At 46.3% G+C, this 104,279-nt stretch overlaps 2 protein-coding genes across 5 annotated transcripts; one reads left to right on the top strand and one right to left on the bottom strand.

Moving 5' to 3' along the window:
• Window positions 1–1,576: 1,576 nt before the first annotated feature.
• On the bottom strand, window positions 1,577–21,081 carry LOC119458067 (seipin-like). 2 transcript variants are annotated; one of them, XM_037719868.2, is made up of 9 exons: window positions 20,714–21,073; window positions 20,453–20,528; window positions 20,260–20,335; window positions 19,931–19,998; window positions 15,755–15,889; window positions 14,396–14,493; window positions 12,066–12,262; window positions 8,569–8,646; window positions 1,577–6,171 (listed from the first exon to the last, which is right to left on the bottom strand). In XM_037719868.2, exons 1-9 carry the CDS (start codon window positions 20,899–20,901, stop codon window positions 6,038–6,040), a joined length of 1,050 nt encoding a protein of 349 aa, XP_037575796.1. In that variant the 5' UTR covers window positions 20,902–21,073; the 3' UTR covers window positions 1,577–6,037. The 2 variants fall into 2 exon arrangements, 1 of the variants encoding a protein (XP_037575796.1); XR_007467856.1 differs by having other exon boundaries at window positions 6,029–6,171; window positions 8,569–8,662; window positions 20,714–21,081.
• Window positions 21,082–21,313: 232 nt separating this feature from the next.
• LOC119458065 (poly(A) polymerase type 3) lies at window positions 21,314–74,097 on the top strand. 3 transcript variants are annotated; one of them, XM_037719866.2, is made up of 18 exons: window positions 21,314–21,499; window positions 24,569–24,790; window positions 25,453–25,519; window positions 26,753–26,834; window positions 28,905–29,014; window positions 30,152–30,205; window positions 31,392–31,503; window positions 34,047–34,469; window positions 37,978–38,230; window positions 38,674–38,774; window positions 40,363–40,432; window positions 42,874–42,940; window positions 43,020–43,199; window positions 46,460–46,771; window positions 64,946–65,059; window positions 65,681–65,788; window positions 69,019–69,108; window positions 69,496–74,097. In XM_037719866.2, the coding sequence occupies exons 1-18, from the start codon at window positions 21,492–21,494 to the stop codon at window positions 69,553–69,555; spliced, it is 2,433 nt and encodes an 810-aa protein (XP_037575794.1). In that variant the 5' UTR covers window positions 21,314–21,491; the 3' UTR covers window positions 69,556–74,097. The 3 variants fall into 3 exon arrangements, with proteins under 3 accessions (XP_037575794.1, XP_037575793.1, XP_037575795.1); XM_037719865.2 differs by lacking the exon at window positions 21,314–21,499 and adding an exon at window positions 21,519–21,785; XM_037719867.2 differs by lacking the exons at window positions 21,314–21,499; window positions 64,946–65,059; window positions 65,681–65,788; window positions 69,019–69,108; window positions 69,496–74,097 and adding exons at window positions 21,520–21,785; window positions 50,742–51,816.
• Window positions 74,098–104,279: the final 30,182 nt, after the last annotated feature.

Below are 104,279 nucleotides of genomic sequence, written 5' to 3'. Positions count from 1 at the left end.
TAGATTGCCGCAAAACACGGGTCCGCTATTAAACTGAGAATCTCATTAGCATTCAGTACAACAGAATACCACTAATTCATTAGTTTCAGAGGGAAAAAAGCACTTGACTCTATTGAACAGAAATACTATAGATAAAAAAAAAAAGTTTTCCAGACCTTCATATATTAGAACTGAGCTGTTATCAGTGCTGGCATACTAATTTGGCGTTCCCTTTAATAAGAGTAGACCGTACTGCATGTCTCAATTTCTATGTAACATAGGTAGTACTACATAGAAATCGAGATGTACATATAGCTTCCTAGATTCTCGTTATGCAATGCTAGGAGAATTCCAAGAATGTGCAGCACTGTGTTTTCTTGCCCAAAATAAGTAAGCATTAAATTGAGAAACAATTTACGACATTTGATGTTCGGTTCCATATTCAGCGCTTTTTCTTGATTCGAAATCTACTGTTTCAATACTCGTTCATCCCTACAGCAAACCTCGGGAGCACTTGGTTAGGTTTCTGTGGAATTCGGTCCAGTTACATGAATGTTAAACAAGACACACAAATTTCCATATGTCCTTCATGTTCATCCTTTGTATCTGAAGTACACAACACAAAGGATGCTCAATGTGGGCAATGAAAAAAAAAAAATGCTTGCACCTCGCAGCGTCTAAATGCTAGTTGATTCAATGTCAATAGACATGTACCGGTACTGTTAAGGTGTCACTGATGGATTTCGTTAGCCCACTGGGGGCTTGAGTTTGTTTCTCATCATGGAATACTTTTAACAATCCGAGCTGGAATTGGAAACCTCCCAGTTCACGCAGTTAAACTATGTTTGTGTCGGAAGCAACAGCTCACACGCAGAAAGTGTCAGCGCAGTCCTTGGTATGAAATGAATGCCATTGTTACTTGCGCAGTTGATTACAGCTCACTGCAGCTGAACCCCTCCACGTAAGTGTTTCACTGATATGGGTTCAGCTGAACCCCTTTAGCAAGCACACTGATGCCTGGCATGCACACATACAGGTTATAGAATACTGGAGTCGTAGAGGGGAACTGCAGTTCTGACGGCGGCAGTATTTCTTGTGTTGCACTGACTGTTCTCGCCAAAAGAAGAAATGAAGGGAGACTAAATATGTTTACGAATCATGTACTTCATGCCATCAGCTAAGCAGAACAGTTTCGCAAGATTTCACCACCACCGCTTTATGCCAGGGTAGAATCTCTCTCTCTCTCTCGAGGCATTGTCAGCATTGCCACAACACTGCACAGAGCGATGTGGCAACCCTAGCCAGCCTGCCATTGTTGAACATGTTTTACAAGGGTTACTGGAAGCTGAGGTTGTAATTTGCCACAATTTCCTTTTTTCCGTTTTCTCCTTCATTTTTTTTTTTTGTCCAAATAAAGAAAAGTATGCAACAGCATTCACACAAACAAGTGGCAAGAAATGGATAGGGGAATAATTGTCACAAAATGTCGCTGGCAATTTTTCTGACATACGAATGACACAATCGTGCACAGTGACATCTCACGGCACTGTGTCTGATGTTCACAAAGTGAAATTATAGACAAAAGAAGACATGAAGGCACAGGAACATTGAACAAGATTTTAATTACAAATTAGTCTACATGCTATGATGCATGTCCAAACTATGAAAGGATGCCCATGTTTCTTGGGCACTTGGGCCTGAATATCATGTGAAACAACTTACTAATTGCGTATCATTTTGTTCGGCCTGGTAACAAGCCATGAAACACGCCATACTGTGTTATACGATGCAAACAGGAGACGCATACTTCATCTTCTTGCAAAACCACCATACTGTTCATTCTACGTCGAGCAAATCAAGCATTTCCTGCAGGCATCAAGTAACAGCTTAATTGCTGTTACTTGATGACACTTATAGAAGACACTGGAGTCAACCTTAAATTTTTCTTTTTATTAAAAGTTGACAGGGCTCATCCAAGAATCGACGCTAACATGCACATGTACCCATAGGGCTCTAGTAGTATGGACGTGCTGTGGGGAAAAAAAAACAACTATACAGGCATTATTGAGTTGACAGTGCAGTGACAAGTGTGGATGCACATTAGGCTTTAAGCCAATTATAACTTTTTCACAGCTGGCATGCCTCGAGAAGTTTTATGAGCACCTGTGTTTGAATTAAACGCAAACACATACTATGTTTAGTTGCAATGAAGGAGCACAGTTCTAATTGCATGATCCCATTGTTGTCAAGTATTCATCTGTCAGTACTGAAAGTATGAAAAAAAATTGCATCAGGTGTTGACCACAAACAAGAAATGGAATGATGGTCACTGTGTGCATTATTGCACACTGCCGACAGAGTACAGTAGGTGTCAAAAGTTACCAGACTGTGTGATGTAAGAGAAAGGTGAATATATTTCCAAAGCCTGTTATTCAATTTGCAGCCTCTGTCAGTATAGTATAGGACACATGCAAAAAGAAAGACACACTGACGATGGCAGTCTTTCAGCAAATACCAACTATAGGCCAAGAGGCAGTTCATTTGAAACTTCGCATCGTACAATTTTACTGGCCATGGTCGCAAACTGCAAAGAAATTCTACATTTCTTTCCGATCCCACAGTTTGTAATCTTTTGACACCGATGGCACCTTTCAAATGGTAGTGACGGAACTTGCTCCCCCCCCCCCAATAAAAAAAAAGAGGCACCACTGACACCAAAGAAAGATGTGACAGTTGACATATGCACATTGTAGACAAGCATTACAACACACAAATTACATCTCTAGTATCAAATTTAATTGAACTAAATACCACAGAAGGCAGGACTTTCTGCATAACCTTTGGCGATATTGTTGATCTTGAGCTAACACAGAGTACACTTATAGCTATAATACTGCTATACAGTCATGAATAAACTCTAATATAATTTGCAATCATAACAAAAATATACACTTGCATATATGTACTAAAAATTGTTAAAAACTATACATATGTTTTTTTTAATAAAATTGGCACACTAGTGCAGACACTCCTGTGAGAGAGTAGTAGTACACAAAGTACTGTAAACAGCCTTTTACTTGCAACCTCCCATGCTTCTGACCCAAATACAAGTTTCAAAACAGACTACACCCGTTAATTCAACCCTTGCAAAACTGCAAGATTTGTTCGAATAATTCCACTTAACAAACAGTGGCAAAATGAATGGATTCAAATCTACTTTTACTGCTTCAAGTAGTCTGTAATGTCTTTTTGCTTCTTTCTCTTGAAGTGCGACTCAACCAGCATGCGGCGAAGAGCGCCAACATGTTTAAACAATGCATCAACGTTGGCTGACAGTGTCGTTGGTGAGTGGCCCACAGACCTCAACACTGTTGTTCACACTGACAAAATCTTAAAAGGAGACAAGAGGTGTAGTGGTGTCTGCTGAATTTTTTGTGTATTCAAGGTTTTAGTAACCGCTACGCATGTAAGAAGGTGCCGGTATTAGTCTGTGGGAGAGCAATGCATCGTTGCTGGCTGGAACTTTCCAGTGCATTTTAATTACGCATGGTCGAATTAATGGGAGCAAACTGTAATCTGTGGGTACCGAGTTTTGCAAAATAGAGGGGTCTTGTCTGCATTATGACGGAAGTCTAAAATGTATTGTGGGACCAAATTGTTCATCACTTGCAAAAATTGCAAGAATGAGCTTGTTTACAGCAGGTTATAGAACTTAGCACCTCAACATCACCTTCAATACAGCTTGTCTTCCTAAAGTAGAGCACCGTAGCATTTAGCGGGCCATCACCATCACGGCATACCTGGAAACTGAATGCAACTGCTGTGATGCTCAGTAGAGCAGCCTCCCGTAGAATCAATTCATCAACACATGAAACAGTGGTGCGCATGAACCTGATCTTCATGTTCTTAAAGGGGAATTAAAGGCAGCTATGAAATGAATTTAGTGTTTTAGATTAATGCTCTAGTGCCAGCAGTGGTGTCGCCCTGTCAATATAGAGCTGCAAATTGATGTAGCCAAAACTACACGGCCTCCAAGACCTCCAGCACAGCTATGCAAAAGACTGTAGGAGCCTTCATTCATTACGGGCTACTCTGAATTGGAGAAATGTGCAGCCCCTTCAGTCGTAATTTTCTGCGCAACTAAGTCATCGTCTCTTGGCATAAAACAAATGTCATGTTTTCCGAAGGGCAACTGAACAATTTAGACTAGCTCAGAGTTTGTCATTAGTGTGCCTTTGTACATTTCTTCACTCTAAACACTGCCTGAAAAAAAAAAAAAAAGAAAGAAGCACTGGTCCCCTGAATGAAGTGCACATTACTGAGCAATTATGTTCCTAGGCGACAACTGCAACACACAGCTGCTTGACAAACGTGGCTCTACTTCAACGCCTTCTAACATGGAGACCGAAAGTGGTGGCATTGTGGCAGTTTGAGGGTTCGATTCTGACTGCAGCAACCACATTTCGATGGGTGTGAAATGCAAAAACACTCGTGTACTTAGATTTAAAAGACGTTAAACCATTAAAGACTGTTGAAGAACCTCAGGTGGTCAAAATTAATCGGGAGTCCCCCACTACACAGCATGCCTCAAAACCCCAGCCTTTAATTTAAAGAACTTTAATCAAAAGTGGTTGATAGTGAAAAATATGTTGTTGGAGTAATTAGAAGGGTGTGGTGACTGCTTCAATTGTGTCGTAATGCTGACACTATTTTCCTGGAGTTGAGGCACTGCACTGAGTGGAGAAATACTGGGGTGAATGTCCCAGAGAATATAACTTTGTGACACCCTGTGATCATGCATTGTATATATTTATATTGACAAGCATTCCTGAACTCGCACGTAAATGTAGTAACATAGAAATTGTAACAAAGCTTAAAATTTCTCGTAGGTTTTGCTAACAGAAGGAACGCAGAAGAATGATACACAACTTGAGCTAAAAATAAAACAAATAAAAAATATAGTGGAAGACTATGTCCACAAAAAGGAATGACCAGTTACTTGCATATATGTCAGGCACAAGGTGCCGCAGGACTTTGAGGTGCTCTGAAAAATTGTTCTACCAAATCTCATACGTTATAGCAGAAGAGTTTGCACAGAGAATGATTTCACAATGTACTGTCAGTGAGCAAAAGTAGCAGACACGCTGGTACTTTTCAAACCGTGATGGGGCATCACTTGATGGAACAGTTAGCGTTTATTTAGAAGAGTATTCTTTTGGACTAGTTGGTCAAGCATATTTGACAATGCTGAAGTGCAAAGTAAGGGACCAAAGGAAGGTGAGGCGAACGGAACGAACGCTACTAACGACTGCGAATGTTTATTAGAAATTTCCCCCCCAAGACTCTCTGAAACCGACAACAAAGGAGGAAGCTAACAAAGATTGCATACAAAGATTGCATACAATGCATGCAAAATCTTGTTATGTAAACTGACAATCGGGCAGCATGTGTCCACCGTTAACAGCGCACAACTGTTACAGACGGCATGAAATTGAATAGATGTGAATGATGAACCAGCTGAGCTGTTCACTCACAGTTGTAATCGGGCAGCATGTGTCCACCGTCAACAGCCCACAACTGTTACAGAAGGCATGAAATTAAATAGATGTGAATTATGAACCAGCTGAGCTGTTCACTCACAGCTGTTAGTGGCGCTTGTCTCACCCGTTCTGCCTTCCATTGGTCCACTGCTTTGCGCTTCGTCATCCAGTTCATTCTAGTTTAAGGCGTAGTACTATACGCCTGAAGGACGTCCTGCAACTAGAAAGAACATTTTTTTGCTAGGTGATGCAATAATTGAAATCAAAACCAGACGGAGGTCTGTTAAATCTGCCCACGAAGGTACAATTATACATAGCTAACAAAAGGCACGCCTGTTCCACGGTACAGCACAGAATGTGCCAATGCTATCACAAATAACATAAGAAACAGTACCTGCATAGTGACAGTACAGCTGACCAGGAACTATCACAGCTGACGTACAAACCCTGGGCAATCTATACAAGCACCCCGTGAAACTTTCTTGGGCTCACATCGATGTTTGTTGACTCGCGTCGTCTCATGTCGTCTGCTGCATGGTGCTGCTGCTGCTTGCCTCCTGGTCGCCACCCAGTGAGGAAAGGCTAGCGCTGCTTTTGTGCGTTGTAGCTCCAAAGAGTTGCCTCAGCGTTTTCCCAGTCTTCTCGTCAAGCTCTGTCCGAAGGAAAGACATAGCATGGTCGGTCTCGCTATAATCCAACCAACAGCCTATTGACAGGGACTGTGCTGCTTAAAAGTAGGCGGCATGCAAACAGTGCTGCAACAAGTAGAAAAATTTTGGGGCAGCAACCGAAGTGTAACGAAAGCGCCACAAACACGACTGTGGCAATGTTGAGAGAAGGCTGGGAAGGCTGTGTTTACCTGGCATTGCGCACATCTTCTCGTACCACTACGGAGACATATATAAAAGTACAAAAGGTTTTGGAGCGTGGTAGTCTCAAGATACAAATTTTCGCCGCTTTGCAAATCGTCTTCGAATTTACGAGTGCAGTTTAAATTAATTGTTGCCTGAGGAACAATGCATTGCGCTTATGAATTCAATGGTGGACATATTCGCTACCGTGAAACTTCATTTTTTTTTCACTGAATGCCAGGAAATTTTGTGGTGTGGCAGATATAGCACCTTGCACAATCCGCTTTCACGAAGTACTGCGGCAAAGGAAGAAGTTATCACTGCAAGCACTTCCTTGCTTGTAGCAGCAGCGTCACAACAATAGCACTGAGACACGTTTTAAACATGGCAAGAAAACACGCGAGGTCATTCTTGAAGCGCTCTTTGTTGAACATGAAGGCCACATTTATCTCCAGCACAATGGAATTGCATAGCACCAGTGTTGTGCAACATTGTCATGGCAAAAGGTGATCATGCTATGGTAAGCCAATTGAACGTCAGTGCTTGTTTTTGCCAAGCTGTGAATTTTTTGCTTCGCTTCCCTGTCTAAACCATCCTGAATGCAGTCGCTAAGGATATTTTACAGGTGTTTAGTAACGTGTTTGCAAGCATAGGCTTCACATGTGAACTGCCTAGCAATTCATGCTTGAAGTTCCCAGTGTATCTGGTAAAGGGAGAAAACTGAAAAGGTCACATAAGCAAAATATCGAAGTAGTTTTTCATGCCCCTAAAAAGCTCATAACAATGAGCAGGCAGGTGAACAAGGGAAAAAACAACAATAACAACTATAGATTGCTAACAAATCCTGAGGGATAGAATATGTGCTCAAGCTTGCTGAATGTGAAAAAGAAGTGGTGTATAACATGACATGTAGCCAAGATACGTTGGTCAGACATAGCGACTTGTCAACACCAGGCTCAGAGAGCACCGTATAACTGCCAGCAGATAAGCCATCCAGGAACTCTTGCAACACATGTCAACAGATGTTCGTGCATGCCACAGGTCGATAAAGTCAGCGTAATTACAAATGTACATGACACAATGCAGACAGTGGTTGTCGAGGCTTTTCGTATGTTATCAATATGTGAAAGCAAATCTGTTAGCAAACCATCCATAAATCTAACCCCCCGTGAGGACAGAACTAATACATGGCACCACAAAAGAAAGCGAAAGCGATGTGCATGCATGATGTCTGGAAGTAAGGGTTATTCTGCTATCTGCCTATTCATATAAATTTAAAGCTAACGAGTCTAAACTACCGTATTTACTTGCATAATGAACGGACTTTTTTCCCCCGAATAATATGAGCAAAGTTGGGGGGTGCGTTAATTATGTGGGGTAAAATTGTTAAAAAATGTTTTTCCGTGGCCACCTTTAAAAAAGTTACAGTTCCTCCCGAAAGTCGAACGATCGATTGCGATAGCAAATGCGTAGACGGCTATACGAAGCGAGGATAGTAGTTTTATCGGCCGTATAAATTTGCGTACATTCGCTAACTATGTAGATTAACAAGCATGGTATCAGCGCGCACAGGCAAACATGAACACATCACACTCTATGACTGCGGACACTCGCTATCAAAACGCTGGCGTAGCAAGCGTGGCAGCAACAGCGAGCGAAATGACCTTCGTGCCGTGATTTGCTTCAACGCAAACTGAGCGGCAAGAATGGAGCATGTACAAAGGTATAAGCCGCCGTCCCACCAAGACTCAGCCCCCGATACAAATCACTTTCGCTGCTTTCCTCCCTCAAATGCGGGAGATTGAGCCGCAATCATCAGCGCCAATGGCAAAAATGCGCCTGGAGTGTCCATATAATTGCTATCACAATAAAAGTAGGAGACATACTGTACGATTCGGCGTCCGATACGTCGTCCAATACAATCATACCTGCCAGACGCCAAATCGTACTGTGTCTCTACTACTTCACGGCAGCAAGTTCGGGGTGCGATCATTACGCAAGTGTGTCCATTATGCGAGTAAATACAGTAAAACATTTGCTAGTTCACACTTCTGCCTGCGTCCTGTTTTGTGTCCCAGAACAGCACAGTAAGAAAACAAAGAACTTGAAGAACACATAAGTGAAACTTGAAGAATTCACTTATGTTCAATGTCCTCATCGTATTGTTTCCCACTTATGTGCAATCTCTCGAGGCTCACCTTTCCTTTTCCTGATCTTGGCATCCCTCGTTTCCTTGACAAGATCAGGCTGGCTGCTGACATCACTGGAAGTATCGTCTGCACAAAATGGGCACTGCATAAGACCACACAGGTGCTACCTGAGCCAATATACACTAAGAACAATGTCTCGAGAAACAATAGACTGCTACAAATCATCATCATCATCATCAGTCTATATTTATGTCCACTGCAGGACAAAGGCCTCTCCCTGCGATAACCAATTGCCCCTATCTTGCGCTAGCCGATTCCAACTTGCACCTGCAAATTTCCTAACTTCATCATCCCATCTGGTTTTCTGCTGACCTCGATTGCGCTTCCCTTCTCTTGGTATCCATTCTGTAACTCTAATGGTCCACCGGTTATCCATCCGACACATCACATGGCCTGCCCAGCTCCATTGTTTCCTCTTAATGTCAACTGGAATATTGGCTATCCCTGTTTGCTCTGTGATCCACACTGCTCTCTTCCTGTCTCTTAACGTTAGGCCTAACATTTTCGTTCCATCGCTTTTTGTGCGGTCCTTAACTTGTTGTCGAGACTCGTTAATCTCCAAGTTTCTGCCCCATATGTTAGCACCGGTAGAATGCAATGATTGTACCCCTTTCTTTTCAACAACAGTGGTAAGCTCCCAGTAAGGATTTGGTAATGCCTGCCGTATGCACTCCAATTCAATTTCATTCGGCTGTAAATTTCCTTCTCATGATCAGGGTCCCCTGTGAGTAATTGACCTAGATAAACATACTTCTTTACAGACTCTAGAGGCTGACTGGCGATCCTGAATTCTTGTTCCCTTGCCAGGCTATTGGAACATTATCTTGGTCTCCTGCATATTAATCTTCAACCCAATTCTTACACTTCCTCGGTTAAGGTCCTCAATCATTTGTTGTAATTCGCCCCCATTGTTGGGGCCTGAAATCGGGCCTCCCCATGCAGGACGCAAGGCGCTGGTGGTTGGGCAGAGTACGAGAGATGGCGTAAGTGTTCTGCTGCTAATGCCACCTGTCAGCAGGGACACTCATGCACAAGAGGAGCCAGGCTCGGCCTCTCTGGCTGCGGGTGCTCGATGTGCGCAAACAGACGGCATGCGCTCCATGGGACAGTCCCGCAGATGCTTTCCCATTCACTCATATGTGCTAGCTGGCTTGCCTCTCTTATAGAAGGCGCAATAAATGCCCTTTGGTTTGTTTGTACTACTGTGTCCTTTGTTCTAAGAGTACGGATGGGACACCTCAAATGGCCTCTTGTACCCCGATATCCCCACTGTCAGGTGGCGTTACCAGCGAAACACTAGCGCCATCTCTCGTATCACTGCGCAAACACCGCCGCCGCACGTGCTATGTGAGGAGGCAGGATTCCAGGAGACGCGAGAACCATGCAGGGAAAACAACACCAAGGAATGCGAGAGAGTCAAGCATCCCCACATGGTATAAAATGAAAGCAAAAACCTTATTGATGCGTGGTGACTGCATTTGGCTCCCCAGCGCCCACCGATGGCACAAAGAGTGCCGGCCACCATGCGGGCCGATTATTGCGTTTTGAGTCGCTGAGGACTGCACTCCTACAGAAGGATTTGAAAATATTGTACACCTTTTCACCCATTGTGGCCTCTTACTTTCTGCAAATTTCGGAAAACCTGTAGCAGATGTAATTTTTTTAGCATAAAATACGACACCTGAACCAGAAAAACACAAAATTTAGCAGCTTATAACGTATGCAACGTGCTTGTTGCGCACAATATTTCAGCCATGAAATTACTACTTTCAAAAACCTTACATCTTGAATGGTTGAATCATTTAATATTTAACAGCAGAGACATAACATCTCTCTGCTTGCAATAACATTCCACAGCAAAAATGCTGTCTTGAGCATAAAAGGTGATATTTTTACTGTACTTTTATACGGTGTTGCATGGCTGAAAGCTTAAGGTAGTGAAGGGATGCAACAGATGGCAATGTAAAACTTGGGAAACTTTATTTGGCCTCTCCAGAGCTACCTTGAAGTTAAGATATTTTTTTATTGGATGAACATCTTGCAGCAAAAAATAAGCAATATGTTCTTTGCATGAAAGAGTGACTAGAAGATAACCCTCCATCTTGCACACAGCAAAGATTACAATGTTTGCATCAGACGGCACAGGCTCAGCAGCGACATGGTAACCACAGAACATGACGAGTATTACTACTTGCTACTGGGCTAGTTGGTTTGCACTTCTTGCAGTGGAAAAGACACAGGAACAAGTAACGCATTGACTGGACAGGAAAGACGTTCTTTCCTGTCCAGTCAATGCGTTACTTGCTCTTGTGTCTTTTCCACTGAGATTAACAGACTAAACAGAATCCGTGCATTCAAACACTTCCTATCCACCATTTATGCAAAACAGGGCACAGTTTTAAGTGAGCAGAATCTCTTATTCATTCTTATTCAAAAAAAGAAAGGAAAAAAATGTTAAAAAAAAAGGTTTGACCAAAATGAACTGCAATAATTTTTTTTATCTACCTACTCAAGTTGAGCTTTGCTTGCCTGATATTGTGTGAGAAAAACAGGCAGCTGAAGTACCAGCGGTAACAATACATGGTACTGGTAACATATCATCAGTATAAATTCAAATGCGAAGAAGTAGAAAATAACTAGAACACATGGTTGCGTTTCCACGTTCACCTAGACATGTAACACTGGTTTATTTTGGCATAACTGTGCTTATAAACCAGGTACACAACAACCATGCATTACACTACCACGTAATTACATTTAACAGGCATTCAGATCAATGTGTTCCTGGTCGCATTTCTACTTATGCTGATGTTACACCAGTACTTTTCACATTGCACATGATGTCAGGCAGCAACTAAAGCACAAGTATGTGCGATGACAATGCATAATACTACTAACAAACACGAGCACCCATACACCAGTACTCTCCACATTTCATGCGGTGTGCCCAATGCGATCACTTGTTTCCATTTCACGCATAAATGTATGCCGACGGTGTAACAATACCATCCATGCAACTGCACTTTCACATTGCATGTGATGCTAAGGGAGCTAAAGTACAAGTTTTGTATGCATGGTACAAGAACGTACCTCAGAACTAGTACCGTACACCAGTGTTGGTCATTGCAAGTGATGCAATGGACTCTCGAAAAGAGGCATAAGAGAGGACAGAGACAACAGGCATCATTGGAAGAACTATAAATATCATGCATTTAACATCATGGCTGGCACGGACACAAGCTAAAGCCAAAAATTTTTTTTTCTTAGCTAAAGCAGCCTTTGAATTCTTAATAGTAAGAACCACAAAGACTGCTCGAAAAACTCGTGCATTACCACGTTACGGCCGCTTCGGGACGACGCTGTTCTACTCAAGCTTGAATGAGAGGGTGGCTCTCTCGGCAAAAGTTCGAAGGGCAGCCTTGCTGCAATGTCTAAGTCACGGTCTCCCCATTCCAGTTCCGCACGTAGTGGAGACATGCTCGTACCTTCAGTCTCCTCGGCATCTTCGAGCTGGGCCTTCTCGCTGCTGGGGGGCTTCTTCTTGTCGGCCGAGGAGCGGCGTGGCTTTGATTTGGCTGGAGTCAGGTGGTTCCAGGACAGCAGCGCCACCAGGCTCACGAAAAAGAAGTTGGTCGATATGCCCACGACGGCCGATATGAGTGGCCAGTTGTAGAGGATGTACCTGCCAACAGTGATGAATGAGATTCCTTCTCTTGCGTCCGAGGCAAGATGCCGAGGCAAGATGCAATAAAAGGTGCAGCACGGCACGCCAGCATTCTCTTCACGCACTTGGCAGTGTTCAATATCAAGTGGTTTTTAAACTACCAAAACTATAGGGTATTGATTTTGGAGCCAAACAGGAGAGGAGGCCTCAGAGAAAACAATATTAGTGGAAGGATAGCCTCAAGAGTTTCACAACATCAATCAGCGATGGTTTTGGGAGCTGTCGCTTACGATGGAGAGATGCCACTGGTTTTCTTGGAGAAGGTAGCGAAAGTGAACAGCACAAACTATCTGGAAGATGTCCTGAAGAACAAGAGCCTGCCTTGGGCCGAATCACACTTTCGAAACCGTCAGTGGATGTATCGGCAGGCTCTGGCTCACAAGGCCAACATGCTGCAATAATGGTGCACGGAAAACTTACCCGATTTTATTTCTGCTTCGGAATGGCCCCCAAAAACTCAAATCTAAACCCTCCTGGGTATTCAGAGTGGTCTGTGTTAAACAGCACAGCCTGCTCTACTCCTTTGGCTGCTCTTCGTGAGGCATTGCAAAAAGCATGGAGTGAATTAGACGAAGACTACATCCGTGCCACCAATGACGCATCTCCAAAGCAACTCAAAGCTTGCATTCGCGCAAAAGGTGGACTTTTTGAAAAGCAGATGTGGATTTATGTATGTAGATTATGTAATACATTAAGTTAAGATAAAACTGATTTTTACTATGCACTGCAACCATATTTATGGGTTATTATTTCAGTACAGAAACGTTTGCTGCATCCTGTATAACTTGGTACTATGAAGTATGTTGCACGTCCTGCCTGAGGCTTACTGGTTCCAGCAGACCCCACTTGTGGACAGAGAGTCAGATTCACTCGTGACTATTTAGACTCGTCCTGGCATGTAGTCTCACAGACTCAAAAGCAACTGGAATTGCATTCGATTCAGGATTACTTGGACTCGCTCAACTTCCATGAGCACTGATTCACCAGTCCTCAATCTGACTCGGATTCACAATTACGCGGATCACAATGACTCAGCCATACTCAGACTACCACCTATGGAACCACCTTGGCTAACTCGAACCCAAACACATACCTGCACTCGGCTTCAGACTCGGATTGGCTCTAAGACTGAGTGAGTCAATTCATGAGCGAGTTTCCTGACGTATGTGTGAACCACAATTTAAAGGGACACTAAAGGCAAATACTAAGTCCGACATGGACTGTTTAAATACCATTCCAGAAAACTCGCAACGCTCTCTTCATGCAAAGAAAAGACTTAGTTTACGAGAAAATTGCATCTGAGCGGTCCGAATACCTTAATGGCAATTCAAATCTCGCGCCACGCCAACCGGGGAGTGGTGATCTTGCATATGCCATCACCGCCCTTTGCTGCCATTGGTGAGTGAAACGGCGCACGACAAGACGGCGGTACAATGCGCCGCTGCAGCTTCTTTTGGTCAAGTCGCGTGGACTGTTCGGGCGTCGCGCGACATCACATGCAAGCGGAATTCTCTGCTACTTGCAGTTTGTGCGAGTTTCGCGAGCCACCAAAACCAGCAAAACCAGCACTACGCGATAATGGAACTATTGAAACGCGGAAGTGCGGGTGGCGCAGTCGAGCGAAAACTAAACCTTTCGACCCTCCACATCGTTGTCAATGGTGTAATGTCGGCAAGTTCTTTTTTCTAAAAATGAGATATAACTGGTCAAGTAGCATTTTCTTTTGTCTTATTATACAGTACAATGATGTTTTTATAACGAGTGGTTGAGTACTAGTGACAATTTAAATGAGGAGTGCCTTCGTCATCGGTTAAGTACCTGAATGTCCCTGGGGAGTCTCTCATGGTCTCTCATGGTGTCCTGCATTTACTTCAATTTTTCTATTACTAAGGCTCTGTTCGCGATAATATTGATGCCTTAGAGATACTCGAGCACTAATCCATCACTTTAGCTTGACTTAGTATTTACCTTTAGGTGTCCCTTTAAAAGCTGTGGTCAGTGATGCTATCGCTGCCTTGTCAAACACTCAGTTTAAAACATTCTGGCGAAATAAATTCGCTCACTGATGCAGCTTGCTGCAACAACGCTTACCTTAATCCAGTGAAATCTGCGTATACTTTCAGTGTTGCCGAGTAGACCTCGATGTGGCTATTTCGTATCACCAGGCCTGCTTGCGTGGCTGGTTTTGCCTGAAAATGCAGGACTAGCATGAACTTTTGCAAATACCTACAGAGACCTGCCGCACAAAGTCCGTAACACAACTATTAGCACGACAGTCATGTGGCAAGCGCACCCCCCCCCCCCCCATGTTAAAGAAATGCACGTCTTCAGACATCAACTAAATCACTAATTCAACAGCATTACTAGATCCTACAATTCGATGATAATCTATAGACATGCACATTACTCCTTCTCCCACCTAATGACTACTACGCCAGTGATGGCATTACAATCTAGTGCTGCTGTCTACGAGTCTGCAAAGTCACCTATGGTAAACCGAAGCACAATGATTACCTTTGGTTTGTTTGTTACTCCAAAGGAGCACTGACACACATTTTTCGAGTTGTAGGAACTCTACCACATGCTTCACATATGTAAAAGGGTTACACTTAAGCCAGTGTGAAGATTTCAAAACAATATATCTTACTTTTAGGCACTCGCAACGATGAGGGGGCCCGTCATAAAAGTGCAGTTCGTAAAGTGAGGGGGGCCCCTTTTTTATTCCATTTCATGTTACATGTACGGAGTTGTGCTAGTCAGTGGTTGGCCCGTGTCACTGGAGCGCACAGTAACAACGTAACAATTAATTAATCTGCAGCCACTGAAGCAGCAACTACTTAAGCCCCCGCCTCCGCGCCTGACTGCTTCACTTCCCTTGACGGGAACCCTACGTGTCACGCCTGGTGGTGAAGCATAGGACAAAAGAACACGTACTCCTGAAATTAAACGAGGAAAATATCCTAGCGCAGCAATATTTAAAAAAAAATTATCCCTACACACGATTCGAACCAAGGACGCAGCAATCATGAGCCCAACGCTTTTGCACGCAGCTATAAATTTGGCAATGTTGTGCAGTAGTAACGCTGGGTACGACGACATTGCTCAGAATAAAATTAAACAAGTGTGTCGCACGCAGTGTTCACATTTGGCAGCTGCAGCAACAGAAGGACTGTAGCAAGCCAATGGATCAAGACCATCCTGATACCCCATCCATTTCCCAGGTACCAAACCAAAATTGGTCCATGGAAACCAGTGTTCACACTAGTTACAGCTATTCGCGTCATCACAACCACCTCCATACAACAGTGTGGTCGAAAGCATTGCGCAATCGCCGCTACCCCTCCTATCGCGTGCCGCCCTATATCACAAGTACAACGCCAACCGCCAGTTTTGATACGTATAATGATGTGGCATTAAAAAAGAAACAAAAGTGAACTATGTCGAACTTACGTAGTGTTCCACATATTTGTCAAACAGCAGGAGCGATACTGTCTGTTTCTCCTCCGCCGAACCGAAGAGGAGCAGTGGAATGCAAGCCAACGTTCCCAAAAGTTTGACAAGCATCGACTTGTACCGCAGAACACCCTGTTATAGGACAAGTCAGAGAGAAAGAAAGTGTTGCAATGAAAACGCTAATTAGTGCAGATCAAATTACATTAGCATTTCCTGGCACGCAGAAACTCAAAAGAGTTTCCTGTTCTACACTTGCAGACTCGTGCTGACATGGATGCATTTCATTATGCAGATGACTCGCGTTAACTCAAGGTCTTAGAGTCAGATTTTTGCTTGAAATTGGATCAGTATCTGAATTTGCATAATCCATGATAATAAACACATTAATAGGTGCACTACAAACGCTATAAAATTTCGCTGCTGTTATTATTTAAATTCTGGTGTATTAGATTTGCTTCTCTCATTATACCCAGCTATCAAGGTTACTTTTTTTAGCGGTGTGGGAATAGTGATTTTTGAGACCGAATCGAATAGTGCAAGAAGCGAATGGAATACTGAATACAGTGTAAACCGCTTATAACGCAAGTCCTCGGAGCCGCGAATATCCGCACCATAAGCGGTACCGCACTATAACCAAAGCAACAATTTTCAAGGCCCGCACATATGCAAAACATGTGCACCGAGCCGCCACGCGTATGCGACAGTCGAGGAATGCGGCTTGAACGTGTGCATTCAATTTACAGTCAAAAACTCGTTAATTCGAACATGCTTAATTCGAACTGACGCTGTGGTCCCGTCAAAGGTATGTGTATTCTGATGGACAAAAACGCCCGGCAATTCGAACGCGAAATCATCTGCGACGGTTAATTCGAACATACCACGCACCGTCAATGCTCTCGGCAGTGCGCCTAATCAAGCGGCGGTGCCTCCGACCGGCATTGCTCAGGCACCGCCATAGAATGAAAGCTTATGAGAGAGCCCTCAATGTCGCGGGCGACCAAAAAAAAAAAAAAAATGCGGCGGAGATTTCACGCTCTCTCAAATGGCAAGGTCGCCGATTCTGCGTTGCGCCGGAACATGCGTGTACGTGCCGACATCTTAGCCACGCTACCGTAGCCACGCGTAGAAAATGGCAGTGAACCTTGCTCCTTTATGCTTCCTCTACTTTCTAGTCACGTGTTGACCTTGTACGCTGTGACTGCAGTACAGAGGGAAGCGGCGGCGCTGTCCCAGTCCGGCCAGCGAAACTGCCCACGCTGGCAAACGCCCGCTTCCTGATAACGGAACAAAACGAAACTTCAGAGAGCTGGCGCCGGGCCGGCTGGAGCGGCGGCGCCAGCACAGCGGGGGGCGCGCACGGTGACAGTCGAAGGTGAGGAAGCCACAAGGGAGTTGAGAGGGAGGGCGAGGGGAGCCACCGAAGCGGCAGAGTTGCCGAGGCCAAATCCGCTTCCCTGCCGCCCTCCTCCCTCACCTTCCATGGTCCCCGCGTGCGCCCTTCGCCCGCCGTGCCGGCGCCGCCCGCTCCCTATGCGCTTGCGCGCCGCGATATTTCACGACTCGCACCGTTCGTGCATCGTGCTATGGTGCACGAATAATTCCGGTGCCCGTTTGAGGGGAGCGTGCGCCGTCTCAGCTGACTTCCGTATTCTCAGGCAGCCGCACTGTAACCGGTATTTCGTCCCCTGCAACTTCACTATAAGCGATACGCGCATACATAGAGTGCTATGAGAAAATTAACGGGACTCTAAAAAAGACCGTATTATAGCCGGTCCTGCACTATAAGCGGTTATGTTATAAGTGGTCTATACTGTACTTTTCGAATAATGAACAGCCGTTATCCAGATTAATATAAAACGATGTTCACATCCTAATGTTTCTAAAGTTCGCAAGTTTCTGTCATTGTTTATTAAAAAGTACAAAGGGAGCATTAGAAGCAAACAAGTAGTTTCTTCGCATGCACAGGGCTCTTCAGAGAATGAGAATGATCACTGTAAAGCCTGTAAAGTATGTCTATAGATGGCTTGCACTGACGTCGTTGTAGCCACCATGTTGGTGCGCCAACACGATGATAAGCTGGGCCCGTAACGTCACATGAAAGCTTTCAATAAGATGGATTAAACTGAAGTGCTCGTAGTCACCATGTTGGTGCCCCGACACGGTGATAAGGTGGGTGCGTGGCGTCATGTGAAAGCTATCAATACTATGGTCACAGGGATGAAAATTGACCCTACTTTTTCTCCAATTTTATGTTTATTTAGACGCAATTGACGTTTTCAAATATTCTAAAAGTATTCGAAAAATGTGCGCATTTACGAATAGGACACTATTCGATTCATTATTTTAATGTTTCGAATATTTGCACCCCCCCCCCACCTTTTGTTTTGTTGTTACATGCCATCCTTTCTGCCCCCCCCCCCCTTTTTTTTTTTTTGCGGGCATTTTCACAGTATATATACAATACAATTTAATGCCACCTTCTGCACAATCATGAAACTGGTTGGCGATACAAGGCTAATGAATAGTCTGCACAAGAAAACCGCCTAGTTGAACAGTCTTCGTTATGTGGTTCAAGGTAATCACACATTGCTAATGCTATATTAGCCAGGGCAGGCAACACCTTCAATGGCCAGAAGAAGCATTTTAAGTTGAGCAATATGCTAGAATCTTCCGCAGCAGCAGTGAATTATTCAGGTTGGTAATCCCAGATGTCAGGTGGTAATCCCAGCCTGCTGCCATTACCTCCTGCACTATACATAGATACAAGCCTCAATATAAAAATTCAACTGCAACGAAATTTCAGTTTGGCTAAATTGGTTATAAATTTGTGGCATGTACTATTGAAGCAATCTGCGAAGCTGCAGGGGTGATAACTGTCCAATTTTGCTTTTTATTGGCAGCCTCAGAATAGCACTTATGCAGACGACGCGTGCACCCAGTGTTTAGCAGACATGATGCAAATCTCAGTACATACCCTCCGAGATGTTGAGTGTGCCGTTGGGCGCCATCTAATCTCGGAGGTCCTGCAAACAAGCTGCACTGGTTCTAAAACGTTCTGCACCATTTCCAGCAAGCTGTAATGGTGGTGTTCTTTGTTGCAAACTTTTACACATTTTCTTGCAGGCTTTTACTAATGCATCCACTGGTACTTCGAATGTGAGATTTTGCATGATGGCTGCTCTACTTCTTTCGCTACGTCAAAATAGGCTTTTTTACGCGATCCAATGTTTGCTGCAGCTAGCTTTTTAGTGTAGTCAAGTCTTCCCTTATCCCCGCCTTATGAACGTGTTCTCATCAGCCATTCTAGACCACAGCCACAATATATGAACCAGCCAAAAGCCTTCTGAAAAAAAAAAAAAAATTGCAAAAGTGCAGTGGAAACACATCGGCCCAAATAAAATTTTTAGATTTGTTTGGATTAGCCAGAAAGTTCACTAATCTGTTTCAATCATTGCGAGCCAACTGGATTTCAGCTTCCATACATGCTAAGATTTGGAAAATAGTTTTGAGAAACACATGTAAGCATAAAAGAAGTTTTAACAGCAACAGGCACTTCCAAGCACAAGCAGGGAGAATACATGCTTGACGAAATGAAGCGTGTACATCAACATAAAGGTATCAGCTGACACAAATACAGGCAGACAGATGCACACTGCACAACACAGCAGTAACAACATGGCGAAAGTTTGCGAAGCCATGCCAGGTGTTAGAATGATTTTGTACATGCGAACAATGCTAACCATGACTCTGTGGAACAGAATCACCGTTTGTTCCAGTGCACAGATTATTATGCACTGTCACTATGCTGCGGTTTGCAACGACAAAGACGGTGCCAGGAGAAGAGGGAGAGAAAGAACACAAACAGAAGCCGACACAAGTGCAAGAATACTGGGGGAACGGAACTGGAGACAGACAGAACACAAGTGATAACGACTGTGAGTGGATGCCAGCAGGGCAGCTCGAGAGAGAAGTATGCAAATAAGACAAGGTGAAAAGCAGGAGATGAGGTGGAATTGGGCAAGCGAAAATGAGGCACGGGTATTCGGTGAGCTACGTGCCTTACGCAGCTGCCCTTTCTATGCAAATCAATGCGTGGGGAGAGGCAAAGCCGAACGAGTCGACAGGGCGTGACAGGACGATCAACAGACCTCCACGATCAGTCTGGAGCCTTACCGATCCGTACGTAGACTTCAACACTTCACCGTCTTCACTGATCATGTCAAGTCCGACTGTGAACATACCTGCACATATTTGACCATAAGGTGCTCAGTGTTCTTGCATATTAAGTGACGTCAACACGGAAAAAGTAAAATGCTCAGTGTGTGTAAAAAGAACAAAAGGAAACCAATTCTCCCAGCTCTTGTCTGATACCAAGGCACTCAAGGATGTATGAGCGCCTCACTTGACTGGACGAGGCCAGATAAGAACAGCTCGTCTGCTCCTGCTGCCAACTCTGTTAAGGTACCCGCGAGCCAAAATGAAGGAAAGCACGCCATCCTCACCAATCCTTTGATTAGCCTCGGATTCTGGCATCTCAAGATCAAGGTAGATCTTGTAACGCTGACCCCTGGCCAGGTACTGAAACAAAATAACAAGAGTGCGATATTACATCCGGTTACGGCTCCTAGAACTGACACGAAGTGCGCGATAACGGCGGGACGCGAGATGTACGATATGCGAAAGTTAAAAACTCACTTCGTCTTGCCCCGGCCTCACGATGGTCACGTTTGCCATCAGGAAGTCGCAAAAACCCGCGGGACATGCTCTCGACCTGCGAAAGGAGCATTTGGAACGTCCGCCAGAAGCGAAAGTGTGCAACGCTGATGACCCCGTTTAGCAGTCGCTTCCGAAACCCAAAACACCATTTTCCCCACACCTCTTGGAAACAGCTGGGGTTCAGCACGAATTGCCAAGGTCGTCACGAAGGAAAAAAAATTTCATCGCGGCGAAACTCACTCGTAGTGCAGGTGCACCGGAAAGGCGTGCGACGATTTGGGAATGTAGTTCCAGTAGAAGACACCGTACATGAGTATCGAAGTCCACGTTATCACCGAGAACAACACGGCCACGAAAAACGTTTGCGAGACGAGCTGCCTGACGCTGTTCAACAGGGTGAGCGGCAGCTTGAGCAACGAGAGAATCATCGTGCCGCCGCTGCTTCACTCCAGGAAACTCGCATGGGCAAATGATGCGGCGACGCGCACAGGCCGAAGACGATCATAACAGCCCCACTGATTACGAACCATAGATTGACAAGGGCCGCACGATTGCACGCCTCCGTTTTGTTTGGATGCTGCTTTTGGCTGCTTTTGGGGAGCGGTAGCGCAATGCTTTATAGTGGTCGTGCTAAAAACTGCGTAGCGGTGGAGAAGTGAACTACAAATAATTGTAAACATTTTAAATTATATCGCGGTATGCGAGCGTTATAATCCAATAAGATGACGCAAATACTGATTATATTTGTTGATTTATTGATATTTACGAATAAAAAATGTCGCGATGTTAGTTTTCCTGGCGGACTGAGACGGGCAACTGCGCTTTTCTCGTCTTCTACTTCCGCTACTGGAAGTCGCTACATTACGACACAAGTTCACAGCAGACGGTCCGCGAAATTGTTTTTTCGCAATACCCGCGGTCTAGCGCCGTGTATTTTCACCCATGAAGTTCTTTTCGAGGCTAAAGAAGAGGACCAGCAGGGGATAGCGCGGCGTCTGCGCCCCGGGCATCAGCCACGATGTCGAGGTGAGTGGCGCACAAGCGCGACGCGCTCGCTGCTGGCCGGCCGCACACCACCACCACTCTGCGTCAAGCCAGCCCCGAGAGAGGCGACGGCGGTTAGGCCTAGCGCGCGTGAACAATAAACACCTTCGGTGGACGTGCCCCGGAACGCGCGACCACAGACACCGTTCGGCACTGCACGAATCGCCGCAGACGGGGCAGCCGCTTCGTCGACGAGCCTCGGAGCGACGCCGACCGTTTCCCGTGCCGAGACAGCGCTGCGAACAATGGTTCACTGGGAGAACGTCCGGTAGGCCTATCGCGCTTCGAACTCTGCACGCAGCGTTCTTTCAAACGAAATGCGGCCTCGCGTACCGGCGCATTTCGACTCTGCCGCTCGCGAGACTGGTCGCTCGACTTTGCGTAGGCCGCTGTCGAAGCGCTTCGCGCCGAGCGTGGTCCTGCAGCTTGTGTGCGTGTTTGAAATGTCTCGCGCCGCGCATGTTTCAAGCGAAACTACGACGGGGTGCCCAGTCATTCGCAGCGACACCGTACCGGAGGCAGTTACCGAGAAAAGCTCCTTTTGCGCAACGCCGCTTCCGACGAACCCGGTCCGTTTTATCGACACTGCGTTGCGTCGGCGCCTATGATTGACGCGGAAGGGCAACTTTACCCCCACGAAACTACAGCCAGCCCGTGCGTAGTATCGGACGTCGACAGGGCTGCTCGCGAAACGCAGCCTAAACAAAACGGGCGTCGTTCGCTGCCGAAATAGACGCCTCTGCGCTTTACCTGTCGTTCGTTGCCGCGGAGCCAGAACCTGCCACGACCGCGGTTAACCCCTGGTAGTCATTTTCGCTTTTGTTTCTGTAGTAAAGTCTACATCATCGCGGAAGAGAGAAAAAAAGAACCGGAAGCGAAGAGCCAGTCTCGTGTCATGGGAGTTCATTCATTGCACTGTCTTAGCTTTTTAGCCCGAGGGCCCCGTGGTCTTTTGACAGTCGTTATTTCTAGCCCGCGCGGCCGTCTGGTATCGCGTAGTTCGCGTTTGTAGCTATTATTACTCCAAAGCCATAAAAAAAAAAAAAAAGCGAACATGCGAGTGTGCGCACGGCGGGCTGTGCGCATAAAAAGCGTGTGCTCGTGCTGTTTGTCATGTTCGAGGAACGTGTTGATAATTAACACGTGCTTCCGTAGAGCGCTGGACCTGTGTGCTCGGGTGTCGTAGTCTTTTCGCGCTGTTTAGGCTGTGATATGTTGCACGAACTTTTCCAAACAGAAGTATTCATCGTTGGGTACCTGCAGCGAAACAGGCGAGGCTTGGATTTGTTTTACGTCGTAGTTTAAAGCGACATTGTGGAGAACGCCACATTTTAGTGCAGCTCACGCGTAAGGATTCTTCGAGCGTAGTGGTGGTTCTGTAGTGATGTGTGTAGAAGACTTTGCCTGTGTGAGTGGTGTGTGTGCTAAACCATGTAAGGGGATGTGCAGATACAAGAGATGGAACGTTTTTGTCTTGAGTGCTGGTTGGAAAGTTCTATACATGACGTGTCAGTGGCCTTTCCTGGGCATCTTAAATTGTATGCACCAGTAGGCATTAGTGGCTTTCAATTGAATGACTAGGGCTAACATGGCCATGTACTGTTTCTAAGCTATCGGCGCTGATTGAGTACCAAGTATTGCTCATAGATCAGGCATCTTGAAATACATCTCAAACATGGAGTCTGCTGTGCTCGAAATTCGAGCAGCAGGCAAACGCATCGTAAAGCAGTGTGCCTACACTTGTGCCATGGTAACTTGCAAGGCAGAGGCCTTAGCTGAACAGAGGTTTTCTCATCTCTAGCGAATTGACTAGCTTGAGTAGGAGTCCCACTTGACTACTGTTCTCAGCAGTATTGCCACGTAATCGGTTACAGTGGCCAAGTGTGTGGCAGCTTTGCATTAACATTTAGTTTGTTGTGACATTCTTCTGAGCGCATGTAATTTACGAAGCATTATGAAGCAGATTCTCATCTCTGCAGAAGTTTGTTGGAAAGCTGGTCAAACAAACCACGAAAATTCATTTAAACATGACATGCTTTCCTATGAACTCTGGAATGCTATTGACAGTTTGTATGCTAATGTCCGTTTCACATGCTGCTAATTTCCAGTGTTTTTTTAGCTGCGAAATTCCGCAAATGCAGACTTTGAGTTGCCGTTTCACATGTACTGAGCGCGGTGGCTGTGATTTTCACATTATCCGAACACCTAGTGGAAGGCTGAATTATTCATGCTGTTGGCTTATTTAGTTCGCTTTGGTGTGAACAAAGTAAAACAAACTAAAAACTGTTTTCTTGAAACATTTTTTGTGTTTAAGCTTGTTGCTCTGTTCAAATGAAAAATAACCAGGCAGGCCACAGTGACATCTGACGATTCCCCATCCATGCCAAATGCGCGAATTCAGAGTTCTGAAAATTCACAAGCAAAATCACATGTGCAACAGGCTTTAGAGCTCTTATAGCCCTTTCTCAAACAGTTTATCATAAACCTTAATTTGACTTCTGAAAAATAGACACGTTAATGACTTCAGTCACCAGGCCATTTATATGCCTTATATGGCCTGAATGCCAATTCTACGAAAATGCAAAGCAGCTTGCAGGGAGTTTATAGGCAACTGTGTACACTGTCGAGGTGCATTTTTATAGGGATGCTGCCCTATAGGGATGCTAGATCAGGAAGCAACCCTTGGAAGGCTAGTGTCAACAGCCAAGTCGGGCCAGTATATAGTGATGCTTTCTGCTCGAGTATGTCTCTTGTCATCCACAGCTGGCTGATCCCTTTTATAATGCAGGCGAAGCGTCACTGGCACCGCTGAAACTTGATAAAGAATGGCATCAGAGAAGGGAATTGCTGCAAGATCGCTGCCCCGATCACTTTTGTAAGAGGAAGCACCTCTGGGCAGAGCATCACTGCCCGGCTTTATTGGGTTACGGTGATGTGATGATTAAATGAAGATGCAGTAAGAGCTCACGGTGCTTTAAGGGAACTTCCCGTCCGGCAGTAGATAAACCAAATAAGCAGCTTGCTGACGTGTTGGTGCATGCTTCTCCGCAGCTTCCCCGTGCCGGGGGCTCGTGTGGACCTCTTGAGTGGCGGCGGAGCTCTGCAGCCGCAGCCAATGGGCTCAACCACCGGCATGGCAGACAAGACGCTGGGCATGACCTCAGCCATCAGCACTGCCCCGCCAAAGCCCAGTGACCTGCAGCGCACCCAGGAGCTCGAGGAGACCCTGCGCCAGTTCGGCCTGTTCGAGTCGGAGGATGAGCTGGCACACAGGTGCTCATCTGTTTCGTGCCCTTGCGCGCGTGGCAGTGAAATTGTGCATCATGGGCTCAAGTGTGTGTGTGTGTGTGTCTGCGTGCTTGAGGGGATACTTCTCCCTTCGGTTATCGGAAAAAAAAAAAAAAAGCTGCAGCTTTGTTTATTTCCCGGTGGAGATGGCTTCTGAAGGCCACGTCGACGCTAGGCACAGTCGTCCAGAAGACTCGTCTTTTCTGGCTTCGCTGCTTTGTGTTGTGGCAATTGCGTATGCGCAAGCTCCACCCACCATCTCTTGTGCTGAAGAACACAGCTGTGTGGGTAGTGGACGCAGCCTTTTGTGGGTGTGCACCTAAACTGGCGTTTCAGGTATTTTTGTCATCCTAGTTCAAACTGTTTTCCTACCAGCTTGGAGGCTCCCACGGCGGCCTCGGGTGGTTATTTTTAATGTGGCGGAGGCTAGGTAAATGCCGTCTGGCAATTGAAAAGCTAATGCATTTAAGAGATTTGGTAGTGCAGCCCCATGCACATTGTCTGCTGTATTACTCGGAAGCTTGTGGATGGGTCGGAAGTGCTGGCGAGTGGATTTTGTGTGCATTGGTGAGCTGCGCCACCCTGAAGTGCTCATTATGGCGAGTAGTGCTGTCTGTGATGCCAAGGTCCTTGGTTTTTGTGCCTAGGATGGATGTGCTGTCGAAGATCAACCAGCTTGTGAAGAAGTGGATCTATGAAGTCAGTGTAAAAAAGGTGAGCTTCAGGTTCATGGTGCCGCAATCTTTTGAAAGTTCCTTCTATGCTTTTTCTTTTTTATTGAAATTTGTTTGTCTTTCTTGCTCCAACTTCAACTCGAGTTTTGTCCAGCTAGACAGTGATAGCAAATGACCCCCACGTGCATTGACAGTGAACACATTCCAGGATATATGCGAAAGGCAGTGTTGAGAATGGCAGCACACTCTGGTGACACATGCGACAACCATTTAACATAGTGATAGATGATGTAGGCAAGCTTCCTGCCTTTGTTGACACTGAGCAGCTAGTTTGTGCATGCATTATAAGTACGTTGACTGAACATGTAGCCCATGACTTCAGTGATTAAATAGCCATGTAAAGGTGCATGTAAAGATATGCTGCTCATTAACAGCCGTGGTTCACCTGTAGGCTCTGTATAATGGTGCATACCTAACCTCTACGCCTTGATGCGATTCTCTGATGAAACTGCTGACACTAGACGTGCCCAAGTTAAGAGCATTTAGTAAGCTGCTGTGGGTTCCTTTTGTGCTCGACTGTATTCGAGAGTGGTATTCTCTGTCAGTCACTTTTGCATATACTATCACTTCCTCGAAATTTCGTTCGGCTCTGCATCAGTGCGTACGGCCGCCAGCGTTTCTGGGGCTGTGCCGGGAACGGTGTTGGTCGCATATTTTGGCCAGTTCGATGCAATCATGTAAACTCTTGTGAAAGTGATAGTAGCATCGCTAAAAATGATGACTAGAGAATACCGCCGCTGTGTGCTCGGTATTTTTGGCCAACAAAGCGCAAATGGCGATGATGTGCCGCTTTCATTATAAAAGGTCGTTAAAAAAGGAATTCTGTGAAGCTAAATTCTGCACGTCTCATTTTTTGATCGTGAACAGGGGGGAGGCATGCTGCATTTTGATTTAATAAATTGAGCATGGTACAGTCGGGCGCATTTTATGGTCTGGTCTTTTACTGTGCAAAATTTGGTATGCGTTAGATTCGGGGGCGCGTTTGAATTGGTTAAATACGGTATACCTACACATGTGTAGTATGGTTTTCCTCATTTGGTCCTGCGACTGTTTGCGTCAGTGTGATACTTGGTTTGTTTTGCATACTAGTGCCGCCTTGTGCTTTGTCGTATGTGCACACTGTTGTGGAATATGATGCACTTAATCAGCATCTTGCGTAATTACGAACAGTTGAAAAATGGCCTTCTCATGCGTGTGTTCTAATCTTGTACAGAACATGCCGCCGAGTGTGGCAGAGAATGTGGGAGGGAAGATCTACACATTTGGGTCATACCGGCTTGGAGTCCACACGAAGGGTAAGTTCTAGGAGAGAATTGAAATGTTGCTGTCACATTGTGCAGGCCTCGTGTGCAATTTTTATTATCCAATGAGAAATTTTCGGTGGTTGACTGTACAACTTAAGTGAGTTAGTGCAAAGGCGTCTGCATTTTGTTTTTGGGCCCTTATCGGCTGTTGTCTGCCTTAGTGTCTTCACTAAGCATCCCACGCTGATATTGTATCAGTTTACTGAGAAAGTCCCATATCTGCCCGCGTGTTGACACCTACAATCGCTGGCAGGCGGTGTATCGGTCTACTACTTGCAAAGGCTGACAATCAAATAGGCTTATCTGTGAAATGTGCAAGTGATTACTGATTTTGGTAGCATCATTGTGTACCATAGAACAATAAATTGCACTTACGGCTGGCACTTATCGTGGCTGTGAAGGCAGGAGGAAAACCCTCATTTGTATTATTGCCCACACAATATTGCAGGGCATGCAAGTGTGCGGCCACACTTGGCAAAGCAAACCTTCGTGGGTGCAATGATGCCTGGAGGCATGGCTTTGTATCGTCTGCTGCAATGTTTTGATGCGCGAATGGCAATGCTTACCGGAATCAATGACCGTGTAATGGACTTAGGTGTTGAACAGCTGTCTGTTTGATGCAGCATACAAACTCAAAGGCTAACTTGCGACAACGGTGATATGCTACCGAAAGCAAAATTCGCTTCACCGCACTGAGAGTCAAGCTTGGCAGGCCCAAATGAAGTAGCAGTCAACAAGCGAGCCTCTATGCATCACTGCACCTTGTGTAGATTTGCTTCGATGCACGTTTGCGGCACCTACAGTGGTGCTTCACAATATGTTCTGTGCAAGTGGGGCAACATTTTGTCGCGTATGGCTAGTCTTCCCACATGGAATGATAAGGGAAGGCTTTTCTGATATTCATAACTAGGTACGGTAAAACCTCGTTAATTCAGATTTCACGGGACCGAAATAAATGTCAGAATGTTGAATTATTGCGGGTATCGAGAAAACAATAAACAAATGGTTACTACGTCAACACACTTCTATTTGCTGAATGAATGAGCAAATCCTGTTTCTATTTTGCTCAAAAACAGTGCAGAAGCTGCAATTCTCATCATCTCATGACTGATCAAAATTTTTGTATTTTTCATGACTTTTTCGTATTTTTAGGCTTTGACTAATTTCAAAGTTGGCATGTCTAGTAATGGCTCATCTCTTGAGCTGCTTCCAGCATGGACGAAGGAAAAAGATAGGGAGCATACCGCAACGCGATTGAAGTAGTGTGTGGTGGCACGTCATAGCACGGACACGTCACAGTGCACGGTAGGTTTCAGTACTCCCGGTTAATTTATTTTTCCAATAGCCATTTGAAACCATTTGAATCTCTTCAAATAAATAAAAACAAAACCAAGGAAAAATATCTTTTTCCTTCGTTCATGGGAGCAGCGTGCACCAAATAAAAACTACCGCTAACCAAACGTCTCGGCAAATCTCGATTCTCCGTGATATCAATGCAACAGGTCACGTGTTGGGCTACCACTGCTGGCTACACGGAGCATTTGCTTGCTAAGGCTGGCTGCGTGACGTAATGCTCTCTCCTATATTTTTCTTCCGGGCATTGACTTTTAAAATTTGGCTTTGGATTTCCAAACTAATGGTGGCACCGGTCATCATTCCAATGGAAGATGTAGTGTGCTAGTTGCACATGCCGGGTGGAGCTTGTCTCTTACAAGTGGTTTCTTTGGGAGAGCCACGTCTACATTTTCCAGGTCGAATAGAAGCATACTGCACTTGCACATGCTGTTTGCAAAAAATGACTATGCTGCCATTAGCTTGGCAAACTGCCTCACAGGAAAGCTAGTTCTACAATTATGAAAAGGGTCCATTGCTTTATGGTTCAGTTTCAGTAGTGCTCGTCTAGAATGATGCGAGTTGCGAAAGCTGGCATTTGATCAACGCTGGTCAAGCCCAACTTGTTTGTGTCAATTTATTAATACCGTTCATGCGTGTTTTGTGTTACTGTTAGCCTTATTCTCGCTGCGTTATCTTTGACATTGGGATGGTTGTGCTTGTTGGCAGGGGCCGATATCGATACCCTGTGTGTGGCACCACGGCACATCGAGCGTAGCGACTTCTTCACCTCCTTCGTGGAGCTTCTCAGGCAGCAGGAGGAGGTCAAGGACCTCAGGGTGAGCCTCCGCTTCCATCCTTTCTTTCTCTTTACTGTTGTTTCTTTTGGCCGCAAATGTGTGTTCCACCATAATGCATTGTGGAGTCGGGGCTACGTGGTCCTTGCACGTAAACCACATGAACAGCGAGCGCATGAGTACACGGCATAACGCCAAGAAGTGAAGTGCATCAAATTATTGGAATGGTGATGCTAAAAATAACAATGCACTCGGGGGCTATAGTGCTGCACTGCTGAGTGGGACATTGCAATTTCAATCGCAGCCATGACAGCCACATTCTGATAGAGGCGGAATGCAAAAGCTCTTGTTTACCGTGCGTTATGTGTGCATTAAAGAGCCCCAGGTGGTAAAAGACTATGGCGCGCCTCATAATCAGATCGTGGTTTTGGCCTGTCAAGTGCCAGAATTGTATTGCGATAGCAATTATATGGACGCTCCAGGTGCATTTCTACCTTCGCCATGAGGTTGCGTAGAAAGTCCGAGGGCGATAAAACCCTTGCCACGCACTCTACGCTGTATGTGTGAGTGAAAGCGTTGCGAAAGCGAAAGTTGCAGCCGGCATTCTACTTAGGCTGCAACTGCGTATGTGTCGGGTGCGCGCGGTCATATCTTGAGAGCCATCTGTGCCGGTGGCGTAGTCTAGGTGCGTCGGTGGCTCGTACCTTTGTGCGTGCTCTGTGTTCTCAGTGCTCAGTTTTCGTTGAAGCGATAAGACAACACGGTCACTTCGCTCACTGCTGCCGCGTTTCCTCACGCCAGCGTTTTGATAGCGAGTGTCCGCGGTCATCGAGTGTGATGTGTTCGTGTTTGCTGCACGTGCTGACACCATGCTTGTTAATTTAGTTAGCAAGCAAATGATAACAAGTTGATACAGCCAATGAAAGTACTATCCTTACTTTGTTTGGCTCTGCTAATTTGCTATCGCAATCGATGCTATTCCTTTTGGACGAAACTGCTACTTTTTAATTTCAAAATAGCATTATACAATAATTATTGGCACCATTCTACTTGTGAATGATTGCTGTATGCGGTGTTGAAAGTTCTCCAGAAATAATGGCCTCGAGCAGCTTATTTTGTACAGTTACGCTGTATGTTTTTTCAATTGTATGCATGACTTACGTTTGTGATCTCTTGCAGGCCGTCGAAGAAGCTTTTGTACCTGTCATCAAAATGACGTTTGATGGAATTGAGGTAATGTGCTCCTCTGTTGTACTTGTTTCATGGGTAAATTTAATGGCACTAAATGTAAACGCCATTAGTGAATGGCCGAGTTCCAGTGGACACATGGGAGTGCTTGCACTCTTCCCAATGTATGTGTTGATTGGCATGCTTAGATGTCTCAAAGCAGAAGTGTAATAAAATTGTAGTGATGGATTGTCGCAATATTTTTTCACGCATCTGAAGTTATCAGGGTTGCTAGTGTAACGAAATTGTAGTCATAGATTGTTGAAATTTTTTTCCAGTTTGATGTCCTCAACACTGCAGGCATCATTTCACTTTCACTGGTTTAGTATTGAATTCAGCAATAGTTGTCAAAAATGCTTTAGACAAAAGCATACTTGCCCAATTTTTTCTTAAACTTCATGAATGTGGACTTGATTTACGGTTTTATGAATGTTGCGTCAAGTTTTTCGAAAAATTCCATTCATAGAAAACTTTCACTAGTCCGTCTCAAAGCCTGCTGTTGGAAGTTATTTGATAGTGAAAGGCCAAAAGAGGGGCACTTGCTTCAAGAAAACACTTCTCTGAAAATTGGACTGCTTGAAATGCATATCACTTTTTAACAACACTCTTTCTACTTGAAACCAACCAATAGGGTTTCTATTAGGGATGGTAAACTTGTTGCACTGACTGTGTGTATTGTCATCGTAAGTATACAAGTGCAGCACGAGCTTCAAAAAGGACACCAGTCGGTAAGGCTTGTGTTAAAAAGCACCGATAAGAAAAACGGGCAGGGTTCATGCAGCCGGGTAACAGTACCTAGAATGTTTCATTTGTTTGCTGTTTTCTCATGCCTGGAAGTATTTGCGACTAGCGCAATTCGATGGACTCTTCCACCACTCTGGTGTGAACCCATTTTCTGTTATTACAAGCCCTGTGGCTGTACAAGGGAGTATAGTTGGCTTTGGTTTCTGCCTAATGAACGTGTATATTCAAAGATGAAATTAAACAATTTGCATTTTTCGTCGTTGGTGAGGGAACACACTTCATGAACGCAAGCAATACTCCTAGGGGCAACAATGGCAAAAGTGCAGGGCATATTTCTTGCTCGCATGCCAAGTGTTAAGGCAGCTATCGCCGTATGCATATCAGGAGCAAAGTCTATACTCTGAGCGGAGGTAACATTCTCGCGCTTCACTTCCACGTGCTCTTGCAGCTTGACATGCTGTTCGCTCGGCTGGCCCTGAAGGACATTCCGGAAGACCAGGATCTGCGGGACGTCAACATCCTCAAGAACTTGGACCAGAAGTGTGTGCGCAGCCTGAACGGTGGGTGCACACGCATACCCAAAGTCGGTTGGTCGATCTGTGGCGTTTTTGAGCAAGGGCTTGGATTTCGTAGATTACTTGAATCTGCCTGTAGAAAACAAGAGGCTTGGCGAGCTAGAAAAACCGCAAAAATCAAGACGGGTGGTGAACTTCGCCTTTGAAGTTGTCGCACCAGCTTGCCGCGACACCAAAGGATATCGGCGGGGCATCTGGTCGGGCCTGCAAAGATTGCTCCTTTCAGGCGTCAAGAATATTTTCCTAGCCTAGTACAGCCCAAATTCGAACTACGAGCCAGTACAGCCCACGAGCACCCGCCCCATGTGGCTGTATCTTGAAAGCACCAGTAAGAAAAATTCGGGAGGTGGGGGGGTTGAAGTAGAGTCCACCCTGCCTGTGTTTTCGTGGCTAAGGTCGCATTGATACGAGCACCGGCACGAAGCTCAATTCGCTCGCTGCTTCTGCTGTGCTGGCTCACTCCAGCATTTCGACAGCCCTGTTTCTGCAGTCATCGAGTGAGATGCGTTCAGTTTGCTTGTGCACACATGACATATGCTTAATAATTTAGCTAGTGTGTGTATGTTAACAAATTTATGCGAACAATAATACTATCATTACTTTGTATAGTTTTCCACTAATTTGCTATCGCAATCGATGCTTCGCCTTTAGAACAAAACTGCGACTTTATTTTATATATGCCCTCGTCAAGCATCGATCGACCAATTGAGCTCTTTGCACATGTGTCAATACGTTGTCTTCATGATGCCCATCGTGTTCTCTGAGACTGGTACCATGTTGCTGCCCAGTCTTATATGCAGCGGGCGTCGCAGTCTGAGTAGTCCCTGTAGATGACACTGTTTTGTCAACTGGCTTCTGGTCATTCTACTCCGATAACATGTAAGCCAATTCCCAATGGCCATAAAGCTCTGGCACTACGTCAGATACAGTCGCCGACCGATTTTCCAGACTTCGTGGGTACCGAAAATCGAACAGTCCGAAAAAATTGTTCACCACAAGAAATGCAATTTATTAGGCTTAGAGCGGCATAAAAAGCAGAGCATTGCTACGGAGATCACCATGGAGATTGAAGAAACGAGCTTCGAGGCACAGGAGGCGGTGCCGATCACGCAAATGAGAAGCCGCACAAAGATGCTACGTCTCAGACACACACCTGCTCTGTGGACACACCATATGCAAAATAGCAACAGAAAAGTTTTTTTTTTTTTTTTTAATGAGAAAAAAAGTGGATCTTGCATGAAGAGATTATGACGATAGTGCTGACCGAAAAAAGAAAAAGTGCCTTCCCCTAGAGCGTTCTGTCAGCTAAGGAAGAGCGGGCATGGCTTCCGAGATGAGTGGATGGCTCGCACCATGTTGGTGTGCCATTTCTCTTCACACCGCCAATCAGCTCGCCGGTGCAGATAGGTATTTGCCAGCAAAGCAATGCTGAACGGTTTCAGTGGATCGTCACAGATTACGTCCTGCTTCGGTCCACTGAAACCGTTCAGCATTGCTTTGCTGGCAAATATCCTCTCCTGTATGCACCAGTCCCGCTCGCAACTTTCGGATTCTCCGAACGCCCGTGATGCGGCCTGATTTCCAGTTCATCTCCGCACACATGACCACTTTCCTTTTAAATGCGGCATCATGATGAACTCGGCACTTCATGCTGATAGAGCAGACGCAAAGAACGTGAAGACAGACGGTAGACTATTGCCTAAGTACATGTACTGCAGCACACAGAGGAAGCTATGGCATGCTACGGTAGCTAGGCTAGAGTAGCTAGGCTCGACGCGCGTGCGAGGCGGCCATTTAGAAATGCTGACGCAGATTTAGGGTCCGTGTTAAAAGTGTGCGTTAGATTCGAGTAAATACAGGATTCGTTAGAAAGCGGGCACTATAGTGGCATCGCCTGTTTGGTGCCATGACGATAACGCCACACTGCGCCGATGCTACACCATACTACCGATACGACGCAGGTCAAAATGGCGACGTTCCTCGTGTACTTCAGTTGGCTACTGGCGCGGCTAGTAGCGGCTGCGATACCGACTTTTCGAGATGGCACTAACTATGCACCATATTTCAATTTCAGTTAAAACTGGCGCATTTTTAAAAATCCTCGAATCTAAGCCGACCCTAGAGTTTCGTGTATGATTATTGGGGGGAAAAAAAACTATCGGCCTAGATTCGAATACGGTACTTTCTATGGGCAGCTGACGGGGAATCGGAAAATCTTCGTTGTGGAGGAAATTTCGTTGTAGCGGGATTCGACTTTAGCACACACTGGGGCAAAACTTCCACTGCTTTCAGTTTCGTGCATAAATTGAATAGCAAGATCGACGTAACTACGCGCGAGGTCCATCCTGCCGACTTTTTCGGCATGGGCGTCATTCAGTGCAGGGGTTGTGCCGGTTCAGTGTGGATAAGAATGGGCACTGAACTTCATAGCCTCTGTGTTGCTTTGGGAGGCTACAACCTCGTGAATAGTCGGTCCAGCTCTTGTGCACTGTTGCCAAGCCCGGATGTCGTCCTTTTCCTGCGCGCAGGCTGCCGGGTGACGGACGAGATCTTGCACCTGGTGCCGAACCGGGAGACCTTTCGGCTGTCGCTGCGCGCCATCAAGCTGTGGGCCAAGCGTCACGGCGTGTACTCGAACGTGCTGGGCTACCTGGGCGGCGTGTCATGGGCCATGCTGGTGGCGCGCACCTGCCAGCTGTACCCGAATGCGGCCGCGGCCACCCTTGTGCACAAGTTCTTCCTGGTCTTCTCCCAGTGGCCCTGGCCCAAGCCCGTGCTGCTCAAGCAGCCCGAGGAGAGCCGGCTGGGCTTCCCCGTGTGGGACCCGCGGGTGAATGTGGCCGACCGCTTCCACCTGATGCCCATCATCACGCCTGCCTACCCGCAGCAGAACTCCACTTTCAACGTGTCCGTCTCCACCCTGACCATCATGCGGCAGGAGTTCAAGCAAGGTAGGTCTGCAAGCTACGACGGTGGTGCCTCCCCACAAATGGGGGCTGGGGTGTTGAACTCAAATTGCTGAAAAGAACGTGTAGTGACGCGATATTTTCAATTCTTCATCTTACGAAATAAAAAGAACGGTCGAACAAGAAATGTTGCTGGAGTCAACGTCCTGACCAAGGTACTTGTCTTCACCCGCCGTGGTTGCTCAGTGGCTATGGCGTTGGGGCTGCTGAGCACGAGGTCGCGGGATTGTATCCCGGCCACGGCGGCCGCATTTTGATGGGGGCAAAATGCGAAAACACCCGTGTACTTTTTAGGTGCACGTTAAAAGAACCCGAGGTGGTCCAAAACTTCAGGAGTCCCCCACTACGGCGTGCCTCATAATCAGATCAAGGTTTTGGCACATAAAACCCCATAATTTTTTATTTTTTTTTAGGTACTTGTTTTTGTCAGGCAGCGCCATGTCCCTTTTGGCACCACGAGTTACATTATTTCAAAATTCATTTCAAAGACAAGAATAGGGCATCCTTCATTACCTACCTGTTTTACGCTATTACCAGTTAAAAAATACCGTGTGGAAACGTGTGAGGGCTGCACCCCCAACTTGGCAGTCCAAAATTTGGAGAAAAAAATTCCAACAGAGAAGCAATCGCGTTCGGTGTCCTGATGCTGCGCACGCACATCGGCAAAATTTTTCGCACTGCATACTTCCACTTGCCGCTAATGGATGGCAAGAGCTGTGCGGTGACCTCTGATGCAATGGCACATCCGGGCATCCAGGGTGTGCACAAGTTGCCCGCTGCGCCGTTATCATTTTGACCAAAAAGGTTGGTCCCGTGTAAGGGCCGCACCTCGTCAAAATTGTGGCAAAGACGTGCGGCCCATTAATTCTATATGATAAGTGCAGGATAATGTCTGTGTAGTCGGATACAAAGCATAGTAAACAAACTTGTCTTCACATTTCTATCAGCAGCAAGTGCTGCCAGCCTTTAACCCTCTGTTTACTAACAGAAACAACCGTTTCCACTAGTCAACATGCGGTCACATGACAGGCCTTGTGGGCCACTTGGAAAAAAATTTTTAACATCCTCGTGCAGGAAACGTGTGATTTCACAAACACCAAAATTTCAGTGGTGGAAACGCTGCTACAATTACGCCAATCTGCTACATTCCGTTTTTGTCTGTGCATTGTTGTATTTCCTTTTTGTCAAGGGGGGCAGACATGCGAGAGCTGCACCACCTAGGTACCACGGAGGAGGACACACTTTTCTTCGTTCGTCGGTAGCCAATGGCAATGCACACTATGCAAGAACTAGCACCCAGCTTCTGTTAAAAGGGGGGGGTGGGGGGGGGGGATTTCTCACTCGCATTTTTTTAAATTTTTGTTTCTCTCTCTCAGGCACCATCTCAGGTTTCATGCATCAGTGTCTGCTTTCTGTGCCTTGTTGTCTGCTAGCGTACCGTTTCAGCTGCAGTGAAGGATACACGCAAATCTACAAATCCCCAGATTTTAGGAATATTAGTTCGTAGTACTGAGGCATAAACATGACACAGAAACTGAATAATGATCATTATTCTGAAAAGTTACATACTCTGAAGTTCACAGTACTGAAATATTTTTACATTCAAACTATAAGAAGTCTGCAGGGGATTTCTGGGAAGTTCTTTAACGGAATGGTCTTAGTAACGAGATTTCTCTGTATTCCCACAAATTTATAAGCGGTAGCATTTTGCAGCTCGGGGGGGGGGGGGGGGGGGAGAGAAACGGGCCTAGGCATGTGGCATGTTTTCCTCCAAAGTACCTAGGCTCAGTCCCCACATTGTCTTGCCAATCACACATGCGCACGCAGTTCAGGAAAGCACCGCGTATCTCTCGCATGTCTGTGTCGTTGACACAATGTAAACGCTCTGTGATGATGTAACGATACAGCTATCACTGCGACTTCCGGTATTTTAAATTTCTTGGCATTATAGTTGAAACCACTTAAAACAATATTCAAGTGCCACGAAAATTCCATTGTTATAACCAATAATTGTTATATCCGGGTTGCATGAAAAAAAAAACCAAATAAGGGAATGGCAGAGCTGTTATGAGAAAACTACAATGGCAGGGAGGCCAGTGCCCCTCTCCCCCAGCTTCCTCCATTTGGCTGCTGATTGTGTTGACTCGTTTAACTGTTTAACTCTGCTTCCTGCGCGCTTGGATCGCGTGTAACAAGTCACGGCTGTCGGCGTTCAAGAATGGCACTGCTATAGTAAAACCTTGTTAATTCGGATTTCACAGGAACGAAAAAATGTCCGTTTGAATGAACCAATTGTCGAATTATCGAGGGTATCAAGAAAACAATAAACAAATCCTTTCTACGTCAACACACCTTTGTTTACTGAATGAATTGGCAGAATCCTGTTTCTATTTTGCACAAAAGCAGTGCGGAAGCTGCAATTCTCATCTCGTGACTGTTAGCGCTCGCAGCGGCGCCGGCGGCGTGTCTTTATCCGAGGCACTCTTTTCACTACCGCGTGCACATCCCGATTATCTTTTCGCCTGCGTCGCTAGGTTGCCACCCATCGCGATGTGGACGGTGCTCTTCATCCTCGACAGCTATGCATTGAGTAAAAACTAAACTATTGTTTACCACAACCTATTGAAGGCGCGCGGCCAACACACGCACTGAGTCAAAATGAAACTACCATTTGCTGCAACTGTGGACGAATCCGCGGTCGCTATCGACGCGATCGTGGATAGCGACTGCTCAGTTATGAAGGCACGCGGTTGACGGGCCTACCGAGTCAAAACGAAATTACTGTTTGCCGCAACCGCTGCAGACGAAATCGCAGCCGCTATCGACGTGATCATAGATGGTAACTACGCAGTCATGGAGGCACGCGGCCAACGCGGTGCTATGCACAGCGGTAAACGCAAGAATAAAGCCCTATAAAGCCTTTAGCGTTCTGGCGTTGCTTTCATTCCAGTGCGGTTTTGACTGATGACTATGGCGATGCAAATGCCGTCGCTGCGTTTCGGTTTATGCGGTTTGCGTCGCACGTTTGCGGCACTCTGCCAGCCCAGGGCAGTTGGCACAGTCTATTCGTGTTTCGGAGGGTGGCGCAGCACAGAGCTATGGGCACAGCCCATTCGTGTTCGGAGGGGCAACGGGACAGAAGTGCGGAGAAGGATGGAAAACAGCGTGCGGCGGCGTGCAACGGCTCAACTTTTTTTTTTTTTGCAAGGAGTTTGCATTCGATTCCCTTTCGGCACGGACACCCAGTAGCCAGACTTCATCGTTAGAACCGATAATGCGGCATGGGGGCATTGTAATAAGCGGGTTATTTCACCATAGAAAACATACAAAAGTTGACTGTGCAGCAGCTTCTCATTGTTAAAACCGGTATCGTTATAAGTGGGTTTGGCTGTAGTAGAACAGGAACTTAATATGGTGCACTGTTTGGCTGTTGTATGGCAAAAATCTGAAATGTCATGCAATGCGGAAATGCGTATTCCTGTTTGCAACACAGGGCTGGCTATCACGGACGAAATCATGCTCCGCCGCAGCGACTGGATGAAACTGTTCGAACCGCCCAACTTCTTCGGCAAGTACAAGCACTTCATCGTGCTGATGGCCAGCACCCAGTCCAAGGAGCACCACCTGGAGTGGTATGGCCTGGTCGAGTCGAAGATACGCATTCTCATCTCCAACCTGGAACGTCACCCATACATCGCCCTCGCACATGTCAACCCGGAATCATTCCCGCCCTGCGAGCCAGAGGGGTGAGGCGCCTCTTTTCCTGGCTCTTCTACGGTGCTGTGTTGTGCCTAATTTGCACGTACGGCTGAAGCACTTCTGGTGTGTTATGTAATTGTAGCTTCAATAATGTACAGCCTCCTGTATTTTTAACTATCACGCGAGGAACTACCAAACTACCAGGAATGGAATTTAGGAATGAGAATAAAATGAACCTCATTTGAAGCCGGGATATGTAAGGATTCTTTTTGGTCAACTTGCCACCTATCCCACTGAGGGCCCATATTGATGATGGAGGACTGGGTGCGGATCAGTGAGGAAGGCCAAAAAGGTGGAAAGTAAAAAGAATTGTTACATAATATGGGCCTTGATGGGTTACATTGTACTGGAGAAGTGTAGCCTTTTAAGTGTTTCTCCTTGTATTTCTGGTGACCAGAGCTTGATTTTTATTGTGTGTGCTTGACTACAGGGATAAGCTCCAGTCTATGTGGTTCATCGGCCTGCAGTTCAACAAGACTGAGCACGTCAACATTGATCTCACTTACGACACACGGTCATTCGTCGACACTGGTACGTGGGCCTGCCCCTTCTCTGCCTGCTGTAGAATCTCGGTGATGCTGTAACTTATGGTGCATTATTTGGGGCGGTGCAAATTTTCTCTAGTCCCAGCTGAAATAGCCTTCAGTCCTGTCCATGCCACGAACAATTCTCACTCATCCAAGCATCTTACGGCTGGACTGTACCTCATGTATGCTTCATTCTTTCTGAATTATGTGCTCAACCTATTGCTGTTGCCTATGTAGTCGCAAATGTGTAGAGGGCACTGCTGATCACTAGGGTGCATTGGTTGCTGGACGTTGGAGTTATGGCGAACTGCCATTAAGGGTGGCAAGATTGAAGTGCAACTCTAGTCTAGCACTGACACAGAAAAGCTGGAACACTCCTGCACCAAAAGTGCTGTGGCCTTTACAGCAGTGTGCTGAATCTTGTGTGGACAGGAGTCCCAGGTTGCATCACTCGCTAGCTGAACTGGTGGCTTGTTTGTGCTCGAATGTCACAAGAGGTGGCATTTGCCAATGCATGCAGTCCCATGCTTGTGTTCTCTACGCTCCTGTTTCATGCGCAATACGTATGAAACATGCATTATCTGCGGCAATGTCAGACCACTCATGGTGATTGATGGGTTTTAATGGCGCAAGGGCATCTTTCGCCAAAGAGCGCCAAGTCTATGGGTACATTCAGTGATTTATAATATAAATACAAAAGTCTGATAGATGGTAAGGATGTTTGAAGTGTCCTATATAAGGGGGCAAAAATTTCGTAGTGACAAAGGCGTAAAAGGCCTAGGTAAACAATGGTGTTACTGTTATGTGGTGCATTTCAACTGTGCATGGGTTATAGAGAGATATTTCGGTGACTATAAGTGATAACTTGTTATGTGATATGCTATGTTCATGTTATGTCGGACCACTCGTACGATTGGCAGGAACTGAGCACCAAAAACAGCAAAATTGGGCAAGTTCTAGTTTTGCCGTAGCAGTGACGGACAGTGCCAACATTCTATTACACAGAAGGGATGCTATTTTGTTTGTAATTGCCCCGGGTGATGCATACTTATGCTCAGTTCAAGACAAACCAGGTGATAATGTATCCAAACGTTGTGTTAAACTATCCAGTGGCAAATGCCACCTCAGAAGCAGTATTTTTTAATGACAGCCGTCAGGGATACGATCATTTTTGTGAGATATAGCGGGACTAGCTGCAGGCTGCATAATTGCACACAGCCAACAGTGTTTCTGGTGCTGTGCGAAGCTCGCCGACTTCACACATTGGCATAAACACAGTTGATGGTTTGCTATGGTGCATCTGCTGCCTAGACACTCGAAATCTCTCAAAAGTGATCGCTCGATATTACTGCCCCAGTTAGGAATGTTACTGAGAATGAACCCAGCACATTAAACTACACAGCCATGCATACCTGGCGCTCCTGTTTACGCAACATTCAGCGCTCTTTTCACGCTGTGCAAAAAAATGATGGAAGTAAGCACAATGCACTTCAATAGATTTGCGCATAAAGGTGTTAATTTTGAAAGAAAAGTGTTGCCAATTCCTTGGTTATCTTGACCCACTTGGTTTGTCGTGTATGTTGCTCTTGCAGTAAAGAGGCAAGCAACTGCAATCAACATTTTCAAGCAGGACATGGAAGTGGACATCAAATATGTCAGGCGGTAGGTCTTTTTGCGTCTTCTGTTTGTGGACAAGGTGCCTGCATCCATATACAGCTATATCTTGTTAATTGGGAAAATCTGATCATTCGGACCCTCCCTCTAGGTTCCAGCACCCGTATGCATTACTGTAGACCAGATTATTTTAGCCTCGCACGCAGGCTGCGGGCGCGCTCCAATACTCTTGACACCAGGCGCCACCTCGGGGTGTGGACTGCGGGAATCGGCGGACTAGCGTGTGTTTATTTGTGCGTGGCGCTTGTTTGTGTCGCTGCTACTCGCGGTTTGAGTGAGCAGTGTGGCGTCTCACACGATGTGGGGTCTCACACGCACTCTTGGGACAGAGGAACGACAACACAGTAGTGCAAACAAACAAAAGGGCATTTATTGTACCTTTTGTACACTAATACACGCTAGCCGAATTACTATGCATAGAACAGTCACATGGAACAGTCACAAATCAAGAAAGCCCGACTCACCGCGACCCGATAGCGAGCGAATATCGCCTAGTCCAGGGGTTCTCAAGTACAGTCATCCCACGGAACCCTGCTAAGCTCCATAAAGTGCCAAGGAAGCCCCCCCCCCCCGAATTAACCGAATGTCGAGTTATCGAGGGTATCAAGAAAACAATAAACAAATACTTCACTACGTCATCACGCTTCTATCTACTCAATGAATCGTCAAATCTTGTTTCTGTTTAGCACAAGACCAGTGCGGAAGCTGAAATTCTCTTCATCTCATGACTGATTAGCGCTAGCAGCGGCGAAGGCCTCGCGACATCCTTCGCGGCGCGCGTTTTCATCTGAGACGCGCTTTGCACACCAACGGGCGCACATCTCGATTATTTTTTTCGCCACTCAGCCTTAATGCTCGCAACAAATTGTCCGTCCATCGCGATGTAGCTGGTGCTTTTTATCTTCGACAGCTTTGCACTGAATCAAAGCGAAACTACTGCTTGCCGCAAACCGCTGCGAACGAAAGGCCACCGGCCGCTATCGACGATCATGGACGGCGACTTATGGTTCAAGAAGTAGGCGGCTGACGCATGCACAAAGTCAAAACGGAAACTACCGTTCGCTGCAAGAAGTGCAGACGAAACTAGCGGCCGGTCGCTATCGACGCTGCCATGGGAGGCGACTGTGCAGTTGTGAAGGCACGCAGCCGACGCGCGCACGAGTGAAAACGAAACTACTATTTGCCGCAACCGCGGCGGACGAAACTGCGGTGGTTATCGACGCGATTAGAGATAGCGACTACGCACTTACGGAGGCACGCGTGCTAGCCGCCGACGCGGTGTGCGCGCGGCGTTTAAACGCAAGAACTAAGGCTTGGCACGAAGCGCTTCGGCGTTGCTGTCAGTTTCACCCCACTGGAGCATGTCTGCATGATTTTAACAGCATGTTCGTGTAATATGTTTCCTGGGTAATGTGCGTGTTTTTCTCATGGTCCTGTGAAAAATGTATGAGAAAAGTTCTACTGTAATGGCAAGACATTAATTCTGGTATATTTGACCTGAAATTGTTTAATTGTATCACGAAGAGCGGTAGTAGTGTCTATCTGAAATGAAGTGGCAGAGTCCGCATAGCCATCAGAAGAAACCGGGCGGGAAAAGTAAAGCTGGGCTGTAAACCTTGATAACCTTGTGGTCATCGTCAATGATCACACCAGTAGCGACCATGAATTCTACAGCGGTTGCAGCGAGTAGTGGTTGTTTCGTTTTGATTCCGTGCAAGGCAGGCACAATGTCGCAAACATGGGAGAAACTATTGAGGATGAAAAGCAATTCTATTGCGGCTCGCACGCATACATCAAACCCACGGACTACACTGCGGTGGATGGTCTGTTGCCGAATTGCTTGTGAGGAAATAATCGGGATGTGCATGGTAGTGAAAACCATGTACATGTCTGCCGTACTGCGAAGGAAGTTGCGACCCTTGCTGCTGCAAGCACATTTCGGCCATGGGATGACTAGGATTGCAGCTTAACCCTGATATTCTGCAAAATGTAAATGGGTTCCGGATCTCCCAAGTAAATAAATGTATATTGACTTAGTAAGCACTTGTTTACTGTCTTTTATACATTGTTTCCGGTTTCCTGAAATCTGAATTAACAAGGTTTTACTGCAATGCTTTGTGTGTTGGCATGTATAATAAATTTATGAAGCAGGACAGTATCAACCAAGATTAAAAATTTATAAAGCCCAGGTTTCCTGGCCCCCACACAGTAGTCCTGTTCAGATTGTGAATGAGCCTCCCATGGAGGGACCATAATGCAAGTCAAATTTTTTCAGAGTTCATACTGATCCTTCGAAGCCTTTAAGGGGCAACTGCCATTTTGAACGTCTTGAAAATGGCAGTTTTAAACACCTATCAGTACTTTCTCAGTCTAAATAGATTTAGCACATCTCATTAGCATCCCCCCCTAACACTTTTGTCTTCCTGCAGGAGAGAGCTTGTGAAGTACCTACCTCAGTCAGTGCTCAATCGTTCCAAGAAGAAAGGAAACAAAACGGTGAGTTGCTTACTGTTTCTGGTTGCCCAAGGTAACTGGTTTTGCTCAACCCATTCGGGGATCACTTTATTGCTTGCAGAATGCGACTCCGAACTCCACACCCCAACACAGCCCTGGGTCAACATCACAGACGGGAAAGAAGACTCTGTCCTCGAGCCGTTCAGACTCTGCCCTCCTTGGCCTGGTGGGTGATGGGATAGGTGGCACTGTCAACGATGCTGCCCTGATCAGTGACGACTCCTGCTCTAGCCTCAATGTGGTGAGTGGTTTTGTGGGCTTAAGAAAGATCTATTGCTGCTTGTTAGGGTGGAGGCTGCATACAGGGCACACAAAGACGAGACTGCATGCATGTGCCAAAGTGATTGAAGAAAGTGCCTAATGTTTGCACTGTTAGAAGAGTGCAATGGTTTGTTAGCTGAAGGGGTTAGCCACCTTTTAAAGTGCCCCTAAAACCACACAGAGGTGAAAAATTTGTTATATAGTGGCAGCTGTGTGCAAGTCTACAATGAACGTGCAGCTGCAAGAATTTTTTTTAAATGATGCGGTAATGGCAGATTTAGAGGCTTTTGATGATCAACAACACAGCCGCAGTTTGTTTTTCCCTTTCCTCTCTTTAAACACACAAAAGCATGACCTTTAATATCGGCTACTGATGCTCTGAGCTGCCGCAGTTTTCGCAAGTTCTTTACCAACGCGATAGATGGTCAAGCGGTGTTTCCTGCATACCGCGTTCCTCCGAGCCCACTTTGCGAAATAAAATTATTCCTTTCGTTTTTTTCTGCTCCAACTTTTCATTGTGGAAGGAGGCATGCCAATAACTACCGTATTTTCTTGCATATAACCTGCACCAAAAATTTTTAAAATTGCTTAAAAAGTGGGGTTGCAGGTTATCTGTGAATATTCGCGAAGGGAGGGGGTGGGGGTCGGCTTCACAGCAGCATGCGGCCTGCCGTGCAGAGTCCGCAAGTCTATTGACATTGACGTGTGTTAAGCCAATAAGAGGCCAACACAGGCTATAGTCAGATCCACATCCATAGTCTGGTTAGATGCTTTTCGCATGAGTCGGGTAAGCGTTTCCTGTAAGCCCTTGCACAGTTGGCCAGCCTTGTTTAGGCATCACGAGTGTGTCTAGGCGGCAGTCTTTCACAGTTAGAGAACCTGAAGATTGTAGCCGCTGCTGAAGAAATCGGCAACAGAGCTGCTTGCGAGATGGTTCCGAAGAAAGTTACATCTTTGAGAGAGGCGATGAAGCCTCGAATGGCAGCAGTGAATCGGATGACAGCACTGACAACGTTGCTGCAGTCAGTTTTGAAAACAAAATGACTGGCCGTAGTTGTAACTTCCTAGCCCTCATTTTTTCGGATAAGCGTGCGGGTTATACGCGAGGTTATTTTTTCTTTCTTTTTTTTCTTTTTTTTTTCTTTTTCGTGGAGTTCAAAGTTGGGAGTGCTGGTTACAGTCGACGTCCGATTTCCCGGACCCTCAAGGGACCGCGAAAACGTCCGGGAAATCGGGCAGTCCGGAAAAACGAATGCACGTGAAAACGCACCTTTTTGGTAGGTATTTTTTGCTGACGGAGAGGGTCACGACCGGAGTACAAGATTCTCATTGCTATTCAGCCAATGCATCGTTTAGGTGGCTCTGAAAAGAGCCATTAAAAAAAAAAAAAAAAAAATACGACGTGGCCGGCGCTACCTCATAGGTCAGCACTTGGGCGCAAAGAAGTCGCTTATTTTATTTTGCACGGTCCGCTTCCCCGCGATCATGTCTGCCTCAATTTCAGTCAACGTCGTGTTGCCGCTGTACACCGATGACAGTGTCATCAGTGCTCGCGTCAACTCCGAGCTCGTTGGCTGTGTAGGAGCTGGCTCTTCGTTCTCGGTGTCGGAGTCGTCGGAATCCTCCGTAACTTGACGAATGATTTCGTCATCGGTCAACTCCGCACATAGCTCGAGGTCTTTGTCAGCGTCGGCGAAGCGCTCAAAGGTTATCCCGGCTGGAATCGACACGCCGGCAGCGCGCAGATCGTCGAAGGCAACGTCCGCGGATGGCAGTTCGTCCACGGAGGGCAGTTCGCGGTTGGCAGTTCGTTCGAAGGCGCGGACGAAGACGAAGGAGCAGTCGGTGCCATCGCTGTAAACGGCGAATCCGCTCGACGAAAAGCGCAGCACGAAACAGCTAGGAACTCGGTGGATGCTGAAGGTCGGGAAACGTGATCACTGAAGATAGCGCGCAGCAGCAAACGATCAACCGCAGACACGACCGCAGAGCTGGCAGAGCTGACAAAACACGCGAACGAACACAGTGAGGTTTGGCTTGGCTAAGCTACGGCTGGCAACGGATTGACACGTGCGGTTTCGAGGTTACGGCAGCCGCGGCGCGGTGCGGCGGTGCTGCTGGCCACACCTGCGATGCGAGTATGGTGGGTTCGAGGATATGAAAACAGCCAAAATGGCGGCGTCGGTGGTGACTTTCGGTCGGCGGTTAACAGTAAAAAGTCCGGGAAATCGGATGGCGAAGGCTATAAGCGTCCGGAATTTCGGACTTTTTAATACATTGACTCTATGGGGAACTTGACGGTGCCACAGATGAGTCCGTGAAATCAGGCATGTCCGGAATTTCGGGCGTCCGGGAAATCGGACGTCGACTGTATATGCAAGGGCAGGTTATACGCGTGAAAATACGGTACTTGTTCCTTGACCAACATTTTTATAGTGGTTTGATAGATTTACTAGCCATAGAGGCTCGTAGTACAAGCTTTTAATGGCCGAAAACTTCACTAAAACAAAATTACTTTGTTAAATCACACAAAAAAAAATACATGGTATTCAATGGAACTAAGATTGGACAATGAAAATAGTTTGTTACATCGCGGATTTCATTAAATTGAGCTTTGTAGTATCGAGGGTTTGACTGTATTTGATAATTATCTTGCAATTATACGCCAAAGTTGCAAGTATCATGCGAGCACGTTGTCGGGAGAATGGGGGATGCCTACGGCGCTATGCCTCGGCACACAGAGCCCTGCGGTTGGCGCACGCCTGCCCATCAACCGCAGTCCGGTACAAGCTCGGGGAAACAATAAACGGCAACCACGTGTACACTCGTAGAGCATTTACTATGACTGCAACTAACACTTCAAGCAGACCAGCTAGCTATGGTTGACTACACTGAGGCTTCCCTCGAAGAGAATAATACATTAGGTTAAAAAAAGGCTTCCGACTTACCAACTTGAAAATCATTGTTTTGGTTATAGTGCGGTACCGCTTATAGTGCAGATATTCGCGACTCCGGCAACTTACGTTATAAGCGGTCTAGACCACTGTACTACCCAGGAAAACATATGAACGTCGAACGTATCCAAGCGGTTTTAGTGTCATTTGCATTCTCTTGGCGGCACTGATATACTCATGTGGGCCGACAATCAATTGTGAAGGAGCACCTGTCTGGTCCGTACATGTCGCAAACTCGTTTGAATGGCTATCGTAACAGACTGCCCGCCTTGTTTGTGCTGCACAGGCTGCCAGCAGCAACCCAGCCTCCATTGCTCAGCACAAGCGCAAACTTGACCCCGAGTCTGTCGTGGACGTTGCGGTGTCGGGTGGTGGTGGTGGAGTGACCGCAGGCAGCCACCCTTACAACAACCAGAATGCCGGCAGCTGCAGTGGGGGCTCTGGCGGGGAGGAGGCCAGTGAAGAGGATGGGGGCAGCAAGCGCTGCCGCTCAGACGAGGTCAACAGTGCTGCCTTCATGGATGCCATTGGACTGGGCAAGAACTCTGGCTCAGACCTGCCCTTTCTCGAGCGCACCGCTGCCGACAGCCAGCTGCAGGTAAGGATGCTGTGCCTGCTGTCTTGTCTCTCGATGAGAACCACAGAGGGAACTGTAGTCAGCGACAACCTAAGAATGCAGTGGCAAGTTCAGTCGAGACTCGATACTGTAACAATAGCGAATTATTTGATATAATGGAGTAAAGGATTAGAGTTCGTGTGCCACATATCGGCACAGCAAGGTTGGCAAGCCAATGACAAGCCATCAAAATAGACAGGGGACCCGTTACGGGACTGTTTGAAGCATTATGCTTGTTTTTCTTTTGTATAGACTCGATTGCCTCTTTTGATATCGGTGTGTACAAGCACAAATATTATGACATACATAATGTAGGTACTTTGTGTCGAATGCAACTTTGTTGTAAAGAAGTTTGGCTGTACACCGCAGCCAAGCTCAGAGAATTTGTATAGATGCACCAGACAATTACATTTGCTCATTTTCCACCCACCGAGCTTTCGTGGAATCGATCGCGACAATCTTTCAATCTTGGCTTTTTTTTTGGGGGGGGCAACTATGTGAATGAAGAGTGGAGGCACAAGGGGCAGGTGTGGTGCAATTTCGTAGGCAGAGCTTGTACTGAATTCTTTGGTTGTCGCAGAGTATAGGGCTTTTCTCTTTAGCTCTGAGAGAGTTTGGTCAGGTCCAGTATGCTTTGAAGCTTACTTGACAAGTGTAATTTGTACCACCACAAATCCTGCTAGAGGTCACTCGTATTATCATCGTGAAGGAAACGTTGTGGACGCTGTGGCGTTTAGCGCTTCCTTCCACTACTTAAGCATGGCATTGATCTTTCAGCACATTCTGATCCCAGTTTCAGCCTTAAACTTGGAACGTGACAGAAGGTGGTTGGTTAGTCTTTTAACGTTTGCAGCTTTGTCGAGAAGCCATGATGGGTCGTAATTGGTGGCGGCTGTGTATGGCCGAGGTGGCGACCGCCTGGTAAAGCACACGGAGTGCTGCCTTATAGCCTAGAATCCCAACCCGGAATGCAAGCCACTGTCAACGTAGATGCATGTCAAAGTGCATGCTGGCCTTCACTCTCCAGCTGTTGGAATTTCTGTTTGTTATGCATTCCCCACTTTTTTTTTTTTTTTTTCTTTTTTGTATCCTGTTGCAGAAAAGCCTGTAGGCTCCTTTGCAACAGTAGAGCCCATAGAGGCATTTAGGGCCACTTTCTTGCTGGTGTTGAGTTGCAAGGACTGGGTTGGAACAACATGCTGGATTAGCCTTTTTAAGATGGACTGTGCTGCCTGGTTGTTAGTTGAAATCAACCATGTGACCTCTGTTGCTTGCCATTTGGGAATACAGTAAAATCTCGGTGATGTGAATCTCACGGGGTCGCGTGAAATATTCGTATCACCCAAAATTTGTATCAAAACATACACAAAATCAAGAAAAAATGATTTCATTTTTAGCAGAAAAAAAGGAACGCCTGTTGATATGTTCCTTGCTGCTGCGTTTTCCCGGCTGCTACGTCGCGTTTTCCTGGTCCCGACCTAAATCCTGCGTTGACTTCCATGTATTAAGTTCCCCTTGATACGTCGCCAATCTGTAATTTTCCTGCATCTTGCTTTTTAATGAGGTGGCCACATAAATTTAGCGGTGCAGCCATCTTGTACGTTGCAACAAGCGACCGGCATGTGGCAACAAGTGACCAACACGTTGCCGATACAGCGCGGGCGCCATCTGGAAAGCGATCTGCGACGTGCACGAAGTGCGCGCCCGCGTGGGCTTCATCTTCAAAATGATTTGCAATGTTGACAGTGCACCTAGTGCCGGATAGCGTAGAATGCACTGTGCTTTCGACATTTAATTTGCTTTGAAACGAGAGACAGCGCGAAGGTCAATTCGCTCGCTGCTGCTGCCGCACTTCTTTACCCTAGCGTTCTGACAGTGAGTTCCCGCGGTTATCAAGCGGTGTGTGTTTGTGTTTACCTGTGCGCGCTGACACCGTACTTGTTAATTTAGTTAGTAGACGAGTGTTTACAAGTTTATACAGTCGATAAAACTACTATCCATACTTTGTACAGCTGTTTACTAATTTGCTATTGCAATCATTGCTTCACCTCTCGGATGAAACTGCGACTTTTTTTTATTCCACGGTGTCTAGAAAAATGTTTATGTAATCGGGGGTTCTACTATCCGTGTGCATTTTTTATTTTTCTTGCCGCCCAAATCGTCAAAGATCGCCTTCTGGAAGGCGTAAAAGTGAGCACACATGATTTCGCTAATGGTTTTGCATGCCACTGAACGCCTCAGCATGCCGAGTGCACGGAGCGTTTTAGCCGACAGGGCTGTTGCCGTGGTCGTCGTTGCTGCAGAGGTCCTTGTCTTCTTTCTCGCGGGTCAGAGCATCAGCTAGGCTGTTCTGTCTGGTTTGCTCGATGGAGGAACCAATGAGAGATTGCGCATCCGTGTTATGTAGCCGGTTGCTTGGCAACTATGGATCCCGCCCAGATCGCGCTGGCTCGGCCACCGCCGCTGTTGCTCACGCGTTCGTATGATCCGCAGCAGTGCGGCAACACGTTCGTAACAGCTTATGTTTTTCGGATTAAGAGCAGTGTATTTCAGCCGAAGAGTTGTGAATTGTATTACCGAAATTCGTACGAGCCGTGAACGCATCACCGGGGTTTTACTGTACACACTGTGTGTGGCTTTCACTGAGGCAAAGCATGCATGGTTCTTTTAAAGAGGCAGGAGTGGGCAGTGCCTATTTCTGCTTGACTCTGCTCTTGCAGTTGTGATCAGCAGCTTATGGTATAGAAAACTTTCTGTACACTTTGGGTAGAGGGCGTAGCCTCACATCTGGGGCTGTATTCTGTCTTTGGCGAGGGGCATTGCTTGATGCTGCCACATTATTACTTCCTGCCCTGTCATGCCTTTAAAGCAGTTATAGCAGCATACAGCCCACGGTGTGCTTTAGCACTCCCTAGCATGGACGAAACCCAGGCCACAATAGACCGACTTCATGATCTTTGCCAAATGCACCACCGTTGCCATAAATCATTCCAGTAATAGTAGTCCCTAGCAAGGTGAAGAGCAGCTATGGTAAGTGTCAAAGGGCAGGGAGGTGAGAATAAAAGGATCCTGCAATAGGAGCGGGGTTTGAGGGGGCCCGACCCCAGACTTGCCCCTATTCACTGGGAAAATGCACGATGGCAGTGTTTTCAGCATTTCCCTCGGATGTTTCCGCGAACCCAAGTACAGTGGAAAAGCAGCGAGAACTACTGTCATCGTGGCAGCGGCCTGCTCTCTAAACGTGGTGAAATCAGTCTATTGTTGCCTCGCACATGCTTCCACGTGCTGGGCCAGTTGCTGCTCTTGGGACTGGCCCAAATACTGTTGTCCATTGCTTATCGCACAGAACGCTCGCTTCGTTTGCCAACGGAAGTCCCCCGCACGGGTTCTTGCCGAGAGCAACACTTTCGCCACCGACTCTGGCAGCATGTGCTTCAATGGCCCGTGGCATGGTGGTGGCAAAGGTAACATGGTGTATATAGTAACTGGCCCATTGCGTCCCATTTGGCACCAAGAAGGGTGCGCTGCTGGTGAGGTTGGCATGGCAGCGGGGTGGTGTGAGGGAGCCCCATGTACGGCAGTCAGTGTTGCCATTTTGGAAGGCTTCCCCCTAGATCTGGCATATTTCATGCTTGGTTCATGCAAACAGTTCATCTTGAATGGTGTCTTCCTGAAACATCTTTGGAGGATTCACCAAAGTATGCAGCCAAAATGCGGCCTTTGCCACGTCTGCTGGCTGCGGCACAGTGAAACGTCTGGACACGCCGGTCACGTCCCTTCTTCACATCGTGCTACCTTTGCCACTTCCAAGCTGCCCCAGCGCCATGGGTTTCAGAGAGCATGTCGTTGCATCATAACGTGTCTTTATTTAACACTTTGACCACTTCCGGAGAGGCTATCTGGTGGCCGTCCTTGCTTCAGCGCTGCCTCTCCTTGCATTGTTCTCTTGTAGGTGTTGGGCTGACACTTTACCCAGCCACTCCCTCCTCTGCGTGAGCACGTGCAGAGAAAAAGAGAAAAAAAAATCAAAAAACATCGCCGCCGCTGCCACCGCCGCTGTGCCACCTCGCTTGCTCGGTCCTCGTGGCCACCTACTTGACAAGCCCTGCGCACCCTGCTTGCCTGCCATCTGGGAACGCTCAGCGTTTGCATGCACGCTGCCTGCTGGCTTTGTTCTCGGTGCACACATGACGCCCTGCGCCTCTCCACGCCCTGCCCGTCCCTCGGGGCAGTAGTATGACTGCACATTGCATGGCTGCGATTGACAACCTGTGAACTCCTTTTTTTTTTTGCTCCCCCTAATGTTCTGCTTAATTTGGTGCTTTGGAAAATGGACTGTAGTACAACTTGCAGCTTTTGCATGCACTTAAATTCTGTCTCCGACCAGCATCAAACACCCCCTCGGGCAAGGTGCCTTTTTCTCTTGGGATGTTTTCTATCCCCTTTCACCTTCTTTCCCCCTCACCCTTTTTCTAAAGACATTGGCAGCTGCACAACCCTCTGTGTTCGGTAACTGGTTAGAACAGCCTGTCTGAAATAACTGACATTTTCTTCACCTGTTTGAAGACAAAGCTGAATCTACTGGTCACATTCTTCCATTTTATAAGTTAAAAAATTTTTTATTTCTGTGTCACGAGCAGACTGGCCAGGACTATCTTCTCATAGCAGCACCCTCCCACTGTGGATGCCCATGTTCAGCATTTAGGCTTAAAGAAAATTAACAGTAGTTTACAGAGTCGCTTTTTTTGTTGAGGTACCCGCTCTCTGTGGTTCTCTTTCAAGCCCTCATCCCCTGTCTTAATAATGTGTATATGTTATGACTCATCTGCTGACCGGTGTTGCGCTAAATTCTGGACTGTGCGTTAGCTTCCCACGGGAACGAGTGCTGGTGCCTGTGTTTACTGTTGTCATTTGAGCAGACATTCTGTGTGCGGTTTCAAAATTTCAAGGCGCGTCTTTCTTGTTATGCTCTCTGTGTGCCAAAGCAGGTTGTAATGACTTTCAATAAAGACACTTTTCTTCTGGCAGACGTTTGGTGCTTGTGGCTGTGCGTGTCTTGTTGGGTCTTCCGTATTTTAATGCACCTTTGTTGTACAGTCCTGGGTGGCAGATGTGTTGGCTTGCATGTCGGCTCTGACAGGTTTAATCTGTGCACATACCTTTTTTTGTGTGTATACAGTGAAATGCTTCTACAATAGATTATTTCACGCGAAAATTACCTGTATAATGAAGGATTCTGTATGTCCCAGCTAAATTCCTAGCTTTCGTGAGTGTTGTTAATGCCTCTACAGCATGGTTGAGCAGGCCCCTGCTCGGCGTTCCGCGAGCCACTGATAACTTTTCCGTGGTCCCGCGCTCGCCAAGTGGCTAAAACGGCGAGCACAAGGTGCGCTCGATCCACACAACTTCCATTACCCATGCCCGAGTGTCAGGAAGCACAATCGCAGTGCGTAAGGGCAACGCGCGAACTGCGCAATAAATCCACAACCAGCTTGTAGCCACCCAACCCATAGAATAAAGAAGCCCAACCTCCGAAAATGGGCAGCGCCCCTAAGCTTTCGCACTTGAATCTCGGAGGCCGTAACTTAGCACCATGCGCATTTCTCCCGTTTGTAGACAGGGTAGGTGCTGATAGCGTGCGCACGGATGTATACGTCGGCGAAATAAAAAAATAATGCGCGCCTTAAGAGAGCAAAAATGGAAGCAGTGCAGTCCGCATCGCTATGGTCCTCAGCGGCAATCGTACGCGATACGTGACTGGCAGCAACGCCGGAACGCTTCGTGTCTAATTGTGCCCCCAAAGCCTTCATTCTTGCGTTAATCGCCGCGCGTACCACCGCGTTGGCGGCTAGCCGCCTGCCTTCATAAGTGTGTAGTCGCGATCTATGGTCGCGTCGATAGCCACCACAGTTTCGTCCGCAGCGGTTGCGGCAAACAGTAGTTTCGTTTTCACTCTGCGCTCGTCGGCTGCGTGCCTTCACAGCAGTGTAGTTGCCATCCATGATTGTGTTGATAGCGACCACCGTTTCGTGCGCACTTGTTGCAGCAAATGATAGTTTTGTTTTGACTTGGTGCGTGCGTCGGCCGCGGTTTCGTCTGCAGCGGTTGCGGCAAGCAGTAGTTGCGCTTTGACTCAGTGCAAAAATGTCAGATTAAGAGCACCGGCTACATCGTGATGGACGGACAATTTGTTGGCGACCAGCTCCCTAGCAAAAAAATAAGCGGATGTGTGCGCGGTAGTGAAAAGCATGTCTCGGGTGAAGACCCGCGCTGCGAAGGAGTGTCGCGAGGCCTTTGCCGCTGCTAGCTCTAATCAGTCATGAGATGAGAATTTCAGCTTCCGCACTGCTCTTGTGCGAAATAGAAGCAAGACTTGCTGATTCATTCAGTAAATAAAAGCGTGTTGATGGAGTAAGCATTCATTTATTGTTTTCTTGATACCCAGTATAATTGGACATTCGGTTAATTAGGACAAATTAATTCGGTCAATTTGGGGGGGGGGGGGTTGGGGAGTTCCTTGCCACTTCATGGAGCTTAGCAGGGTTCCTTCATGGAGCTTAACATGCTTGAAAACCCCTGCTCTACAGTGAAAACCTCTACAACGAATTTACCTGTATAAACGAAGATGTTTAGGCATCCCTGGTGGCAGATTTGTCAATTTACAATTAATGCATGTATTGGCTGTGCCCCTGCTCTTCGCAGCCATTTTGTCCCAACACCACGTCTCGCGGTGCACAATATATTTTATGGCAAATTAAGCACAGATGCTGCTGGAGTTGTAAGTTCCCTTCGTGGTGTCTCGCACATGTTCTCAGGATAAAGGAACGACAACATAGTAGTGCAAACAATAAAAAGGGCATTTCTAGCACCTGCTAGCTTAATTACTATCCTCAGAACATGACGATGAGCATGGCAATTCGAGGAAGTTCCGACTCACTGCGACCGGATAGCGAGCGAGTGTATGAGAGGTGACTGTACATGCCTAGTCGTTCGCATGTACGGTCACCTAAACGGTGGCGCGTTCAAACGATCATGTTCGCCCATTTCGGTGCACGCGCGATACATCCGTGCCGTTTGCCGATCACCAGCCAAAGAGGAACAACCTTCTCCCTTTTGCGGCTGAGTAACCCTGCTTTTAGGTGGTGTTAGCAGCGCAACACTCGCGCCATCTCTTGTACTAGTGTGCAACCACCCCCGACCGTCTTCGATGCAAAAGCCATGCGGGAAAAACAATATTGGAAGACGCGTGAAAGTCAAGTGTCCCCACAGCCTTCATGATCCCCGATTACATGCTTGTTAGTGCTCGGTCAAAGGAAGATTTGCCATCTTGGGAGCATACGGAGCATAATTGGGAAGCATATTGGCACTTCTTATACCAAGTCATGTATTTGTGTTACCTGGTGTCGTTTGAATGTATTGGGGCTCAAGAAAAGCTCTGGAACACTCAAAAGTAAAAACTTAGCTGCTTTCTTAATTCATTTTTCACAATGTGTTCTTACACTTGCAATAAAGTCTAACCTAAATATAATGAACCCACATAACATGAATTATTCTCTATTGTCAAACATACTGGCTAATACTTGCGTAAAGTAATTCCCTCATAAAGAACTGAACAATGGATAAACTACTGATCTACAATCATCAGATTTTTTGGACTGCTTAGGGGCCGGAGAAACGTCAAATTGGGCAGTCCGGAAAAAATGAATGCATGCCTTTTACTGCCCCTAAGAGCTCAAATCGCCATAGGCACGTCCGAAAAAGCTGAAGGCCTGCCAGTACACTTATTGGGCATATTGGTGCTCGTACTGGAACGGGAGACGACGGGTAGACGCGTGTATTCAATACATAATGTGTCGCATCATAATTGCCCCTTCCCACTCGTTCTGTGCTTCACCACAGTACTTTGCACATGCTTCACCGCATAACATGTATTGAGGCGAAGCTGACTTTCGTCGTTATGCAGCGCACTGTGCTTTCCGAGCATCGAAGCCAATGGCGAGGATTACGAAGGCAGAGTCGGCGCCATTGCCGACAGCGAATTCTTTCAATGAAAAACACTGTACTGAACGGAAAAAAGCTTGGTAGCGAACTTCGAAGCAGCTAGGCCTAGCGTTGCCACGGTCATGGCTACGGCTGCTAGCGGATGTGTTTGCGAGAGCGCCGGTTTGAGGCGGTGAGATAATCAAAATGGCCTGCGGTCCAAAATGCGGTCCAAAATGTGACCTGCGGTCACAGCAAAAACGATCCGTAAAATCTGACGGCGAAGGGCTCTTGCTTCAGAAATTTTAGACCTTCTTATTGTGCCAACGTCGAGAAAGGTGGAGCAGGTCTACACAATCTCACTAATAGAGAACGCTTAGTGATGCTGAGAAACAGTAACTTTTGCCCGTGTCTTAGAAATGTCTACTATGCGTGGTTTCATGATCAATAAATGGATTCCTTCCTTTTCTGAGATTTGTATATTACGAACACATCATAAAATCTGTATCAAACTATTTTCAGCACTTAAGCCTTTGTTATAGCTGAGTTCTACTGTAATGACTGCCTGCCTTCGGTACCTTGCAAATGCTCATAAGCCACATTTGCAAGGTATTCTATCCTCATAGTGCCAGGAAGTGTTCATCGTGATAGCATAGTCGGATGAGAACCAGTCTCAGCGTTGATGCAGTGGAACCCTGTTGATATGCTCCTTGCTGCTGCCTTTTTCCATGCTGCTAAGTCAAGTTTTTCCGGTCCTGACCTAAATCCTATTGACTTCAATGTATGATGTTCCCCTCGACATGTTGCTAATCTGTAATGTTCATGCATCTTGCGTTGCATTTCAACGTGGCGGTTCCGTAAGTTTAGTGGTACAGCCACATTGTACGTAGCAACAACTGACCGGTGCATTGCAACAAGCAACCGAAGTTTACAATAAGCAACTGAAGTTTGCAGTAAGCCACCAGAGTTGCACAAACCAGGCGCTGCACAAGTGTACAGAGCATTTGGCGAAGCACCCGAAGTGAATTGTGCATCAGTTAAAGCCTACTGGGAACTATGCACACTGAGCCAGATCCACCGACTGCCACGTTACATCTATTTTGCAGCTGACAAGGGTCTTATATGCGTATCATAATTGCTGGTTCTTTTAAGTCAGCTTCGCAGCAATGGAGCTGTGCTGTGTGGTGAAGCATAAGCAAGATATTGTGGTCTCATAACACACACACACCGTCCTAGGTCACTGTACGAGGGCTGAGACTTCTAATAACTGTACTGGCAGCCCTGTACTGGCAGCCATTCAGAGCTGTTTCTGACATAGCTGTGGCGATTGGTGGCCTTCCTCAGTTACGTTATGCCGGCTGTTGCTTTTTTTTTTTTTTTTTTTTGGTGCCGTCCCTTGAAAAACGGCAACGGGGTTCTACGGTAGTTCCAGCGATACATAACATTGAAAGAAGGGAGATGTAGCAGTGGCTTTGTACTGCGCCATAGCTTGCACAATGCCACAAGTTTTTCATGGCCTCCCAAGATGGCGTCTATGTTGTTGCTCATCCTCGGGTAAGAAGAACACACTGGAAGTGATTCACAGGAAAGCAGAATTCATAATACTAATGAACTGAATTTAGTGTCGAACATGTATAGCCAAAAGGCAACTCCAAAACATCCATTTATATCAGCTTCCCACGGTTATACAACTGAGCAGTGAAATGTATGGTGCAAGTCTGACGCTACCTATAAACTAAACTAGAACAGGTTTTAATAAGGCTAGCATCGGGCTGCCACAAACACTTCTGCGGCTATCACATATTTGCACACTGGATTTCTTAAATCTCTGGCACGTAGCCAAAGTTCATTGGCCAAGTGGTACATGCAAGTACAAGCCAAGGCACATCCGAGCATTGGCCACGTTGCAGTCGGTCTGCGCACTGGCTGTTATGCAAAAGTGAAGTTGAATGGCGAGTGCTGGAGAATGACGTGCCATAAAATTCATGCAGTAGTGCAGCTAAACATCATTGCAAGAAACCTTTTCTGCCATTCCACAATCGGGCTGTTTTGGAGTAGCTACTTTGTAAGCACTTGGATTTTGCACATCCAACGCTGCCAGAGGGAGGCAAGCTCCACAGTGGATCCCGGCAGAAGCTGTTGTATGCAGCTTTCATGAGGAACATGATGTAGCAACTGATGGCAATACAAAGTTGTGTTCATTGTGGATGAAGTGTCTCGAAACTGAATGTTGAACACAATAAACTTTTGCACCTAAAGTTCACTGCATTCCCAAGCCTAACCAAACGCCACTACTGTCGTGGTCCCAATGACCAGGCAACATTCCGCGACTTCCGAATAGAGGATGGGCTTGGATGATGTCTCCTGCGCATGCAAAAGTGGCACATTGTTGCATGATGCACAACCAGTGTCGACGCTCGTCTAACAGCGGCACGATAGACGTTTGCATGCAACTTGATTGTGGAGAGTCATCCGCAGCAGTATGTTCTGTAGTACAGTCAAACCTCGATGTAACGAAATTCGCGATGTAACGAACTATTTTTATTTCCCCCATCTTGGTTTCATTGAATTAACGAAACGTTGATATAACGAAATTCTTGATATAAGGAAGTTTTTCGCTGCAAGTACAACTTCATTATGTCGAGGTTTCACTGTATAGCTCACGGTTGAATCATTGTGTCAGTGAAGCGACAGAAAGAGCCATCTGCCTTGCAACAACCCATTGCCAGCAAAGGCACAAGTTGACGAGGGTGATCAGATGAACTTGAGTCAATAAACAGGTGACGTCTCTCTTGGAAAGAGTGGTACAACTTAAACAGCCTGCGAAACAAAACAAAAAACGATTTTTCATAAGTTATCGTTTTATTAGAAACGCACTTCATGTGTTATAGTTAGGGTCCCTTACTTTTCCGTTAAAACCCAATAATTTCAATTTTATGCTCCCCCAAACAAGCTTTATCAAAATTGGGTTAAACCCAATTTCTCCCTGAAGTCTGCCCTATTATATGGGATATTAAATGCAGGTGTTCCAAAACTAATGAATGCTGCCCACCTTGTGTGAGCAAGTGGTCAAGGTATATTATTCATATATGAATTATGATACATGATTTCATTTTGCCATGTACTCAAGTAAAAATCGGTGCATATGCAGTCGAACCCATTTATAACAAACTCTGTTCTTCCAGGTAAAGTGATTACTATATCAGTAGTTTGTTATACACAGTGTCCCAACTATAATGCACCAAGATTTAAAAATATGCAAATGCCACGTAGTTAGAACCAAGGTAATGTTGTTTGCTGTCGCTTGGAGATACTCTGATTATTTTTGCATTCTGCGTAATTACACAATTCGTCTTAATCAACTTCACAATTATTATAGTTAGAGAAGTATCAATGAGGAAATTATAGAGCAGCATGAAATACTCTCGATACAGCTTTCTGTTGCTCAATATGTGCTACATGAAAGTGTTTTCCGAGCGTGAAAGAAACCCCCAAATACATGCTAAATTGCCGCGTGACTGGCTGTTTGAGGCACTTTGCGTGTGTTCGCGGGCTTCTTTCACGCTCGGAGAAACCTTTTATGTAGCACGTATTGAGCAACAGAAAGCTGTATAGCGAGATTTTCATGTTGCTCTGCAACTATTTTGACACTTTTGATCTAATTATAATATTTGAGAAGTTGATTAATAAAACTAATTATGTAATTAGGTTGAATGCAAAAAATCTGAGTATCTCCAAGCGACGGTAAACATTACCTTGGTTCTGTCCAGCTACATGACATTTGCATATATTTAAATCTTTGTGCATGACAGTTGGGACACCCTGTATATAGACTCCTCCTTAAGAATTCAAAAAGAAAAAAAAATAATGGCACTGAAGCTGGCATCAGCAGTTATGATTTGGTAGCTTTATGGCTTGAAAATAAGATTTTCAGTGTCATTTTTGTTCCCGCCGCTTTCCTGCACCTAGGTGCAAATTTCCATTGGAAATGTCCATGTAAAGAACAAAATGCAGCACCGTAAAGCTCTTTCAGAACAGTGCAGGGTTTCAATTGCCTGTCATTTTGAAACTGTGAACACAGCTTCTTTTGATTTATTCGGGAGCCTGAGATATATTTTACTACCATGACTTTATTCTGCATGCAACAGCAAAGCATTCTAATTTGCCAGAACCATAAACTTTAGAAACCACTGTGGCATGCTGCCATTCTGTTAAGGTCTCTGGCACAGTCTCCTCAACATTACGACTGCGCATCAGCTACACAAGAGCCGTAATCTTGTGTTATCTGTTGCTTAGTGTGAAAATAGTGTGATGTTCGAAAGGTAAAACATTGTCGCGAACTGTTGCCAGCAATCTGCAATGCGTAACTGCCAACCCTTTGCGACATTGCGTGGAGGTGGCAGACCACGAATGTCCAGCGGATATCCAGAGGACAACAGTTCGCTGGGTGTACTACGGATGTCCGTAGGAGCTTAAGGTGCCACCAAAAGGATTGCCCAACAAGTCTTCCACCGCTTGGGTTATTGCCTGTCAATGCTGTTCCAACATTCACACACGTTTTTTTTTTACTGCAATATAAGTGCTGCAATACAAACAATTAGGCACTGATTTTAACGGCCACCCATCATACTGGTACACAGCTAGGAACTCTCACAGCAGTTTTTTAGGATACAACAACATTCAACAGTCGGCATACAAGCTTCCAGATGTCAGGCTGCAAGATGGAGACCACAGCACATATAAGCATTTGCAGGCTATCTGCTTAACAAAAATGTTCTTCAGTGGAGAAGGGCTCGGCTTCTGCGCTGGTTGCGTGACATGTATGAAAAGGTCAGTAAACGAGGTCCTTTAGAAGCTGGTCTCCTGACAATGCTGTTTTGCCATCTTCAACGAGCTGTTTGCTTTTCGCTGATGCTTCAGTCAGTCTGTCAAATATTGGGTATATTGATGCCATCTGGAACATTGCCATCTTCAAGATAAAAGTGAATGAATCACGCAATCGCACACGTTGAACATACTGAAGCAAACGAGCAAAGCATTTTATTACAGCTTACAAATAGTACACCTTTCAACACAAAGCAGAAAAATCTCATCACCCATAATTTGAGCCAAGCCCTAGCCACACTACAATAATTGAACGAAACTAAATGCACAAATGACAGGTGCATTTCATACATGATTTTCATACATGATTTTAACACCTTGCATGACGCTTTGCAAAATGCCAATTAAAACAGTTTTATGCTGTTCATACTATTGTACCTCGCACATTTCAATATTAGTCTCAACATTGACTTCTGACTGCATGTAGTCTGCATGGCTGTAGCAAATAGCCGGCCGCTGCATTCGCGCAATGGCAGACAAGCTCAGTTCTATACTCGAGACTCAAGGAAAGTGCGCTCTCCGTATGCACGGCAACAACTCCATTATATAAAAACAATTCTATGTGTCAAATCACTTCAAACAAGACGCAGATCCGTGAGCGTTTCCGACTTCTTTCGCAACAATTCATCAGTAAGGATGTATTGTCACTTCTGTTGTGACGGCCAACTGTTATGGTGAGCCCCTGGCAACACACGATCAAATATACAAACTAGAATTCAGAGCCGTTCTCCGGCATCGCCATTTTCTCGCGAGGGTGGCGCCGCGGTGCGAGCATTGTCTGTGGACTGCGGGCACCGCGAATCGCTGCACTGGCGGAAGCAGGAGCGGTGGCAATGAATTGTTCTTCAAGCGGACTGTTGACGCTTAAAATTGCTAAGTGCATGCTCATGTCACTTCTGCGTGATGTATGCATAACGAACGCAGTAGAACACTTGTCGGATCGAAGGCACGCTTGACTTTTCTAGTTTCGCGGAATCATGGTTGCAATGAGGGCGACGCATTTTCATTTGCGGAAAACGTATGCATTGGTTTCCGCGCGTCGTAAAGTCAGATAGTCTGTTAGATAAAGTGTTCTGGCAAGTGACACCCATGGTGCAAGATAATTAGTGCCAATAAGCATGCTACAGCTGCATGTGACGTCGCAGTGCGCTGTCACAGGACCTTTGCAGTGACATGACACTGTGTTGTGGCGAAGCTTTTGATGAAAGTAAAACTCGCAAGGTGTAAAACTATGGATTTCATTCATTCCTCGACAAACTTATCTAAACAGGGTAGCGGTTTTCGAAATGCGTTTCACACCTCGTGTAAACTTGGTGAGTCAAGGATGCATTGAAATTAACAATATTTATTTGTTTATTTATTTATTTATTTATTTATTTATTTTATTTATTTCAAAATACCTTACAGGCTCCATGAGGAGCATTGGGTAAGGGGGGCATCACTGCAAGACAGTTTTACACGTGAATTCCGAAACTCGAGGACCACAAAAATGAGCAGAAATCATCGTCGCAAAGCAGGGTTGCAAATGAAAAAGACGTGTTAGCGTACAAAACATCAGCCAAATGTTATCACGCATATTGCTCGCGCACATATGGAACATCATGTAAAAATGTGTATTTCAAAGTATGAAAGGAAAAAAAGACAATACAAACAATACTTAGATAAACAGAAATAACAGTTCAAGGTAGTGTACAAAATACCAGATAAATTTTACCAAGCACATTGTTCACGCATATAATCAAACATTGCGTAAGAAAAGTTTACTTTAAAGTATGAATAGGAAACAATAGTCAGCGTGATGTTGCATATAAATAGAGTGCATGGCATACAGAATGACACATTTTTAGGACATAAACTGCAAGTTCAGGAGTTTCCTAAATTTATCTCTGTCCGTTTGCATGACAGCACTGTCAGGGAGAGAATTCCACAAGCGGATGGCTCGTGGCAAAGCCGACATATTAAATGCATCAGTGTTTCCGTAGATGCGAGTGCAACTTAAGTCATTATTCAGTGGTCGTGATACGCAACTTGCACGTTCCAGCAGCAAAGACGATGACTTCAATTGATGAACATATTTATGGAACAAGGACAGCAATGCCACGTCACGACGACTGCTTAGTGCAGGAAGCGAAAGGTCAAGTTTGATTTGAGTTATGCTTGACTGCCTATTTTAATTGCGGGAAATGAAACGACTAGCTCGGTTTTGGATGGCTTCTAACATGCAGATTAGGTACTCGTGATGAGGAGACCAAATCGGGGACGCGAACTCGAGCTGTGGACGGACGAACGTCAGGAAGGCTAACGGTGGTCCCCAGGTGGTCGAAATTAATCCGGAGATCCCCCCCACTACGGCGTGCCTCATAATCAAATAATGGTTGTGAGACGTAAGACCCGAGAATTTAACGAAATTTCAAAGAATTATTGAAGACAGAATTAGCAACAATGAAATGCTTGCAACAGTGAGACATTGATGTGCATGTGGTCATTCGTATATCTGTAAATAAAATTGTAAGGAAGTTGTCCTGGTCAGTACATGAAAATATAGACTGCGGGGGGTTGCGTAACCCCCACCCCGCACCACGGTCGGCAGATCTCCCGGATTTACTTTCTTCGAACTTGGCAGGTATGTATATGTATTTTAGATATAAAGTAAACAGTATATACAAAAATTTTCAAGGAGATTTTACTTCTGTTCATTACACACAATAATTCGTTATATGTGGGTTCGATATATCCGGGGTCGACTATTTCATTAAAGCTTCTGTGTTTGAAGGTATTAGCACAGAACATAATTGCAACCCAAGTTTGTTCGCAGGGTATACTGCATTTTGCAACTTTACTCTGGTTTCGCTACTTGCTTACACCATGTTGCGGCTGAGGCGGCTTTGCACTTATGGACATTGCTTGCATTGATCCAAGAAGAGTCTGGAATGTTATGTTTACCCTTTGCGTTGGAATGTCTCGTACAGAAGCTGCAATTTCTGGCAGCTGTGGTGTATTGCCTCTCCTTTGCCGAGAAAATTGATGTGCACTTGCATAAGTTCAGCTGCGTCGCTGGAAACAAATTTTGAGAGAACATTGGTTCTTGCCCTAGCGCACCAGGGCGAGTTCTGTCACCCGGCGTAGCGCTCCTACGTTGGGCGACAAAACTCCCTGACAGCAGCTGCTTCGTTGACGCAGCCGAGTATGACAACAGCTACAATTTCACAGTAGTGTCGATCAACCGCATGGGTTTGACCGTTAACGCCGCTTCGGTACGAAGCACGTTGTCGCGTGCGGCCGAGAAAGTGGTCATTGCCTTGGCCCTCCTGCACGACAAACATGCCAATATCTTCAGCGACTCCAGGGCAGCCATCCGCGCCTTTAGCGTTGGTGCTGTGTGTAAGGAAGCCCGTTGCATCCTCGAAGGCAAAAGCACCGTCACCCACACTCTCATGTGGGTCCCCGCTCACATGAGATCCATCATGGGAGGCCCCACAAACCTCAACGAGTTGGCCCACTCCAAGGCACGAGGTCTCGCTCTCCGCGACCATGGAGAAGTCCCCGGGCGGCCCGCAGTGGTGGAGAACAGAGATCAACCGACCACATATAACAAAATTACGCAGCACTTTTATCTCGGCAGGAGAGAATTTCCCCTTCCTCACAAGATGTTAAATAGAGTGCATGCATTGACCCTCAAATTATTGCAAACAGGCTCGTATCCCAGCCCTGCTTTATTACACAAGCTTTATCCTGACACTTATGCTAGTAGTTCTTGCAGGCACTGCAATGACTTCGCTAGCCTAGACCATATGCTCTGGCGTTGCCCCTCGTTGCGAGGCACCGAACAAATCAATGAGGCCAAGTGGCTCTCCGCTATCAAGAGCCCCGATGCCGGGGCGCAACTATGGGCTGTCCAGAGGGCCCACGATGCGGCGGTCAGGCATGGCCTGACTGTCCCAACGTGGGAGCGGCCCGCAGCGCACTGAGTTGCGTACCTCGGGGTTTTCATTAAAGTTTTGCATGCATCCATCCATTGGTTTAATTGGCACAGTGTTTAATTTCTGATGTGTTAGTGTCTTTTTACATGCACAGCATTTGTTTTACCTGTTCTCAGTTTTACAAGGTGAGTGTCTCACATGCACTGTCCTGTTGCTCATCTTTGTTTGCATAATTAAGACTTTGTTTTAGCACTTCGTACAAATCGATGCAAGGGTGGAGAATAACAGCAGGACACTGTGCAGTTCTCGCCTAGTTTTCTAGGCAGTGGCAGATGTCTGAAGCAAGCATTAATTTGTGGAGCACTCAGAGTAATTTCCAAATTATTTTACAAAGAAGGTCTACTATTGCTAAACATGATATGGTGACAGATGTATGCTTGTGCCGTAAGCGTCTACAGTTTGAAAGTGGTTCAGATAAGTACATACTCTAGCACTAGGAAGAGAAACAAGGATGAATATCTATTGTAAAGTCATGATTGCATGCATGTCCATGGACAAAATTAAGCAAGCCAGGGGTTGGGGGGGGGACATTTTCTCGGTGCCTTAGCATGTAACCAGACACTGAAAACTGCAGTTCATATATGGACATTGCAAACAATGTGGTGCACTCGTCAATTGTGAGTTGTCAGTCTGATTGGCCAAGAAAGCTTCTGGTTTGCATATATTTTAGCACCGGTGTACATATATAAGCTCACATTTCGAAAAAGATAGAAGCAAGTCAAACGTACGTTAAAGAAAATGATCCAGCGCATGAAATTCAGTGTGATGCTGTTTTGAAACAGGTTATTGTGAAGACGAGTTCCAAAACAGGATGAACAGCAATATTTGCCTCGGAAAAGCGAGTATAACAGCAATGGCAAACTGTGGCTTTAGTGACAGTGGAACTCCGCTACTCGGCGCAAGGTTGCAGGTTCACATTCGAGAGCACTTGGAAAACGGCAAAATAACTATGCAACCATCGATAGCGGGCTATCGATGGGAATAGGTGTGGCCAGGAAAGCGTTAAAGGAACTGAAATGGGGAACGCCTCCGCTTCGATGGTTCCGACAACCCACCGTACACTTTTGGAACATTCAACCCTAAACCCCACAATTGAAATTGTATGGAGGTAGACAGGGGTAGTGGTATTTCACAACTCCATGCACGTGTTCATTGGGGCAAAAGTTGAGAAAGTACTATACTTGCCTCGGCCATGCATTGCCTTGTCTCTCTCTTTTTTTTTTTTTTTTTTGTAACCTCTTACTTGAGCACTCATTATATACCTTTAAATCCACTGGATCCTTGGCCTTGAAATGCCTCATCCTTCCCTCAGATGGACGATTCGCCGTCACCTCTGAACACCAGCGGTGGCACGAAGCGGCAGTGCGAAGAAGACTCTGAAGCTGATGGTGAAGTGGTCAAGCGGTCCAAGCCTGACAGCAGTGAGGTGGGTGGGATCATTTGTTTGTTTGCACAAGTGTGGTGTTTAAGGACTAGGATCGACAGTCTCAGTTCTTCTTTTTTGCAGCCTTCAAATCTCGGTGAAACTTGTAGTGTAGTCGCGAGCGACTCTACAGCCATTTTCATTCTAAAGCTACAATGTACTCGTGACGTACGGATTCGTGTCTGATGTGTTAATATGTAACAAGTAGCTTTTCAATTGAAGACACCCATGTATCGTGTGCATTGGGTGCACATTAACTCCACAAAGCCTAACGTCTCATTTTTGATACGCTGAATTCTATGCCTAAAAATTCAAATTTATGTGCTAATGACCTAAACTAGAGCCCGTACTAGGGTTTTTGATGTGCTGGAGGAAGTTTACAGTCATGATAGTACAGCAAATAAATTACAAATTTTCAAACGCATACAAGATAGCGGCCCAGTTCGTCCATGTTTACACCCTGTCAAATTAGGGAGTTTTGGCAGGTCTCTACCTATATTCTCATATACTCAATACCAAGGACATAGACGGGAGTAGCGCTACTTGCTACTTCTTGCTGCTCATTTGCTGGTATGAAAGTAGTGGCAACAGAATAATTGTGAATGGCTGTGCATTTCTGTGCAGACAATGGAGGAAGACGACGACACCGTGTCCTCGTCATCGCAACGCAACCACGTGGTGCCCGAACGTGAGCCTCCCGCGAGTGAGGGGTCGGCGGCAAGTGGGCCCGAGGTACTGTTGCGACTGGGCCGAGCCTGCCCGTCATCGGGAGGCCACTTTTGTTCTCTCTCTCGCTCACTCTCTCCTTGTAAGGAAATGTTTGCACTCTGCATTGAAGTGCATTTGCCGGCAAAGGAATAGAAAATGTTGAGCACACAGTTGTGCTTTGATGCTGGCAGTTGTTAACTGACCAGTGCAAGTAGAAGCACTGAATGTACGTAAGCACTCCTACGCTGCAGCCTCATCAGTCTTTACAGTATATCAGTTTTCACAAATGGTGGCCAGCTTCTCTTACCTGGATTTGTTGCACTTCTGTTCAGAGTAAACTCAACATGGGGATCAATAATTGTAATCCGCCATAATTTTATGAGTATGAAGTAGATGAGGGCAGCGTTAATATTGTTTAATCCCTTATAAGTATGAGAAGTAAGCAAGTTATATCTAAGGCTTGCATCACAGGCAAGAATGCAATGTGCCAAGCAATGCAACTGGGGAAACTATTGGGGAAGCTCGATCCCAGCTACATTTTTATTTGGCCTCATTTTGATTTGGCTATCACGTTTTATTGAATGTGGGCATTAAGCGACAGTCTTGACGTAATTTTCTGTCTCTTTACCTCGGTGTTCACTTTTTAAATTCTACCCTTGATCAACAAACTAATCTTTAATTGCAACTGAAAACACTTGGGTGGGAACGCATGCAAATAAATTTCATGGAATCGCATGCATCGGTCATAATCGAGAAGGTACAGGAGTTGCATATTGTGCCGATCCACCCCCTCCTTGTTTACGTGTTCCCATTCGAGCGGTTTGTTTGTGCTAGTACTAAGGTTAGATAACGGTGCTGGTGTTTAGTCTCATTGTCATTCTGTGTGCTTTTAGGGGTGAAGCTCCTTATGGCGGCACCCGTTTCGTCCCCGTCGTAGTAGTAGTAGTAGTGTGTAACCAGTCTGAGAAAAATGAGAAAAAAATTCCGAAGTTGTGTCCGTAGCGCGGAATCGAACCAGGGACCCCTCGCTTCCGAGCGCGCGACGTTAGCCCACTACGCCACGAAGCGGACATGGACAAACGCACCACGATGGCTATAAATACCCAACATTAACGAAAGGCCGCGTTTCTAGCGCGTTTATAACGCGTTTGTGCTAGCGCGTTACGGCCCGTGTAAGAAGCTGGTGTAAGACGCTGTGGCCTCTCCACCTTACCTTCAACGCGTTTCGAACGCGCTGCCCAAAGCGGTGGCAAGTCAAGTTCAAGTCGAGGAGCGTTTATGAATACGGGGGGTATACTCTCTCAGCAGTCATGTGATGGCGTCGGCAAACGCGGTGCACATTCCGGCATGTGTAAATGGCTGCGTAAGACGCTGTGGCCGCTCCCCCTTACTAGAGAGTACTGCACGTTTCTAACGCGTTTGTGCTAGCGTCCCCTTAAGCGGGAGATCCGATGATTTCCTCCGGAGCTTCGCCCACTCATCATCATTCACCTCGTGGATCTGCAGTCATTTTTTTTTTTTTTCTGTTAGTCACTTGATAGGGCACCGAGTATCTACCATTGCTTTTGCAGCTGGGACATGTTTCTTATCACGTGCAGTTCAGTTTAGGTTTTCATATGCAGTTGTTGTACAGGGAAATGTTTTCACAAGAGCTTGGCCAATGAGGCAGTATTTTTGGAAAAGTAAATGCTGGGGGTATTGTACATGTGCTAATTCAAAATACATCTTAAAATGAAAAGCAGAATTAGCCGGTTGTTTTAACACTTTGGGACTGAATTTTCTTGGAGCACTTCCTCATGACATTCCACAATATTCTGCCTGTGGATGAAGAGAATCGTATACAGTCAAACCTTGATATAACGAAGTTGTACTTGCAGCGAAAAACTTCGGTATATCGAGATTTCGTTAATTCAACGGAACTAAGATGGGGAAATAATAGTTTGTTACATCGCGAATTTCGTTAAACCGAGGTTCGTTTTATCGAGCTTTGACTGTAATTGCACCCATGATGGGCATTGCAAGTACTGAATTGTGGTTAGTAATGCAGTCGGGACATTCAGTATGGCAGAGAAAAAATTGCCATCCACCTGAATGTAGCACAAAGCAGCAAGGAAACCCATACGGGTTTCTCAGAAAGAACGCTTTGCAGTTGAAGAAAAATTAATCCTGGTCTGGGATCAGACCAGACCAGAGCAAATTTTTCCGCAACTGCAAAACATCCTCCACTTTGCGGGATTCCACAGAACTGATTTGCCAGTATGGCAGAGCAACTGCTGGTAAGCTGCAATTTTTTTTTTTTTTTAGCCTTGTGTTAATTGTTGCGCATAGCTCGTGTATAGCTGCTAGTCTTTTTTTGGACGGGCAACAGAACAGACCTTGTTGTCATTTGGTGTGGCGCAGCTGTGTTGGATTGTGGCTGGGCGCTGCTTTAGGGTGACACTTCCTTACCAGCACTCAAGGCGTAAGTTTTCTTGACACACAAGTTCTTTTGTTTCTTGCACCAGTGCTCTTTTCAGTTGTGTTATCCTTCACGTGTATTTCCAGATGGTGGCTGGAAATATAGTTGCATGGGAAGTGCCCTTTCGCCTCGCTCGAGCAGTAAATCTCGCACGGCTCCACGGGTGATAGAGGATTGGGTCACCGGCAGACCTCGTGCAATTAGCATTCAGTTTTCTATCTTATTATTCATTTCTTTTTATTCTGTGTCATGACGACTTAATTAACGTCAATGATGTAAAGTCTGGTGTTTTGTGACTAACTTAGCTATCGAATTAAAATGTCCTACAAGTATTTTCCAACCTTCATACTTTCAAATTGTCATCTTTTTTTGTTTGAGATGCATTTTGGAGAGATTTTACAATGTCGGAAATAAGGTTTTTTTTTTTTTTTTTTTTTCTGGGTCAGAGCTGCATCACTGTAAACCTACTTCCTTGACCAAGTGCCACTGCTCCCGTGACAGTGTGAAACAGTGTATTTCAACTTCTCGCCCATTATGGTTGTCAACACTACCCCACGTCAAACCTTCTGCAAGCAGTTCACTTCACTAGCTACCGTTTTCATCGACACCATATGCGGGCTTAAAGTGAACAAGAGCTGTAGAAATCCTCAGTGAGCATGAGTTGATGAGTAACGGTGGTTGTGGTTGTGTGGCTGAAATGTGTGCCGCGGGGTTTTATTCTGTGGCATCCTCGGGCGCTGCCTTGTTTCAGGAGTTGTGCTGATCAGCTTCCCTGCTTTCTCATTTTCTTGTGCAGTCTGTGATTGCCTTGCAGCGCGACTCTCTGAGGCCCTCCTCTGCCGTGACCTCGTCGACTGCCGTCGAAGAGAAGGCACGCATCTCAGACGTAAGTTCACTGCAGCCAGCCGCTAGCCTCCTCTTGGAACGGTTGTCGTGAATCGTGAGATGCATGGGTGAAAGCTTGTACTCCGCTTGGCTTATTCTTGCCACAGTTGCCACGTCTGCTCCACCCCACCTCTCTTCAATTCTCCAATATGGTGCGAGCGGATATAGACAATGGCAAGGGTGAAATGGGACACAGCACTGTGTCCTGTCTCGTAGTCTGTCCTTGCCTGCTCGAGCTTTGTGGGTGTTGTGTCCCACCAACAATAACCAGAGAAATTCTAGGCTAAATGTGCCTCGAATAGGGCATTGCGCAAGTGCGTTTACTATGTTCCTATTTGTGTGTCTGTTTTTGCTTTAGAAAACATGTCCTTTCGTTCTTGTCACGCAGGGCATTGACAGCACCGCGAGGTCGCCGCTCCATGCGACGGCGCTCGAGACCTCGGTGTGAAGCAGCCTTTTGTTCCACTGCCGCAGGTAACAAAAGAGAGGGAAAAACACTCGGGACACAGAGGCGCAGAGTGAAAAACAAAAATCTTGAGCAGCAGGAGCAGAGGATCCAGGAAATCCGTCAGCACTGCTTGGCTTTGACCATACTCCGTTCTTTGGCGTCCTCTGCTGTTTAGTGCGCATGTCCTTGTCACTTCCACCTTCATCCACGAACCCTCCTCCGTCCTGCATCTGTCATTGACGCTTTCTTGTCCCCTCACACCCCCCTTACAGTGTATCTTTATCTCCCTTGTCCTCTCATATTTTTTTTTTTTAATAATCTATGTCATTCAGAAGCCAAGCAGTTAATTGCGAAGGATTGCTTTCACGACCTCCTCCTTGCCGATTCTGCTCTCTGAGACGTCACCGGCATCACTGTCATCGTTCGATGGGACTCGACGTGCGACTTACGCACCACTGGACGCAAGCACGACCAGTTGTTCTGTTATGTGGGGAGGGACCGTGGCTGTGTTTCTGGTCTTCGTTTTACCGCCATTTCGGTGTTGACCGCAAACGTGCAGAAAGTGTTTGTCTGCTGGGCAGAGCACTAGCTAAGTTGGTGTTCCCTTTATTTTTTGACAGGCAAGGTCAGCCATTTTTTTTATTATTATTGTTACTATTACCTCTGGCCACTTCACAGTGCATTGCACTACTGGAGGGCTGAGTACCGCACAGTGGCAGCTCAGTTTTGGCCTACGCTTTGGTTAGGCTGTTGCTATGAGTAGTCCTGTCTTGGGGCTGCAGCAGTGGCACAGGCTTGTTGAGTACTTGGCTACCTTTGTCCACGAAGCAGACGAAGGGCCATACACTTAGACACTGCTCGTCTGAGTTCCTGATGTATGCAGCATCCGGCTGATGGTTGAAACCCACAGCCGGTCCGGTTCGCCGGTGACTTACCACTGCTGATGTTGCCCGTTGGCAACACAGACACACCATTAGACGGCCGGAACTGTAAAGCAAGCTGCCCTTCGGTCAGGCCCGCATAGCAGACGTTCAATGCAAACACAATAGCGTTTGTATTTTGCAACTTTCACCTTCTTTCTTTCTTTCTTCTTTTTCCCTCTCTGCTTTCATCTGAGCGTCCTTTCTTTTTCATCTCTTGTGTTGTCTGTGTTACCAAAGGAGGACACAGCTTGATTTTTATTTCATTTGTCTTTTTCTTAACCTCTAATTCAATTAAACTACGTTCCACTTTCTTATTCTCATTCCCTGTTGGTGCTTGACTGCTGTTTCTTAAGAGTGACACTAAGGATGTCTTCATAGACTGCCACACCTTGTGTGTCGACGAGGATGCGGGTGATGCTTATTCTTGGTTGCATACTGTTGAGGCACGGCTGCCCACAGGAGTCTCGGTGACACGGAAGCCATAACGAGCCAATTTTTCTTGAGGCCGCCATGAATCGCTAGGTGCACTTTGGTGGCTACAAGTAGAACTCAAGCCTTGCACCTGTCAATCGCTGGCCTGATGAGGAACATTTCTTAAGTGGCTTCTGGGGTCCAGAAACATTTGTGAGCAGCTGCAAAGGTGTGAAAGTTCATGCATGTCAAACGACAGGAGGGTTCTGATGGCAGTAAATTGTGCACCAGCCATGTCCCTCAAGGTTTGTGTTAGATCTGTTGCCTGAAAAGTGTTTGTTTCATTTGTTTTCTTTGCGCATTGTACAGGAGCGCGACAGTCTTGTACCTTCTGTATGTGTGCACTCGCGTGAGTGAGTTTTCGTCAAAGCATTACTGAGTTCACAGTGCATATTTTTCTAAAGCCAAGTCACTGGAAAGTTCGGTGTTCCAGGAAGCTGCTGCGACTTTTTTTGCCATCTCATCTCGTGTTACTGTTCTCACCACGTTTTGTCACAAGTTCATTCTTTTTCTCTCTCCCTTTCGAACATTGCCTGTTTTAATTGTTGTCATGCGTATTGTGTCTGTCAGTACAACTATGTGGGCACTTGGGGCACCCATGGTTAAAACACTCTTCCTTTGAAAGAATTTGTTACAGTGGTACCTAGGGGGAAATCTGGTGCCGCCGTCTGTACAAGTTTCCTAACGAGCGCTGTGCCTTCATGGGAATGCTGGGATATGGGTGGTTCGGCTTGTCTCGAGTGTGGCTTGGTCTTAAATGTGATCGTTATACTTACGGTATAAGCAAGAAAACGGAAAACATTGTTGCAAACCAGGCCCCCTCACCTTTTCTACAAATTATGTGATTTGCTGGTAATACTACTGGCTGCATTGTGATATAACTGTACACATTAGAGTGAGTACTTATGTTTTAATGGCAAAGCTTTGTATAATAATGCAACAAGAAATGCTGCCTTAATTGCTGTTATGGTAGACTAAGCTGTCTTTGCAGGTAGAATGCCACTTGCCGGACACGCGTTGCAGGTGTCTTGCCAGTCCGAATTCCCCATTTTCCTACATTCCCATGCGTGAAGCCGCACTGCAGCATCACATTTCCCCCTAGGAAATCATAGGAAATTCTGTGCTTCCCTTGACCTCTGCCCCACATGCTTATTATTGCTCTGCAAAGAGTGCTCCCTCTTTTATTGGCAACATTAATAAATTTGCTAGGTGTACCAAGGTGCACAGTTTGGTTCCAGTCACTTCATCGTTGCTGTTATTGAGCAGGCAGCTTCGGTATGTGCACTGAATCTTATCTTTCTCTGCACCCACCTCCTGTCCCCTATCTAAGCTTCAGGGCTTAAGGTTTAAACGTCTACCCAACAGGTGTCACTGTTGTGTAGGAAGTTTCCACAAGTGAATGCTCTCAGTGAAGTCTCTTGAGTGCACATTGCACAAGTGTTTTCTGTCCAAACACCCTTACTCCTTTCTCTCTATTTCTTAATTGTTATTGCATGCCAGCTTGGACAAGCTCTGTTTTGTACGATCGTCATGACTAAGTTGGTCTTCTTCCATTTGGCATTGCAAACAACTTGTGGTCAGTGCAGGATATTTTTTTTCTTCTCTCACACTCAACATCTGCATCCACATTTTCTATCAATGGCAATTGAGTCAACAAAAGCACGGTACTTCTGCATCCACATTTTCTATCAGTGGCAATTGAGTCAACAAAAGCACGGTACTTGCTTGCTTTTGTCCATTCAGCTGGCGCAAGCGATTATTGTTGGCCAAGGTTGATGGGGAAAGTTAACGTGTGCACCGTTTTGTGTTGCTTAGTGAGTCAGTGACGACGTTCCATTGGCCACAGCCTGAACAGAGTATGTGTCACTTTATGTGACTGTCATCAAAGTGCATTAATTTGACCAACAGTGATGTTTATCATGGCAACACTTAACAGTGCAGAAGGGTGCGACATATGCATAGTGGCACTACACAGGCAATTAGTTATGACGGGGTAGAAAAAGAGGAGTTGCTGGACATTTGCGATCAGTCGCGTGAGCTGGAACAGACGGATAAAAGAAGCTGTAGACAAGATGCTAGCTGAAACTTGTTTATTTGGGGCAATTCATTTATTGATAAGCAATTTATGAATGATGTGCTATATTTCCTCATTATCTTCTTTTTTCTTTTTCATAAGTGTTACCTTGTTTACTGGGCTTGCAAAACACCCATTCATCATAAATTCAGGGCTTCTTAATAAGCAAGTTTCAATTAGATTCCTGCCTCTCTTTTGTTTGTTTTTGGTCCTAGTCGTGATATCTACTGCTAGCTATAATTGAGTGCTAAGGAGCCCTGTGTGGAAGTGCTGAAGTAGCAGTGACTGTCCATCAACTTCGTATGGCAATAAAGACCTTTTTCTTTTTAACTTGTGTGCTTCCGAGGTGAAGCACAGCGCCTGCGCAGTGTCCCTTCCTGTGCATCAAATCCCTTTTGCTCTGCTAAAATGCTGTTGTAAATGCGACATCAGGGCAATTAGTTTCCTTTCTGTAATGTTGCCTTTCACGCCAAGTTGTGCCCGTTTTTGCATTTTTTAAGGTTGCCTACGCCAGAACTTCATTCTCACCCGTATTATCTGCGCTGGAGGCTACACTGCCAAAGTGCATGCATTTGAGGAAATTTGCTGCTCGGGTGACGTTCGTCTTGCGTGATAATTTTTTCTCATTGCCTCAATGTATGGGGTAAAACTTCTAACGGTGTACGTGATGTTCATGAGGTATGACTAACCTAATTCATTGCCATGAAACCTGACATCTGTCATCTCCTGTGTAATGGCAAACTTGCTTAAGCATTTGGAAGGCTCCTTCCCCCTCCCCCCCCCCCTTTTTATTCCCCCGTTCCAGACGTAGCAGCACTGTGCGATGGAAGATACTTAGGCATCTGTTGCTGGCCTCGGATTAGTGCATTCTGTGAATAAGCGAGAGTCCACACCGTCGCCTTCCATGTTGGGATTTCAGGTGTCGTGGTTTGATTTTTGGCCATAGGATAAGGATGGGGATGCTCAGATCGAGTTGTGTTGTGATCGAGTTGTGCAGGTTTTGGGTTGGTGCGTGCGGGGAACTCACGGGAATGCTGTAAATACTGAAGGTCAAATAAAGTGCGCTTTTTTTTTTTCCTTTCAAATGTTGCTTGTTATTTCATGGCAGTTCTGCACAGGTGCATTTGCTGTCAGTTTGCTTTGTACGGTTGTGTACTTGATGTAATGATGTTTTGTAGTCAACTGCTCATGCGCAGATGCAGTTAGGAGCACCTCTTGACCTGTGTATGCTTTGTGTCTGCATCTTTTGGAAGCCTCGCGATTTGCCGCTTATTGCGATATATAGATACTCCAGGCGCATTTATTGCGTCGCCGTGATGTTCCGAATAAACTCCAAAGGCGATTACGGCGCCGTATGCTATACGTGCGAGTGAAATCGTGCGGTGGTAAGCCGACAATTGTGACTCAATCGCGCGCGCATGAAAGCGAACAGGAAGCGCGCTGTCTCCCGTCGCGCTCAAAACGCCGGGAAGAGGGGAGGAGGAGGCTTTCTACTCTATCGGCGGCTGCGTATGGCGCGGCCGCGCGGGCCCTATTTTGAAAGCGATCTGTGATGGGGACAGTGCGCCGAGTGCTGATAGCTTCGCGTGCTCTGTGTTCTCGCCGCTAGTTCGCGTTGAAGCAAGAGGCAGCGCGAAGGTCAATTCGCTCGCTCCTGCGAGCCGTATCTTGAAAGCAATCGTCTTACGGGACGGACGGGCTTCCTCGTTGGATAAGCGTAGAAATGCTTACGCATTTAAGGAAAACGCAATCGTTCCACTATTACAAAATGATGTTCATAATGCCACCCAGTTTTGTCACGCGGTTGGACGACAATGTGAACAAGATGACGATTAAGGTGGTTTAGTCCTGGCTCAAAACCGTTCAGACGGATCCTCTACTTTCTCGTCTTCTCCGTGTGCTTTCTCCCCAAAACGCTGGGTGGCAATATGTTCGTGTTCACAAAGTTAGCAAGTTCTTATAACATTGCACATTATGAAGCATTGTTTATTAGAAGTCCAAATGGAGCGCTCTGATCAAATAGGCAGTTGGCGTAATTCTTTGGACAGAACGAGTGATCACGGTTTAGAAGGCTCCCGGGGCGATGTATGGCGTGCTCCACTATACACATCGCATTTTATGGCTACTATAGCTTCCAGAAGAGAAAACCAGGTATGGAAGTGATCCGGCCTATCAGTACGTGGAGCCCGCTTAGCTGGCGCACAGCAGTAGCACCTAGTTGCGCAAGATGTCGCTCCCAGTGCTGCTGCTGCTGTCGTAGTCTACCGTGAACGCATTACAGTTTGCAGAATGCCGAAACCACGTGCGCACTGCATGGCGTAGGACAGTGACCACGTTCATCCCTCTTCTGTTGGACCTAGCAAATGCATTGTCTAGAAATCATTAGCAATTGTAGCAGCATTTAACCCGTGCGCAAGAACGTGCAACGCATTGTGGTTGAAAACACCATAATGTTTCCGCTTCTGCTGTCGACTTCAGGGTTTAGGGGCGCGATCTTGTACGCGTTCCAAAATGGAACGGAACGCCTCCATTCCATTTTGGAACGCGTACAAGATCGCGCCCTAGGTATTCCGTAAACTGACTGGCCAAGCTCGGAACAGTGGAAGAAACGAAAGCGATATGATATCGGGAAATACAATGAGGTCAACGACTGGGCCGGTGAGGGAGCAGTTGGCTGTCGTGTGCTTGAATAGGAGAGAGTAAAGGTACTGAGAAAATACATATATTTGCCTATAAAAACTAGGGGACGTTCGGCTGTTATGGTGATGCTGTGAACAGATGTGAACGGTAAGTGCGCCATGTGCCGACATACTGCATGTTTAACTAGCGCATATAACAAGTACCTATGAACCACGTGTACCCAGGTCCGGCGCTGGTCCTGTGTATGTGTTCTCGTGTCGTTATTTGCGCTGGTTAAGTTTGCAGTATATGTCACACCAACTGGCCCAAATTGAAGTTATCCGCGGATAATTTGCGGTAAACTTAGTGCATCTAATAGGGGTGTCACATGGCGCAATTTTGTTTGCGATTGAGCCCGATCCGGATCGAATTTCTCGACACCGATATAAATTCAGAGGAAGCTTTAGCTCGAGAGCCTCTTATCTAAATGCATGGGAAAGGAGAAATCGTTTCTCTCGGCAACCACTGCACCAAATTTGAAGAGGTTTGTTGCATTAAAGAGAAAGTTGAAAATGTGACTTGGTTGCGAATTTGTTGTTTACATCGTCAATATTTCATCAAAGATTGACAAAAAATCTCAAATTTTCAGAAAACGAAACTATCGTTTACAACTCGACAAACAGCAATGAAAAATATCACAATTCTGTAAATTGCACCTAATAGTACACCTAAAGCGGACAACATTGATATACATAGCTCTCAAATAGACAACTAGTTTAGCAAAACTACGGTGGCTAGCAAAACCCTTGTAAATGACGTAAGATAGAAACTGACATATTTGTCGGCTTTTTATGCTCTAATGGATGCAGTTTACAGGAGTGCGATGTCTGTTCTAGGTGCCGAGCGACGAACTTGTAAACATAGCGCTTCTATTTTTTTTTTTCTAACTTGCCTATTTTTGAAAATTCCATCTAAAAAATTCAGGCCCTAAATTAAATTTCGCGTGCAGCAGTCACTAGAATTTAACTTTCTCTCTCAAATGCAACAAGTTTCATTAAAATCGGCCTTGTGTGGATATCCGAAAAGCGTTTCTGCGTTTTACATGTATTTGAATAGGCGGCATTGGAGTTGGGCCCGAGCTAAAACTTCCATTTAAGCTTTCCTTAACACTTCACGGATTCTTAACACTTCACGGATTCGGCGACAGCGACGACACAGACGCTCTTTTTTGCGGCCAGTTTCGGTTTCAAGGAGCCTGCCAAGGGGAACTAATTGTTCGCGTCGCTCCCACATGAACTCCGATATTCAAAATTTGATCGTTGGGATAGGTAGTGTCGAGGACGGGCCCCAAAGTACTCATTCGCTGTAGCCACCTATTGTTGATAGTTAGAAAGTTAATTACTGTAACTTCGCTATAATTACGCACGTAAGTGCGGAAATTGCTCTGTATCTAGAGGCCGCCAATCCGTACACTCGAATGGTAAACAATGTGACCAACATTTATATTTTCTCTAATTTAAAAAATTTGGTGGAGAAAAAAAAAAACACCCTGTATAGTGGTTAAGTGGCCTCAATGATCTTTACTTAAAAATACCACCGCTTAAAATAAACCGATTAACAATGGCTTAATTTTTGAGAAGCTGTTCAAAAAATAAAACGGCGCTGGCAGAATCTATACTACAGTGTTTAGTCGTCCTGCTACATTCGTGTGAATAAATGCGAAAATTCGATATTTTGCCATGAACAGCTCGTCGTGAGCAAACAAGCTTTAGCGGATGAAAGTCAAGGTAAATGTTGTATAAATCATGTATATAGGCAACGTTTGTTACATGCTTGTTGCAACACGGCAAGTATGGTCGCTTAAGTGGATCGTTTTATCCCGTGTTTTCGCTCTTATGATTTTATTATCACGCATGCTACCGCTTCAGAGTGTAGAACTGCGAATGAAAAAATTTGCGAGAACTGCCATAAGTGTACTAGCATAGGGAACGAGAGCGAACAAACTGAAACACTGCAGAAGGCTCCCGCCCCGGACGCAGCCCGAACTGTAGCAGACGACAGGCGCGAATCCTTGCCATGACGTCTTGCGATAGGGTGCCTCGATGTCCTCCTCGCCCGCCGCTCCGTACAGGGTGGAGACAACTGCGTCGTCTGCTACGGCGTCCGCCATGTTCTTGCCCGCTGCGAGCGGCGCGTTGTAGGCGCGCGTGTGATGAGCGGTTTGACGGAAGCAATGCGCTGTTTTTGTCGACGACAGCACTTCAAACAGGCACTAACGCGTCATGACAGTAAAGTAGCAATATATTTTATGGCATCCGATTTAACGGAACAGCTAAATAATCTTCGTCACGTTATTTGAAGGGACACTTACGAGAAACCGGAAGTTGAGCTGTATACTGGTGGATTGCAGTCCCGTTACGATTACAGTCGTGTCATTCTTACTGCGAACAGAGCTTTAATAAGCGAGTAAACAGCAAAAAACTGAAGGATCCTACAATACCGAATCAGGGACGACAGAAATTGAGGAAGAGATATTTGGACTTCGATTACGAATTTCTCCACTAATAAGACATCGTTTTGCACCGAACAAAAACTGTGCGCATTCCGTAAGACCCCTCTTTTATTCCAGCTGAACTTCCAGTTTCTGTTTAGTGGCGCTTTAATGCTGTCGTCTGGAAATACCCTCGTAAAACGCGTTGCAACCGCTCATCAGCGTGGCGTGTTTTGTTTACGAGCTGTAAATACAGAAATTAGGTTGCGCGGCAATCACTGACTTTGTTTCAGAGTGGGAAATAATGCTTTTAACACAAGCGTTCGTAGAGAAATGCAAAAATTGCTACGTTGCCAGCATTGCTGTTCTTCGGGCAGTTACGCGGTGAACCTGTGTTGCTGTGTTGTTGTTGTGTTGCGGCCGGACAGCAATTTCACAAGTGCACTCCGCTGGCATCTACCCCACATAACAACAGGCTATGCCCTTCCATATCACCCCGTCCAACCACCGTGGGTGATGGTTCAACCTTCGGTATGCGTGAACGTCCCCGGCATACTAAAGAAATCATTAGTTCCCGTTAGCGGACTACAACAACTTGCTCTGGCATACATCTGGTCAGAATACCAGACCTATGTTCATGTTTACACAGACGGGTCCGCGTCACCAAATGCATCGACAGCACCTGTGGTGATACCAGCCCAGCAGATGACTCGAGGCTTCATTCTAGATCACAATTGAACATCAACCGCTGCAGAACTTGTGGCTATTCGGGAAGTGATTCGCCACATCTGCGGGGAAAGACCTCAAGAATGGTGCATTTCACGGACTCAAAACCCGCGCTGCAAATTTTGGGATGCTACCTGCGCCACACCGCATATCAAGTTCTGGCACTACAGATTACCGAGCTACTTTCATGCGCTCAAGAAAAACACCACCGCATAGTGTTCCAATGGATCCCGGGACACTGTGGGCTCAATGATAATGAGATGGCCGATGCTGAAGCAAAGCGCGCCCTCAGCAATGGCCTACGAACTGTAGTGCCGTTCTCTAGACCGGACATCACATGCCTCCTGTCAAAATTAGTGAGTGCGACGACACAGCCAGACGCTCGTCACGTCCGCCTTAAAATGCTGGATCCCGATATGCAATTTCCTGTTCTGCGTGGAATTCTACGCCCTCATACATGCTTAATACAGACTGCGATTAGGCGTCGCTTTCACGCGCAAATACTTGCACATCATTGGACGGACAGACTCCCCGGACTGTTCAATGTGTGGTTTTATAGAGACTATAGACCATGTGCTCGTGGTGTGCCCTGAGTATGCGCGCGCAAGACTGACACTGGCAGCTACCTTGAGGCATTTATACAATGGACCACTGTCGGAAGACCTCTTGCTGGGCGCATGGCCATAGACTTGGCAGACGATAGAGACAATGCGTGCTATTTCACGTTTCTTAGGCGACACGGGCCTGGACTCACGATTGTGATAAAATTTATGCAATGTATCCTTTCACCTCGTTCCTCCCATTGTCATCCCCCAATGTGACCCTCTTTCTTTCCCTCTTCCCCTTCCTTTACGTGGAGTAGCAGGCCAGATGCTCCATTTTCCGGCCGATCTCTCTACATTTTCAAATCATTAAACTACTTCTTCTTCTGTGTTGCTTGTCAGCATGTTCTTATGCAGCCCTGGAAATTCGTATTACATAAAAAAATGCCGGTGCTAAAGAAAAGAGGTCAATAAGTGACGAGTAGACACGTGATTTCTGTCATGACTTTTCAGTCGCCATGCAGATTTTTATTATGTCAGCTGTCAGGAGGTGTCAATTGCCACAGGTCTTTCGTAGATCTTAGACCAGGCATTTTGTACCGACGACACCCAGCGCACTCGTCGCAGCGATGTCCTACCACCTGCACCGGGCAGCGTGCGCGGCGGGCATGAACATGGCGGCGGCGGCTAGAACGAACCGGTTCTGGCGGCACCAACGCCGTCAAAGAATGTCTCCACCCTGTACGGAGCGGCGGGCGAGGAGGACATCGAGGCACCCTAGCGCTAGCGGTAGCGTGGTGCCATCTATGGGCGCTGGTGTGAGGCTCGCGCAGTGCAGGACCAAATGTTCAATTGTCTCTTGGTCCGCATTGCACACTCTGCACATGACGCTTCCCGCGTTGTCATCATAGCGCCGGCGGTAAACCAGAGTTCTAAGAGCTCCGGCCCGTGCCTCGAAGAGGAGGCTGCTGGCTACACTGTTGTCGTAGAGGGGTTCCATACGGATCTCTTGCTCGGTGTGGACTTCCCCTCCATGTCTCGCCGCCAAGTGTCCACCTCCGGCTGTCGCACCAGGGTCTCGACTGCTTTGGCCCACTTTCGTTCGGTCTCCTCCTGCACAGGGCTCGCGATGAAGCCGTATTTTTTGGATAGCTGCTGCAGCCTTTTTGTCCACCTGGTGCGGACGCCATTGCGGTGTATGTAATCGAACATACGCCGTGCCGAGCGGTGTGGCTGCATCAAGCGCAACCTGCCCTCGTACGCCAGCTTGCTGCGTGCCTCGCGCGCTTCAAAACAGGACCAACCGAGGTCACCCTGGATTGCCTCGTTTGCCACGTTGCCATGGCAGCCCGGAGCCAGTCTCCCTACAGCGCGCTGGCTGCGTTCCAGCCATTCTCGGGTTTGCGCTGTGGGGCATACAACTGCATTGACAAATGTCAGTGCAGGCACGTGGACGGTTTTCCACAGTTCTCGCACCATAGTGAAGCGATTGAATCCCCACAGGCACTTTCTCCGGAGTATTTGGCTGGCCCGCTGGGATGCGCCTCTCAGGTGCTTTTCCTGGTTTGCCGTATAATCTCGTTGCGCGCTGAAATTCACACCGAGGTATCTGTACTCGGCCGCCTGGGGCAGTAGCCCTCCGCATGGCAGTGTCAGCGATCCTGGTGTCTCTGGGCCAGAGAAGACGATCACTGCCGATTTCTTTGTATTGAACTGTAGCCCCAGTGGTGCCATGGCTTCGGCACATTTCGTGATGAGGGTCTGCAAATCGCCAGTGCTCCCTGCCAGCAGCACAATGTCATCTGCAAATACCAGACCCGGCAACACTTGCTGCTCCCTGAGCGCTTCATCAGTTCTCTCTACCACAAAGCCCACCCTGGAGGCCAATAGCGTGCACTCTACACACGCAGTATACAGCATATAAAGTAGGGGCGAGAGTGGGCAACCCTGTTTTAACCCCTTGCCCACCACTACCTCGCTCGAGTAGGCGCCGTTCAGGGTAGCTATAAATGTGCTGTCTGCATACAGGCGTCTGATAAGCCCAGTCCACGTGGGCGTCATCCCAAGTGCCTCAAGATGCCTCAGCAATAGCTCGTGCGGGACACTGTCGCATGCCTTCGTCACATCAAGAAAGCAGCTAATCAGCCCACGTTCCTCCTTTCGTGCAACCTCTATGCATTGGCTCAGGACAAACAAGTTGTCCTCGAGCCGTCGGTCGCGCCGAAAACCATTCTGTAACTCAGTGAGGTGTCCGCCCCCTTCGGCCCACGCGGTCATCCAAGCCTTTATCACTTGGGCGAACACACGATACACTACGCTAGTGATTGTAAGTGGCCGGTAATCACGTAGAAGGCCGGGGTCGCCACCTCTTTTGGGGAGCAGGATCACCTTGCCGCGTAGCCAGTCGAGAGGTATTGGTCCACCGGCCAGGATTTCAGTGAAGAAATCAGCCAGCTGTGACCGTGATTCAGCACCGAGACATTTCACAAGCCCCGCCGGGATACCGTCCAGGCCTCGAGCAGTGCACGCACCTATTCTCGTGATTGCCCTATCAATGGCACTCCGCGACACTGTCCACGTCTGCTGGTCGGCACCCGCCAAGCCTGAGCGATCTGGGGCAGGGAGGGGCACAGCGGGTGCACCCTGTGGTGGCGGTGCATATAGCTGCCGGAGATGGTCAGTTAAGGCTCGGTGGAGATCATTCTCTTTGGCCCCCGTTGACTCTGTGCGAACTTCATTCAGGCTGCGCAGCTTTGCCATCAAGGCGAGACACATATGTCCAGAATTTAGCTGCTGCTCCTCTGCCTGCGGATTTGATTGCCTGGAGCGTCTTGTGGTTGGCCTCTGCTATCTTCCGCTGCGTGATAGTGTGCATCTCCCGTTTTCGGTGCAGATATTCCAGCCATGTCCCCTGGACATCTTCGCTCTGAGGACTCTTAACCGCACGGCGGTGGTACCGGTTGGCAGCTCGGCGAGCCTTCAGTGCTGCCTGGACCTCCCCGTCCCACCAGCTTTTCCTTCTAACCCCATGATGCGCGTTGACAATCTTCTCGTGTTTCCGCATGATCCGACGGAGCTGGTCAATGTACTGCTCGTAGGTCTCCGCTCCGTTGCGGCTGGGACTTAGTTCAAATTCGTTGGCCACTTCTTCATATGCCGCTTCGGGAAGAAACCGGACTGCGGGTTCACATTTCTTCGACTGTCGGCGCCAAGGGGATGCCTTAAACTGCAGCCTGATGCGGTTGTGGTCGCTCCCCAAACTGTACCGGCCTTCCTCATAAATGTGGATATCCTGGAGGGTTTTGCCGAGGTTCTGCGACACAAGGGCATAATCGATGCACGAGCTCTGTCCCCGCGCACACCATGTACACGTGCCCTCGCAGTCTGCCCGAAGGTTTGCAATTTCGAGGGAAAGCTCCTGGGCCATCTCGAGCACGAGCTTCCCATTGTGGTCGGTGTAACCATCGAGCTCCTGAATGTGGCCGTTAAAGTCGCCTAGGATCAGCACTTCCCGGCTGTGGCCCCAACGTTCGATGTCATGCCTGATGCAGCGTACGACGTTGGTGTTCTCAGAGTGTTGATTTGAAGAAACACCGAGGTAAACTACACAAGCTAAGACTGGCGTTGCGTGTATGTAGCCGGACAGCCAGGTGTGTTCCACACAGGAGTCCTCGAGCGGTGTCCAGGTGCTGCCTTCTCGCCACAGAAACCCCACGCCTCCACCCTTCCGGGATGTACTTTCTCGGTTACAGCCAGCCCAGTTCCAAAGTGGATTGACTGGTGGTCTCTCCAGGTCCCGTAGATGCGTCTCCGCCACTCCGTATAAAGTGATGCCCTCTTCCTCCATTCCTCTGTAGAGCTCTTCCCATTTTGCTAAGCGTCGGCCACCGTATAGGTTAAGGAATGCGACCGATACTGTGCCTGGTTTCTGGTGTCGACTTCTGCGCCTCCGCCTTTGGACATTTGGATGTTGTGGGCTTCGTCGCACACCTCTGTTGGCACTGTGGACCTTTTTCACAGAGTGGGCCATTTTTTGGCCAGCACATTCTCGAGGACCTCCTCGATGAGCTGGGCTAGACCTCTCTGACCCCGACCTGTCCTGCCCCCATGCCAATGCTCCCCTCGGCTTGTCAGGCGCGGCTCTGTCTGTGCCCTGCTCCAATGCGGAGGTCCAGATGGTTGGTTGGGTTGGCATTTGTCGGGGCGTGTCCTCCAGTCCTGTGTCGTCTTTTATCGTCGATGCGATAGTCCAAGGCCTAAAAAAGGGGCTGCCACTGTGCCGATGACTCGGCCGACCTGCCGCGCTGTTACCTCGTTTTAATGTAGGCCGTCCTTTTGAAAACCACTCGACAGCTCCCCCTTCCCCAGGTCCAGAAAATGGTTTCCTGTTTCCGGCACCACTTCTTGATCTTGGCATTGGCGAGCACAACAGCAGCCCGTGTTTCACCACCCCTGCTGTATATCTCTGGAATGGAGCAGACGATGAGGCTCCCAGGCTGCCCTGTCCACTGTAGGTCTAGGGCCTGTGCCACCTCCTCCGGGGTACCTTTCAATACGTCATGGAGCCCAGCATGTAGGATGTACTTTCGCGGAAGTGGTTCGGCGCCCTGCTCGTACTTGTGTGCATAGGCGATGGCGTCGGCAGCCGTCACGCCTTTACCAGATATGAACTCGAGGGCGGCCGGAGATCCAAGTTCGGCCATAACAGGCTTGTGCCGCCCTCTCGTGGGTATCGCTACAGTTAACACACATGCCGCGTAAATTCAAAGTATGCAAACTGCTGGCGCGCTATTTGAAGAGGCAATTGCGCAGTGGGGATTGGATGGCACAAGTTGTGGCGTCACGCCCAACGTGGTCACGTCCCAAGTGTTGAGCGAATGAAGAACGTGTTCACGCGATTATGCGATAGTATCATCATCATCATAATCATCATCATAATCAGCCTATATGTATGTGCACTGCAGGACCAAGGCCTCTCCCTGTGTTCTCCGATCACGCCCTGTCTTGCGCTAGCTGATTTCAACTCGAAACTGCAAATTTCCTAACTTCATCACCCCACCTAGTTTTCTGATGTTCTCGACTGCGCTTCCCTTCTCAATTGGTATCCCCTCTGTTACTCTAATGGTCCACCGGTTATACACAATACGCATTATATGGCCTGCCCAGGTCCACTTTTTTCACTTAATGTCAACTAGAATATCTGCTATCCCCGTTTGTTCTCTGATCCACACCTCTCTCTTCCTGTCTCTTCACTTTCGGCCTAACATTTTTCGTTCCATCGCTCTTTGTGCGCTCCTTAACTTGTTCTCGAGCTTTTTTGTTAACCTCCAAGTTTCTGCACCATATGTTAGCACCGGTAGAATTCAACGATTATACACCTTTCTTTTCAACTACAATGCGATAGTATGATAGTATACCGGGCGCCATCTTTTCCGAGTTTTTCCATTGACCTATGTTACCTCTTTAATAGAGTGTAAGCTTTGCTGGTTCGAATTTATTAGCGTAAAGGAGACGCCAGCACAGAGGACATGGAGGACGCAGGACAGGTGCTGGACTAACAACAGACAGCCGTAACAGTTCTTTTTCTTCCCTTCGGACACCCGTGCGGAGCTAAGGTTGGCAGTTAGCTGTGGCGGCCCCTGTCGGTAAAAGTCACACTTCTTCGCACAGCAAACGCCCTGCTCGTCCAGCTGCTTGTTGCGTGCGTTAGAATCTACGCACCCTATAGTATTTGCTTCACGAGAAATTGGAGCGCGAGAGCCTGTATACTCTGTGCCAGATACGCTTGTTTCCTGTGAAGTGCGCCTGCGAAACAATCAATGCTTTCTGCCGTACAGGCGCTGCACGTTGCTTATTATTTGTAAAAAAAAATACAGGTAAGAATTGAGGTAATATGAGAAAAAGAGCTTGGTGGAGAACGGTAAAGGGGACACTCATTGCATCTATCCATCCATGCAATGTCTTTAGTGATGACGTGATGACGTTGAGCTCATCTAGGTGCCCAGCGCTGCGCTCTAGAAATAAAGTCTGTGCCCTTAAAACAACTAATGATCACCTGAATTCCATGCAGCTACCATCTATAGAGAAGGAACGTGAAATTCGGGCGCTGTTGAAACACTATACTATTGCAACTATCGGTTACCTTAATGCCGTTGTTAGTACGTTAGTAGTCAGCCATCTGGACCACATCGCTGAAGCCAGGAACGGCAAATCTTGCTCCAAGTCAAATGGCGTCCATGTAATAGGCGCACGTGAGAGGCAGTGAACGTCGCTATGCTTCTGTCCGTATCGGTAGACCACAGTGACATCGTACTCCTGAAGGCTGAGGCTCCAACTAGTGAGACGGCCTGAAGGGGCGCCTAACATTGGCAAGCCAACAGAGTGCGTGGCGGTCGCTTGCTGCTCGAGGAACTTACTGATGGCCCAAACGACTGCCAGACACTCCGTTTCAGTCGTGGAGTAGTCAACCTTTGCTTTTGCAAGACTGCGGCTCGCGTCGGCTACTATACTGTCATCTGCTGGCGTTTGTGTGTGTTGGTGGTGTCAACATAGTCATGAAAATGAGCGAGTGTAGGGTCCGTTTGCAGTTGCCGGCGCAATACTGTGAAGGATTCCTGTTGTTCATCCGTCCATTAGAAGGGCACGCCTTAGCAATTGTAAGTCTCGTTAGGGGTTCGAGATCCTCGAAAATCCTTCGTCGAAACGACGGTAGTAAGCCCAGAGGCCTATTCCCACTTCGTACAGAATCACAAGAAGGCTCTTCAGCGGTCTTTAGCTAAAGACCGCTGAAGAGCCTTCTTGTGATTCTGTACGAAGTGGGAATTCCGCAACGGCCGTTTACTTCACACGGCCTAGCCGATTGTCCGGAGGATGACCTCGTGTCCAAGAAAATTTAGCCCCTCAAAGCCAAAGTGACATTTTTCAGGCTTGATGGTGAGGTATTGATTGCATTGCGGGTTGCAATGAGTACTTTCTTGAGCTGTTGTAGGTGTTCGTCAAACGTTCTTGAGGGCATGACGGCGTCGTTTAAGTAAACTAAGCATGTCTGGCGCTTAAGTTCAGCGAGGTCAGTGTCTATCATCCGCTAAAATATGGCAAGTGCAGGACACCGGCTGAACGAAGGACGTTGAATTCATATACTCCGTCCAACAGGAGTAACAAATGCAGTTTGTCTCGCACTCGTCTACTTCGATCTGTCACTAACCTGACGGGCGACTTAATGAGTTAAAGAAGTGGGCGTGGCGTAGACGGTCCAAGGCATCATCGATCCGTGGCAGAAGATAACATCGCGTTTGGTGACTCTTTATAGCGGTATGTATCGTAGACACAGAAGCGTAGGCTGTTGTTTTTCTTTTTTACAAAAATGACAGGTGTCCTCCACGGACTTGTGGAATGCTGAATCAGGTCATCATTTATCCTCAATTACTAGAGTGCAAACAACGAAGACGAAGAGGAGACACGAAACGACACGAAACTATTCATTAAAACAAGTGTTTTAATGAATCACCAAGCTTATCACGCTGCTCGCTGGCGGCAACATGCTTAGAAACCCGCTTTGCTTCGCTATCCAGGTTAGTGGCTATTTGCCTATGAGTTGTTACCGAAGCGACAACCGTTTCCTGGTGCTGTTGCCTTGCACACTGTGCGTCAAAAGGTTTTTAAATTGTGTTTTGCCGGCCAACAATGATCTGTTATCTTGTGGTGACATCGAGGCCAATCCTGGGCCTTCTGAGCTGGAAAAAATGTTATCCGAATTATTGCAAGGTCAAAAAATTATCAGTTCGACTGTTGAGGGCATTGAGTGTGCGCAGAAGGAAATAGAAAAAAAGCTTACCGGAATAAATGAACGCATTGATGGTATTGATGAGCAGTTACAAAAATTGAATGGTCTAGCCGGGAGGGTTCAGAATATGGAATCAATAGTCTCGAAACTTGAATCTCAAGTGTTGGCGCTTCGGGACCAGATGGATGACATAGAGAACAGAGGTCGCAGAAACAATTTGGTAATATATGGTCTTGACGAGCGAAATACTGAGTCAAACGATGAACTAGTTAAAAAAGTACAAGAAGACATTTTTGTGAAACATTTCGGCAGGGAGGTAGTTGGCATTGAAAGATGTCATAGAATAGGAAAAAAAGAAACATGCAGGTCACGTCCTGTTATATTAAAAATTCTCGACTATCGCGAAAAAATGGCCATATTGAAATCGGCGCATAAACTAAAGGGGACACATATATCCTTATCTGAAGACTTTTCCAAACGGCTTCGAGACATAAGGCAGAAGTTATGGAAGAGTGCGGCAGGAGAGAAAGCAAATGGCGCGAAAGTAAAACTCGTTTATGATAAGTTGAGCATCAATAATATCTTGTTCGGTTGGGATGAAAAGAAAAATGTACGATTTCAGATAACCAAGGCAAGGACTGACTGACACCAGAACCCTAACATCCGGTCTCTAAAGATAATAAATATTAATTGTAGGAGCGTAATTAACAAGGTCGCGGAGTTGGAGGCTCTTGTCCTTTCACATGATCCTGCCGTCACACTTCTAACAGAGACCTGGCTAAATGACTCCATATATGATAGCGAGCTTGTCTCGTCTGGATACAGTGCGTTTAGGAAAGATCGAGACGGTAGAGGTGGAGGCGTCAGTATCCTTTTCAAGACATCACTTAACATCCTGCGAATGCCGAATATACCCAATGTTGAGGGTATCTTTTGTAAAGCGTATTACAATGGCATCAGGTACATTATAGGTGCTATATACAGACCACCGAACACTCCAGTTTCCATGTTTGATGAACTAGATAAATATTTGCGAGAAAATATAAAGACTAATGACCGAATTATCCTTTCAGGGGATTTTAATCTGCCTAACATACACTGGCCAACATTCACGCTCACAAAGCACGATCTTGTTGGAGAAGCCATGCTAAACATTTGCTATACATATGATCTGCTTCAAGTTGTGCAGGACTATACCAGAATTCAGGGACCTTCTAAGTCTGTTTTAGACTTATTCTTTGTCAGCGGATCCATTGATGCTCGAACAAGCTGCGAGGTATTTCCAGGAATTTCTGACCACCAAGCCGTGCTACTAACCCTAAGCAATACTGCACTTGATAAAAAATTGCAACGTTTATCTTTCCCCGATTTCTCTCGGGCAGACGACGTTTCAATTATTGATACTCTTGCGTTTCATTTTAATGAGTTTGAAAACAGCAGATGCGATGTAAATGAGCTTTGGATCAGGTTTAAAAATATTATAAATGACTGTATTAACTCTTTCGTACCACGAATTACAAAAAAGAAGAAACATAAAAACCCCTGGATTTCTCGTAAAGCGCTCCAGTTGAAAAGGCGGCTAAAACGATTAAAGAAAACAATGAAGAACACAAATTTGCATTGCAATGGTAACGTAGTCAGTGAATTAACTTCAAAGCTTAAGCACCAAGTCAGTAGCGATAGGCAGCGCTACTATGGCGACTTATTGCCAAGTTACATCGCATCGGCTCCTGAGAAATTTTGGAGGAGCATTAGTACTAAATCAGAAGAGTGTGATGTCTTTGACGTGAATGGCAAGTTGACTGATGATAACAAGGAAATTGCAAACCTATTTAATGCACACTTTAAGTCTGTCTTCACTCGAGATAATAACATTTTACCGTACTACGACGCAGTCCTGCCTCCTATACCTGATGTTAAGATAACTGAACAGGGCATTTTTAATATGCTACTTAATCTAGATATTAGAAAATCTTCTGGCCCAGATGACATTCCGAATGGTTTTCTTAAACGCTATGCGGAATGGGTGTCCAAATATTTACAAGTTTTGTTTGTGAAATCCTTGGAATTAGGCCAAGTGCCGAGCGACTGGAAGACCGCCAGAGTTAAGCCACTCCACAAAACCGGGAATAAGCAGCACATTCAGAACTACCGCCCTATTTCATTAACTTCAACTGCATGCAAACTTTTGGAACACATCATTCACAAACACATTTCGGAATTCCTTGAGAAACATAACTTTCTAACAACACATCAGCATGGATTCCGAAAAGGCTATTCAACAATAACCCAATTGGTAGAAACAGTGCATGACTTCGCAAATAATATAAACAACGCTAAACAGACAGACGCCATATTTATGGATTTTTCCAAAGCTTTTGATAAAGTCTCTCATCATAAACTACTCCATAAATTAAACAAAATTCTTAAAAATCATAAGCTGATTAACTGGATTTCAGATTACCTCACTGCCCGTAAACAATTCGTTACTTTTAAGAATCAGGACTCTAATCATCTCTCCGTTGACTCTGGCGTTCCCCAGGGCTCGGTTCTTGGGCCGCTCCTCTTCATGTTGTATATAAACGATCTTGTAAATGATCTTCCTGTTAAAATCAAATTATATGCAGACGACTGTGTTTTATATTCAGTAATAGACAACCCCTCGGATCAAGTATTACTAAATGATGCGTTTCAGAAGGTAGTTGCCTGGTGTGAAGATTGGCAGATGTCAGTGAACTTTGAGAAAACTGTTTTTATGTGCATTACTCACAAAAAGAAAAAGCTTAATTTCAATTACTCGGCTAACAATATTTTTCTATCTGAAGTAACAGAATACAAGTACCTTGGCCTGTGAATAACTAACAACCTCAAATGGAATCGGCACATCGATAAAGTAACCACTAATACCTATCGTAAATTGTTTTTTCTTAGGACAGCATTAAAGCTGTCCACGTGTCCCGTTCGCTTATTAGCGTATAAAACAATTATACGCCCAGTACTAGATTATGCAGCTATTATCTGGGATCCGTTTACGCAAACTAACATCAAAAAGCTCGAACGGGTGCAGAGAAAGGCAGTTCGCTTCATTTATAATAACTTCTCCCGTACCTCAGTAACAGAACTCCTAAAACAAGCCAACTTGCCTGCACTAACAGAGCGCAATCGAGTTTCCCGACTAAAATTCTTCTATCAGCTTGTAAATGGACACTACAACATTAACATCACTGATATAATTACATTTTCTTCCGGGTATGCCACAAGACAAAGGCATCAACTAACAGTGACACCATTCCGCGTAAAAAATAATTGTTTTAAATATTCCTTTTTTCCTAGGACTGTGATAGAATGGAATAATTTGACTAATATAGAAGTTACTCAGCCTTCGTTGTCTTTATTTGCTGCTAACATCTGTTGATTAGGCCTCAAGATCAAATGTGACCTCATTCATTTCTTTTTGCCACTTTTATTTAAACCGATGTTGTTTGTATAGGCAATGTACTACGTATTGCTTTGCTTTGTTGCCTGCATTTGTATGCTCATATATTGTACTTCCACCCTGCTAAAATCCCTTTGGGGATTGCAGTATCTGTAAATAAAAATAAATAAAACTATACGCAGTCACCTCACTATCTAACAAAACACATCGGCATCGAGGCAACGTGACAGTCAGATACCTAAGAGAGCAAATTCATTGTCCAGAAGGGCATGTCGAAGGAATGGCTGGCTCACGAACATGTTCCTGCTTTTATTTATCATTTATTTATAATTTGTTATTGATTTATCATTCCTTTAACCTGGCGCTCAGTCACCTTTATTTTTGTTGGCGAGAGTCGTATGGATGCTAGCGAACAAGGCCTACCTGAACAGTATGCAAGATTACGGTGCTTCGTAACACAAGTATGACGAACTTAGACCCAGTGTAAAGAAGCAGCCAGAGAAGTCACTCACGAGGTTTAGTATAGTTGCTGTTTCTGTAGTTGTGACACGCCGGGGTACACGTGTATATACTGGGGCTCAGCATGTCAGCGTTGCCGACTCATGTGAAGCGGCTTCCAATGGGCAGACTTTGAGACGGCAGCACGTGCTGATAGCCATTGCTGAAGTTTGTCAGCAGGACTATATACAGGGTGTTTCAGCGAACACTTTCATAATCTATTTAAGATTGCCTGTGGCAGATAGCCCAATTCTAGTTCATGAGCTGGTCTACTCGAAGAGGCGGACATGACTTGCACAAGAAATTGAAATGCATAATCGAATAATTAACAAAAATTCACTAATTAAGTTTTCAACTAATTACCTGATGGCCCATATTGCAATTTACAAATTGTAGCCGTGGAGTTCGCAAGCCGGATCCATTTGGAATTAATTCTCAGGATGACACCAGTTTCGAGATATTAATATCGCAGAAAAAATAGGCAGATAATGATGATGAATCTGATTTTCAACGTTGCGGTGAATCGCGCGGCTGTACAGACCGTTCGCCTCCGCTGCCGACGTTGTTCACAATGCTTGCGTTGTGAAAGCGAGTGACCGAGGTCATCCAGTGAGGTATTCACAGGTTTACGTGGTCCGTGCTTACTATGTCCACTATGCTTACTATTTTAATTTTGGGTGAATGTTTACTACAACTTATATATGGCCACTATAACTAACGTATAGACTCGTGTAAGGGCCACACTATTCTGTCGCAATTTTAACAAGCCTTTCATGGGACCGGGTCATTCGACCTCATTTTTCTAACTACGAGTATGAAATCAGCAGTAAACATCGGCGATCGCCTCCTCTCGACATCCAGTAGCGACGCGCGAAAGTACGCTGCGTGCGATAATTCGCTGTTGAGCCTGATGAGAATCGGCGCACGGACCGCGATTGCTTCTCGCTTGGATGTCTTTTAGAAGCGAGAGCATCTTATGCTCGGGGCAGTGTCCTTTCTGCGGCGTCCGCACCCATACTGCGCATGCGCGACTCTCCCTTATTCTCTCCTACGCAGGTGTGAGCTCTCCTCCTCCCCTATCCCCCTCTCCGCCACAGGTGCGGCACAGCAAATCATTGCATATATATATATATATATATATATATATATATATATATATCTCTAAGGGTACGCCGGTAGGTGGCGCAAGTGTCGTGGCGCAGTATAAAGCGCGCGTTCGCTGTGCTTCCGTCATTCTCTCTCTGTGTAACGATGTGCGAAACGCCATGAACAACGTCAACGTCGGCGCTAGTTGCAGCGGCAGCGGCAGCGCCACCGCCGCGGAACAGAGGAAGGCTCGGGAAGCCGAACGTAAACGTCAACGTCGGCAAGCGGACCCCGAACTTCGGGATCGTCTTCAAGATACCGCGCGCACCGACGCTAGGAATCACGTACGATCTCTAAATAAAGACGCAAGAACCCCGTACAAACGTCTCCTCTCTTCTCAATACATTCTCTCACTCTAACTTTCATTGGGTTGTGTTGCCAAGTGAAACGAAACGGAAACTCGATGCGCACCCCCCGCGATGCTTTCACATCTCACCATGGTTGCCCGTAGGGTGAGATGATGTGATTTTTTTTAAATATTGGATGTCAAGTTATGGGTGCTGCCCTTACATGGGTGCGATCCTTACAGGGATATACACAGTAAGAATCTACCTTCGTGCAATTGTCTTCTACTTCGCTATCACTAATACTGCTTCGCCTTCCCGGCCAAACTGCACTCTTTTTTGTTTTTTTAGTACTTTGAGTCCGAGTATAAGCGCTGCTGCGCATGACTTCTAAACTTCTATTTATTCTGATTTTGAGTGAATCTGGCTTGGCATCATTTCGGTTACTGAGTGAATTCTATATACAAGGTGTTTCAGCGAACAGTTTCCAAAATTTTTAAAGGCGGCCTGTGGATGATAGTACAATTATAGTTCTTGAGCTCGTCTACTCGAAGAGGCGGACATTACTTGCACAAATAATTGAAATGCATAAGCGACTAATTAACAAAGTTAACCAATTACGTTTTAGCTAATTACCGTATGGCCCATGTTGCAGTTTACAAATTCAAGCCGTGGAGTGCGGATCCACTTTGAACTAAATCTCAGGCTGACACCAGTGTCGAGATAATAATTCCCTATCTTTGCGGAGAAATAAATTGGCGTGCCAGTCACTTCCTCAACTCAACTTTCTGAACAAAACTTCGTTTTATGCATCAAAGCACAAAAGTATGGAAAGAACAAATTATTGGATTTTACGTGCCAAAACCACGATCTGATTATGAGGCACGCCGCAGTGGAGGACTCTGGAATAATTTAGACCACCTGGGGTTCTTTAACGTGCACCTAAATCTAGGTACACGGGTGTTCTAGCATTTCGCCCCATCGAAATGCAGCCGCCGTGGCCATGATTTGATCCCGCGACCTTACGCTTAGCAGTCCAACACCATAGCCACTAAACAACCACGGTGGGTAAGCGCAAAAGTAACTGGAACGCCGATGCATTTCTCCGCAATGTTCGGGAACTGGTCCCATCCTAAGAATTAGTCCTAGTGCATATACCTTGCGAATTCCACGGCTAGAATTTGGAAATTGCAACACTGGGCCATCAGGTAATATGTTAAAAACCTAATTGGTGATTTTTCAGTTGGTTGATTATGCATTTCAATTTTTTGTGCAAGTAATGTCCACCTCTTCTGTGTAGACCAGCTCATGAACTATAATTGCGCTATCTGCCACAGGCAACCTTTAAAAAAACTTTTTGAAATTGTTTGCTGAAACACCCCGTATTTATGGCCTCTGCATGCAAGAGGCGACGTTTTCATCCCTAATGCGTAACTGTTGTAAATAATTAGAAGAGCTTTTTTTTCATTTATTTTGTAGCCAGTCGTTAGCATTGCCTACTGGAAAGAGAGTCAATATCCTGACACACATCACTCGCTTGCTTTTCACACGCCGTTGATAGAATACTCTGCTGAAGGGGTCACTGAAGTCTGCAGGATTTTTTTTTTTCAGGGTCAAAAAAGCACGCAAAGTAATTGTAAGTCAGCTGAACATACATCAACATATTCATTCTCTATAGGTATAGGCTATCTATTTAGTTGGCTACCTCCTTCTCTTTAAAAATATAATAAACTTTGTTTTATGTATATATTTATATATATTGTGTTTGTGCATGTTGTTGAAGTTGAAAAAATGTTGAAGTGAGGAAACACGGATGAGGTAGCCGCCGCTGGTGCATCTAATGCGCCTGTCCTTCTATTGTCAGGATTTGCCGAAAGAAAGCGAAAGTATAAATTAAAAGCCGCGCACGTCCGCCCAACAATGGTGCCGTAAGCTTTTAGCCAAAACAACAGTGAAAATGTGGAGACAACGCAAAAGAGTCCTCAAATTATTCGGGTAGCAGAACTCCGGTAATGATACTTTAGGGGCGCGGGGGGGGGGGGGGGGGGGGTCTTAGCCCTTCCCGGGAAAATTCCGGAGGGGGCTCAAGCCCCAGAGCCCCCCTCCCCATAGTCGGCGCCTATGGCGCGGTCAGTTCCGTTTGTATTGTTTATGGAAATACTAAATAAACGTTTATTTTTAGATGCGATATGACGCCAGAACTTCCCGGGGGATGACAGAAGAACGTTTTTTAAGGACACTTTCTGATAGTAATATTTGGCTGTTGTGATTTTTTTGTCAGCTGCACACGCAGTCTGTGAGTCTTGAGTGCCTGATCGAGTGTCATCGCTTGTGCTGCTTCCTGGCTTTGTCGACCTTGCGACTTAGCCGGATAATTTCTTTTGTTGTTCAGGGATTAGAATTTCGCAGTACATTTTGCTTACATGGAACGAAATTGCGGGTGCATTTTACCACCAAATTTTTGAAAAAAAAAAACGCCACAGGTTATCCGCAGAGTGTTCAGTAGAATCGTAAAGCGAAGAAGACTCGGAAAATTCTTTGTCCGCAGCATCCAAAATGTCAACGTCGCTGGCACGAGAAAGGACAAAACTCCTTCGTTTTTCGTTCCGATGTTTTATGGTAAAATCGAATTGCATATTTAGGAACACCATTTCGTGGTCACATATTCCCTGAAGAACTTGAACCTGTGGGTTGCGGCGCATGATTCTATATTTAAGAAGGAGAAAGGTCCAGAACTGAGTTGCTATTCCGTTGAGTTCTAGTGGTTTCCCTCACCAGTTTCATGAGATTGTGCAGTAAAACAAGGTCGACAAGCGGCTCAGAAGCTCGGCTGAGGGGATCCGGGAAGTGATGAGCCCAATTTACTGACGGCACATTGAAGTTGTAGCGCGCACCAACGCCGCAGTGCGGAGCGCTATGGTCGGCGCTGCAAAGAGAGAAAAAAAAATAAAGTAGTGCAGCGCGGGTACTTGAAGCGCAAGCTCGGCACGCGCAGTGTCGTTCTGAAAGCCAGCCACGCTGGTCGTCGCAGCCGCCGCTCGGCTCGCCGCCTCTGCCCTTCTGTAAACGTAGGGACGCCGGCACGGCTCGTACGGCCGCCGTCACGTCCTCCTACATTGGTGACCCGGCAGAACGCGCCCTCCACCGAGCGACACGCTGCCACGGCCACCTGGCCGGAGCCGCAGTTCGACCCGCCACTGCCGCCGTCCTCATCCAGCTTCGTCGGCGATGGTTCGCCCAGTTCGAGGCGGCTCTGGAGGATCCAGGAGTCCAAGCACGCAGTACTCCTCGACGTCCTGCCGCTGGCTCTCCAGCTCCACCTCGGCGTTCCATCGCCTGGCCCGCGCCCGTATACGACGAACTGCGGCAGTCCGTCCTCAACTTCTTCGGCGCCGCCTACCATCCTCTTCCAGAGGTTGACCACACGGTACGGGACTCTGTGCCAACGCCCTCCCGGCCAGCACCCGACGCGTCTCTTTCAGCGCCCGTAAGCCATCATCAGGCGAGCCTTCCTCCGTCGACTTGCCCCGACACTGTCTCGTCGACCGCCCGATGCGCTACCGCACAGTCCCCGGCCTCCGGCTCTCTCCAGGGGTCTCTTTCGTGCGAGTGCGCGCACACCGTTAAAACTACGCGACACGTTGCACTTAAAATCTGCCTATTCCTTCAAAGTATAGAATATCTGAAGCGCAGAGTTCTCTTGTGACATTGGGAAACCTAGCAGCAGCGTGATACTTTCGAACAATTCGTTTCATTTTTTTTGAATGTGTAATTGATCAACACGCATTTACTATCGCACATAAACTTGCCGTATTGTTCCCCTTATATTCGTAAAATTTGACCTCAGTTGTATTTGTAATCATACCAGCGCAGCCGTCTAAGTTTTACACGGCTCGTAAAACATACTAATAACGCAACGGACCACTTGAGTACGTATTCTACTGGAAAATGCGCATTTAAGCCACCCATTTGAAACATGGCCTACAGATTACCGATACCATTACCCTAATTATCCCCAGATATAAACAAATATGCCCTGTTTAGCTCAGAGAGGACACCGGAGAAACAAACTACGAATCTCGTATGATGCACGAAAACACACGGAAAAACTAGGGTTTAGTAATTATCTGCAACACTTGCATTAAAAGCAGGAAAGTGAATGTTTCGCAACGCATTGCGGTTGAAATTACCTCTATTTTCACGGAATTTAAGCCGCCTCTCGTGCGGGTGCTTTAGTCGTCTGGGAAACATTTCGATTAGTGGCAGGTATGACTCCATGGGACGCTTCAATGAATAACTTTCTGCAAAGACTGTAATGGACGTACACAGGATAAACATTTATCGCTCGTCACTCCGAAAATTTCTTCGTACTTCAAGTAAATAAAAACACTATGCCCCGCATAGCTCACCGAGGATTCCGGGGGAAACAACTAAATGCCGTGAATAACGCATAAAAATTGCGAGAAAGAGACTAATCAGTAACTGTTTTCGGAGCCCATAAGCAACCTACACAGAGCAGGTTTTCGATACACGCCACCAAAAAGCGGCCCTCATTTTTTCAATATATAAAAGATCTGTTGTTTTCGCTGCTACTGGGATACAATTAATAATGTAGCTCTTGTTTAGAAACACCCTGAAAATGAAATCGCCAAGGTCAGAAGGGACACAAGCCTTTAGAAAAACTTCGTCAGCGTTCTATAGGTATTTAAGTGTTTCTGCACGTTCGACCGAGGTCACTTTCACGAACATATCTACGATAAGTCGTGATTAGACAGTGAAACTCGACAGTTATACCTGTAAGAGGTTTGATTAGACTTTTCTATGGTGATAACATACTGAGACTGCAACGCTATGTATGCTTTCTTCGGACAGAGATAAAATAGTTCCAGCGTTTGAAAATCTAACGGTTTCATGCCGTAAAACCCACCAGTCGTTGGGCGCGACTCATTGCAATACGTTTTCCTGACCTCCCCCTATATCCCGCAGGTTAAATAAGCTGATTGTGTTTTCAAACACGGATATAGGGGTCCCAAAACACTGGGCATGATGCAAGTAGCGCAAGCTGACATTTGTTAGGGCGGGAGCTGGCCGACGCCAGGCCTTCCCCGCAACGCGAGGGTGCACGGAGAATCCCGCTTGTCGTCCGCTACAGCGCGTCCCGAGGAGACACAAAACACATTCCTCGCTGTACAAGCAGGGGATACGTAGTAAAGAAAAGCATTGCTGACATGGCCAGTTTATTACGAAAGGAAATGTAGCTGCAGCTGCAGATTTGTTAGAATGTCCAGCATGCAGCCGAAAGTGCCCGCTTTCAAAAGTGTGCGTGTGTGTTGGGAGGGGTGGGGGGAGGGCAAATGGCATACTTTGCCCCCCCCCTCCCACTTTTTACAGCGGAGGGGGGACACTCTCACATATGTTGTGGGAGTGTCCTGTTATAGCAGCGAAAATGGCAGTAGCTCCGGACGCTCTTGCGTCGAAGTGGGCCGCCGCTCTGCGCAGCTCCAACCTAAAGACACAAGAGTGGGCAGTCCAGCGGGCCCGGGAGGCCGCGACGAGGCAAGGCCTCGAAGTCCCCTCATGGGAGACCTGAGCCCGGGTCGTTAAACTTCGCCGGATTTCAATAAAGTTGTTTCCATCCATCCATTACACATAAACTAATTGTCACATTATATAAAATGATGCTGAATATATACAGTGTACACAATGGTTATTTGCAATGATAATGTGACAGAGGCACTTTACATAAATTTGTAGTGATGCTATGAGATGTGTATTTACAAAAAATTATCACGCGTACAAGATCACACACACACAGAAATCACGGGCACGCATACGTACTATGCGTAATCAATGAATACTTTTGATGGCCTGGCTACAAGAACAAGGCTGATCGGAAATTAAGCCATACGCGTCCACTGTTGAGGGACTTCCTCTTCCCCAAGGAATTTAACAACTCCTCTGACAGAAACCACAGTAGCTCACAGTAGAGCCTCTCCAGAAGTGGAAACAGAACGTGGCGGCAATGTCCCGCGTCAACTGCCTCGCAGCGGTTACGCCATAAACCAAAGCCCCCGCAGCAATTAAAAGTCGCGCCAAACGGTCACGTGAGCAACGACCAGATGTAATAAGCTGTTAACTTCAAGGCCACGGAAACCAGCATGCACGGCCCTCCAAAATACCCTTACAACGAAGCTTGTTGGATTCTTGAAAGGGGCAATTGGGACACAACGAAGATGGGACCGTACCCACCGCTGCAATCTGCCAGACGCTTATTGTTTCGTTAAGAGAAGTTTATCGAAACAAAAACATTCTTGAAATTACAGATAAAGAGAAGTTTATTTCTAACAGACATTCATGAAAATACATGTGCACTCGGATTCATGTACACGAAAACAGGCAAATACTAGCGGGAATGCCACATACAAAAAAAAAGGCACATTATGAAAAAAAAAAAAAAGGAACACACTAAGGTGGCATATGAATCTGGCAGGCGTTCTTACGTACGCAAGTAACTTTAGTGCTATTGATGAGCTAGACAATAAGAAATCCATGCGCTATGTACTTGTCATCTTACACATCCGGCCTAGGTTTCCTAAACGTGTGTTATAATTTTTTCATCAGCTATCGCCAAAACCTTGGACAAACTTAATGTGCAAGAGTCTGTAATCAACAGCTTCGGATTCTACCTATGCCTTTTATTCTAATTTTCTGAAGACAAACTCCGCACTGAGAGAAAGTGACATTCTGTTCTTCCAATTCCGCACCGTAGTTCGGAAAGAGGTGGCGAAACGAAGAAGGGCGTCGTTTGACGCAAGCGAGCACGGTATACACTGTTTGTCATCGAAAGCGTCTATATCGAAAACGATGAACAGTTAATAATACGTTTTCCCGTTTATTATTGCTGCGACTGAAGCCTAATTAAAATCCTAAACAAGCATGGTTACACAAACCACGGAATGTATACGATTGTCAATTAAACTAACAATGACCCGGATAGCAATATTTCCACCGTACACATGCAGCTGGCGTCGATAACGGTGCTTGACGCTATAGCGACACAAATTATCGCCAACATGATTTGGTGCACGGCATGACAGCGTGGGGATGACAGGACAACAGATGCGCGCCTGCATGCGTCTTTCTTTTATTTTAATTTTTTTCTAAAGGCTGAACAGCAATGAAATGCCCATGTTGTCCTACGAGCTGTTTTCGATTTAGAATGGGCGACATTACCACTTGTGCATTGCTCATGAAGCAAATGTTATCAATTAATACTTTCATTGAATTTTCGGACGCTATTTAATCATTTCTCGACATGCATGGTCACAATTAGGGAAAAAATTTAGGACACCGTGGTTGGGGCTGTTGATCACCGCCCACGGTAGAACGCAATCCAAAGTAGTTTTGTTATAGCGGTTCTCAAAGTCTGACTGCGGTCCTGCGGCGTTGTAAAATTGCATCGAATCTGTAAGCATAACTTCTCGAACTTCGCAAACGGCGATATTTCTTCCACTTTTAAAGAAATAGGACATTGGAGAAACACAAGTGTAAACACACACCTGAGCAACTCATTCTGCCCCCTACCCTCGCCCCCAACGAAAATGGAAAATCATGCTTGCAAGTAATATGTCAGTATACACCTTGTATTAAAAACAGCTCGATCATTACAGGTACTTTGGGTTGTATTGATTGACTGAATCCTAATTGGTTCAGACAGATGACACTATATATTCATTAGTTGTGATTTATTTCTTGACATTTTCATGGTGGTTTTGTTTGTATTGCAGAATGAGACATTCTGAAACATAATTGTGCTGCCAGAGGTTCGTGCAAAGAACATACAGAAGCTAAAAAAAAAACTGCTTTCAACGGTAATAATTTTGTTTCATGCTGGAAAGTTCAAAAAAATGTCGAACGCTGAATCGACGCAGCTTTCACGTGCGACTGTTTCGCGTTTGCCCTGACGCGGAAGGGAAAAGCTGCAAAAAAAAAAGTTGTCGCAGTTTCACCTGAAAGGCGAAGCATCAAATGCGATAGCAAATTTGTAGAGAGCTATACGGAGTAATGATAGTATCTTTATCAGCTGTATAAACGTGGACATGCAGCAGCATCGGCAACACGCCGATCTGTTGTCGACGCCGTCGGCGTTTTGCCCGCGTTCGCACAAAATGCGTGCGGCGTTGGTGACTGTTGCCGGAGCCTCTGATATAAATAGGCACTTGGTGCCGCAGCTAAACGTCGCCTCCCCCCCCCCCCCCCCCCTCCAGGGCCTTTCACGCGTCGGAAGAAGGCGCGTTTGCTCTACATACAGGTGATTGTAAAGGAGGAAAGAGACGCCTACTTCTGCAGCCCTTAAGGGAGCACGGCACAGAACGCGCGTTTGTTCTCCGCCGTGCGTTCACTCCCCGTGAAAGCGCGCGTCCCTCGCGCCCTTCCACTCGCACATACAGCGTTCGGCGGCGCGCGGCGACGATTTCATCTCCATTGACGTCATACGGAACCTCACGGCGACGGCGACGGCGACGGCGACGCCGACGGCAGAAATCTGCTTTGGAGTGTCCATATAATTGCTATCGCAATAAAAAATTGTCACGCGTACAAGATCACACACACACAGAAATCACGGGCACGCATACATACTATGCGTAATCAATGAATACTTTTGATGGCCTGGCTACAAGAACAAGGCTGATCGGAAATTAAGCCATACGCGTCCACTGTTGAGGGACTTCCTCTTCCCCAAGGAATTTAACAACTCCTCTGACAGAAACCACAGTAGCTCACAGTAGAGCCTCTCCAGAAGTGGAAACAGAACGTGGCGGCAATGTCCCGCGTCAACTGCCTCGCAGCGGTTACGCCATAAACCAAAGGCCCCCGCAGCAATTAAAAGTCGCGCCAAACGGTCACGTGAGCAACGACCAGGTGTAATAAGCTGTTAACTTCAAGGCCACGGAAACCAGCATGCACGGCCCTCCAAAATACCCTTACAACGAAGCTTGTTGGATTCTTGAAAGGGGCAATTGGGACACAACGAAGATGGGACCGTACCCACCGCTGCAATCTGCCAGACACTTATTGGTTCGTTAAGATAATTTCATCGCAACAAAAACATTCTTGAAATTACAGATAAAGAGAAGTTTATTTCTAACAGACATTCATGAAAATACAATTGCACTCGGATTCATGTACACGAAAACAGGCAAATACTAGCGGGAATGCCACATACAAAAAAAAAGGCACATTATGAAAAAAAAAGGAACACACTAAGGTGGCATATGAATCTGGCAGGCGTTCTTACGTGCGCAAGTAACTTTAGTGCTATTGTTGGAGCTAGACAATAAGAAATCCATGCGCTATGTACTTGTCATCTTACACATCCGGCCTAGGTTTCCTATACGTGTGTTATAATTTTTTCATCAGCTATCGCCAAAACCTTGGACAACCTTAATGTGCAAGAGTCTGTAATCAACAACTTCGGATTCTACCTATGCCTTTTATTCTAATTTTCTGAAGACATACTCCGCACTGAGAGAAAGTGACATTCTGTTCTTCCAATTCCGCACCGTAGTTCGGAAAGAGGTGGCGAAACGAAGAAGGGCGTCGTTTGACGCAAGAGAGCACGGTATACACTGTTTGTCCTCGAAAGCGTCTATATCGAAAACGATGAACAGTTAGTAATACGTTTTCCCATTTATTATTGCTGCGACAGAAGCCTAATTAAAATCCTAAACAAGAATGGTTACAAAAACCACTGAATATACACGATTGTCAATTAAACTAACAATGACCCAGATAGCAATATTTCCACCGTACACATGCAGCTGGCGTCGATAACGGTCCTTGACGCTATAGCGACACAAATTATCGCCAACATGATTTGGTGCACGGCATGACAGCGTGAGGATGACAGGACAACGGATGCGCGCCTGCATGCGTCTTTCTTTTATTTTTTTTTTCTAAAGGCTGAACAGCAATGAAATGCCCATGTTGTCCTACGAGCTGTTTTCGATTTAGAATGGGCGACATTGCAACTTGTGCATTGCTCATGAAGCAAATGTTATCAATTAATATTTTCATTGAATTTTCGGACGGTATTTAATCATTTCTCGACAGGCATGGTCACAATTAGGGAAAAAATTTAGGACACCGTGGTTGGGGCTGTTGATCACTACCCATGGTAGAACACAATCCAAAGTAAATTTGTTGTAGCGGTTCTTAAAGTCTGACTGGGGTCCTGCGGCGTTGTAAAATTGCATCGCATGTATAAGCATAACTTCTCGAACTTCGCATGCGTCGATGTTTCTTCTAATTTTAAAGAAATAGGACATTGGAGAAACACAAGTGTAAGCACACACCTGAACAACTCATTCTGCCTACCACCCTCACCCCAAACGAAAATGGAAAATCATGCTTGCAAGTAATATGTCAGTATACACCTTGTATTAAAAACAGCTCGATCATTACAGGTACTTTGGATTGTATTGATTGACTGAATCCTAATTGGTTCAGACAGATGACACTATATATTCATTAGTTGTGATTTATTTCTTGACATTTTCATGGTGGTTATGTTTGTATTGCAGAATGAGACATTCTGAAACATAATTGTGCTCCCAGAGGTTCGTGCAAAGAAAATACAGAAGCTAAAAAAAAAAACTGCTTTCAACGGTAATAATTTTCTTTCATGCTGGAAAGTTAAAAAAAAAATGTCGAACGCTGAATCGACGCAGCTTTCACGTGCGACTGTTTCGCGTTTGCCCTGACGCGGAAGGGAAAAGCTGCAAAAAAAAAGTTGTCGCAGTTTCACCTGAAAGGCGAAGCATCACATGCGATAGCAAATTTGTAGAGAGCTATACGGAGTAATGATAGTAGCTTTATCAGCTGTATAAACGTGGACATGCAGCAGCATCGGCAACACGCCGATCTGTTGTCGACGCCGTCGGCGTTTTGCCCGCGTTCGCACAAAATGCGTGCGGCGTTGGTGACTGTTGCCGGAGCCTCTGATATAAATAGGCACTTGGTGCCGCAGCTAAACGTCGCCTCCTCCCCCCCCCCCCCCCCCCCCCAGGGCCTTTCACGCGTCGGAAGAAGGCGCGTTTGCTCTACATACAGGTGATTGTAAAGGAGGAAAGAGACGCCTACTTCTGCAGCCCTTAAGGGGCACGGCGCAGAACGCGCGTTTGTTCTCCGCCGTGCGTTCAGTCCCCGTGAAAGCGCGCGTCCCTCGCGCCCTTTCAATGGCACATACAGCGTTCGGCGGCGCGCGGCGACGATTTCATCTCCATTGACGTCATACGGAACCTCACGGCGACGGCGATGACGACGGCGACGACGACGGCAGAAATCTGCTTTGGAGTGTCCATATAATTGCTATCGCAATAATAAGTAAACTTTTACGCTCAGTGGTGTGTTCTGTTTTTAGGGGCGAAGCTCCTTAGGTTGTGGGTCTGTCCCTCCTCTGTAGTATGTAGTAGTAGTAGTCGTCGTAGTAGGTAGCCACGTCTACATTTATGAAAAAAAATTCCTAAAGTTGTGTCCGTAGCGCGGAAACGAACCAGGGACCGCTCGCTTCCGAACGCGCGGCGCTAGCCACCACGCCACGAAGCGCACATGGACACACGCACCACGATGACAATAAATACCCAACATTAACGAAAGACTGCGCGTTTCTAACGCGTTTGTGCTAGCGCGTTACGGCCCGTGTAAGAAGCTGGTGTAAGACGCTGTTGGG

This window comes from Dermacentor silvarum, chromosome 7, assembly GCF_013339745.2.
Source record: "Dermacentor silvarum isolate Dsil-2018 chromosome 7, BIME_Dsil_1.4, whole genome shotgun sequence".
In the NCBI taxonomy this organism is placed as follows: domain Eukaryota; kingdom Metazoa; phylum Arthropoda; class Arachnida; order Ixodida; family Ixodidae; genus Dermacentor; species Dermacentor silvarum.
Note: the sequence above shows the minus strand (reverse complement) of the source record. Positions and strands in the feature narration are given on the sequence as shown.

Bases quoted from the DNA above. Each gene is read 5' to 3' on its own strand.
- LOC119458067 (XM_037719868.2), bottom strand. From the start codon at position 20,901: ATGATTCTCTCGTTGCTCAAGCTGCCGCTCACCCTGTTGAACAGCGTC. The intron at 14,494-15,754 runs GTAAGTTCGACA...CTGCATTTTCAG, and splicing joins ACAAATATGTGGAACACTAC to GCAAAACCAGCCACGCAAGC. The intron at 12,263-14,395 runs GTAAGCGTTGTT...CACTGTTGGCAG, and splicing joins GCAGATTTCACTGGATTAAG to GTACATCCTCTACAACTGGC.
- LOC119458065 (XM_037719865.2), top strand. From the start codon at position 21,763: ATGGTTCACTGGGAGAACGTCCG. The intron at 38,775-40,362 runs GTACGTGGGCCT...TTGCTCTTGCAG, and splicing joins ACGGTCATTCGTCGACACTG to TAAAGAGGCAAGCAACTGCA. The intron at 43,200-46,459 runs GTGAGTGGTTTT...TGTGCTGCACAG, and splicing joins CCTGCTCTAGCCTCAATGTG to GCTGCCAGCAGCAACCCAGC.